This window comes from Botrytis cinerea, chromosome 11, assembly GCF_000143535.2.
Source record: "Botrytis cinerea B05.10 chromosome 11, complete sequence".
Classification (NCBI taxonomy): domain Eukaryota; kingdom Fungi; phylum Ascomycota; class Leotiomycetes; order Helotiales; family Sclerotiniaceae; genus Botrytis; species Botrytis cinerea.
In genome coordinates this window covers 1,207,703-1,326,028 of record NC_037320.1, presented here as the reverse complement: position 1 = coordinate 1,326,028, position 118,326 = coordinate 1,207,703, and the positions used below count along the sequence as shown (strand labels likewise).

General features: G+C 44.3%; 30 protein-coding genes across 36 annotated transcripts; 12 read left to right on the top strand and 18 right to left on the bottom strand.

The window, feature by feature from the left end:
• Positions 1 to 2,200: 2,200 nt before the first annotated feature.
• On the bottom strand, positions 2,201 to 8,066 carry Bcchd1. Of its 2 annotated transcripts, XM_024695981.1 has the most exons (6): positions 7,911 to 8,066; positions 7,034 to 7,458; positions 6,945 to 6,971; positions 6,778 to 6,871; positions 2,779 to 6,718; positions 2,201 to 2,727 (listed from the first exon to the last, which is right to left on the bottom strand). In XM_024695981.1, exons 1-6 carry the CDS (start codon positions 7,915 to 7,917, stop codon positions 2,625 to 2,627), a joined length of 4,596 nt encoding a protein of 1,531 aa, XP_024551783.1. In that variant the 5' UTR covers positions 7,918 to 8,066; the 3' UTR covers positions 2,201 to 2,624. The 2 variants fall into 2 exon arrangements, with proteins under 2 accessions (XP_024551783.1, XP_024551784.1); XM_024695982.1 differs by having other exon boundaries at positions 7,034 to 8,066.
• A 963-nt stretch (positions 8,067 to 9,029) lies between these two features.
• On the top strand, positions 9,030 to 11,897 carry Bcrli1. Its single transcript, XM_024695980.1, has 8 exons — positions 9,030 to 9,242; positions 9,344 to 9,368; positions 9,452 to 9,463; positions 9,526 to 9,928; positions 9,981 to 10,142; positions 10,194 to 10,290; positions 10,357 to 11,428; positions 11,480 to 11,897. Exons 1-8 carry the CDS (start codon positions 9,223 to 9,225, stop codon positions 11,516 to 11,518), a joined length of 1,830 nt encoding a protein of 609 aa, XP_024551782.1. The 5' UTR covers positions 9,030 to 9,222; the 3' UTR covers positions 11,519 to 11,897.
• A 30-nt stretch (positions 11,898 to 11,927) lies between these two features.
• Bcprp40 lies at positions 11,928 to 15,019 on the bottom strand. The gene is made up of 6 exons (XM_024695979.1): positions 14,797 to 15,019; positions 14,579 to 14,736; positions 13,484 to 14,525; positions 13,315 to 13,431; positions 12,513 to 13,262; positions 11,928 to 12,424 (listed from the first exon to the last, which is right to left on the bottom strand). Exons 1-6 carry the CDS (start codon positions 14,935 to 14,937, stop codon positions 12,260 to 12,262), a joined length of 2,373 nt encoding a protein of 790 aa, XP_024551781.1. The 5' UTR covers positions 14,938 to 15,019; the 3' UTR covers positions 11,928 to 12,259.
• Positions 15,020 to 15,110: 91 nt separating this feature from the next.
• Positions 15,111 to 17,210, top strand: BCIN_11g03720 (hypothetical protein). 2 transcript variants are annotated; one of them, XM_001556865.2, is made up of 2 exons: positions 15,111 to 15,417; positions 15,474 to 17,210. In XM_001556865.2, exons 1-2 carry the CDS (start codon positions 15,222 to 15,224, stop codon positions 17,078 to 17,080), a joined length of 1,803 nt encoding a protein of 600 aa, XP_001556915.1. In that variant the 5' UTR covers positions 15,111 to 15,221; the 3' UTR covers positions 17,081 to 17,210. The 2 variants fall into 2 exon arrangements, with proteins under 2 accessions (XP_001556915.1, XP_024551780.1); XM_024695978.1 differs by having other exon boundaries at positions 15,467 to 17,210.
• A 119-nt stretch (positions 17,211 to 17,329) lies between these two features.
• BCIN_11g03710 (hypothetical protein) lies at positions 17,330 to 19,655 on the bottom strand. Its single transcript, XM_001556864.2, has 8 exons — positions 19,497 to 19,655; positions 19,337 to 19,445; positions 19,050 to 19,281; positions 18,935 to 18,999; positions 18,781 to 18,868; positions 17,935 to 18,649; positions 17,811 to 17,867; positions 17,330 to 17,752 (listed from the first exon to the last, which is right to left on the bottom strand). Exons 1-8 carry the CDS (start codon positions 19,535 to 19,537, stop codon positions 17,470 to 17,472), a joined length of 1,590 nt encoding a protein of 529 aa, XP_001556914.1. The 5' UTR covers positions 19,538 to 19,655; the 3' UTR covers positions 17,330 to 17,469.
• Positions 19,656 to 22,334: 2,679 nt separating this feature from the next.
• Positions 22,335 to 25,505, top strand: Bcpol4. The gene is made up of 2 exons (XM_024695977.1): positions 22,335 to 22,512; positions 22,567 to 25,505. Exons 1-2 carry the CDS (start codon positions 22,510 to 22,512, stop codon positions 25,021 to 25,023), a joined length of 2,460 nt encoding a protein of 819 aa, XP_024551779.1. The 5' UTR covers positions 22,335 to 22,509; the 3' UTR covers positions 25,024 to 25,505.
• Positions 25,506 to 25,561: 56 nt separating this feature from the next.
• BCIN_11g03690 (hypothetical protein) lies at positions 25,562 to 26,765 on the bottom strand. Its single transcript, XM_001556860.2, has 2 exons — positions 26,133 to 26,765; positions 25,562 to 25,892 (listed from the first exon to the last, which is right to left on the bottom strand). The coding sequence occupies exons 1-2, from the start codon at positions 26,671 to 26,673 to the stop codon at positions 25,633 to 25,635; spliced, it is 801 nt and encodes a 266-aa protein (XP_001556910.2). The 5' UTR covers positions 26,674 to 26,765; the 3' UTR covers positions 25,562 to 25,632.
• A 2,034-nt stretch (positions 26,766 to 28,799) lies between these two features.
• Positions 28,800 to 32,560, top strand: BCIN_11g03680 (hypothetical protein). The gene is made up of 2 exons (XM_001556858.2): positions 28,800 to 29,953; positions 30,008 to 32,560. The coding sequence occupies exons 1-2, from the start codon at positions 29,219 to 29,221 to the stop codon at positions 31,976 to 31,978; spliced, it is 2,706 nt and encodes a 901-aa protein (XP_001556908.2). The 5' UTR covers positions 28,800 to 29,218; the 3' UTR covers positions 31,979 to 32,560.
• A 341-nt stretch (positions 32,561 to 32,901) lies between these two features.
• On the bottom strand, positions 32,902 to 36,578 carry BCIN_11g03670 (hypothetical protein). Its single transcript, XM_024695976.1, has 2 exons — positions 36,431 to 36,578; positions 32,902 to 36,382 (listed from the first exon to the last, which is right to left on the bottom strand). Exons 1-2 carry the CDS (start codon positions 36,445 to 36,447, stop codon positions 33,349 to 33,351), a joined length of 3,051 nt encoding a protein of 1,016 aa, XP_024551778.1. The 5' UTR covers positions 36,448 to 36,578; the 3' UTR covers positions 32,902 to 33,348.
• A 201-nt stretch (positions 36,579 to 36,779) lies between these two features.
• BCIN_11g03660 (hypothetical protein) lies at positions 36,780 to 40,283 on the bottom strand. The gene is made up of 7 exons (XM_024695975.1): positions 39,550 to 40,283; positions 39,030 to 39,199; positions 38,961 to 38,980; positions 38,812 to 38,912; positions 38,544 to 38,765; positions 37,887 to 38,492; positions 36,780 to 37,833 (listed from the first exon to the last, which is right to left on the bottom strand). The coding sequence occupies exons 2-7, from the start codon at positions 39,103 to 39,105 to the stop codon at positions 36,876 to 36,878; spliced, it is 1,983 nt and encodes a 660-aa protein (XP_024551777.1). The 5' UTR covers positions 39,106 to 39,199; positions 39,550 to 40,283; the 3' UTR covers positions 36,780 to 36,875.
• Positions 40,284 to 41,772: 1,489 nt separating this feature from the next.
• Positions 41,773 to 45,270, top strand: BCIN_11g03650 (hypothetical protein). Of its 3 annotated transcripts, XM_024695973.1 has the most exons (5): positions 41,773 to 42,259; positions 42,331 to 42,829; positions 43,101 to 43,851; positions 43,943 to 44,935; positions 44,996 to 45,270. In XM_024695973.1, the coding sequence occupies exons 1-5, from the start codon at positions 42,107 to 42,109 to the stop codon at positions 45,006 to 45,008; spliced, it is 2,409 nt and encodes an 802-aa protein (XP_024551775.1). In that variant the 5' UTR covers positions 41,773 to 42,106; the 3' UTR covers positions 45,009 to 45,270. The 3 variants fall into 3 exon arrangements, with proteins under 3 accessions (XP_024551775.1, XP_024551776.1, XP_024551774.1); XM_024695972.1 differs by having other exon boundaries at positions 43,943 to 45,270; XM_024695974.1 differs by having other exon boundaries at positions 43,003 to 43,851; positions 43,943 to 45,270.
• Position 45,271: 1 nt separating this feature from the next.
• Positions 45,272 to 46,525, bottom strand: BCIN_11g03640 (hypothetical protein). The gene is made up of 3 exons (XM_001556853.2): positions 46,241 to 46,525; positions 45,606 to 46,124; positions 45,272 to 45,508 (listed from the first exon to the last, which is right to left on the bottom strand). Exons 1-3 carry the CDS (start codon positions 46,332 to 46,334, stop codon positions 45,321 to 45,323), a joined length of 801 nt encoding a protein of 266 aa, XP_001556903.1. The 5' UTR covers positions 46,335 to 46,525; the 3' UTR covers positions 45,272 to 45,320.
• Positions 46,526 to 46,819: 294 nt separating this feature from the next.
• On the bottom strand, positions 46,820 to 49,701 carry BCIN_11g03630 (hypothetical protein). The gene is made up of 2 exons (XM_001556852.2): positions 49,468 to 49,701; positions 46,820 to 49,285 (listed from the first exon to the last, which is right to left on the bottom strand). Exons 1-2 carry the CDS (start codon positions 49,635 to 49,637, stop codon positions 47,008 to 47,010), a joined length of 2,448 nt encoding a protein of 815 aa, XP_001556902.1. The 5' UTR covers positions 49,638 to 49,701; the 3' UTR covers positions 46,820 to 47,007.
• A 107-nt stretch (positions 49,702 to 49,808) lies between these two features.
• BCIN_11g03620 (hypothetical protein) lies at positions 49,809 to 52,953 on the bottom strand. The gene is made up of 5 exons (XM_024695971.1): positions 51,256 to 52,953; positions 51,126 to 51,203; positions 50,901 to 51,073; positions 50,186 to 50,850; positions 49,809 to 50,132 (listed from the first exon to the last, which is right to left on the bottom strand). Exons 1-5 carry the CDS (start codon positions 52,718 to 52,720, stop codon positions 50,090 to 50,092), a joined length of 2,424 nt encoding a protein of 807 aa, XP_024551773.1. The 5' UTR covers positions 52,721 to 52,953; the 3' UTR covers positions 49,809 to 50,089.
• Positions 52,954 to 53,127: 174 nt separating this feature from the next.
• On the top strand, positions 53,128 to 56,638 carry BCIN_11g03610 (hypothetical protein). Its single transcript, XM_024695970.1, has 4 exons — positions 53,128 to 53,911; positions 53,998 to 54,468; positions 54,521 to 55,066; positions 55,119 to 56,638. The coding sequence occupies exons 1-4, from the start codon at positions 53,180 to 53,182 to the stop codon at positions 55,185 to 55,187; spliced, it is 1,818 nt and encodes a 605-aa protein (XP_024551772.1). The 5' UTR covers positions 53,128 to 53,179; the 3' UTR covers positions 55,188 to 56,638.
• A 424-nt stretch (positions 56,639 to 57,062) lies between these two features.
• Positions 57,063 to 58,061, top strand: BCIN_11g03600 (hypothetical protein). Of its 2 annotated transcripts, XM_001556849.2 has the most exons (2): positions 57,063 to 57,839; positions 57,891 to 58,061. In XM_001556849.2, the coding sequence occupies exons 1-2, from the start codon at positions 57,455 to 57,457 to the stop codon at positions 57,995 to 57,997; spliced, it is 492 nt and encodes a 163-aa protein (XP_001556899.2). In that variant the 5' UTR covers positions 57,063 to 57,454; the 3' UTR covers positions 57,998 to 58,061. The 2 variants fall into 2 exon arrangements, with proteins under 2 accessions (XP_001556899.2, XP_024551771.1); XM_024695969.1 differs by having other exon boundaries at positions 57,063 to 58,061.
• A 1,527-nt stretch (positions 58,062 to 59,588) lies between these two features.
• Positions 59,589 to 62,026, bottom strand: BCIN_11g03590 (hypothetical protein). Its single transcript, XM_024695968.1, has 7 exons — positions 61,529 to 62,026; positions 61,400 to 61,472; positions 61,298 to 61,341; positions 61,127 to 61,242; positions 60,969 to 61,062; positions 60,877 to 60,912; positions 59,589 to 60,803 (listed from the first exon to the last, which is right to left on the bottom strand). Exons 1-7 carry the CDS (start codon positions 61,867 to 61,869, stop codon positions 59,771 to 59,773), a joined length of 1,737 nt encoding a protein of 578 aa, XP_024551770.1. The 5' UTR covers positions 61,870 to 62,026; the 3' UTR covers positions 59,589 to 59,770.
• A 2,722-nt stretch (positions 62,027 to 64,748) lies between these two features.
• Positions 64,749 to 67,610, bottom strand: BCIN_11g03580 (hypothetical protein). Its single transcript, XM_024695967.1, has 5 exons — positions 66,908 to 67,610; positions 66,783 to 66,847; positions 66,565 to 66,722; positions 66,076 to 66,502; positions 64,749 to 65,930 (listed from the first exon to the last, which is right to left on the bottom strand). Exons 1-5 carry the CDS (start codon positions 66,980 to 66,982, stop codon positions 65,213 to 65,215), a joined length of 1,443 nt encoding a protein of 480 aa, XP_024551769.1. The 5' UTR covers positions 66,983 to 67,610; the 3' UTR covers positions 64,749 to 65,212.
• Positions 67,611 to 74,281: 6,671 nt separating this feature from the next.
• BCIN_11g03570 (hypothetical protein) lies at positions 74,282 to 76,345 on the bottom strand. Its single transcript, XM_001556841.2, has 3 exons — positions 75,799 to 76,345; positions 75,704 to 75,742; positions 74,282 to 75,645 (listed from the first exon to the last, which is right to left on the bottom strand). Exons 1-3 carry the CDS (start codon positions 75,952 to 75,954, stop codon positions 74,407 to 74,409), a joined length of 1,434 nt encoding a protein of 477 aa, XP_001556891.1. The 5' UTR covers positions 75,955 to 76,345; the 3' UTR covers positions 74,282 to 74,406.
• A 153-nt stretch (positions 76,346 to 76,498) lies between these two features.
• Bos4 lies at positions 76,499 to 81,758 on the bottom strand. Its single transcript, XM_024695966.1, has 2 exons — positions 77,830 to 81,758; positions 76,499 to 77,772 (listed from the first exon to the last, which is right to left on the bottom strand). The coding sequence occupies exons 1-2, from the start codon at positions 81,368 to 81,370 to the stop codon at positions 77,252 to 77,254; spliced, it is 4,062 nt and encodes a 1,353-aa protein (XP_024551768.1). The 5' UTR covers positions 81,371 to 81,758; the 3' UTR covers positions 76,499 to 77,251.
• A 373-nt stretch (positions 81,759 to 82,131) lies between these two features.
• Positions 82,132 to 86,621, top strand: BCIN_11g03550 (hypothetical protein). Its single transcript, XM_024695965.1, has 2 exons — positions 82,132 to 83,695; positions 83,748 to 86,621. The coding sequence occupies exons 1-2, from the start codon at positions 83,510 to 83,512 to the stop codon at positions 86,394 to 86,396; spliced, it is 2,835 nt and encodes a 944-aa protein (XP_024551767.1). The 5' UTR covers positions 82,132 to 83,509; the 3' UTR covers positions 86,397 to 86,621.
• A 235-nt stretch (positions 86,622 to 86,856) lies between these two features.
• Positions 86,857 to 88,283, top strand: BCIN_11g03540 (hypothetical protein). The gene is made up of 2 exons (XM_001556838.2): positions 86,857 to 87,372; positions 87,492 to 88,283. The coding sequence occupies exons 1-2, from the start codon at positions 87,330 to 87,332 to the stop codon at positions 87,950 to 87,952; spliced, it is 504 nt and encodes a 167-aa protein (XP_001556888.1). The 5' UTR covers positions 86,857 to 87,329; the 3' UTR covers positions 87,953 to 88,283.
• Positions 88,284 to 88,470: 187 nt separating this feature from the next.
• On the bottom strand, positions 88,471 to 89,575 carry Bcgpn3. Its single transcript, XM_001556837.2, has 2 exons — positions 89,498 to 89,575; positions 88,471 to 89,356 (listed from the first exon to the last, which is right to left on the bottom strand). The coding sequence occupies exons 1-2, from the start codon at positions 89,543 to 89,545 to the stop codon at positions 88,538 to 88,540; spliced, it is 867 nt and encodes a 288-aa protein (XP_001556887.1). The 5' UTR covers positions 89,546 to 89,575; the 3' UTR covers positions 88,471 to 88,537.
• Positions 89,576 to 90,730: 1,155 nt separating this feature from the next.
• Positions 90,731 to 92,596, top strand: BCIN_11g03520 (hypothetical protein). The gene is made up of 3 exons (XM_001556836.2): positions 90,731 to 90,925; positions 90,981 to 91,646; positions 91,702 to 92,596. Exons 1-3 carry the CDS (start codon positions 90,863 to 90,865, stop codon positions 92,158 to 92,160), a joined length of 1,188 nt encoding a protein of 395 aa, XP_001556886.1. The 5' UTR covers positions 90,731 to 90,862; the 3' UTR covers positions 92,161 to 92,596.
• A 4,455-nt stretch (positions 92,597 to 97,051) lies between these two features.
• Positions 97,052 to 97,673, bottom strand: BCIN_11g03510 (hypothetical protein). 2 transcript variants are annotated; one of them, XM_024695963.1, is made up of 2 exons: positions 97,269 to 97,673; positions 97,052 to 97,207 (listed from the first exon to the last, which is right to left on the bottom strand). In XM_024695963.1, the coding sequence occupies exons 1-2, from the start codon at positions 97,512 to 97,514 to the stop codon at positions 97,166 to 97,168; spliced, it is 288 nt and encodes a 95-aa protein (XP_024551766.1). In that variant the 5' UTR covers positions 97,515 to 97,673; the 3' UTR covers positions 97,052 to 97,165. The 2 variants fall into 2 exon arrangements, with proteins under 2 accessions (XP_024551766.1, XP_024551765.1); XM_024695964.1 differs by having other exon boundaries at positions 97,052 to 97,673.
• Positions 97,674 to 98,234: 561 nt separating this feature from the next.
• Positions 98,235 to 102,736, top strand: BCIN_11g03500 (hypothetical protein). Its single transcript, XM_024695962.1, has 3 exons — positions 98,235 to 99,115; positions 99,205 to 100,213; positions 100,264 to 102,736. The coding sequence occupies exons 1-3, from the start codon at positions 98,535 to 98,537 to the stop codon at positions 102,148 to 102,150; spliced, it is 3,477 nt and encodes a 1,158-aa protein (XP_024551764.1). The 5' UTR covers positions 98,235 to 98,534; the 3' UTR covers positions 102,151 to 102,736.
• Positions 102,737 to 104,092: 1,356 nt separating this feature from the next.
• BCIN_11g03490 (hypothetical protein) lies at positions 104,093 to 105,574 on the top strand. Its single transcript, XM_024695961.1, has 2 exons — positions 104,093 to 104,566; positions 104,635 to 105,574. The coding sequence occupies exons 1-2, from the start codon at positions 104,117 to 104,119 to the stop codon at positions 105,058 to 105,060; spliced, it is 876 nt and encodes a 291-aa protein (XP_024551763.1). The 5' UTR covers positions 104,093 to 104,116; the 3' UTR covers positions 105,061 to 105,574.
• Positions 105,575 to 107,168: 1,594 nt separating this feature from the next.
• Positions 107,169 to 108,450, bottom strand: BCIN_11g03480 (hypothetical protein). Its single transcript, XM_024695960.1, has 4 exons — positions 108,204 to 108,450; positions 107,945 to 108,143; positions 107,433 to 107,863; positions 107,169 to 107,384 (listed from the first exon to the last, which is right to left on the bottom strand). The coding sequence occupies exons 1-4, from the start codon at positions 108,399 to 108,401 to the stop codon at positions 107,205 to 107,207; spliced, it is 1,008 nt and encodes a 335-aa protein (XP_024551762.1). The 5' UTR covers positions 108,402 to 108,450; the 3' UTR covers positions 107,169 to 107,204.
• A 3,435-nt stretch (positions 108,451 to 111,885) lies between these two features.
• BCIN_11g03470 (hypothetical protein) lies at positions 111,886 to 113,339 on the bottom strand. Its single transcript, XM_001556830.2, has 4 exons — positions 113,183 to 113,339; positions 112,877 to 113,010; positions 112,600 to 112,718; positions 111,886 to 112,528 (listed from the first exon to the last, which is right to left on the bottom strand). Exons 1-4 carry the CDS (start codon positions 113,279 to 113,281, stop codon positions 112,140 to 112,142), a joined length of 741 nt encoding a protein of 246 aa, XP_001556880.1. The 5' UTR covers positions 113,282 to 113,339; the 3' UTR covers positions 111,886 to 112,139.
• Positions 113,340 to 113,760: 421 nt separating this feature from the next.
• On the bottom strand, positions 113,761 to 115,305 carry BCIN_11g03460 (hypothetical protein). Its single transcript, XM_024695959.1, has one exon. It carries the CDS (start codon positions 115,196 to 115,198, stop codon positions 114,053 to 114,055), a length of 1,146 nt encoding a protein of 381 aa, XP_024551761.1. The 5' UTR covers positions 115,199 to 115,305; the 3' UTR covers positions 113,761 to 114,052.
• Positions 115,306 to 118,326: the final 3,021 nt, after the last annotated feature.

The following is a 118,326-nucleotide window of genomic DNA, read 5'->3' as shown; positions in this document are numbered from 1 at the left end:
TAGTTACTCCAAACAATATGGCATGTCAGTCAAAACATTGGAATACGAAATGATACCACTCGAACTTGTTTTCAACACTGAATTTCCTTTGTACTATAGAAATAAGCCCACTCGAACTGAATCTGCTTATTATACTTATTCAGAAAGAAATTTTTACCATTGATGAGTTAGGAACAATGGCATAAAAACAAAAACAATGCAGACGAAGTTATTCCTCCCTCATCCGCACCCCGCCGTCGATACCCACTCACCCTTATACATGATTGATGTTGTGGTGAACCACTCGAAAGGGTCGGCTCTAGACTAAACTTTTCCTTGGGCAGTAGAACGCGGAGGTTTTGCCCTCGTGGGGAAGATCGACTTGTCGGGGTTGAGACATGCGGGGGACAGGGGGGCATGGGTGAAGTGGTGTCACACAAGCCATACAGTTTTTATGGCTTGTATGATACATTATAGCAGGGTAGCTTTTACGCTCAAGCCCTTGTAAAATGAATAAGTCGGACCGAATTGTAGGACGGGTTCTAGAGAAAGCAAGAATATCAGCAAGGCATAATCGAGAACAAAATAGGAACGGGTGGAGAAAAACGTTAACAGTAGCAAAAATAGAGGGGCTAGTAAACGTAAAAGATGACAATAGGTTATAGGAAGCAGCAGACGATAACGGTTCATCAACATTGTAACAAGCTCTATAGGCAAGAGTCTTGAGTTCTTGACTGACGACGGCATGGCACATATTCTAGTCTTGCAAAAGCTTAACCCTCAACCATCCCAAATCTACCATTGATTAGCCATGCACACATTGTATCCGTAATCCGTAAGCGAGCAAGCCAAGCCCTCGCACTTGCGTAGGTGGACAGACACGACTGTCGATATTCGAGCCCATCGCTGTCGGCGAATATCCAAAATACCGAATATCGGTCCTGTTACTATTATTACTTAAGAATATTTGACATGTTCCTTCGTCCTTCGTTTTTTCGTCCTCAAATTGGACGTTCCTGGAGTACAAGTACGGCGAGGTAACATGAGTGGTCCATATCCACGACAATCATACTGTACAGCATGTCAGCCCGTCCCTAGTCCCTAGCCTTCATGCTGTAAACATTATAAAACTTCCCTTCGCCGTCGGAAATATTTGCACAACTGTCACTTGATCATTTAGGCTCCAATAAGACCTCAACTTGACACGAGATCTAGAGCTTACTCGGTACAAGATCAAAGCGTGTTTGAACAAACATGCTCGGTATTGTTTCCACAAACAAAATACTTTCGGGGTTTGGCTTTTGATTGACCAGCCAGGGAACACCCTTCGAAATGCTATATCCCCGTATCCGCACCATATTACGGATAAATCGAAGATTGCATATTCCACATCACAATGCGTCCCCATCCATCACACTGCTGTGCCTCTTATCTCCTCGCCCCCGCCATATGCTCTCCATTTTCTATTGGCCAGTGACGTTCCCCAATTATGCGGGCAAAACCCACTGCAGTGAGCGTCCGTTAAAATCTTAGGACTGGCAACTATGCTAGGATCGCATCATCCCTCACCTCACGAGTGGTACAATACGTACGAAATGCAACGCAACATGAACATCAGCTCTAGGTTACAGTACAACTTTGATTTATAGTGTCGTTGTACACGATTTCAAATATCGTTCGATGATATATATATAGATGAATAAATAAATAAATAAATAAATATGAGGCTGACGGACCTTTCTGTTTGATGGTATCTTGTGTTGTGAAAACAGGGTTTGTCTAGATCGATGCGCAGACGAATAGATGAGACATTAAATAATGGGTCTCTAATTTGACCCGTGCGCGTGTGGAGAAATTACCCCAGAGAGCCCAGGCGAGTAAGGTTAATTAGTACCAGAAATTGCGGAGATTAGCGTCTGATGGGTTTGAAGAACTTCAATCAATGCAATGGGACCTGGGGAAGAAGAAGACTATGAAGTATACGTGGACGAGGCAATGTGAGTTGAAAGATAGTGATTCGCACTTCAGCATTTGCACCAGCACTTTCATCTAGAAAGGAGAAATCTAAAGTAGATCATGAAGAACCTTCATACTGGTATCATCACAAGAGTATACCTATGTATCTACCTTGCAAAACAACTGGAAGAGAATCCTTTCGTTCTTGACGCATATAATCAATGTTAATTCTCACTGGTATCTCGCAAACGTGCATTTCTTTGATTGAAACCTCATCGTAATTGTGTCAAACTCTGTATAAATAGCTAACTCTATCGTGGTGTTAAGTAAAAGGCACTAAATGCCTCCTGAAGCTCATTCAACGCTCGCAGTTTTTGTACATGTTCTCGTGTCGTTTCGTGGATCAATTGACTAGTAAAAGTTGCTTGACCCTGACAAAACGCCGGTGCAATTCGCACAATGATTCCCCCCGCCGTCTCCCATGCAATGAGTATTATCAACTCCGCCCATCAAATAACTTCCCATAACCCACTAAACCGTACGCCAGCCCATGCCGTGATTTGAGCCAATGTAAATTATAATGAATTCCCATCATCTAAACGCCAATGCAACACGTTCTTCAAGACATTAATTCCTCTAGACGTGAGGTGAAAGCACTGTCCCAAACACCTACATTACGAATTCACATCTTAATTCTTTGACTCTAACCTGTCCCTCCTGACCTTCGAATACATGGATGCCACTGCCTGTGTAGATTGTCCCGGATTAGGCCAGTAAGTCATGACATATTCCCTGAATAAGATTAGTAAATATATCTTTTGAGAATTGGGAAGAGAAACTTACCAAAGGCTATCTCTCAGTTTACTGTCGACCGACCCATCCTTTTTAGGTGCAGTGATAGAGTCAATAAACAGACCAGTACTGTACAGCTCCTCTTTCAAGACAGTAGCCCGTTCTTTTTTGTTTGGAATGTTCTTGGCAGTGCCGTTTTGAAGACGTCGAAGGCTCTCCTTGATTGGCTTGAAGAGTTTACGGAGCATATCATTCTGTGCAGGTTCACCATTATCGGATTTACGATATTTGGGGCGACGTTCCAGTTGTTTCTCATCGTCGCCGTCGCTGTACTTTCTTTTTAGTGGCGTTGAAGAACCATAGCCTCCACTCTCGCGACGAGAATCACGGGAGTCACTGAAGTTGTGACTACGTGCCCTATCTCTTTCTCGATCACGACTACTGTGGTCGGATGGTCGAGATGCTTTCTTAATCGGTGGAGCAGGAGAAGCAGAAACCGACCCTCTTGCCTCGCTTCTTCTGGATCCGTTACGCTCGTGTTTCTTATTATTTCGATGGTGATTCTCCACGGCACGCTTGGCAGCTTGGTTATCGGAATACTTAGCTTTCAGAACAGATAGAAGATAATCGGCTCGCCTGACCAAATGAACGGCCCCAGGAGCCTTGGCGACCTTCTCATCAGCCTTGCTTCTTTCTTCTTTCTTGTCTACTCGATGTTCTTCAAGAAACAACTTGTCTCCGAGTCCCAAGTCAGTGTCATCTCTGATCTGCGTCCAAGCACCATAGCCGTGCCTGTGAATACCGACAAGAAGCATGCCATCTTCTTTGGCACCCCAGTCACATGAATAATGCGCACCCTTGGAAGCGTCGGGGACGCGGAAGGTTTTAAAATCGGGGCAGTTTCCGACAACGTCTCTTAGCATTCTCATCTCGCCTGGACGTTCCATGATAGTCTCAGCGTTGACTCTTTTCACCCCAGAGTAATCAAACAACACTGCTTTTCTATCCTTTTTAGTCAATGGCTTATTGGTTGCGCGCTCTAGTGCTTCGACCCGTTCGGTCTCTGCCTTTAGACGTCTGCTACTTTCTTCGGTGAGAGCTTTCAGTGTAGCTTTCATCAAGTCCTCATCGCGGCCTACAAGACGGGCTTCTTTTACAAGTTCTTCGCCACGATCTTCCATAGAACCAAAACGGAGGTAGGCTTTCATTAAGTTTCTCGTTTCCTTTTCGTTGAGAGGACGTTTTGGATCCAAACGATTTGCTTGGGCTTCTCTCTTTTCTTCGAGCTCTTCTTGCTTAACTTGGTCGCGCTCGCGCTTCTTTGCAAGTCGTTGCTCTCGCTCAACCTCAGCCGTGTTTTTCATGGCTGCTTTACGTGGTGCGTTCTCTTCAACGACCTTGGCAAGATATTCTTCATGGGCTCGCTTTTCTTCCTCGGCTTTGATTCCCTCCAACTGATCTTTTGGAATGATATCGTCCCATTCCAAGTCGATTTTGACGTCAGTATATTCGAAACTTTTAAGGAAGTCTTCACCACCATCGGCGACAATGCCTTCTGGTACTTCAGTCTGGTGCTCTTCAGCGTTCTCGAGGACCGAATCAATGTCCAACTCTTCAAGCTTCTTCTGGTTGCCAGATTGTTCGAACATCTTTTGGCCTCTCTTTTTGAGGATACGAGAGATATCCTCGGAAGACTTAGGATCATCAATCTTGCCAGCCTTTGCAGCCTTTTCTCGTAGCTCCTTTTTCTCCTTGTCGGTGACACCTCGTTGTATGGTAATGAACTCCAGCATAAGCTTGTTGCGAGCACGCTCAAGAATTTCTTCCTCTACGGTTTCCTTCGAGACAAACCTGTAAATACTTACAGGCTTCTTCTGACCAATACGATGCGCACGAGCCATGGCCTGCAAATCAGCTTGGGGATTCCAATCCGAGTCGAAAATGACCACCGTGTCAGCAGTCATCAAATTGATACCAAGCCCTCCAGCACGCGTGGAAAGGAGAAAGCAGAAGTCATTACTTCCATCAGCGTTAAAGTGATCGATGGCTTGACGTCTTGGTCCAGCAGCAACTGTACCGTCAAGGCGTTGGAATTGGTAACCACGAAGTTGAAGGTAGTCACCGAGGATGTCTAGCATCTTGACCATTTGGCTGAAAATCAAAACACGATGATTATCCTTTTTGAGCTTGGCGAGTAATCTGTCAAGAAGCATCATCTTTCCACTACTGGCAATCAAACCCTTCAACTGATCGTCTCGCCTTTCGCTACCCTTCAAGATCTTCTCCTCTGCATTAGGAAACATGTAGGGGTGATTGCTGGCCTTTTTGAGTTCCATCATTATGTTCAACAATGATTGCTTTGGACCTTTGGAACCTTCATTCAAAGCTGCATAATTGCGAGTAAGAATATTCTTGTAATAGTCCAGCTGGACATCTGAGAGCTCGACACGAATGATTTTTTCACTTTTTGGAGGGAGGTCGTTCTCAACTTTCTGCTTTGTCCGGCGGAGGATGTATGGTTGAATCTTGGTGGTGAGGGCAGCAATTTTTTCACCGGCAGCTTCATCAGTTAAGTCCATATTGTCCTCGATTTCCAATTCGCCTGGCATGAGGAAGTCCATGAGAGCCGACAGCTCGCCCAAAGTGTTTTGGACCGGAGTACCAGTGATCAACAAACGGCTGGGAGCCTTGAAATCGAGCAACTTTAGATATAACTGAGATTCTCTGTTCTTCAGACGATGTGCTTCATCGACGGCCATGAACTGCCACTTGATTTGTGACAGGAACAGAGAGTCGGCCAAAATGTACTCATAAGATGTGAGTAGGACATTGAACTTTGGACGCTTAGGGTTTCCATCAACCAACAGTTCATACTCACGTATGATCTGACGAGATGACTCTTTACCATTGTAAACAACATAATTAAGACTCGGTGCCCAATTATCAAAGGTGTCAGCCCAAGCAGGAATGGTTGTCAAAGGTACGACGACAAGATGTGGACCTTCTTGGCCTCTATCATTATGGAGCCAATTCATAAAAGCAACAGTCTGGACAGTCTTGCCAAGTCCCATTTCATCAGCAAGAATGACATTCTTGTTCTTGCACCAATTGTACGCCAGGAAATTGAGACCTGTGATTTGGAAATCTCGCAATTGACCGTTCATGATATAATCTGGTTGCTCACGAATAGGGACGTGAGGGCTTCTGGTGTCTGGGTTCGACTCCTTTCTGTCCGAGACCAGGGATCTAGAGCTGCGATCCAAAAAGTGATCGATAGCATCTTGAGCCTTCTCGCTGATGAAAGAGGCAGTCTCCCATGTACAAGATTCATAGTATAGAGCCTTCCATTTAATGAAGTATTCGGTTTCCTCATCACCTTCTCGCGAGCCAATAACTCTTTCGACCTTTATGTAGTCTTCTAGGGCATCTGCATCGCGCTCTCTATCGAGCATCCACTTTTCTTTCTCTTCCGGTGGTATCTCAGCACCTTGTGTCATGTAGATGTCATCGATGACAATTTTTCGATAATAGTTTTCTAGACGCCTGAAACCGCGGACTCCTGCCAATGAGGATGTTGTCTCCCATGTAGCATGGCAGTGAGATTTGCCCTGCCATTTGATATAGTATTCAAAATCGTCCTTCGTAAGGTTCTCATCTTTTGCATCTCTATCAGCTTTAATCTTGTGCTTCAAGACAACATCGATATATGGCGAGGTATCTTCAACATCTTCCGTCCACTGGTTTGGGGTCATCAATTCAGATTCGTCTTCTAAATCGGGATCGCTTTCTTGGTAAGCACCGGTCGTGACCTGCGCAGCACGGCGGCTATTCCACCGCTTCTCTTGATATTGAAGAGCGATGTTGCCGGACTCTAATTGGCGGCGTCGATTCTTCTTGATAGTATTCCGTGCTCGTAAGCTACCGTAATCCTCGGTTTCGTCAGTATCAGAGGCAGATGCAGATTGCAGAGCTGGTGTTTGGCGTTTGGAAGCTGTGCACAAGATTAGCTTTCTGCGACAGCCAGTTTACCCGCGACAAGAAGTCACTTACATTGTTGGGAGCGCTCTGGCTTCCTACGCTTATTTCTGTGAGCTGCAACAGCGTCGGAATCTTCCTCTTCTTCATCATCATCATCAGACTCAACCTGTAATAGTCAGCGCTTATATCCAACTGTATTGTATTTTGCATATCAATTAGATGACTCGGGAACGACATACAATAGTTCGAGTTTGTGCTGGACGCGCCTGTAGTTGTAAAAATCCGTTAGCACTAGTTCAAGGCGGACGTGATATTGAGAAGCTCTTACACTTCTCCGTAAACCATATAGTTCAGGATTCTCTAGCATGTACCGATCTTGATCAGTGACGCCCGGCTTGCGTTTAGCAGGACGCGATGACTCGACAGTGCTCGAACGCTCTGATCGTTGGCCATTGAAAGCTGCAGCCGCAGGTGTTTCTTCTTCATCAAAGTCCGCATCATCGGATTGTTCTTGATCTTCAGGTGACGAGTCTTCAGTTGCATCAGAATCTTGACCCCCAAACATTGGTTGTTGGTTTGAGGAGGCCGGTGAGGGTTCATCGACGGTAGGGTTGCCAACATCGGACAGTTCTGACTCGCTTTCGCCTGGTGCGTCATCATTTGATGGCGAGGATCTTGCAAATGATTCATCGTGTCCATTGGACATATGTAACGGGGATGTCGAGTTCATGACTTCGATTGTATCCTGCGGGGCTGCGACGACGATATTAGCTATTATGAACAATATGACCCCATGAATGGGTGTAGTGAAAACTCTGACAATTGCACGCCCGTCAAGGGAAAGAAGCCGCGATCCTATATACACCAAGATTGCAGTGAGTCCAGCAACAACGACATACTGAATGTCATCGGCGCATTCTCATGTGCTTGATAGCAATCTCGCGATGAAAGTCGATGGAAATGATACAATTTGATTGAGGCCAGCTCATAGGAGATTTGTGTGCTGAAGAGCATGATACGGGGAAGAAAACAGCAACGGAAGAGTGACATGAGTGAAGATCAGGGGACTCTATATAGTTTGAAGACTGCATGAGGAGATAGGAAGATGGAAATGATGGCATTCGAGGATGGCAGATGCATTATGATGATGGGTATAGGCATACCATGGTTTTGCGTGGAATTTGTGGGAAAATTGGAAAACTTACAAGCCATATTTAATAAGGCCCCCCTGGTATCAATATAATTGAGAGTCAATCTTGAATTTGAAGAATATGAAGGTAGATGGTAGTGATGTTGGGTACTTCGGACGTTAAAATTGGAGAGCGGATCTGAAGGTCTACACAATCAGTGATGAATTTCCCATAATGATTGACATGAGCAGTTGGTAAGAAGAGAGCCACAGGTCTACCGTACTTAGCCGAGCAGAAGCTAGGATGTTTTGGTGCTTCACGTGATCCCGCTGCACTTTAGCCAGACAAACCCTACAATGATGAAAACCATCAAAACTAAAGATTGTATGCTTGTGAATACAACAGCACAACAACGCACTTTAGCAATGAGCGAATGTCTCAAAAACTAGAGTTGTTGAGATTTAAGAGAAAAATCCCATAGATCAGTCAACATTTGCAAGAATACATTGGTTGGCTGATTTGATATGTACTTTTAGCAAACAGCATCAGATTTTGATGTGAAGGTTCATAGTCATTTCTTGCAGCCTTTGAATGCCACATGCTTGTCTAGCTAGCATGTGTCTAGACAACCTTAGTGTTTGGCAGGTCGACTCAATGGATGTTGCGTTGTTTTATCTCTACATCGGCATGTATCTAGGTAATGGATTTGAGGGAGGAGAGCGCGAGAGAGTATCAACTCATTCCTACATGGTTAGATCAACGGTTTGATATAACTTCAAGTATCTATCTACATTGTATTTCCTACGAGTCCAGCGTGAGAAGGACAGTATATGGCGGCTTGCAATACATGCAGCATACACACAGCATCGTTCGTTGAATGAAAAGGAAATGAATCTTCCTACCCCGAGTTCCCCTCCAAGATACTGGCTGGTCGATTAACATATAATTTGGAACATTCAGTACTGATAAACGCTTGATGCGGTCTGCTCTGGAGAGAATGCTTCATGATCATCTGAAGTGCAAGTCCTGGCGGGTGGTTCTATTGTTTCCAGTGGGTACAAAGGAGAATAGTGGTTCCGGCCAAAGGCAGTCGTACAATGAAACAGCACTAAGGTTTAAGCTCCCACAGCCAATGATATCAATTGTGTAATAATCGAATTTCAATCTGAACACTAAAGACTTTTTAATCTTTTAGATCACATCAAGACCAACCAACCTCATATCCATCGCAGGTCTCTACAGCATTTCAGTCCCATACACGCACAACGACCTTGGAAGACAAAGAAGCTCGAGTTCATCGACAAATTCCCTGGTCTGCCGGAGAACTCTCTTATTTTTCTTTTCTCCCGCAAATTTTTAGTGCTCTGTGAGAGCAACAGCATCCAAGATGTCTGACAAACTTACCCGGTACGTAACTCCTCTTACACTGTCGCCTGAGCAACATAGCTCGCATCTCTGCGATACTCAACACCTCTACTTGAGTAGTTTGCTGACTCTTCTACCTCTAGTATCGCTATCATCAGTACTGACAAGGTGCGACAAATTTTGCATTGAGCCTTGCCCCACCACGTACCCCGCCATATGAATATCACTGACATTATCCACCATTTGAACAGTGCAAGCCAAAGGTAAAATATATCTGTCTACGCTTCTGAGCGTTTTCTGCAAGTTGCTAACTATACATTTGCAGAAATGCAGACAAGAATGTAAAAAGTCCTGCCCAGTTGTTCGAAGTGGTCGCCTCTGTATCGAAGTTACCCCCGAGTCGAAAATTGCTTTCATCTCCGAGAATCTTTGCATTGGTTGTGGTATCTGCCCTAAGAAGTGCCCATTCGGTGCTATCAACATTATCAATCTGCCAACAAATTTGGAATCTCACGTAACTCATCGATACTCCGCCAATAGTTTCAAGTTGCATCGATTGCCTACACCACGTCCAGGACAAGTTTTGGGATTGGTTGGTTCCAACGGTATTGGAAAGAGTACAGCACTCAAGATTCTCAGTGGAAAGTTAAAGCCAAATTTGGGTAGATATGATAACCCACCCGACTGGCAAGATGTTATCAAATACTTCCGTGGTTCTGAATTGCAAAGTCTGTTGCTGAAACCTTCGATGTTTCTTGACATGCGCTTACAGGAATACAGACTATTTCACGAAGATTTTGGAAGACGATTTGAAAGCAATTGTGAAGCCCCAATATGTTGACAGAATCCCAAGAGCCATCAGGGGACCAGATAAGACAGTTCGAGGTTTGATCGAAGGTGTTGCAACAATGGATAATTTCAAGGAGGTCTGCGACATTTTGGGTATGCTTTGTCATCAATAATTCAAGCTTGACACTACTAACTTTGTTCCAGAGTTGAATCACATCATGGACCGAGACGTCAATCTTTTGTCCGGTGGAGAATTACAAAGATTCGCCATTGCAACTGTTTGTGTGCAGCAGGCTGATGTGTAAGTGGTCTTGACAACTCCCCCCCCCCCTCCCCCGAAAAAAAGTTCTTGCTGACTTTGATGTAGCTACATGTTTGATGAGCCATCTTCGTACCTAGATGTAAAGCAACGTCTTAGCGCGGCTCAAATCATTCGATCATTGTTGAGACCTGATGATTACGTTATTTGCGTTGAGCACGATCTTTCGGTGTTGGATTACTTGTCGGACTTCATCTGCGTTCTGTACGGAAAACCCGCTGTTTACGGTGTTGTCACTCTCCCAGCCTCTGTCAGAGAAGGTATCAACATTTTCTTAGATGGTAACATTCCAACTGAGAACTTGCGATTCCGAGAAGAGTCTTTAACTTTCAAGATTGCCGAGGCTGCCGATGAGTTCATGGCAGACAGATCTCGAGCATTCCAATATCCATCCATGGAAAAGACTCTTGGTAATTTCCACTTGTCTATCGAGTCAGGAGATTTCACCGATTCCGAGATTGTCGTCATGATGGGAGAGAACGGTACTGGTAAGACTACTTTCTGTAAGATGCTTGCCGGTGCCACTCAACCCGACGGCAACCAAAAAGTTCCAGGTATGAAGGTCAGTATGAAGCCTCAAAAGATCACGCCAAAGTTCGAGGGAACTGTCAGACAGCTCTTCTTCAAGAAGATCAAGACTGCCTTCCTTCTGCCTCAATTCCAAACCGACGTTGTCAAGCCTCTCAAGCTCGAAGAATTTATCGATCAAGAAGTTAAGACTTTGTCCGGAGGAGAATTGCAACGTGTGGCTATCGTCCTTGCTCTTGGTATTCCCGCAGACATATACCTTATTGATGAACCCTCTGCCTACCTCGATTCCGAACAGCGTATCATTGCTGCACGTGTCATTAAGAGATTCATCATGCACTCGAAGAAGACCGCTTTCATTGTCGAGCACGATTTCATTATGGCTACTTACCTCGCGGATCGTGTTATTGTCTTTGACGGACAGCCTGGTATCGACGCTCGTGCCAATACCCCCGAGTCGCTACTCACTGGTTGCAACAAATTCTTGAAGAACCTCGACGTCACTTTCCGTCGTGATCCAACCAACTACAGACCTCGTATCAACAAACTTAACTCCCAATTGGACCAGGAGCAGAAGTTGAACGGCAACTACGTGAGTACCAAATTCTATTAGTTTGAGTGTATGATTACTAACGTTTTCTAGTTCTTCTTGGATGAGGATGACAAAGCTGCTACTAGTTGAAGAGGTTTTTGAGAAAGATTCATTTCCCCCTCCAAAAAATGCATTGCATGGCGTTACGGGGTCGGCATTTCGGGAGACAAGGAAAAGCGATGGGCAAGGCATGGTAATGGAGGAAGGCTCATCCGACCAGGATGATGATCCAGGCGGCTAACAAGGGTGGCGGCAGTCTATCCTCTCGATGCCTGGTCCTACTTTGATGATCACCAAGGTTTGGTGGATAGATCATGCACAGGCTGATTCATCAGAAGTAGATTGAGGGGCATTGGAAGACGTTGGATGACATGTCGTCAAAACAGGTGAAAACATTTCACGAATGGCAATTTTCAAGACGAAGAGGTATAATGCAATATAATTGCAATTCAATTCTTAGTACATGGCAATGGTAAAAACTTATATTATTTTACAAACTTGATTTTTGAATGTGATTTGCAGAGGATACATTGAATGCGTAGAATCAATAGATAATTAGAAGAAAACAATACACACCGAGTTTTTCATGCTCTCCTCATCTCTTCCTTTACCTCACTCCCCTTCATCTCTCATCCCCGCTGCTAAAATTGGAACAATGCCTAGCGTTGCCTGAACACCACACGATTGTGAACTGCCTGCTTGCCGATATCATCAAGCCAAGAATAGAAGTACGGTGCGTGCGTATACGTACAGATAGGGCGAATTTTCTTCAATTTTATTGGTGCATGATAACCTTGACCTTGACCATAAAAAGAGATCCAATCTATTTCTCTATTCTTCCTCGATCTCGCCTTCTTCGCTACCTGAATGGACAGCAGACTCTTCTTTGGCGGGAGTTTTCGCAGCGGGTGGTGGTGTCCTAGTCCTGTGACGCCGTTCACGTGGGGGAACTGGGGAGCGCTCACGTTGTTTAGGTGTGTTTTCTCTTCTAGTTCTCTGATTTTGCATTGGTGTTAGTTTCAGTGGTGTGAATATTCATTTCGAGGGGAAAAGGAACAGAATAATAAAAATTATTGTAACGAACCTTACTATCCCTGCGTGTTTCACTTTCACTTTCTCTTCTCTTTCTTGGTGCACTGGATCTTTCGTCCCCGTAAGGCAACTCATCGATGCTACCTCGAGGATCTCCGCGTCGCCTGTAGAGTTTCTCTCTCTCATCCTCGCGGTCTCTCCTTTCTCGCTCGTAATGACTCATTGAATCATCTCGTCTACTGCGAGGTTTGTCGAGATCACGATCCCGCATCAATCTATCACGGTCGCGTTCACGATCATGGGCATCAGGATCACGCCTATCACGACGATTTGGAGAAAGTAATGTATCAGCCATGCCACCCTTTCGGTAATTCTTTTCGCGGTCTGCAATAGCTTTTCGCCTGTCTGCTTCATACGCGTCAGGTTCTGGGGAGCGACTACGCCTAGAGCGGGTGGACCCTGAGGCACGATGCTCTCGCTCTCGGTCGCGTATTTTGTGTAGTGGTCGATCAACCGAGGCCCGATCACGACGCTTGGCTCGATCCTTTTCGGAGTCTTCCTCTTTTTCTTTAAGCCGACGAATTACCTTATCAAAAGCTGAGCGACGGAGTTCATCCGTTGTTACGGCAAGATATTCTTCTGACCCTTCAAACCGAGAGCGGACCCGTTCGTAATCATCGCCAATGCGGACAGGAGGTTCGAGATGTTTAATGAAAGATCTCAAGTTGTCCACAGCTCGGCGTTGATGACGCTCTGCGTGATGCTTGTCATCTTCATTTCTTCGAGAAATCTTTTCACGTAACTATTTTGACGGTTAGCCGAGGGCAAGTTTGTTGCAAAAAAGCGGTACTAACTCGATCAAATATTAGCAACAATGAGTCTCGATCAATGTTAGCAGTTCGTCGATCACTCTGCATCAGTGCTAAGAACTCTTCAAACGGAGTCTTCTGCTGGAGTTCAAACCGTTTATCCTGTTATTTGGTTAGTTTTAGCTTCACCGTGTTAAGGATCTATTGAACTTACATCAAGAACATCCAAAACATCATTTCGTGTGCTACGCAATGCGCGTTCCTCTTCCTCGACTACATCCCAGAACAGGTCCAGAGGAGAAGATCCCGACTGACCCAACATATCAACGTACCTGTCATCATTTTCAATTAAAGGATGAATTTGGCTCCACTTTGTTCCTGCCTTTATTTTGTTCCCAGCTTTGAGGTCACGTAAGAGTCCTACAAATCTGTCTCGGTTCTGACGCTCTCTCCTTAACTTTTGGGTCTTCTGCTGCTGTTTAACATCATTGAAGGTCTTCTCAAGAGATTTTATATGATTCTCGAAAGCAGTCAACATGTCCGACTTGCTGAGTGCCTTGAATTTCTCATCACCTTGGAAACGTGGATTTGACTGGATGATACCTTGTGCTTCTGACCACCTTGTGTATGGCTCGAGATTTAATCCTTTCAAAAGATCAACAAGATCGTCCATCGCAGCTTTTCTTGTTGCGACCTCTTTATCCGTATTCGCTCTCTTGAGTTCCATGATATAATCTTGAAATAGCTGACGCCTTTCATCATCATCATTCGAGGAGCGGAAAATCGTCTCTCCTTCGATAATTGGTCGAGCTGTCTTCCATCTAGTGTAGTGTTTAATCTCTGGATGGCTTCTCAGCATAGTAGCAAAATCAGATCTGAGCTTCTCAAGTCTCTCCTTTGCACGGTCTTTTTCTTGTAGGCGAACCTCAACGGCATACTTCTCAAAGGCAGCCTTTCGGTCTTTGGGGTCTTTGAGCGCTCGATATTGAGGATCCTTGATAATTGATCGCATAACTTCTTCCCATGTAAGATCAGGTTTAACATTGTGCCGTTTTAAAAGCTTGAGGAAAGCTGCTTCTGCTTCTTCGAAAGTAGAATAATCGGGATCATTATTAGCAGGCACAAAAGCTTGAGCACGGCTTCCATTGACATCATTGCCGTATGCAATTTGACGAGCTTCTCCTAACGGTTCTCTGTCTCGTGGTTGGTCATACTGAGAAGCCGAGAATCCGCCTCCCGCGACGAAGGTTGGCACCCTAATAAACCAAAGTTAGAACCAGATTCTTTGGGATTCTCGGGAAATACGTACGATGCAGCAGCAACTGCAGGCGATGCGGCTTCTTTTGACATAGCTTCCTTGTATGCATCTGGCATTTCCCATGAGCTCTGCTTCGTCTCAGTGTTATACCAATACTTTCTCCCCCCTTCCGCTGTATACTCTTTCCATGGCTGGTTCAACAGAGCACGCTAAATGACTTGTCAGTAAAAGCTATATGCCAGATAGATTTAGGGAGACAAGAATTATACCTCTGCAGGTGTCATCAAATCTTCTGGCTTGGTCCATTGCGTCGCCTTCGTAATAGTATTATAATAATAAACCCGTCCATCCGCATTTCGCGCTTCCTGCCAGAGAGCAGGGACAGCTGCGTGACCATTCATTCCGTTCATGTTGATGAGACTGAAAGCAGAAAGCGGATTTTTGGTTGAGTTGTTACTAAAAGCGCAGACCGAGATCGCATTTGCGGTTTCCAAAAAAAGGTTCGCGGTTTTGCTCGGCCGCTATTTAGCGCGTTTTCAGTACGGAAGCTAACCACTACCACCATCCAGAACTCCTTTCATGTGAGTTTCCAACGTCATAACACATACTCGTTTTCTTAACACATTATGCGGTTTTCAAATATATAACAAGTAACAGTCTATTTCATTTATTTTTGTTTTAAAAGCTCATCACGATGATGGAAGAATCGCAAGAAGAGCCAATTCCTAGGAGCAGCTTGGAGTTCACTGAGAGCTCAATTTTGGACACAATCATTCCACTAGCTAGCGATTTGAATATAGAGGAGGCTTTGAGCGGGAGTGTAGAAAAGCTTGATGGGGGCAATGGTTCTCCATTAGCTGCCATTCCCCAGAGGGAAGCTCTTTATTTTGGTTAGTCCCCTGAGTTACTGGGAAAGCTCTCTATCTTACTCATTCGTAGATGTTAGATGAAACGGTCAATATTTATGTCGTCCTACAAACACCCTACTTTGACGAACGATCTCTTCGATCCTATCTTAACAGACTTATAATAAACGTGGAAGCCCAGGTTGTCAATGCGAATGGCGAGCATCAAGATAGCTCGGCGGGGCGTGAGCTGGTTTACAAAGGTTCCGTGCAAGAAAATGATGAGCCATTGATAGTTGTACAAGGTCCAGACAAGGCTGGTAGCGCCGATAACGACGGACATATACTTTTGATATGGAAGTTATCTGCATTTCTTGCAAGACCGCGACTACGCTTGCAGAATCCCTCCATGGTATTCGCGGCCACGGCGAATCTCAAAGCAGCGGAACAGGTTGATACGGATGCATTGCGACAGGAATATCTCCCAAGTCAGATCCCATCGGGCTTGAATCTTCTTGAAGCTTTCAGTGGTGATACGTATCTAAATGGTATCAAGCCACGACTATCTGCATTGCGAGTCGCAAGAGTTGCACCAGCAGCGCAAATCACTCGCGACTTAGCTCGACCTTTCAAGAACATCTCACGGCAATCAATTAAAGTATACCCAGCTATAAATGCCCGTGTGCGATATTCCAGACCAAATGGTACACCTAACAATACCTCAGTAATAGCTTCGCTGGATATTGATATTACTTCTTTTGTGAATTGTGAGATTATACTCACAGATATACAATTGAAGGTGTATGGCGGACAAGTACAGAATCTAAATCAAATCCCTGGGCTAGCGCTTCCAATTACTTGTCGACCTCAAGACGATATCAGCTTCCTTTATCGGATATTACCTGATGACGTTGATGTTACCAATAAGTCTCAAATTCGAGCCATCGACATATCCATTACCGCCAATGCCAATGTCACTGCTGTCTGTAAGCCACAGATTGTGATGCAATGGTCTACATCCCTAGACTTTACACCTCCGATTAATAACGGCTTTGGTCAACCTACGAAACCTATTCAACGTCCTCACAGACCATCTGCACTGTCTATCGGCGCAACGTTTGACAGCATTCCAACAATTTCCTCTCTAGCAATTAATCATCCCGATGCTCTTCCAACAATCGAAGCGACCACCCCAACACGCCCACATCATCGTCATCAAAATTCTGTCCCAGATTTTGGTGTTACCATGACATTTTCCTCTCCATCTACATCTCCTATCTACCCAGGTCACCCTTTCGTCTGGTCAATCTTCATAGTAAATCGATCTGACAGACCTCGGAAGCTTGCTCTTCTTGTATTACCAAAAAGACGTCGAACTGAAGCACGTATAACACGTCCTCCTTCGACTGGTCATGGCAGTGCACGTCGGGATCCAAAAGTTGCGGATGCTGTCCTCGATGAGAATATAATATATGCCATACAGCGAAATTCAGCAATGGAATCAAGCGAAATAGTTTGTCTAAGTACAGATACTCGTGTAGGACCACTTGCACCATCGGCATGTTACGAAGTCGAACTCAAATTCATGGCCTTAAGGGAAGGAATTGTGGGAGTAGAAGCTGTAAGGGTGGTAGATCTAGGAACACAGGAGCATGTAGATATTAAGGATTTACCGACGATTGTCGTCAAACCTGAACCAAAGGAGTAAATAGCTCACAGTTGGATCTTCAAAGATCTTAACAACGTTTATTCAAATTGGTTGGAGATAATGTATTTAGATTGTAAAAAACGAAACTTGAATTGAATAATGATGTTTATCCTAAATTACCCTATTTGCACCCATAATTATTGAGACGACACGGGTATAGAGAACGAAAGTAAACAGTTTCTTCTTGGTCTGAACGATATCCAGCTGTTGAGCATCCCATCCTATCCCATACCATACCAAACCAAACCTTGCTAATCCCCCAAACCTAAGCCTTATCTTTAATCATCAAAATCTCAGATCCCAATTTTTCATCCATCTCTCCTATATTCACTCATCTTACAGCCCACAACGTACATAAATCCCTGTAGAACCTCTCCAACTGACCCAACCTATCTCGCCTCTCTAATCTCCTCTTCCTTTATCTCTCCCACCCCTCTCTCCTTACTCACACCTCTCATCTCCATCGCACCTCCTGTCACCACAGTGTCGACGCCCATTGAAGCATGATTCGCATCATTTACGTGCAGCAGATTGCCACCTTTCTCAACGTGGTTGGAACCACCGAATAATACGTCGATTTCTTCGAGCGATACTTTCTTCGTTTCAGGGACGAGAAACCAGACGAACAGCGCGAGGAAGATGTTGATGGCAAAGAAAAAGTAGAATGTTTTGCTAGGAGACAAGAGGTTAGCTATTTAGGGAGAGGAGAACAGGGGAGGAGTGAACGTACAAGCCTTCGTTCTTCAAGAAGGTTGGGAAAAATTGTTGGAAGATCGAGTTTGCCACACTGTATAACGTTAGTGATCCGTATGATGATTTCAAGAGTAGGCATGACAAGAGAACTTGTAACTTACTTCTGCATCTGACTTGACATACCCACCGCTTGAGCTCTAACATTCATACTGAAAACCTCTGCGGTCCAAATCCACACTGTAGCACCCCAACTAGGTTTGTAGAACAAGATAAATAGGAACAGCAGGAACACAATCGAGATGGCAACAGGATGCGACTTTGAATCTCCATTGGCGCCAACATTCGGGGTCAGGGTCCCCACGAGCGAGACAATCAACATACAAGTCGACATACCAAATGCGCCCACAATCAGAAGGAATTTGCGTCCAAAGCGATCAACAGTCCACACAGCATTCAGCGTGAAGAGAATTCCAAAAGTAGCATTCAACGCATTAATCAACGCAATCGTGCTGGCATTGGGGAAAACCTTCTTGTAAATCGCAGTACTGTATGTGTTCAAGGTTCCTTGTCCGGTGAGTTGTTGGCCAATGTTCAAAATGAAAGCTAGGATCAAACGCTTTCGGACTGAGCGATCTTTCCAAAGCGCAGAGTAGGAGGATGAAATGGCTTCTTTCTCGAACTCGAGTGCTTCACGGATAACGAGGATTTCGTCTTCGACATCTTGTTCTGTGGCACGCACGCGACGGAGGGCGGCGCGGGCATCGTCAACTCGCCCGCCGTGTTGGATGTACCAACGGGGACTTTCGGGGATGAAGGGGAGGAGGGTGAGGATTATGATGGGGACGAGCATTTGGAAGATTACAACCATTTTCCAGTCTGTGTGGTGAGAGTGTTAGTCTGCGCTGGAGAAGGACTAATATGATTTTCAAGTGAGCAAAAAGACAAGGTGAGATGGCTAGAAACATCTCGAAGGTAAGAAATGCAAAAGTAAATCTTGAGAGTCTTACCCCATTCCCCAAGCTTCTCAACATGTTTTTGACAGGCAAAGTTAATCCAATAGGCAATAAATGAGCCGACCGAATAGAACATTTGCCACTGTAATAAGTCTGTATCAGCATGTAATTCTGAGTTCCGCGAAATTTCGGTACAATGAAAACTTACAAAGGCCATAATCTTTCCTCTAATCTCAGGTGGTGCAAGTTCACCAATATAAACAGGTCCCGCCGCTGCATATCTGATTAGCAGAGGCTTGAACAGAAGGGTTCAATAAACATACTCAATGCTACACCTTGGCCAAGACCAATAATCACACGACCAGCAATAAAACATCCAAGTTGACCTCGAGGAGAAAATGTTTGAATGAAAGTAGCGACAACAGTCACGAAGCATCCAATTGCCATACCCCATCTTCTACCAAGCCAATCTGCTACTGGACCACCGAGAAAGAACCCAGCGATAATGGCACCGACAGTATAAGCAGTATTAACAGCACCAATCTTTTCCGTATCCTTTGATAGTTTGTTAGTCTGGATCAAACGCTGATTGTTTGATAGGGAAGCATACCGGATCGTTAAAGTAAGCTACCCAGTTCTTTGAGCCTTGAACGGAATTGTATACAGAGGCATCATATCCGTATAGCACCATGCATGATGCTGCAACGAGCGAGATGTACCTATGTAGCGTTAGGTCATCATTGCTGTCAAAACAGCACTGTAAACCTTACCAGTTGTACACTCTCGTCTTGTCCGTAGAGAAGATCCCCATTTTGGTCAACTAGGCCCCAGCCTTATGAGTTATAAAATGAGAGATAGATATCGATATCAATATCAATATCGATACATACACAAGAGAAATGCTACAACGAAGAAGTGGAAAGAGAGTCAATTAAAAATGGAGGAGACAAGATCGACCGCTAGAACTTCTTACAAGGCTCCACCCACACTTCATTGCGTGAGCATCGCATGCTGAGCAGTTTACGGTCATTTATATATTGTGCCTGCACATGGTCTCGATGTGACAAGGATTATAACCTACAAGGCCGTTTCCCGCACCCCATTCTCAGCGATTTTAGCTCCCCTTGAAGCTTATAACCATGAAGCTTACGCCAGCAAAACTCGAAATGGCAAACGAACGAACGGGGAAACTATAGCCCCAGACTAGGGCATAATTTTGAACCAATGACTTTGGAACTTTCCAACATTAACTGATTACAAGTGCGATCCCCCATACTCCAGAAAAAGCTTCTGTGGTGGATTAATACAAGCGGACAATCCCAGATCAAGAAAATCCGCGAATCAAAGCAAATCGACAGAATAAGTGGTGGCTTTTTGTTTGTATTTCCACCTAAAAGACAAGAATAATCCCAATCCTCTGGTTCGAAATACCCAACCGAGATTTCAAACCTGCAACTCCACCAAAGGAGTAGGTTTCTCAGTCCACGGGATACATACATGGGATCTGGAGCCGAAGCCTTTTACCCCAGTATATTTACCCCAGTATCTTTTTAAATTGCTTTCGACCGAGCGCACCAATGCATAGGTACCTATATCCTTTTCTAATACCAACGGGAACTAACCGATGGCACAGGCTTCTTCTTCAAGTAAAGTTTCCACATTACACGTAACATTTTATCGGAGTAGATACTTGTCGTGGAAACTCCTAATGTATGCACATGTATGTGTATTCAAGCAAGTATCTGACTTGAGATTATGAAATGGCGAAACATCACCAATACCACCCACGCCATGTTTGCGAGTGGCAATGTATGTACAAAGTATGCTTTGGACAAGAATCTGGTGAACCGTTGATACATTTCCATTCCCTGCAATAATCCATCTATGGTGGAGACTCGACTCCGGATAATAGATGGTAATGCGGGGTTAGTGTATTGGGCGGACAAACATACCTAGGTACGTATCTAAACACGATTAATGAAGCGTTACGCCTGCTTTAAATTGCTACCAAGTTTTCCCATTGTAATATGTAAATAATTAGATTAATAAAGCGTTGAGATACTGGTTATTTGTTGTTTGTTATGTGTTATGTGTTACACCCAATTTCAAAGGATTCGTTTAAATTTCTCATCTCAATACATCTACTCGAATCCTACCACATCTTACCAGGCTTTTGAGTAGTTGGAGATCTCGCCACTACCTTGAGAGTATCTGATAAAAGATAAAGCCACAGAAGCATCCAAAGTGAGTATTTACATGCGTAGAAACCTGCCAGAATCTGCAAGCTGCAGGTTACTTTTGATTTATAGACTTTAACACAAAAGAAAGGGGGTATTTCTGTGTTTCGTCCAAACGCCAAAACACCGAAACACCAAATATGTAACAGAGAGATTACTTGACATGTGGGTTATACAACCCGGTAATACCTGCTCTCCTGTACACTTTAGATTCATGAGTCGAAACTCTTGCATAGCTCGAGTTGATGAATGAGTTGATATGCCATCAACCAAACAGATAAGTGCTGTGTTACATGGCTTTCGCATGATTGCTATTGGTGACTTAGGATGCGAAGATATTGATGTCCTACCAAAGAACCAAATGATCCTGATCTTGGAAATTAGAATCGCATCTTTTTTGAGGGTGTTCCATCACCTTCACCTCGATTATTTCATCCGGTCGAGTCTTCGCATCCTCTGCAAATGCATACATAACAAGGTTCAGAATATCATCTTTGAGTTCGTTCATGTTTGACTCCAATAGCGTTATGCCTGAATAGCGGTCCCATGAATCAACTTCTTCTTCGCTTGGTATTCCTCTCACTAGGATGACTTTTCTCATGTGCGGAAAAGTCGAACGGAAACGAGTAATGCTTCCCAAAGCGCGAGAAAGATGAAATGGGAGGCTGTAACCAGCCGCACCCCAAAATTGTTTAGCCAGAGCAATTGATTGAATCTGATGGTGGTAGGGTAGAGATGGTGACTGGATAGAAAAATGCTTTGCGATAGCCATCACTTCGTCCACATACTGCCTCGAACTGAAGTATATAGTATCGCAAACAGGATTAAAGTAAATATCTGCTGGCTGCATATCCGTACCGAATGACATATTGTAGGATTGGAGAGCAATTTTACGAGATTCTTTATTCGTATGAAGTACAGCTGGGGGTGGGCCATAATTGACAAATTTCTTATCCACGATATCGTAATTCAATTCTAGAATACGTTTTTGAAAAGCAGCAAACTCCCATATCTGTGCTCTCAACTCCAAAGGGAGGTTAGGGAAATGGAGAAATGTGCATGCAGTGCTCATGATCGGATGAATACCGTTAAGAGTGATAGTCGATAGGAGCTCTCGAAAGTCAGCAGTCCTGAAGGAAAGGGGCGTACGGCGCGGCAGGAGATCTTCGAGGTGTTGGTACCGTATTGGGAGCCGGATTGAGGTAGCGTCAGAGTTCAAACAGTCCACACATATTCATCAGATGCCAATCTTCATTCGTACTTTTAGATATTTGATGTTAGTTGGAGTTGTAGGGAGTAGAATTTGATGTTGTTTTGCTGAAGGGAAAGGGACGGCAGCTCGGTAACCTATCACTAGCGTCCATTTTTCTTGGCGGGATCACCGGCGCAATATCAAAACAAAGGGATCACACTCTGAGACATCACGCATCATCATTTTGTCTTTGATTTTTGCACAGTTTGCAATCATACGGTCTCTCATGGATTGACATTGAGAGTCTATAGATGGGTATTAGCACTCATTTTGCCTTGCTATTTACTACTCATCATGGTAAGTAAAAGGCCACCAAAGAGTCCAAATGTTCTCATCTGACATCAGAAATAGGCAGACAAAGCTAGCTATTTCACACAGCTCTATGCTTTGAGTACTTCGGACTCAGATGAAGGAGAGCTCAATGAATCGCGGGAATTTTTGAAGAAATGCAATAATCCCATTTTGGATCGTCCATCACAAAGAGAGCGTAGTTTGCTACCTCCCTTACCTAAAGAGCCAAACCTACTACAACCTCGAAAGCTACATAAACCGCTTCTCAAAAATGTTCCAACGTTGCAACGAAGTCATTCGGAGCCAAAATGGAGTGTAGCTACGGCGAAGGATACGGTAGATAGTACGACGGAGAACTTGCTTGGGTCGCCTCATAAAAGGACTGGCCTTCGAAGCGAATCGCGTGCTACGGTTTCTATGGGTAGTTCTTTTGGAAAGGAAACATCGTCGCCTTTAAGAAGTGCAGATAGTTCAGTGAAAAGGCCAACCAAAGATCAACGCAGCTTATCAAACCCAACATCAGCTACCTTAGTTCTTACCAATAGTACAGGAATCGCATCAATGCTCAGCAAAAAGAGAAAAGGAGATACCCAGGAAAAAGGGGCCACTAAAAAACCCACCAGGAAGAAGGAGAAACCTCTCAAGTTTGTTCCCCCAAAGGATCGGGTCTTTCAAGGTCTTAATTTTTTCTTCCTTCCTAACGATGATAAATCTCCAGTCAGACGTTTTCGCATCACTAAAGCAAGAGAGCGCGGCGCAACATGGATTAGAGATATAAACGAGCCCATCACACATCTTATCATTGATAACTCCTTGACACGCAAGGATGTTGTGACCTATCTCAGAGTCCTTCCGGATGGAGCCAGTATGGTAAATGAAGAATGGTTATTAGATTGCATTGAACAGAAATTTCTCTATGAACCAACTGGGAAGAAATATCAGGTCAAAAATCCAGATGCAGTCATCGAAGAGAAGCAGATGCCGATACCGTCAACGTCACAGCAGCCAGATAAATCTCTCCAATTGGAACCTCGTAACAAGAAACCTAATAAGTGGGAATATGTGCCTCCAAAAGAAACACCTGAACGTAGCCAGCGTTCAATGCCAACCGTCAAACCAGTTCCTTTTCCCTCAACCTCAATTTCCGGACCACAGTTACAAGAAACAGAACAAACTCTTTTAGCAGAAGAGAACTCGCAACATCTGAGTCAAGCATCTTCTCCCAACCCGCAATACGCAGATTTTGGTATACTAAATGAAACAATCGAATTAGCCAGGGCAACCGAAGGTGTACTCGATCATGACAATTCTGATGATGACCTAATATCAAATTTCAGTGAATTCGATGATACCATAGATGAATCAGATTCAGAAGATGGGGGTTGCTCCCCTCTAAAAGCTCCCCCAAAACCTCGTCGAACAGCCCCTACGGGAAAAGGAGGTAACTTCCAATGCATGACTGGTGGAACTGCTTCCGACGAACCCAATCCCAACAATCACACAATCCAAATTCTGTCACGAATGAAAGACTATTATGAGAGAATTGGCGATCAGTGGCGTACCCGTTCCTATATGCAAGCGTGTGGCCAACTCAAAAATCAACCAGCCCTCATCCGCACCTTCTCCGAAGCCATCGTGATCCCAAAAATCGGGCAACGCATCGCCAAAAAAATCGAAGAAATAGTCCTCACCGGTCGTCTCCGCCGTCTTGAACACGCAGAAGCAGAACCAGACGATAAAATCCTCAAACTTTTTATGGGCATCTATGGCGTAAACTACAAGCTAGCATCGAAATGGATTTCTCAAGGCCATCGCTCATTTGCTGATCTCAAAAACAACATCAAACTCACGCCCAGTCAACAAATTGGCATCGAACGCTACGACGATCTGCAACTCCGGATTCCCCGCCACGAAATCGAGCAGCTGGGTAAGTTCATCACTGATACAACCAAAACCATCGATCCCGAAATCGAGATCACAATCGGCGGTTCCTATCGTCGAGGTGCAAAAACATCCGGCGATATCGATATCATCATCTCCAAATCCCACACTACACAAACAACACAACTAACCCCCTTCCTCTCTTCTCTCGTAAAATCTCTCACAGCCTCCCATTTCCTAACCGCAGCACTCGCCGTACCGCATAATAACGAAGGATCAAAATGGCACGGATGTTGTGTTCTGCCCTCTTCCTCTTCCGCATCCCACCCCCCAAACCCATGGCGCCGCATCGATTTCCTCCTCGTTCCGGCATCCGAAATCGGTGCCGCACTCCTCTATTTCACCGGCGACGATATCTTCAATCGAAGCATGCGTTTACTCGCGGGGAAAAAGGGGATGAGGTTGAATCAACGGGGTTTGTATCGGGATGCTATGAGAGGCGGGATGAAAAGCGGGAAATGGGAGACTAGGAATAAAGTCACGGATGGGACGTTGGTCGAGGGGAGAGATGAGCGGGCGATTTTTGAGGCGTTGGGCGTGCCGTGGAGGGAACCTTGGGAGAGGGTTTTACATTAGGGGGAGGAGGAGCTTGGTGGTTAGGAGTCAATGTTACACTTTTTGTCGTGGAGGGGAGATGCCTATCTTCATATTTGTTTCAAGTCTGGCCATGTTCCAAATCCGGGATATCCAGAGACTATCGAATGCACCTCAGGAACTCAAGCCAAGACCCGAAATTGAATTCCAAGGAAGGTTTTTGGGGTAACGTATCGAGATTTCTGGATGAAGAGAAGAACTACGGCATGCACATTGAGTTGGAGTAAATCATGCATTGCGTTGGTTTATGGCATCGTAATAGGATATACGATATACGATATGCGGTATCGTGGATTCGGTTTGCGTTTGGGATTAGAATATCATCTATTTATTAGTGCGATGGATTGATATTGGTTTATTGATTTCATTATTGATCATATGGACAGTGATTGATTGATGAGATACTTTCAGATATGTATGGATGTGAGAACAAAATGTATGATTGATGTTTATGATTTTGTATATGTATTTCTGGTGCTGCGACGTGACTTGTGTAGTATAAGTTTAAAGCAACATATCTTATTCATCTATCTATCTATCCACCCATCCCATTTTCACATTCTATTCTATTTATTCCATCCCATCCCATCTCTATCTCTCTATCTCCTCTATCGTCTCCCCTTCCCCTCTAACCATAGCCCAATTCCTACCCACGCCCCACGTCCCCAAATCCACCTCCATACACTCTAATTCTCTAAATCCCGCACGCACATACACCGGATACCCTGCCGCAGTCGCTTCCAAATAACTTATTTTTGACTGGGCGTCTGCGAGATTTGTGATGGAGGTGAGGAGGAGGGTGCCCAGACCGAGTTTTTGGTAGCTGGGAGAGATGGAGAGGAAGTAAATTACTGGGGGTGTTAGATGGATGTTGATGGGGAGGGAGATAGAGGGCAGAAGGAGAGGGAATGAGTGAGGATTGGTGTGGAATGGAATCGATACGGGGTGTTTATTTATTTTGTGGGAATGGAAGGATTATTTATGAAAGTGCTGTGAAGATGGATAACACTCGCTTAAGAAATATATAAAGCAGAACGAAGGAAATAAAGAGAGTTGATATCAGAAAAGAATCAAAGAAAAACGCGACTTACAAAACATATCCTCCCTCTTATACCACTTCTCCCTCAACCTATTCCAGCCAGCCACCTTCGCCTCACAAATCTCCAACACCGAGCCTTCGGGGAACTTTCCCTCTCCTCTCTCCTTCCTCTCCCTCTCTTCCTTCTCCTCTTCCATCTTATTCCGTTCTTCTTCCTCTCTACTCACCACATGCGGTTCAGCCCAATGCGTCCACCCCGCCATATTTCCGGTGGAATTTTCCACCAGTTTCCAGGTATGCGTATGAGGTGTGCTCAGATACTTGGTGAAGACTTTGGTGAGCCAGGATGTGAATACGGACGGGGGAACTTGGGATTCCGGCCAGCGGGCGAGGCGGAAGGGGTCGTTAGCGAAGGCGAGGTTGTAGATGTTGAGCATGGAGGGGAGATCGGTCGGGGTGCAGGGGTGGATGGAGAAGAGGGGGTTCATGATGGGAGATTGGGTTGGTATTTTGGTGAGGAGGATATTGGGTTGATGGGAAATTTTAGGGGGATGAGATGGAATGAATGGGGTTGGAGTGGAATTGGGGAGCATGAGTATGAGTATGGGTACAAAATCTTGTTTTGAGTATTTGCTATCGAGTATACAAATACTGTTAGGGTTGTCAATGTGATGTGTTTTATATCATAGAAGATACAGAAGACCACGATTAATGAGTATTTGAAGAATATACTTATAACTCCATGACTCCTCCCACTTTCAAGACAAGTAGTCTACCAATAGTCTGATAATGACTCATCCACTGAGATGATGGAGAGATACCGAGAGCATGACAAGTCCAACATCCAAACCCGAATTCCTATCGGTGTTCAACATGTAGCGTTCCATCATTGAGAAGAAAACAGACTGGAATTTGTTGGCAGTCACACCCCACAACTTATATATTTTGACCCCGTAACCTACTCCTATACGGAGTTTTGTCTCCTTATCCCGATGAATAAATATTTCGGCATTCAGCCTTGTTGAAATGATTTATAAAACATGTCGCAATCGTCGTATATTGACTGATTGATTGATATGGCTCTTTATCTCCAAATCTCATGCAAGCAATGATTTTGAACCATGGATGAGATATATTACTCAATTAAAAATTTCCGCTTCCAGTTGAATCCAATGCGTGATGGAATCCAATTTCGGAGGTTTTTATGACCGTTGAATCGGCGTTGGCCCTCTTTCCCTGCTCTCCTGGGTTCATTATCAATCATTTTGAACTTTACTTGTAGGAGCGAGAGGAAGTTAATTTATCATCAGCATTTAGATTTCTACTGGCATGCACTTGTGGTAATGATCATGGTGATGAATACCCTTTTTGACACATTATCAGAGTAGAAACGGAAAATTGTCTCCCTTTTGAAAGAAAATATAACGGGTATTTCCAATGCTCGATGTAGAAACCCGACGATTTAATCTTATTTTATGAATTTGATGATCATGGTGATCCAAGGTCCTGTTTTTCCCTTTTTTTTCACCCGGGTTCCCTACTCTTCAAGTTCTAGAATTTGATTGCTTTGATGTTTCCTATGGAGTCAAATTTCAATTGACCTTGAACTTCTTGAGTAAAGATTGACATCAGTATCGTATCTCAACGTGGCTTTACCAGGATTTGACCTACAAGGGCTATTTTGTGGTCCCGGAATAGAAGGTGCTTTGTGCCTATAATAAGCCTGGTCTTAATCTGTTGTGTACCTTACAGTGGTCGGTCACTTGGTGGGACGAATCGAGAGGAAGAAATGATATTGAACTGAGCGTTGTACAGTACAGTGGCAATTCCAGACAGAAACTTCTCTGTACCATATGGAACGGAACTCCTTCATTTTCATGGGTGGGTAGGTAGGACTGTGTTCATACCAGCTCGACTACCTAGTATGTGTATGTAGCAAAAACGGATGGCTGAGAAGAAGAAGAAGAAGAAGAAGAAGAAGGAAAGAGATGAAGAGCAAAAATGGGCAGAAGGACGGAAGGGGGAAGAAAAGAAAAGAAATCAACAAACAGATAGTAAAAAGGATAAACATATCAGCAATATAAAAATCAAATCAAGCTCCGCCCTTCCAATTCCAATTGCAATTGCAATTCCAATTCCACCTCCACTTTCACTACCGACGAAGATCATCGGGAGACATAATAAGAAATTAACTTGTGGAACATATTTGGACGGAGTACGATGTGATAAGTCCCAAAGTCATATACGCGTCTCCATACAAAACCGCCTACGGAGGAATAATCTCAGTTCTCAGCGCAAATTGTGAACCGTGAACTGCCTTTCAAAATGGCTGCAGAGGACGTACCAGGTCTCTGCTAAGGATTCGTGCTACTGCTGTAGCTAATCCTTTGGGCATCACATCACAGGTCGTAGTTCCAGGCCAGGATTAAATGCTAAGAAGTAGCTTGCACAGTCTATGTCCGACATTATCCTGCTCGTGGTGTGGGGATTGGGGATATGCGGACAAATGCAAAACGCAAAATGCAAAATGTACTCCATGCACGCAATACTGTGCAGTGTGGAAAGGGAGGAGGGAGAAATAAAAGGAAGCATTGTGACTGGGTGAGTAGATGAGTAGATGAGTAGACGAGTAGATGACTAGGTAGGCTGGTAGCTCGATAATGCAGAGAGAGCATACCAGTAGCTTGCACACACATTTTCCATCTCTCTCCCCTTCCTTGACTCCACGTTATTCTTTCTCCTCTCTCTCCTTCCCCTTAAATATCCCATCGTCACATTTGGTATCTATTCACCATGAATATATGACTTGACTGCAGCCTCAGACGACCGTGAGATACATCGGTAGACCAAAAGAAAACGGATGGCCCCTATCCCCGAATCCTGCAAATCCAACCCTCCTACTCGCAGTCCGCACTGGAAGCCCAATCGATGAATCAATAATCGCCGACTAATAAATATTCTGGCCAACAACGACTGGCGCCAAAAGAGTGTCAAAATAAATCTAGATCTTTCATTGGATGGTCAATTGTCAGTCAGACTCAGTACCTAATACATTGTTCCAAACTTCCCCAACTCTAGAGGAAGGGAAAAAAGAAACTTTGTTCAGCTCTCGTGGTAGTGCCAGGTACTAGGCCCATCATGCAGAGGCAATCCTCCAGTACTACAGCAATCATGGTTTATCCACCTCGACCTGGTTCACAAAGTCCAACTTTAACTGAACCAGACATGATCCTCCCACTACATAATGAAACGAATTACGACTCAGAACCTTCATCGCGGCATGCTTCATTTCAATTTACTTCTTCGTCCGGGGATTCATGGCAACGGTCAGATAATTCCGAATATCTAGGTGGCCCGCCGCCTAGGACGCCAACCACGCCAATTATCTATGGGAATGGAACAATGTTATCAGACATAGGCGAGGTCACAGAGGTGGAAAGTACGCCAGGAAAGAAGTTACCGGGCCCTGCTGAACGAAGGTTCATCAAGCAACAGCAGCTTCAAAACGGGCATCGCATAAGTTCAACATCATTGGGTCATGATTTGAGGAGGTCGGGAACCAAGACCGGAACGCACGAGAGAAAAATATCGGTGGAATCTGCGAGTACTGTCACGTCCGAACCACAATCGGCGATGTTTGGGGATATCGATGATACAGTCAGTGTGGATGATAGCAATTTCCAGGGTGATGATGAAGAGAGTGTGGCAGAATCATATACGGACCCTTATCGCAAGGAACTTGTGGAACAAGAGACACGCAGATTGTCGCGCAGGGAAGGGAATTTTGGAGATGGGGAAGATGATCAGAATTCGAGTGCCGCTTTGAGTAGGAGGGCGGAACAAATTCTATTGAATGCTAAACGTCGACTCAATGTGAGTTTTAGCAAGTCACAATTTGAGTTTATACGCTGACAATCACCTCTTTAGAACATGGAAGGGAATTTAACACGAGCACGAAGCTCCCTTATTATAACGCCATCAATTTCCATGCCTTCGATCTACAGTAGTAGTCCTTTAACCAATCCATCTCTCCTACAAGTCGATCGGCGCATCAGTGGTCTGCCTTTGAGACAACGATCATTTTCCAATTTTCATACAGATTCAACGGCTTCGAGCCCTGGCCATTCGAGGGTCTGGAGCGAAAATAACATATCTCCTTCGCGAGCCACAGCATTCCCCGTTCGCGCCTCGAGCGCAGCAGCTACATACAGAGCAAGAAGTTCTATGGGCTCGCACACACCAAAACCAGCTTCGCCACTTTCTCCGGGAATGATTAAAGAGGAGAGCAATGAAAATGGAAGGCCAAGAGGATCCGGGCAATCTTCGCCACATAACAGGATTTCTCCTTCACAACAATCGCATCTTGAGCCCCTGGTCGAGGATGGGGTTCCTGAATTTGACGACAGGACTAATGGGAGGACAGATGCTGATAAAGAATATCCAACTGCTCGAGAAGGACTCTTGAGTCGCTCTTCGTCAACTTCAAGCATAAGAATGCAGGATATACAACATCAAATGAGTGATTTGAAAGGGAGACTGTCCGCTTTGCGAGATCGTGCTAGAGATGATAATATGAAGCGTCGCAGCCTCCAGAGTTTACGTACCCCTAGTCCATTTACGGCAGGAGAACAGTGGTATAGTGGGGGTGTTATTGGTCAAGATGTCGTTCCCAAGACAGATTCAGTAGTAGATCATGTTCAGTCGAATGGGATCCAGAATGGCGACCCTACCAAGAATGTATACACTCCACAGCCGACCCAAGTATCTACAAGACAAACCCCAACATATGCCGAGTCGGATGCTACAAGTATATATGAAGATGTTGATGAGGGCCAGGTCAAGCCACCTGGGTTCCCTACCCATCAGAATCAAACACAAGTAGTAGAGGAGGAGGGCTATGATACCTGCTCAGAGGTGTCTGAAGTTTCAAGCAATGACAGTTACAATGATGACCGTTCAGAATTTGACGAATTTGACAACGAGGATAATAGTGATGCATCCATTTATCACGAATCAGTAACCGAACAGGTATCACACGAGGATCGTGAAGATGCATTCGATTATGAACATTTCTTTCTGTACAGCGCAATGGGTACAATGAGTCGAGAAAGACGAGGAAGCATTAGCTCAGAGGATTCTGTGGAAACAACACGGGGACCTTCAGTTCCAATGCCGCTCGTAGAGAATGGCCATGACCCTAGTCAACGATCTTCCATGGTACATTTTAGATCTGACAGTAACGCTTCGATTTCTACTCTGGCCACATTTGCAACCGCCAAGTCAAATGTGGAGGAGGATGAATATAATGAAGATGAAGATCCTTTCAATTTAACCATCCCTATTACCGCTACTCGTAAAGTTGATGCCCCGGACTCACCTACAATCTCTCCTTATAAGCCAACTACAACCACTTCTGTTGCAACCAAACGGTCTACATTTGGATCTTTACCCCCTAGGAATACCATTATCAATGATCACAACGATATTGGAATAGCTCGAGGCTCCGGATTATACGATATTGATGTGATACCTGGCGTCCACTCCAGGAACCTTTCCCTCGACTCAGCTACCTCTGTCAGCACAACACGTAGCGTCCCTCTCTCCATCAAACCCAAAAAACAACCCAGCGCATTTGGTCCATCTGGAACTGCCTCCAGCACCAATTACCACCCAATCCGTTCCGATTCCCTTGAAAATAACCGGAATCGCACACGGACATCACCAGTGCAGATGCTCTCCAAGGATGACCAAATTCTTGTTGAGCGATTAGTCGCCAGCCTGGGAAAATGTGTTTTGGAATTGCAGGACACGGAAGCGGGAAATTACGATTCGAGGATTTGGAGACGGAGATTGGATGCTGCGAGGAGGGTTTTGGACGGTGAAGAGGGAGCTATTTAACAATACGCTCATTCATTCTCTTGTTGCCTTTTGATTCTGTTTCGAGTCAAGATTTAATTGTCTTTTTGCATGGGCGAAAAGTAACAACTTCATTTCATTTGTCAATATTTTCTCTTAATCTTTTGGAGACAACGGGATGCCATCAATATGGTGCTGGGAATGGGTTGAGCAATAACGGCAATGGGAATACAGAAAAATGGGATATTCGCAATTTAAGACGGCACGGCAACAATTCTTAGGTCAGGGTGTAGGTATTACCTACCACGACGTAATGTATCTTACATAATCTTTTTTCTTATATTTTTGGGGGGCGGAGGGTAGTTAGTTGGAGATTTGGAGAGGTTTCTTCTTCTTCTTTGATACCCCATTTTTTAGTTATTGTATGGCCTTTCTTCTTTTTTCACATTTGCAAAGGGGATTGAGAGGATGAGGGGCGAGTGAGTCTGAGAGGGGAGAAGATGAGAGGAGAGAGCGGAAAAGAAAGTAGTGGATAGATAGATAGATAGATAGAAATGAACGAAGAAATGAAGAACTACATAATCTGTGATTATATTACAAGAGTAAATAAATTCAAACAAAACAGAACAAAACAAAGCAAAGCAAAAAAAACAATAGAATCTTGAACCAAAGTGAGCCCAAGATATATTGTATTGAATAAGAACGCGAATATGTATATATGTATACCTACGAGGTACCTAGCAATTCGATATATCCATCACCTTCCCAGTGATTACAATCCCAGTTGCAAATCTCGAATTTTGATTCCTCGAAACCATCAAGATCCCCCCACCCCTTCCTACAAGCGGAAAATTTCCATCTACCTACCCATCGCTCCCCTTTTTCTCTCCTCTCTTGCCTCGCTACAATATAGTCAATCACACAGACACCAATCTTTTCTTCGCATGTATACACGTGTAAATGAGTGAGCGAGTAGAAATGAATTTCAATTCCAAACTCTCTAGCTAGTATCTAGGTTCTAGCATTTAGCAATTAGCATCCAGCATTTTAACACTGCAAATCTATCTAAACGAACGACTGGCAAAAAAAGCAACAAAACAAAACAAGACGAGAAGAGAAGAGAATACAGAAACCACTTCCTATAGGAACCACTTCCCAACAATCTTCCAGCTCGAGACAGGCAAATAACGCATACTCCGCCATTGATTGCCTCACCCTATCTCCAAACTTTCTTCTTCTTCGTTTCGGCTTATCAATAATGGTACAATCCACCAGAAACGAAAAAGAAAATCATAACCACTCTCGGCAACCAATTCCCAATAACGACTGATCCATATCACAATTCCCATCTCCATTTCCATCCATATTTTTTCAAAGAATACTAATTCACTCTCTCACATCCACGCCCACACCTAACAACCACTTACACAAACAATACTTGGCTTTCTCTCCAATTCGCCTCTTCTCTCATCCTCATCAATCTCCTCTTCTACAACCGTCATCAAAACCATCTCCACCTCATCACCCATTCCCTCTCCCATCCTCTTCACATTCACATTCGCATACGCATTCTCCTTATCAATCTTCTCAACTCTCAGCGGTTCCACCCTCTCAACATCCTTCCAACCCCTCACCTCTTCAAATTCCTCTTCCTCCCCAAACCCCACCTTCTTCGCATTCCCATCTCCCGTCTTCAAGCATTCCATCTTCACAGCCCCAAAATCTTTCCCATCCTTCCCATCGCCACATTCCAACATCGCCGGTCTCGACTCTACAAGCGTATCACCACTAAGATTCTCCAATTTCATCAAAGAACCCGCAACCACAGCAGAACCACTATCAGAACCCCTCATACCCACCGCACTCCCCGACCCTTTCCCCACACTTCCAATGACCACCGTCTCCGTACTTCCATTTACCACCAAATCCCCATTCTCCTCACTCGGCAACCCACTTGCCCTCCTCACCGTCGCCAACTTTGCACTCGGCAATCTCAGCGTATCAATCCTATGACTAGTGCTTCTCATCCCATGAATCCTCGGAGCTACAAACCCATTCCCCACGCTTCCAATCTGTGCTTCTTTATCCGAGAGTGACGAATTAGTTCGAGTCTTAAAACATCGGTTACACAATTTTCTAATCCAATTTTGAGTTGAATCCGAACTGCCACTTGCGCAATTACTTTCTCTAGTACAGGCCACTAAACTACCTGAATGCTCTGGAGTTAATTGTCTCAAGGGATCATAAGCAGGCGGGCCCCTAGCCCATCGACCCCCCTCCGTTGCATTCGTAGCATCTCCTTTGTTGTTCCAGGGATAAGTGTTACACACTCGTGCTGAATGTTGTGTCATACCATTTGCATCGACAACCCCACTTAGTTGTCTAAAGGGTTGGGCTTTCGGACTTGCAGCTCGATTAACAAAAGTGATGATGAGGAATATAAGAGAACCAAATCCAGCAAGAAGAAGGAAAGCCATGATGAGTTTTAGTCCGACGTTTTTGTTTTTGACCGACTGAAGACACTGATAGTGCTTAAATGTGTTTCCAACAAACCGTTCACAGTCGTCTGGTGTTTGTGGTACCCAATCGTCAGGCCAAAGACCTCGACGATTACGAGCTGGTGAAACTTGTGTAGTTTTAGACCAAGGTCTAGGCGTCTCTTCAAAGCATTGAAGATTTCCTCGTAAGTCATTGATGCAGTGGCGAATGGAAGTTACTGTTTCCATGGAGGTTGGCTGTGCTGCAGCAGTTGATTGATCCGTTACATCCGGTTGTTCCGTAGCGCTTGCTTGTGGTATGTCATTGGATTGATTCGTAGCATTGGATTGACCCGTGGCACTGGATTGTTCTGTATTCTTAGGCAAAGAGGCCTGCGTCCCGTGCTTGTATCCTGGCCTATATATACACCAATGATCATCAGTGAGAATCCATGGCGGCTCACATGAATCAGCTTGCCAGCTGGGAGCAACATCACGTTCCTCACTTATGGCTTTACCGCGTCGTTGCCGGATGATCTTTCGAGGCTGGGCCAATGGATCTTGGGGATGCTTGCGTTGGTATTTGGGATCAAAGAAGCACCGGCCATCCATAGTACGGATCCAAGGGGGATCACAATTTCCAATCGTGGGGGGAGGGAGAGTGGCAGTAGGGGAGATGGCGGTAGAGATAGAGTTTGGATCAGAAGTATGTGTAGAAGTGGTAGTCGCAGTATACTTCGTTGACAATGTTGCAATAGAATATGACTTCTTTGAATCGGGTCCCCAAACTCCCAACGGCTTACTTGATGAGCCCCGATAGTAACACCAACCGTCATTGGTATGAATCCAAAATTTTGGACATGATTCAGCCCGAAAAGGTCTGGGTTCGAGTTTATTTGGCTCATTTACTACCGCTCCGCGACGCTGTTTTCCCGAATATATTGATCTTTCAGAAGCGGGTGGATCATTGAAGATTTCCGGTCTGGTTGTCTGGTGTTCAAAGCTACCTCGGTAAATACACCAACCATCAGTGGTACGGACCCAACCATGTCTACACAAATCTGCCTTATAGGGTCTGTAGTTGACACTGGTCTCCTCATCTATTGCCGCTTCCCGAGCTTGCAGTTGTGTGTTGGGATCGACAGGTGGTGGCCTGACTAAAATAGAAATTGGTTTGTTCTCTGCTGGCTTTATTGGACCGTTTACTAACTCTCTGGGACATTTTCCACCATTTTTTATTTCACTATCGTAGGAACAAATGTCAATGACCTTGGGCGTGAGAGTAGAAGTAGGTATGAGCGTGTGAACTGGGAAAAGAGCAGTATCTACATCCACGATCAAGGAGCGAGGTGTGGGCTGCCACGCATGAGAGATACATCTTCCACCGTGCTTGCGTCGCTCTTGCCAAGAACAATGCCTTGAAATCACACGGTCATCGTCTCTGATGGGAAGGGTCAATTGCCTGATACATTTCACTCCGTTCCTGTTTTTGATCTCCGGAGAACAATGTTGTAATCGTTCGATTTCGGACTTGGCTTGGTGCTTTGAGCCACCAAGCGCATAATCCCCATATTGAATACCGTCTGTAGCAGCATCGGTAGCGTCCTCAGATCGTTGGACTTGTTCACTGGCAGAAATATCCGTCAACTTTTCCAATGTCGAGCCACGAATGCGTAATCTCTGAACAAACAACTTCGCAGACTTCAAAAATCGAAGCGGAACATGAGGAACTTGATGTTCAAGTTCATTTGAGACATCGAATTTGGCAGGATGCTCCAGACTTTTAGCAAAAACTTCGTTAAAAGGATATCCCTGTTTGTTGCGAAGCGCTACTGTTGGCAAGAAAGCAATGCAAATAACTAGAGCAATAACGGTGATTTTTAGGACGACTTTGAAAGCTGTGTAGTAGTGCGAGTTGGTAGCCTGCTGCTCTGTATCGATACGAATAGGTGCCTTCAGTTTTCTGGGTCTAGAAATGTCAGAAGGCATACTTTTTTACAAGAACACAATTACTCACGAAAAGAATGGCGGCATTCTGACAGACGAGCCAGCTGGCTAGCTTAGACTAGTAGGATAAAAGTAATATGATATAGTGAAATGCTTTTGCAATGCTGAGAACAATATTTGTCTCCAAAAGTGTGTTAACAATACGACACAACTGTGTCTAGAAAGTGGAGAATGAATAGAAGTTAGATGAAAAGAACAGAAATATGTAGGAAAGTAGATTGGCACTAAGAAGTAAATAATGATTTTTTAAACGCGAAGAAGGTACGAGCAGCACGTTCAACTAAGCAGCTGAGAACTGGGGTCACTCTTTCCATAGTAATCAGATTTTCCCGTTACAGGAAGCTGCGAAGCTCAGGCGATGGTGATGTCATGAATTTATTGATAGATTGATACTTTATTAACCAGTTTAAAAATGAGAGTCGGTAGTCGACGGTTGTTCAAGTACTTTATTTGTTCTACAAGCCGGTTGCTCCAGCTCCATGGCCTGCTCCGCCAAATCCTGAGGTGTCCGGATACATTGAGTTCATATTTGGCCACTCATGCTTCATTTGATAAGTTCTATGATCGTAGCCAGGTGGTGGCATATAATTCGGGCTGTGATCAATGGGAGACTCTTCTTTGATATATTGTTGTTGCTGCTGCTGCTGTTGTCTCCTGTGCAGGCTCGCAATGATTGGCTCAGCTCGAGCGTCGAAACTCGACAGGAGTGCCTTCGAATCCTCCCATCTTTGACCAAATGTTCTCAAAGTTTCCTTTATGTGGTTTATACAGTTGAGGCTCCGATCGATGTGACCAGATCCAGTGACTATCGGAAGAGAGGGTGGTGGAGAGCTCGTTCCACTAGTGTTGTATGAGCCATTGAATATCTGATCTTGACTGTCTGATAGCACCGCCATCAACTGACTTCCAATGAAATAAACTCGTAGAGCATCATGATAGGTATAGAATGCCTTGTTGATAGGATCTTGACTGATAGAAAAAATCTTTTGCATGTATGCTATGGCGTAGTCGAAAATCAAATTCTTTGCATAATCTGATACTACATGAACTCGGCATGATGGGGCAAGACAATACACGTAGCTATAGAGTAGTTCCAATTCAAAGAAATCCTTGAAAGCAAGCGGAAGTGACCCAGGAAAGGAATTAGACCAATCTCGCATTTCTTGGCACATTTTCCAGAGATATGTTGAGCCTTGTGGCAATGGTTCTCGACTGGACTGAAACAGCTCTTGATACCAACTTGACTGAGCACGTCGCAATTGCCACAACAGATGTGCAGAATCCATGGAATGAGGGCCAACTATTGGATCTGCCTGACCCATTGTAGGGAACGTGGGCGATACGGATGGGTATTCAACGCTAGATGAGTCGTCCGTGAAGGAAAATGCTCTTGCATGAACCATGCTGATAGATCTAGTTTTATCAACATCCACTGATTTTTCTTAAACGAAGAGACACTTGCTTACCTATCGAGCGAGTAAACGCAATAAAATATCCTCCTCCTCATGTCTAATGCTTTTTTGTCTGGTTGTTGCTCTTTAGGCGGATCTTGATGAAATCCCAAATCAACAACTGCCCGACAAGCAAACCCCATCAACTGCCAACTATCAAAGTGGGCTGGATCCAGCATTGCATACTGAACAAACAGCACCAAGGCCTGAATTTGGGAAACATGACCTGGCATGAGAACATGATCGGCGTAGGCAAGAGCACGACCAGCCCAAGAAACACCTTCCTCGTATTTGGAGTCTAAATGATTTCGGGATTGAGCGGTGGATGATATGGCCAAGACCATGTAGAATAGCCAGTGCTCAAAATCAGTCACCGGTTGACTACCCCCCTGATAGATTTTGTCTAATGCATTGAATAGAGCTGTCTCGGAGACAATCGGATATAGAGCAAAAATATTATCGAGATAATATTGAATCGATGCCGTCGCCACAGATCTCAGTGGCAATTGTAGGGAGCCGGACTCAGGCAATTCGTCATGGTTGGCCGCCGAAAGAATGAGTCTAGCAAATGTCATATTTGTTGTAGAGGATTCGAAATCGCGTGTGGTAGCATGGACAGACCTATTGTTGTTAGCAGAAATCTCTCAAAGATCAGGAGCATTAGTATCTCACAAGAAACCAAAGTCCGAGACCAATTCATTTACATCAGCAGCCTCCCTCTTTCTAGCTGCCTTTCCATGGATTGCTGCTCTAATGGTAGCTAGAGAGTCCTTTCGGTCTGGCAATTCCGTTGGTGTATCGACATCATGCATCGCAACAGATGCTTTCCTTAACCGAGCGTATGCAAGGCGCTTCTCGAGCTTCTCGACTCGTGATTCAAGAGAAGCAACATAACTTTGACTGTTAGTTATGTAAAAATATTATTGGGATGGTGTCTTACCTCCTTTCCTTCCCCTTCGCAAACTGATCATTTGCACTTGAACATTCGTTCAGTCTTCCAGATTTCTCACACGCAGTACACGCAGGTAGTTTTCCATCGCACTTCAAAAGGTGTTAGTGAATTTACGCTAAAGGTCGGAAGATTCAGACCTTAATTTTTGCGGCTCGACCTATTATTTATTAGCCAATGGAGTTGTACTTCTTGGTAGATGGACTGACATCTTGAACATGCTGAGACTGGTCTAGAAACTCGTAGTAGCGGAGTATCAGCCGCGCTTTGCCCGGCTCGACGCATCCTTACTCTAGCACTGGATCTTTCAGTATTCGGAGTTTTCAGATGAGTAGATTTATTGTTGATATGCTATATCCCCATTGCCATCAAAATTTGGCTACAGAACGTCAGTTGAATATAAGAACTCGTGATTCAACTCAAAATTCTAACGGAAAATAAAAACTGCAGGTTCAAAGACAGAGAGATTATACTCCTAAGCACCTTCCACAAGATCATGCATGTTGCAAATTATGCAAGGCACTACTTGTCAAGGGCTTCTCTCTCATGTGATTGCGAGGCTCGGATAGAAATCTCTCGCAGTTGCCATGAAGCCCGGACGTTGAAGTTCACGAGCAATTAGCATAGGGTAAGACTGTACCACGCGCGAATGAATAACAGCAACAATTCTGCACTGAGATGAGTGTAGAGATCCACAAAGACAGACGAAAGTGGAATGCCTCAACCCACCTTCTGAACAAGCGGAACTCTGGCCAACAAATTTGCCGTCTAAAATTGCAGCGGAAGAAAAAGTATTAATCCGTCTGGACGGTCTCGCAGCGGGGTCCAAGGGTGTGAGGAAAGTTGCAGTCAGGAAGGATTCATGCCCTTGTTTATCGATATATGAATAGTACTTGCTGGCCGCCTTAATTACTGAACTTTCCCTATCATTGTATGTCCGAAAAATGATTATCTTGAATGTCGAAAAAAAAAAACGGCTTTTGCCTCCACCAAATTGGTACGTCGCGCGTTTGAAAATTACTCTTCCACGATCCAACTTATATATGTAGCCAATAACCCAGAGACAGAGGGTTCGAGTCTAATGTGACTTAGTGATGCTCGGAGGGTCCGAAAGACTTGCATCAAGTATTCCACTGAAAAGGGCACTTCGATAATGGATTTCTGCAGAATCCTTGAGTACAGCCGTTCCTTCGGTACTCGGTAAGTGTTACAAACAAGCAAAATTGGTGATTGATGATCTTTTGATTTCTACGCCCCACTAGAGTGTACGGAGTGGTGGAGTAGGTGAAGTTGCAGGGCCAAAATTGGGAGGATATATATAGTTGAAAAGGAATTCAAAGGAAACAAAGACTCGCAGACACAAGGACAGCCTTGGAGGGGAAGAAAGAAACGGCCGCTTATTTCTGCACGACCAACTGTTATCGTTGTCTCGAGCGTGTATCGTGTATCGTGTATCGTGCATCGGCAGGAGTAGTGTGGTAGTGTGGTAGTGTAGAATGATGCGTAAGTCCTGATCCCGTGACTCAACAAAGTCGGTCGAGAAGTACAGAGAGTACACCTGGATTCTGCAGTTGCACCGTTCCAGAAGAAGCCAACGTCTGTTACTTCGTTTAGCCGATACCAATCATACATACTTTCCAATACGAGTGGTTCGGATTGCAATCCGACAATCCGATGCTTTCAATTCTCGAATCTGATGATTAGGACGGATATTCAATGACTATGGAATACTGAATCTACTGTGAATAGGCAGGAGCACCTAGGGCTTGTACTACTTTCAAACGCTGGAAGCGTGTGTTCACTCTGTCAGTCTAGAATATCGCTCATCGTGATGCCAATGGGCTACCGGTTTCTCCCAATGTGCACAACTACACTACCTGGTAAATACACACAGCTTACCATCCGACGCCTCATGGTTGCTGGCATGTGTTTCAACGAAGCATGGTGATTGCTCTCTTTTGTTGTCTCGAGCGGCAATACAATAAGACAGAGAAAAGAAGGAAAGGGGGACTGGAAGGGCGGCCGAGGAAAGAGACCATGAACACCAGAATACTACGACATCTCCCTCGCTTTCTTATCAATCTTGGACGAAAGTCTTGGGGGTCTCGAGCTTTGGTACAATAATACTCCAATAGTTATCAATAAGTCAATCCTTCAATGATCCAATTGTCCGATGGTGGCACATCCTGACAGCATCCACCCCTCCTCCATGTCCCTCGGTAAGATAATCGTTCAAAAGGCTAGAATTTGGATGGACTAGTCAATCAAGTACCCGTATCACCTCAAGTATTGCTTCCATTTCTGATAATGAGTGTTCGCGTAGCCTTACTATAAAACATCGCGAGGTCGTTGAATCACATTGCTAATTGCTCCTTCTCTGATCTTGAGACTAAGGCCGGTTTGTTGGATTCGTCATTGAAAAAGCTAGAATCCCAATTAGACTAGCCATCTTGATATCGCCCGGGCCTTTGCTGTTCACATAGGGAGGTGTCGGGGGAGTCTAGTTAGACAGGTAGGTGTGTTGAGTTCGACCTTCACCTCCTATAGGGATGGATGAGGAGACCAAGCTCATATTAATACGAGCTGCAAGACCAGTTCTCTCGCACTGGACGTTCGCCCCCTATGAAGTATGTCTATCCGCATGCAAAACTACAACTACAGCTACAACTACGACGGCTTTACTTGTCAGATGCGTCCTGCATGAAGCAGGGGATTCTCGGTTTCTCAAAAACGCTGTATGCCCAGCTGGTGTGATAGATCAATATTCTTGCAGCCCCGTGGTATCGACAAATCTGACCGAGAGGAACACTGGTGGGCGTACTAGGCTCAATTCCCCTGCTCCACAGGGCCACATTTTGATCGCGGGGGATATTTTCTCAAATGTCGTTTTGCTCGGATGGCTTCCTTCATTCCTAATTCCTGATCCCTAATCCCTAATCCCTAATCCTAACTGCACCAGTGCCCCCTCCCAAATTCTCCTAATTCAATATTGCAATCCATCCGAACGGTCAAGAATTCCACTTCTTAATGTGCCTCTATAACGACCATTGTTCTTCGCCACGTCTTTCTCCCATGGCTTCGAACAAAATTCTCTTTGACTAAAACAACGTCAGGTGTTCTTGGAGTTTTGATTGTTTATTTGGGGATAGTGCAATCAGATCAGTACAACTTTAATTCTGGCGACGATCTCTCAACGATAACCCACCCCGACGATGATAAGCCTTACAAGAGTCTGGCGCCACAACTATAAAAACCACCCTTCCAATTCAATATTATAACTTTGTCGATGGACACGGCAGATTTGTTCAGACAAGCCTTAGGCTCTGTCAATAGAGCTCGCGATGCGAAGTCCCTTCACGCAAGAGAGAGTTCGCACGAAAGCGAGGATAATTCACCGAGGATCGCACATACCTTGACTGCTTGTTGCAGATGCCGCCAGGTTTGTAATACACCAGCCGTTCTACCAATTTGTAGCATGAATACACTGATGACATTTATGTAATTCTTCAGAGGAAAACAAGGTGTGATCCCAACCTACCACGATGCCTGCCTTGCGAGCGTGCGGGGGCAGTGTGCGAGTACTTCGATACGACGAAAGGCAAGAAAATCTCTAGGACATATGTGATAAAACTGCAAGAAAAAGTTCGCGCACTGGAGATGGAACTTAGTCAATTGGTTGAAGAAGAGGGGAATTCCCCAGACTCGGAAGATATTGTACGCCCTGGAGGCTTGATCCGACTCAACGACGATGATGAGACGCCGCGATTCTTAGGGCCCTCGAGTGGCATTGCGATGACTCGGATAGTGATGGAGGAGGCAAAGAAATACACAGATACCAGGAGTATACGAGAGCTCGTGCCTGAAGTGCGACAACGTCGAACTCCTGCACAGTCGCCAGATACAGTCTCGGAACGAAAGAAATCTTACCCTATGATTTCTGCTGTACCGGCGCCAACATTACCAAGCCGGCTAGTGACCGATAAATTGGTGGAGGTATTTAGTCAGAAAGGTCAGTCAATGAATTTCTTTCAATCTTTTTGTTTTGCCGAATAGTGAATTGCTTCATAGCACTTGTGTTTTTCGTGATAACAATGGTGAATGTGAAGGATAAAGGCGAACTGAGTGAAGATTCAAGAATATGCGTGTTTTTTTCAAGCTGCTAACCATGCTTTGGCGAAGAAGCCTTATCACATATGGCCGATTGTGAGCTCGATTTTGGCTTTTACCCTCCTCCGCATTGTGACGTTGAACTCCTCTAATTTTCGCTAACCACAACACAGCCCAGTATATGCTCCCTACTTTACACGAGCCCACGTTCGCCAAGAATCTTCAAGAAGTTTATGATGGAGATAACGATCCATACAAGAATTTCGTCCTTCGCATGGTTCTGGCTATAAGCATGCAAAAGCTGGACCTGCAGTATGCAGGCCTTGCTGATAGCTATTATCTGGCTGCTATGGGATACATTGAAGATGTTATAAGAGCGAAAGACATCAAGACACTACAGTGCCTTGTTCTGATCGCCCAATATTCTATGCTTACACCCACTCGCACTGCTATATACTATATTGTTGGACTTGCCACGAGACTGTGCCAACAGTTAGGTCTAGCTGAAGAAAAGACCATTACTCAAGGAGTATCTATCGGACTAGTTGATCCTCTACAACTTGATATGCGGCGAAGGCTCGCTTGGATTGTTCTATCTATGGAGCTTGGCTTAGCGCAGTCGATGGGCAGACCAAATGCTTTCGCAACTGGGAGAGACCACTTGGACATACAGTTCTTCCAAACAGTAGATGATGAGTACATAACATCTAATGGTGTCCTTCCTGGTCCCATGTCAGATAAGAAGCGGTTAGCCATCCATTTCTTTCGGATGAGACTGTTGCAAGCAGAAATTCGAAGAACGCTTTATTTGCGAAAAAGAACCGAGCCGAAGAATGAGGAGCATCCTTGGTATGCCCAGATGCTTCAGAAATTGGGAGATTGGCTCGAGGCTTCTCCTGAAAAGCCCCCATGGAGCAAAACTTGGTAGGAAACATTTTCCTACTCAATGATAGTCGCATGCGACCATTTGAATGTTAATATCCTCAAAACACGGTTGTGCTGATATACTTTTTAGGTTTAATGGGAGGTATAATACAATGATTATCTTTTTGTTTCGTCCTTCACCTCAGGTTCCCCAGCCATCCTATCATTCCGCGATAATGTGTTATGACGCAGCTTCAAGTAATATTAGGACGCAAAGCGATCAAATAAAAACTGCCATGATAGACCTGACATGGCCATTCCTCCTATCGCTATTCATGGCTATAAACACAGTATTATGGTCTATTTCATATTCTGAAGTACGTGCTCTTCATACGAAGGAAGAGCTTGAAGAGCACATTTCTCTAGCTTTAGACATCGTTGCACGTTCTCGCGAACGGTGGCCAGGAACTCAAGCAACATCGGAACTTTACATGACTCTCACCAAGGCATGTCTCAAAAGCTATGAGCTTGGCGATAATTCGCTTTCATCCTTTTCTGCCACTTCCCCATCGCTAACAGACGCAAACTCGCCGTCTGCATCCGAACACTCTAGCGCAACATCAACCTCACTTCCTCAATCGCAGCATAATGCACAGCTTAACAATGCATATCAATCCCCCCCACGATTCGGATACGTCTTCAACCAAATGCCAGAGCAGATACCTCCATATGACTACAACCATCCGTTACCTCCACTGCAACCGTCCTTTCGGTCCAATTCAATCTTTGTGAGTCCCTCTAGTGGACAGTCCGATCGTCGATTCAGCTATTTTCCACCAGAATTTACACAACCACAGCAGCCACAATCTTATCCTATGCCTTGGACACCTGTCTCAAATACACAGCAGCATCAGATGCCACCTCAAGCGCCGCTGCCACCAATGCAGCAGTCGTTAGTAAATAATATGCCTTATTTTTCGCAACCTGAATACTACAGCTTTCCACCTCATTTGTTCTCACAGGACAACCTCGAAGCAGGACTGAGATCAGGCAGTTTGAGTCAAGAGCAACAAACAGAATTGATGCACAGCTTAGAGACTGAAGGATTAACGGAGATTAACAACTTTATGAATCCCGTCCCACAGTATGAGCACCCCATCAAATATGAACAATGATCTGATTGATGGATAACCTTTGGGGTTAGGTTTCGATCATAAGTAGCAGAGTAAAAAAACAATGTCTGTATCATGGCCACGCTCCCCGCGGCGCTTAAATGTGTTATTGCGATTTGCCATTTTATTTAATATTCACATCGAGATCAGCGAACGAGCTACGAAATCATTACTCGGTGTTAGGTGTTGAGTGCTGGGTTTTACAGAAGGGGTCAACTTCACAGTGTCATGGGCTCTTTACACATATATCTATCATTCAAATCTTCATGTCGAAAACTGTACTCTACGTAGCTACTCATGAAATGCATTCAGAGAACCAAATATTATGCTTTGCATGCTACTGCTGTATGCTGTTATCTATACCTTCTTTCCCTGGGCTTCGAACGCCTCTTCCACTGCGTCGGCCATTTCTCCTAAAGTGCTGAACTTCCATGCATAAACGACTTCATCCTTCAACTTTTCATAATCCTGTCCTTCATTTCCCCTATCAATCCAAACTCCAGTCATATTCATTTTCTTCACAGGCACATGATCGGCTCGCAAACCTAAATTAGCATTATCAGTAGCGTTCGTCCCATTGAAATATTCTCCAAATCCTTCTCGTCCGATCGCAGTCCAACATGATAAGAAGGGGAAACTCACTCTGCGCTGTGTGCAAAATCTCCTCCTTCTTGACCCCCAAATCCTCTTCAACATGCTCAATCAAAAACTCAAAATTTCTCAAATCAGGCTTATAACTCCCGATTCTCTGAGCCGTGTACACTGCATCCCATCCTACATCTATATTATTCCTGATCGTCCCTTCTATAGACTCTTCATTGATATTCGACAAAATCACAAGTTTGTAATGCTTGTGCAATTTCTGCAGCGCGGACACGGTGTCGGGAAATGCGGGCCAGTTTGGAATCTTCTGTGAGAATTCCTGGGCTTCAGATTCGAGAGCGGAGGGGTCGGGAGGAGGGGTCAGGGGGAGCGATTGCGCGAAGGATAGGTAGGCGAGATGCAGGATGGAGGGGTAGGGGAGTGTGGGGTGTGTTTTTTGGAGATGGTGTTCGTGGGTTTGGAAGGTTTGGAGGGTGGAGGCGCGGGAATTGAGGGTGTGGGATTTGAGGGGTTCGGGGAGTCGCGAGAGGAGGGGGTGGAGTCCGGTGAAGAGTCCGCCTGGAAAGGGGGAGGGGTTAGTTCTTTGGTAGGGAAGGGGGAGAGCTGGTGGGTATGGGGATCTGGTTCATTGCAGCGATGGCGAGAAGAGGTAATTAGAGAAGTAGGAAACGCACCTTTCTCGTCGACCAACGTAGAATACACATCAAAAGATAACAATTTAAAATCAGTGAGCTGCCTCGGATCATGGGGATCAACTTTCCCGGCCATTGTGTTGGAACTCGCTGATGCTTTTATTTCAATACTTCAATACTTCCAGTGATCCGAGATCTCAATGTCAATGCATGCACAATAAAACAAACCAATACATCAATTACCCCAAGGTTAAAAACAAGCGCAAACCACCTTTTATAGAGCCCCCCTCACTCTCTTGCTTACAATATCACCTAGGTATTAACACCGAAGCACAAACAGAAAGATGACAAGAAACCCCGCACTGAGCCAGGCACCGACAGTGATCTACAGGCTCAGCGTTACGTTCGCCTTGCATACGACGTCAATATAGACGCATGTATGGTACCACGGTTCTCCAACCGGGAAGCACGACTCTAAGCTTCCACGGGTAAATTGGATTAGATTGATGTCGAGCGCAGGGCGCCCGTGATATGCAATGGAGATCGGTTCTTCGATCTACCCCTGCGATTATTTTGGAGGTAGGGTGCTACATATTCAATTCATCACTAAAAAATCATTTCTGTCGCTTGATGGCTTGATTAATGTATTCTAAACTCATGATACGCTAAGGTGAGAGTTGTCAATTCTCTTGGATGACACGCTAATCGCAAATACATATACACGTAACTGTGGCCTCATTTCCTCGTAATTTGCCGCATGTCCAGATTCGTGTACCCAATTGATATTTAGCGCGAACCGAGACAGGCAATCAGTCGACTTCTTCCTCAATCCTCTCGAACTCCTCATCGCCTTCCCCCTCCCTATCAAGCTTCGAGGTTTGGGTGGCAGCTTCTGGCCCATTAAGGCCACCCACACCACTTTTGCCCTTCCCCCTGACACCTCTCTTCTTTTTCTTCAACCCAGTACCATCACCCCCAGGGGGCGCTTCCCGGATCCATCTAACAATAGCTTGAGCTCTATCCGTGCTGATAGGATACTCTTTTCCATCTTCCTGCGCCCATCGCTTAGGCATTTCTCTTCCCTCGGCCTTCCTAGCTTCCTCTTCCTGTCTTCTCTGTCTAGCTGCTACTGCTGCATGAAAACTAGCTTCATCATGAACACGATCATCTTCCAGTGCTTCCATGATAGCTTGCTGCTTTAATCTCTCTTTCTTTTCTGCGGCTGTCTCTTTTTGTTGGTTGCTCGGACTTTGACCTGGTAATGGCGCGGGTGCGCAAAGAGTTTCCCATGATGCGGCGAGAGAAATCCAATTGTCATTACGACGGATCACTTCAATCCAGTCGGCGCGAGACGGTGATCTTGAGGCTTGGAAAATAGGATAGCCGTCGCAAACACGAGCAAGTCGCGCAACCATATGGGCATGGCGCTGGAGTTCACGAGCGGAGGTCTGCACGAGACAGTGACAAAGTAACAGAGAATGAAGGGCATCGGTTAGAAGGGGGTGATAGGTAAGGGCTTCATGGCAATCGGCCTGGGCAAGTATGTGTTGGGCTGCCTCAGATTGGGATGCGCGAAGTTGTTGCTTAGTTGTTAGAGCTGTGGCTGTTTCTGGGTAAGGAGGAAGATCGGCTGGCGGAGTGGAAGAGAATAGAGATGATATTTGGTAGACCTTGGGCGGAGGTAGAGAAGGTAAATCGGGTGGTCGAGAGGTGCTAGATTGAGGACGACTTCTTCCGTTATGGCCATTATGAGGCACGAGTGCATCAGACAATTGGCCATTACTCAATGAGGCGTTGCTTTCCAAATCAAGGCCCCGCTTACTATGCTTGCTTTGAGGTGGTCGAGGAATCTTGTAACCATTGGCAGCTAGATTTACCTTGCGAACGAATTCTTCCGTGATCTCAGCTGGAAGGCCAGGGGTGTAGTCTAGGTGCGACAGATATGCTACATAATCTCTTAAAGCCCTCTTTGCATTTGTCTTCACAACTTTCCGTGCCTCCAGGCGTTTTCGATGTGCTTCCTTGTCAGCTGCGGATAGCTCGGGCTCTTCATTTGACGTGCCGTTCACACCATTCGTCTTTCCATTAATTTTCTCTCCATTACTTGTGTCTCGATTACTTGTCGCTTCATTGGAGGACCAGGGACTATTCGTGGCCTTGTCTATAGCGTCGAATGTAAATAAGTCACCTTGATGGTGGGACGAAGGTGGTAGAGCAGCATTAACGTGTTGACATGCAATAGTTAAGTAAACACCGGCACGGTGAAACAGAAGTTGGGTCTCAAGACTACTCGGGTGGTCCTCTTCATCTAACTTAAAGTCGTCTCTCCATCTACCACCATTGTTTCGCTGAGCCTCGGCGGCAGCTTCACTTGCCAGCTGTATTTGCTGTCGGCCTGCCTTATGTTGGTTCTGATAATATCTACAGACTGATAAAGCAGAAGTAAGATCTTGCGCCGCTCCCACAAAATCCTCCTTGAATATCTTAGTAACGGCCCGAGTCCTTAATATTTCGCCTTCACTTGGCCTATCTGCTATTACTTCATCCAATGGTGTTAAACTTGTACATTCCGCCAACTGCCGCGAAGGAATCTTCTCGTGAAAAAAATGAACATATTTGGCATCCGAATCATTGGGATTTCTCTGTAGGACAAGCTGGGCCACATCCTCCAGCGTAGAAGCAGATTGCATCGTCGCGACACTACATGCAATCTCATCCAGATGATATGCCTTGGATAACTTTTGTGTAGCCTGTTCCCGCATTCGATGTTTTCGTTCCTTGCTCAATTTCGCATTCCCCCCTCCTCCCCCAATGCCCAGGCCCAGCGCCGTCCCCCCATTCCCTAATAAGCCATTTCCAGCATTCAAAGAATTCGAGAGAGAAGAAGATGTTACACCACTGGCGGCGCGCACTGCGAGATTCGTGGCTTCGTCAACAAGCTGTCGGATTTTGAGGATATCGAAGAAGACCGCGGGGTCAATCGGTCGGGGTCGAGGCAGGGCATAATTATTATTCGCGAGAGCTTCTAGAACTTCAGGGGGCAATTGTAGCCATGGCCCATGGAAAGAAGAGATATAACGCCAATGTCTGCGAGGAAAATGTTAGTAAGATGGTTTAACTATAAATGCGGGACGCGCATTGAGGCAGATTGAAAAAAATGATGATGCACAATTTCGCCTCATGAGTTCAGGCATGGCATCTGCAAAACAGCCATGACATCTGCGCATAATTGTATAATAGGGGATTGATATTGTAAACAATTGACATACTTGTTGCGACAAATAATAAGTGCAGATGTTGAGGGTTGTTGCGTGGGCTTGGTATCCTTTGATTTCGACTTTGTTGATGTAGTTGATGTTGGTAATGGCGCAGAAGCCGCAGGAACCTGGATTTCTGGGGAATCGCCGTTATTCTGGCTCTTATTCTTCTTCTTCGCCATGATTAAGATATATCTTCAGTTAGATTGGAAAATAATAAATCATGGTAATACCAAAATCCCTCCCGAGACAAAATTTGGTTGATAGCACAAGCAATTTCAACCGAGATTTTTGCACGCTATGAAATATATGTCCATCTTTCAGATGGTATATACGGTTCTTTGATCTCCATCTGAGGTATATTCAATAAGAAAGTACGGCCAGGCTTTCATAATCATCTTTCATTATTTCGACAAAGTAATTACGACTATATAAAACACCATCTCGTATCTTCTACTTTCGGTTTCGCTACTGGTCTTCTAAAGCCGAACTGCGCTAGGGATATACCAGAAGATTCAACACGAGGAAAACGCCAATGCGACCGCGCAACGCTATGATTTCACCCGCTGAATGCATAAAACCCGTGGATATTAAACGTGATAATATGATAATAAACTATTTCATGTCCTGTTCTTTAAGAACTGAGAGCAAGACATGCATCGACTGCGAGACCAACCCTAAATCAACAATTAGTATGACAGTTTCCAGGGGAAGTTTTCTTCAACCTCACCTTCCCTCTTTTTGAGTAACCACATCGCTAATAATTTCTCTGTCTAAATCTGGAAACATTCCTGCAAGAGTCTCTACAACATTCTCGTGCTCTGCGCGCTGAAGACGATGTGCCTCTGCAGCCTCGGCACTTGCTTGTCTTGCAGCTGCATCTTCGGCTGTCATTCTATTCCTAGCGTTTGATTCACGTTCACTAGGCCTCCGGTGTGGGGGCTGAAGCCCGTCCATGCTTACTCGTGGCGACGGTGTCATTCGCGGTGTGCTCCCCGGGTTAGGGGTCCTCGCGGGCCCACTGTAGGGGGAAGGGTCATCTGAGAACATTCTTCCTATGGAAGAAAGTGGTTTCTGAATAGTACGAAGCAGACCGCTCATGGCAGCTTTCTCGTCTGCGCCATCCCCAGCTTCATATTCGCTTGATGATGTTGATTTTCTGGGGGCTGACGACTCGCCTTCCATGGAGTGTCGAGGCGTTACTTCGGGACGGCTAGGAGCGGATTTCTCGGAAAGCTGTGTTGGTGGACTGTTTTCGACAGGACTTAACGCAACTTCAGCTTGATGCTTTTCGGCAATGGCGGATACGGCGGCTTCGACATTTCTTTCGAAGTCTTCATCGCTTATTGTAAGAGTTGTTCGGTCCAGATTTTCGATGAATTGGACAGCGCCCATCTTCGAAGGTGTTAATTTTATAATGCGCAGATATACTGGAGATGGCTTACCAAAGATGAAAGATAATATCCTGCCTCTCCTCCTAGCTTTTCTTGATTTCTAAACCTAAGAATATATTGAACGTTGGATACAAGATGCTCGGGGTTCGCTTGAAGGACGACGTAGATTAGGAGAGGCATAAATGAATCTGCCGAAGAATCGGTCTTTGAATGCTTGAGTAGCCCTGATTGAAATTAATAAGAATGTTCAGTAAAATAGCCATCTTGAGGAGTTACCAAAAATCACTTTGCAACAGTTGAGAACACATATTATCTTGTCCCGTGGAGCTCTGTAAGTTTTTATCTTCAGGATCTCTATTGGCATTATTAGCAGTAATATTTAATCTTACATGACTGCCAATCTTACCTTGTTGTGCCAAAATTAAGAACCGTTTTCCACTTTCGCCAACTGGTGGTATATCTAAATGCTCTTCTTTCACCCAACCATATATGCTGACTTTCTGCGCAAGAATGTCATCTCTCTCGACATCTTCTTGATGTTGTCCTCGTCGACCGGGACCCATGGGCCGATCAGCACCCCGCCTTCTTGGCTTTGCACCTGGAATAGGCTGGGGTGGAGGAATTGCCGGAGAGAAGGTTTGCGTATATAGCCTATTCATCACTAGTTTTTCCATGCCTTCACGCGCATTATCAAACTCTGCATCCGAAACTTCACGCCACACCTCGCATTGGGCCATTTTATTGGTGATAAAAGCCAAGAAATCGCCTATTATTTTAACTTGTTCATGTACCATCCACTGCTTCTTTGCAAATTCCTGTAAAAATGACCGTAAGAACTTTGCTACGGGGTCCGCTGTTCTGTGCCTCAGCTGTTCCAAGAATCGATGAAAATCAAAAGGTAGGTCCGGCTCAGGTTCTGGCTCCGGAGGTGGGGGCCGATGCAAAGGAGGGGGTGATAACGGGGTATCTGTGGAGGAGTAACGATCTTCCTGCATTTTACCAAAGCTACGTATAGAGTCGGGTTTCGGTGGGACAGCTGGGCCGACGTCAGAGTCGTTCCTCGTTCGTTGACCTGATGAAGGAGCTGATGATATTTGTAAATCACCTAGGCTTTGACTTAAAACATTTGCATTCAAAGGTTCCAGGCTCGATTTGCGAGGTGGGTGTTGTACTGGACTGCCAAGAAGCGGGCCAGCAAACTCAAGACGAGGAGACATAACTTCTTCATGCCCTGGGCCTTGTCCATCCTCGCCGAATTGGTCCATTATGCTTTGTATTTCTGACCTAGACCCTCCCTCTCGCTCGTCCTCACTTGCGCTGTTTTTTTCGTCAAAACCTGCGTCAGATCTCGTAGGTGATCTATCCAATCTCTCCGCCTGTAGATGATGTGTTCTTGCAGTCGACGCAGATCGTGAAGGAGGCCGAGAGGTGCCAGGTGTCTTTGGGGTAGGATCCAGATACGTTTGATCAACTAGTGATATGTTCTGTGTAGAAATATTCGGGGGTCGGGTTTGAACGGGTTTCAAAGTTGCAGTAGATGATTCCATATCTTGCGGTACAGGCTCCTCGTTGGTCGCGGTCCGTAGCTCGTCCATGGTGTTTCCTTCCATACCTTTGCCCTTTCCCTTATCTTTCAGTGAATCCAAGGTATTATCTAGTGTCGTATGAGAAGTGACTTCCGCTGGCTCGCTTCCGTCTGCCAACAGTGTCTCTTTGCCAGCATCCTGGTCCTCCATGCCCTTACTGGTTGACGAGGCTGGCTCAGCGTTGTGATTGTCAAGCTTTTCATTCGAGCTCACCGTCGATGGGAGCCCCTGTGATAGTCCATCTGGAACCTGAACAATTTCCGCCGACTGTCTGGGAGACGACATACATCCGCGAGCGCCTCTGATCGGCGTTTATGTAACTGTAGGATTGGCGGGGTATTCGAGCTTCAAGGCCCAGGGTATCTTGGAGCTTCGAGAAGAGGTTTCGTAGATTCGGAGAGTGTACTCGAGTATTTCAAGAAGGATATTGAGAGCCAGGCATCGAAATGATTATTTCTCTTCTTATTGGACAAGATAATAAATTATCTTGGATGCTTAAGTTTCGTCAACCCTCGACCGGGAAGTAATCTGGTCGATTCGCTAAAATGACGATCCGTAGTGCAGCACGAGGTTGAACTTAAAAATAAATTTAAAAGTCAATTTGATCCTTATCAATATCAATAACCAATATAAAATCAAGCACCAAACGACCGCACAACCTTGAAAATACCTTGGTGATCTGTTCTATCCACGAAGTGAGTGGATTTGGTCAATTAGGAATTTACGAATCTAACAAGTTCGCAAATGTGTGGTATTTACGCGTCGATATCCACGCGAGGATTGCAAACTCCGAGTCATGCTTTGAAACACTCTCTTTGCGACAGAGGTCCTGATCACACAGGTTTGTCACAGTCAAATTACACTTCAAGTGATGGAACACAATACTTCTTATCTTTTTTATCAACTGTTTTGGCCCTGAGGGGAGATCATATCACTCCACAGCCATTTGGTGGTTCAATCGGTGTTGACGCGTCTACTACCAACTCTGGCTCAATCCTTTGCTGGAATGGTGAGGCATGGAAGGTTGGTGGCGAACTCGTCAATGGTAATGATGGCCAAGTCATATATGAGATGCTTGTAAAAGCTGTTTCAACAACTACCTCGGCATCAGATGCGACACTTGCTGTGGCTAAGAGTTTACGAAGCATTTCTGGGCCGTTTGCATTTGTCTTCTGGGATAGTTTTCACGGCTCAATATATTGTGGCCGGGATCGCCTTGGTCGCAGATCTCTCCTTTACAATGTTGATAATGGATCCGGAGATCTGGGACCATCTGGATCTATAGAGCTCGCAAGTACAGCGGATCCCGCCAGAGGCGATTGGAAAGAAATTGAAGCAGATGGCATTTACAAATTCTCATGTGTTGATAAGAATAAATTTCCTTTATCGACATCTGATTCACAGGATAACTTTCTCTCGAGATCACTATTGCCATATCAAAAGTTCGATTGGGAGGATCCAGAGGCTGATTCGTCGGTGGGTATTCCTTACAATTCTCAAATATTTTGTCGTCTAGCCACGATTCTGTTCCGATAAAGTCAATACTAACTCAAAATTTGCAGGCTCCTTCACTTGGCAAGTTCAACAAAACTATTGAAGATAAAAGTCGTATACTCGGCCTTGATTCCCCATCAGTGGTGTCTTTACGGCATTATCTATGTGAGTCTCTGAAACCTAGGATCTTGACTATTCCTACTCCTCCAAGTATAGGTCACTCTCAAAATGTCAGGCTTGCGATTTTGTTCTCGGGTGGACTTGATTGCACAGTCTTGGCAAGATTGGCACATGATTTATTACCATCAGATCAAGAGATTGATCTCCTCAATGTTGCATTTGAAAATCCTCGTGTCATTAAAGCTGCACAAACCGGACCTCGGCTGAAGAAAGGGGCACAACCTCCGCCTCCGGATACAACTCAAATACTGGATGAGAAAGTTTCTCCATATGAGCTCTGTCCTGATAGAGAAACGGGGAGGAAAGCTCATCAGGAGCTTCGAAGTGTTTGTCCTGGAAGAACATGGAGATTTGTTGCAGTAAGTCAATAGATCAACTCGACATTGGTTCTCAAGAGTTGACATGAAGCAGATAAATGTTCCTTACACAGAAACGATGGATCACAGGTCAAAAATTGTAGACTTGATACGTCCACATAATACCGAAATGGATCTATCAATAGCATTTGCCTTATACTTTGCGTCCCGTGGTGTTGGTTTAGCATCGCAGGCTACTGACACAGAGGAAATCCTGTACACGACACCTGCGCGTGTTCTTCTTTCTGGACTTGGCGCAGATGAACTGTTCGGTGGTTATACACGACATGGAACCGCATTTAATCGGAATGGTTTTTCTGCTCTCTTAGACGAACTAGAATTAGATGTGAATAGACTGGGTAAACGTAACCTCGGTCGAGATGATCGTGTAATTTCACATTGGGGAAGAGAAGCCCGGTTCCCATATTTGGATGAAGACTTAGTCAAGTGGGCTGTCGAGTCTCCTATATGGGATAAATGCGGTTTTACATCTGAATCACGAGACCCTGAGACACCAGATATAGAGCCTGGTAAGAAAGTATTAAGGCTCTTGGCTTATGACTTGGGTATGAAATCAGTTGCTACTGAGAAAAAACGTGCTGTGAGTGTTACCTACCGATTTCATCTTTTTAAACTATTACTTACACCACCAGATACAATTCGGTGCCCGAACAGCAAAGATGGAAATTGGACGAACAAAAGGGACTACATTGATTCCATAACATTTTTCACACATGGGAATTAATTTCATTCAAATATCCTCTCAAACTTCCTCTCAAACTTCTTTCCATTTTCACATCCTCCGTCGGCTATGATGAAAAACCAGATACTGCTGAATCGTTTAGTGTGCCAACGGGAGCTCATTCAGTTGTGATTTTCTTCTCGCGTGTTTAAATCTTGCATTTATGTAAAGTTGGTAACCAGAGAGAAATCATAGGATGCCGTTGGATTCAAACACGGACGTTTATGAAGTAGTAAAGGCAAGCCTGAGCCAACGTATTTCTTATATGATTTCTCACATATAAGAAATACTATCAAATCTCTAGATTCTCTTTAGAGACATAATCATGTGTGGAAATAAATTAAAGATTGTAATCGGAAGTCTTGGGCTCGAAGTGCTTGATTCATGACTATTTCGTTTGGAATTTTCCGAATTGATATTTTCCAAGAAATACCACCGATAGATGAGAAGTTCAACTGAATTAAAGATTAATTCAATCCTATGCATTTCTTCTATGCAATTAATAATTACTCGCTACTCCTATTTCTCCAACACCCCATATTCCCTATTCTATTTTCTTCATTTCACCATCTTCAAAATTTGGCAAAACTTAGCCCAGCAATCTTAATTTTCCGCACTCTCCCCAATTCCGGAAGGCACTACCTGCCCCCCTCTTCCTTCCCTCTATCACCACACCTTCCATTCCCACCTCTCCCACACTCCTCAATATAAATTCCAATAGCTCATTCCCCTCGCCCTGTGTCTATGGCGCAGTGGCACAATAAATGTTAAATTCGTCATACTTTTACATTTCTGCAACCAAGGGGAGTAGACCGTCGTGAGATGCAGATACCTACTAGAGGGGCCCGCTAGTAGGTATCTGTGGAGTTTCTTGTGTTGCGTGGGGTTTGTGGAATATCATATACATAAATGGGCAATTCGTCATACTTGCACATTTATACATTAATATATGTATAGTTACTAAGCGGATTGGAATCTTCGGGTGGGTGTTGTGGATTTGATTCGTGTGGGGATTTAGAGATATAAGGATGTACATCGGACGCGGTGGAACCTTTTTGGATAGTTTGTGGGTGGGGATTGGGATGGATTCCTACAGTTTCTTTTTCAGTTTTTTGATGGGAAATTGGTTGATAGATGGATTAAAGTGGATGTGTTGTATGGGTAGGTGGTCGATTTGAAAAGAATGAGGAAGAGGAAGGCACAAGGAGTGAGGAGTGACGAGTCAAAATGAAGGTACGATTGCATGGTCATCGGCAAGGAGTATATCAATGTGAAATGTCAGTTTCAGGAATTTGTTATGTTTCATCACACCTCTTGACTTTCAGTTGTTTCTTTAGTTTCTTGGTATATATATGTGTGTGTGTACGTGTGTTCACATACATATTTTAACACATCAACACATCCACGATTCAAATCTGCTCAATCCTTCATTTTTCAAATTGAATTGAGGCTCTGGAATTTTGTTTTACTGCTCGGTAAGCTTGCGGCGCTGTTCTGGGCACTTCGACTAAAGGATATATACCTAGACATTCCTCTTCTGATATAAATCAAAAATGCAGCCCTAAATACATATGGGCGGGAAAGGATGTTGTATTTTCTATGATACTACTATCACCTGTAAGTCATTCCAGTGAGTCTAAGTATCACTTCAATTTTAGGAAGATGGAGGCGCGGATCGATCTGACCCAGCCAACGCTTTTGATTTTCGGCTATTGCAATCTTGTTTTCACTTGGTGTGTCGGTACTGGCAGTTTATAACCATATTGATTACTAAAAAAAATAGAAAAAGTACATCTCACTGAAGCGACTATAGCATCATGTTTACTACCTGTCTACCTTCCCTACCTTACCTCAGGGTCTCATGATACATGCACAATCTGAGATCACACATCTAAACCATGCCACTATCTGCTTTTTGGGAAGAGAGGGGATAAGGGGGTATAGTAGTGTGAATAGGACTTGGCATTTACTCAAAGTTGAGTTCATGCGAAATATTTCAAATTTTACTTGCAGATCTCTCTTTTTCAACAAAAGCGTGAGAGAGGCGAAGATCCCAGCTATTCTACCACTCAATTTGAGCTACGCCGCCCTTTCAGTCAAATTAGCTCCTTACTGGTCCCTGCAAAAGTTCATCGTATGTTCAATAATTTTGCTACTGGTTCTCTACACAAAGCCATAAATTTTCTATCCAAGAAATAATCTTCACTACAATTTGTAACCGATTCGCAAATACTTCATAGTTCTATCATGATGGTTTTCAAATCGGAAATTTGTAGTGATGCGGATATGGATCGCACCTTCGAAATTGTGAGCCATGCTTTCGGCCACGATATCGAAGCCGCATTTCCCGCGCACGATACGCCCACGGGCCGAGCACTCGGCTCATCTCGCATGTCGAGCATGAAGAGAACGGAACCTTCCACCACATTTCTAAAAGTTACGGATACTGACAAGGGAATTATGATCGCACAAGCTAAATGGAATATCTACAAGAATACCGCACCTAAGGAAACTGATCTCGATGAAAACTTCTGGGAAACTGACGAGGAGAAATTGTATGCTCAGTTGATGCGTCGAGAATACTTGATTCCTCGTCGCAAAGCAATCGAAGACTCGGGAGGAAACATCTTATGTACAGCTCATCTCTTCGGATATTTGAGATATTTCTGACCGTCGTTTTCAGCGTTAGATATGTTGACTGTCGACCCCAAATATCAAAGTCGAGGAGCAGGTCGTCTCCTTGTAAAGTGGGGAACTTCTATCGCTGATGAGCTCGGTTTCATATTATGACTCTCTATTGTTTGTTCCAAATGATACATTTTCGCTAGATCTCTACCCCTCTCTTCGAAACCCAATCTAATCAAATTATTTAGACCGTGGTCGAGGCAACCGAATCCGGCCGTCCACTCTACGAATCCGAAGGATTCCAATATATCGACCGCTGGGAGACGAGATTCCCCCCAAAGTGGGAGAGTAGAGATAAGCAACAGTTTCTCTGGATGACGAGGCCGGCAAAGCAAAATAACCGAGGTGGAGACTTGCAATGTGAGATACGATGATCAAAGCTGGCTGTGCACGAGAGATTATTTCGAGTTGTTTGAGAATGGAGCTGAAAGGAAAGTTTCTTATTTTGCATATAATACTATATTCTTGTGCACCTCTTGATACTATCATCGTCAATCCATTCCATGATCTTCATCCGTGTGTTGCACGCGCGCACCGCTCCTGTCGTTGGTAGAAAGTTGCACGCACATCTATCTCGTTTTCCAACCTACGTTCGCTGCGTATCTCATTACGAGTGTCGATACTGCCGATAATAGACACCTAGTTATGCATTCACCTTATTTCTTCCGGGGGTTTTTTTTTTTTTTTTTTTTTTTTTTTTTGCGTACTTGACGCTTCTTCGCTAGATATATATCATGAATCTTTCATGTGGCCGTTTTGGAGCGAAACATTGATGGGACATCGCGCGCAAGACTTCTGGTCTGTAGGTTATCTATCTAGAACAGATTTCATGAAAGGTGTAGATAGCGGTGACGATGATCTTAAAGTTTATGAGGACGGATATCGCAATGATAATATTGATTAGAAAATCATCATATCATAGGTATATATATGTATATATATAATCAATAGAGCAAACACTCAATTCATAAGCGAATAGTATAGCTTACAGATCTTAAAACACAAGTCCTAAGAATAAAGTAAAACCGCCAAGCTCTTGTAGATAATTCTTCTCAACCTTGATGCAAAGTGTTGCAAATGATAGTTTTGAGTGAATTGACTAATTAGGGCATTAGATGAGATATTAATATGTAGAATTGTGTGGGATAACCCTGTGATAGTACAATCCGTGATTGACGAAGTGAATGTTTCGTTAATGTAATAAAATCTCTAATACTTTAATCCCATATTGAAACAAGTGTTTTTATAATATATATGAGACTATTCTGTGATACAAAAAGAGCTATATTAAAGGAAATATTAAATTGATTTTAAATTAAAAGATAGTAGATATAATATTTATTTTTATAACAATAACAGGTGTTTCAATAGTTATTATAGAATATAGTCCAAATGTCATGAGAATTCTCAAGATCCTGATGATTTGATTGGCCAATTAGATCCCTGCTAAGCGACGGCGCCGCTAGTTGGCAGTCTAGGGGATAAAAGCTACGCAAGTAATTTTGGGGTGGTAGTACTTCTCGCATTTCATCTAGCGAACAACACACGAAGTGAACATGACAGGAGTGCAAAGATATAGCGGAGTCGCTAATAGATTACGAATGTATTCTCTGGGGTACAAGCCGATTGACTAAGGTGTATACAGAGGATACTTGCACAAATTCAACGGATTATCAGAGGGGGAATTTGCTGTTGATGGTTACCCATACACTCTAAACTAATTTTTTAAATAACTATATATAACATTTTGTCCTTTATATTCTATCAATTTTTTTTACACTTACCGCCTCATAGCATGCAAATCGTATTTTTTGTTTCACATACCAACTTCCCATTCATCACAGCATATAAAATTCGTATCATTCCAACCTCACTAGGTCAATGCCCCTCTTCCTTTTTCTCCTTCCTTACACTCTTCCACTCCAACCCACAGACAGCCAGAAACCCCCCGATAGCACAAGCTGTCGAAACCCAAAATGTCGCCCTCAACCCCTCCGCATACGCCTCCAATACCTTCTCCAATTGTCCCTCCTGCCCCCATGTTTTCAATAGCGCTCTAATCTCCGTAACCCCACTATCCAAGAATGCACTCGCATCTAATCCCGGGACCCTCTCCTCAATCCCCCCTACCAACCTGTTTTGAAACAGCGTCTGCGAAACCGGCACAAAGACCGCTCCACCCAGCGTCATAAACAAAGAAACACAAGATATAGCCACCGGAATCCGCTTGTTTGACATCACCGTCTGCGCGACAATAATCCCGCTCTCGAACCCAACGCCCACACCCAGACCGGTAAGAACCTGGAACCCCGCGTTCCGCGCATACGACGTGGTGACCGACAGCGTGGTTAGTAGCCCGGAGCCAATGGCAAATAACACCATGCAGATGAGCATGATTGGGGTGTAGTACCCGAGTGCGGAGATTGCCGCCCCGGTTCCGGTGGAACTGACTGTGCATGCCAGGAGTAAGGGGAGCATTTGAATTCCAGCGTGCAGGGCCGAGGAGCCTTTGACGCTTTGGAAATAGACGGGGAGGTAGTAGGATAGACTGAAGAAACCGGCGCCGAAGAATGCCGAAAATGCAAATGCGCATACGGTATTGCGGTTTTGGAAGAGATATGGAGGGAGGGTTCCGGCCTCGCCGAGCCGGATTTGCGTACAGATGAATAGGAGGGTGAGAACAGCTGAGGTGACGAAGAGACCGATAATGTGGCCGCTGTTCCAAGGGTAAGTGGATCCCCCCCATTGGAGAGGGAGAAGGAGACAGATTATAGCAGGGATGAGAAGGGAGGCGCCGAGGAGGTCGAGTTTTAAAACTCGTTGCTTGAGGGTTAGGGAGGCGGGGTTACTGGGACGATCGATGTGAAGGATGAGAGATATTACAGCGACGCAGAAGGCTCCTATGGGAAGGCTGGGGGGAGGGGTGAGTTAGTTGGTGTTTATTGAGGATCTGAACTTGAGCCAGAGGGTTTTGATATTCTTACTTGATGTAGAAGCACCAGCGCCAGGACAATTTATCGCTATTCGAGAAGGTCAGTGGGTTTATAGATGCTCTGTCTGTAAATAGAACACTTACGTAAAGACACCGCCGAGTAATGGTCCAGCGACTGATGCTATTCCCCACATGCTACTAATGATGCCCATTGCCAGCGGCCTCTTCCGCAGTGGTACTTCTCAAGTCAGTTTTGCATATCTTAAAGAAAGCACTTGACGTTGAAGCAAGTTAGAACTTACAACTATATACAACAATAATGATTGAACCCGTAAACAGACCTCCCACTCCCGCACCAGCGATGGCTCGGCCAATGATAAGCATATTACTGCTGATTGCCGTAGCACATATTAAGGAGCTGTATATTGATCTGTCAGTACGTAGGACTGATAGCGCAAGTGCTGACTGCTTACCCAAGCTCGAAGATGGCAATGGCAGTCAGGAAGGTACATTTGATCTACCAAATAGTTAGCCAACAACCGGTTCTTTATCTGAGAAACGCAGTGCACACGCACACTGAAGATAGAGTATATTCTCCCAAAACTAGGCTGCAACGCCGCTTTCGTAAGTAAGTAGCTTGATCCATACCTGCAGACATTAGCAGTCACTCATACATATAAACCTTGAAATATCAATACACTCACCAGCCAATATCTCCTGTACTCTTGAAATGATCCGTAATCTTCGGAATCGCAGTAGAAATAATCGTCTGATCCAGCGCCACCAAAAACACAGCCAAACACAGCGCCAGTATAATAGTAACGAGTTTGAGACCCTCGGGGTACTGCGGCTCGCTACTTACGCTGGCTTGTTGTTCTGTCGCGGCTGGAGAAGAGTCTTTAGAAATCATGCTTACAACAGGTTCTTTTTGAGAAAAGGAACCGCGTGCCTCAATTTTGTCTATCTTCTCTCTGTCTGATGAAGAAGTAGGATCAGTAGCAATGGTTGCAGCCTTATTTGAGACTTTCATGTTGCCCATTTCCATATCCCGTGTAAGTGAGATAGGTGCTTGTTTGCACAGCCAAATCAGTAGAGACAGATACTTGTCTCTTAGGGCTCGTTGTACTGACACGTAAATCTACCGCAAGCTATCTAGGAATTACTCGAGGCAATACTGTTCGATACAGTTTCACGAATTTATCGCGCACAAAAGCAATCAAGACCCCAAATCACCAGAATCCCCCTCCATCACCAACCCGTTTCCTCTCTACCCTCGATTATTTAGACCAATAAGAAGCGTCTGATAAGCTTGGCACTAATCACATGAGAGGGTCTCTGGCCAACAGATCTTGCACCAATAGCAGGCAGTACGTAAAAGGGAATTGTGTTGTATCTCGTATCGCAAAGTCACGCAACCGGCTATGCCGTTCTTATACATATTCAGCACTAGTACAATCCTTGTCATATGCATTGAATACCCAAATTAGTTGAGAGATGCCCCTCTCACCCCTATCGTCTATTCTTTTTATGTCACGAGCACATACTAGAGCAGATCAATAGAGGTCAAATAACTAGAATAAGAAAGCTAAAGAGGAAAGAGATCTCTTTTATGTACAATAGTGCTTAGTTTAAGCTAGCCTTAAATTAAGGTAAGCATGATGATATATCACGCGTTTGGACACGTGATATTCGTCACATTTTGTTCAAAAATCATATAAAAGGAATAATGAAATATCAAAGATTAGAATTACAGAAAAGACAAACAGAAGAGTATATGTCTAGAGGCTGAAAGAAGGTCAAAAGAATAAAAGAAAATAAATATAAAAGCTAGAAGAAGAAAGAGAACAAGTAGTTACAGAAGCTAAAATAAGTGAAAAGCATTAGTCGGAAGTTTAAAGAAAAGTAAGGAATAAATCACTCGCATCACTTTCAATTTATTCTTCAACTAGAAGTTTTACTACTATATTATATAACGCGAGATATATCAGATAAATCATACAATCTGATTTCGATACAAGTAAACCCTTACTTATACTCGAAGATGATTATTTTAAATCAAAAGTTAGAATTAGCTTCCCAAATTCAAGAAGTTCACTAAAACCCCTATTGATTAAAATAATAAGCTTTGTAAGGTATAGAGATTTAAACTAATCAGATCAATCTATTAGAGATGATTTATTCAATATATAATGAAAGGATTGAAGATTTTATCGTATTAACGAAGCGTCCACTTCGTCAACCACGGATTCTGCCACCACAGGGTGGATCGAGAACTCGAGAGTCTGGAGAATATATCTGTCGAACACTGTGTATGTGAAGAATTTCTTTCAGCTGGGAAGCTGTGAATTAAGTTTATGGAGGTAGGTAGGTAGGTAGGTAGGTAGGTAGGTAGGTAGGTATGGATGGATGGATGGATGGATATTTGATTTGCTGGTTTGGATATATGAGTGATGTGTTGTGTTATTTGTATGGATCTTGCTTGTAACTTTGCGACTTTGTGAGTTGAGTTGAGTTGAGTTGGGGTGGGTTGAGCTACTGAATATGTATTAGTAGAAGATAGGTAGTTATAGCTTATATCTAACCTTTCTCTCCTCCTCTCCTCTCCTCTCCTCTCCTCAACACCACACATCACGTACAACACATCCCATCACATCACACATCATACACTCCAAGAAGACAACGAATATCTAGCACCTAACCACCATTATCCCATCCCATCCCATACCCCTCCTAAGAATCCCTCCAGCGCTATGTGTGCATTACAATCTAGATAGCAAATAGTAAATAGCAAGACAGATATGTGATTATCTAAAACCTAATAAGACATACATTTATGTATAAAAACAAAAACAAAAACAAATATAAATATCCCACGCACCTACTAAACTAAGTATATCTATATCTATATTTATATAGCTAGCTAGTCAGTCAATCATTTACTTAATTTCCTTTCGAGTCGTCAGGATTAGCGAACATAGTATATAGTATATAGCACATATCTACCCATCTAGCATATACATACCTACCACACACACACACACATATACTCACCCAATATAAAATGTAATATACACAACAAGTTATCCAACTACCTACCAAGTATATCACTAAATCCCAATTGAAACGCAATCGGGATCCGATATTTCATAATCAAGTATCAAGTATCAAGTGTTGATAACTTACTATCCATCCATCACCATCACAGCCATTCCTCCATCCATCCATCCATCTATCCATCCATTCAACCATCCATCCATCCTCCCCTCCACTCCCTCCAAGAAATCAATAGTAGCACCAGCACCAGAACCAGCACCAGAACCAATAATCCAATAACCAAAAATCAAACCCTCCTCCCCCTCCCCCGCCATTCAACCCCCTCTCATCCCATTCCATGCTACCCCATCCATCTTCTACCCTTCTACCCTTCTCCTGTCCATCCACATCCATCCCCAATCCCCATCCAAATCCCCATCCCCATTCCTCTCCTCTCTCCCCTCACCTCCCCCCATTCCTCCCCGGAAACCCCATATCCATCACGTAATAAAATCGCGTAATATAAAATTTCCCCCGTTCCCATCCATGTCCATGTTTAAGATTACAGTTGCTAGGTCTTTATTACATTCGTATACATATATGGTAGACAGAGAGAGAGAGAGAGCCATTCTCATTTTATTCCGTTGTGTTGTGTTGTGTTTTTATACTCAATTAATGGTTGTGGTTGTAGTCGAAATTATTCATCATCATTTTCCCTCGTATTATCTATCGTATTGTCGATTTCGCCAACCATTCATTTCGTCATCATTCTCCGAAAATGAACTTAATTTAATCCAACATTTCAAATGCACATATTCAAATACAAGCACACATACAGAATTCATTAAAATTCATTTATTATCATTTGTTCCCAATTTCCTCATCATTGTCTGCTACGGTACATACAAATCAGATTCCGAATCGAGATTTTTAAAAAAGGAACACCATGCAAGAAAAAAGCCTCACTCCCCCCGCCCGCAACCAACTTTTTCACCATCCATTCAATGGTCAATAAATACAAAAAGTCAGAAACTACACGCAAAAATTTGCATGTTTAGTCACCGTACAGATGTATGCCGTAAGTAAACCTCAGTTTCATACATCGAAGAAAAAAGATTGAAGGAAAAGAAAAAATGTGGTATCTCGAGTGAGTTGCTAGCTTTCTTGGTTTGGGGGAAAAAAAATAAACATTGAATTTGATATCATGGCGAAGAAGTAGGTAAAAAAAGGAAAATAAAATTACGAATCGAGAATCATGATTGTTCAAGACCATATCTATGCGAAGTCGCTGTGCGTCTAAAAAGACGAAAGACAAAGAAGGCTAAAGACTGAAGTTAAATATCAAAGTTGATAATTTATGCTTCCATATCTTGAGCGGAATGTCTAGCTTCCTTCTCATGAGGAGAAGGAGTGGTCGCAGTTTCGCGACCAGAGTATCTGCTTCCAGTCTCGGATGTGTCGTTCAAGACCTCACGAGTAAGCTCAACGTAATCGTAAGCGAACTCACCAATCTCAGCATCATCGATACCGAGAATTTCAGCTTCTTCGGTGGCGCGGAGTGAGAGACCGGGGATGAGGTTCATGATGAAGAGAATGATGCATGTTCCAACGAAAGAGTAAACACCACCGGAAACAGAATCAGCAAGTTGGTAGCCGAGTTGAACCCAGTTTCGGTTAAGCCATCCACCTGGAATCTCGGTGAAACCATCAAGATGAGCTATGTAATCAGCAGCGAAGAAAGCGGTGAGAATGTTTCCAATGATACCACCAACGGCGTGTTCGGCGAAGATATCGAGAGCATCATCGACACCGAGGACGAACTTGAGTTTGGTAGCATAATTGGCGCCGGCAGCTCCGACAACACCGTAGATGATGGAAGCCCAAGCAGGAACGAAACCAGATCCTGGCGTGATAGCGACGAGACCAGCAATAACACCGGAGCAGAAACCGACGGTAGACCATTTGCGCTCAAGACGGTAGTCGAGAACACACCATGTGATACCACCAACACAAGCTGCCAAGTTGGTAACAACTGCGGCCATAACAGCGCGCATGTTAGCTGCAAGAGCGGAACTATAAAAAAAAAAAAATACACATGTTAGTTTTTTTTACTAAAAAGGTTGTTGTTCCCAAAATCATGTGCAATGAAACGTGACGCAAAGTTGCATATTTCATCACACAGGAGTTGAGTCTAGCAGAAAGGTTGGATCAAACATACCCAGCATTGAAACCAAACCACCCAACCCACAGGAAAACGGTTCCAATAACAATGTGTGTAACGTTATGTGGGCGGTAATTCAATTCGTGAGTACCATGTCCACGACGTTTGCCCAACATGATACTGTATGCGAGAGCTGCACAACCCGAAGAAATATGCACAGGAGTTCCACCAGCAAAGTCGAGACCGCCCATCTTGAAAACCCATCCGGAGGCGTTCCAGGTCCAGCAAGCAATGGGATCGTAAATAATGGTCGACCAAACGAACATGAAAACAATGGTTGGAAGCATGCGACCACGTTCTGCGACGGCACCAACGGCGAGAGCTACAGTGATGGCGGCGAACATACCCTGGTAGACGGCGAACATGAGATCGGGGATTTTGGTGGAACCGACAGATGGTGCTCCAAGGACATTTCGGAAGCCGACTATTAGAATCGAGTGGTTAGTCTTTGCTGTTGTACCATGTTCTGGAAGATGTGGTACTCACTATTTTCCAAATCACCAATATATTTTCCAGCGCTGTGAGAGAAGGCAAGAGAGTAACCCCAGAAGAACCATTGGAAAGAGACTACTGCGGTAGCCATGATGGAGAGCCAAATCAACGACAGAGCGGACTTTCTACGAGCAAGACCGGAATAGAAGAAACTGTGAAGATGGCAAGGTTAGCCTCTGTCGTACAGACAGGTATGTTTTGGAAGTACATACCCGACACCAGGAATCATAAGCAAGACCAAAGCTGTGGAAGTGATCATCCAAGCAATATCACCAGCCTGTTACACTTGGTTAGTTCTGAGGCTTGATTTGAGGAGTTTTGTGTACGAGAAACTTACATCATAAAAGATGTTGAGATCCTCCGTCAGCGAATCACCCCCAGCTGCATTCGTACCATTGTATTCCACAACCATCTTGAACACAGTTGACCTCGGTCACAAGTAGCAAACTCTAGGTGAGCAAGTGAGGTGTGGGTGTCTTCCGATCGAAAGGGTGTTGAGGCGAGAGGAAGCTGCGTTGCAAAAGGAAGAGGAAGATTGTTGTAGACACGAAAGAGTATTATACCAAGATGGCCGAAGTCGGATAAGGTGCCGGGCTATGTATGAACAAGGCTCTGTGGGAAGATTCAATGGAAAGATAACGGGCGAAGTCGGAAAAAAATAATTATATAAAGAGATGATAGTGAATCGCTGCTAAGGTGAGCAGAGCGGGAGAGGCTTATGTGGGAACCTTGCTGGTGAATATTCGAATCGGGATCCCAGCTCCAGGTGGGTGAAGGAGGAAGCTTTGGGTGAATGTGAGAGTTGAGAGCGACGAGAGAGAGAGAGAGAGAGTGAGAGAGAGAGATGTAGGACAAAATGAGTGACGAGCGAAGATGGATTAATCACCGACGAAACTCAAGGTCACCTTTTGCTGATTCTTCGACGCCACTGGAAGGAAGTCGTGCGACAACGGAAAAAAGGAAGAAAATGAGGAGGAGGAGGGGGAGAGGGAGAGGGAAAGGGAAAGGGAATGGTTAGTTTTATGGATTCACATCAAATCAAAGAAAGGAAAGCAGAGCAGAGCAGAGCGACTGGTGGTGCTGGTGCTGGTGCTGGTACCAATTTACAAGCAAGCAAAGTAAAAGGCCTCGCAGACAAAGCTACTAGTATCCCATGTCATGCCATGCTTACATCCAACCTTATCCGAAGCTGGCGCCTGCACATGCACATGCAGATTAGAAGATGTGGATGTGAGGTGAGTGTGGGTGTGGGTGTGGACTCTGGAGGTGTATCATGACAAGGAACCCGTTACTCTACCAAAAAGAAGTTCATTCGACCATTCCGCAAAAGAAACAAAAGGGAAGGCATGGAAAAGATAAGTAGATTCTTGGGTGGAACAGCGCCATCTGATTGGTCGTTTTTTCCCTTTCCCGTCGCTCATCATTCATCTTCATCCTCACACATACCTGGGTAGGCACATCATCGTATAGTCAAACAAGGGCCAATGGCTGATCTGGTTGCAAAATAAAGATTAATTTACAAAGGGTGTGGCGCGAACCTTGGTGCCTTGTCCGATTGGGGGTTAGGGCGCATGTGTACAGAGTAATAAGAAGATATCGGCAGCTTTCCCCATTCAGCTGGCACGTTGCTATATGTGGATGGTGATTCCGATATTGAGGACGATGTGGATGAAACTTAATATGAGAAATTCCGCATGTTATTTCTTCTTATCTGTGGGCGAAATGATGTTGTAGGGTTGGTGTTGATATTAGCATTAGCATTAGTATTGGTATTGATGTTGATGTTGATATTGACATTGATATTGACCTTGATATCGATATCGATATCGATCTCGCCTCTTATTACTGTGTCCCATCAGTCATCCGTGCTTGTCGCTCTCTATCGCTGCCCTCTTCCTCCAGTCAAAGAGAAGCACGGAGAGAAAAGACGCATGCCGGGGCCCGTTCCCTTTGCAGACGACACACCTCTCCTTCTTGATACACACTCACTTGCATACATACATTGGGAGGTAGGGAATAGGTATCCAAAGATAAAAGATAGACAGGGGGCAAATGATCCTGTCTCGACCTATCAACAAGCATGCGTGCGACGCAGGGTTTAATCCAGGTGGGTTCCCGATCCGGTTAGTGCGAGATAAGAAGATCCGACGGTTGGTATGCGATGTGATTGGCTCTTGTGGGCGTTCCCCCACCGGAGATGACGGTTGAACTCTGTAGAAACGTAGAAATGCAGTTCCCGAAGTCAGCAAAGAAGCTTTCACGGCGTCGTTCTGGCTCGGGCTCGCCAAGATACCGGGAACATATGGGACTAATGGGCGCTATCAGCCTTGAAAGAAAGGTGCCAGTCTCTGTAATCTATTATCGAATTGCTGGGTAATAGGTTGTAGGTAATCGCCACGGAAATTCCATCTCTCTGCCCACCCTCCAAGCTTCGGAACACGTGGAATGGATGCATGCAAACATTGATGTGTGGATGGTTGGGGAAGCTTTGCGGAGGATTGGCCGATTGGCGGATGGGCGCATTTGCAGAGGTACAGATGTGCAAATGTACCTGATGCTCGTTCTTATTGCTTTGTGGAAAAACTGGAGTCTTGGGTTGGTAACCAAAAGTGCAGATCGAATGGTTCAAGCATCAAATCGAGTATAATCCCCGTCGTCCATTCTGCCCAGGGCTTTTTGCTTTATGCTGTAGGACCACCTCCCATTGCTCCTAATATCAATATAATCTTAATATACGACACACTCTCGACTCCTGGCTATGTCGAGGTGGATTTCTTACGCGCACAGCCTTGTGGTTCCACGGCAGATGGACGCGAGGCTCACTGTACTTGACTGTATATTGTACGAAGCAGGGAGGAGGAAGCAGGAAGCAGGAAGCACAAAGTATACGCAGTATGTTGTACAGGAGTAAGCAACTCCAACCATAGCCGTGACGCCGACCTATCTGCAGAGGAGGTACACATAAAAGGTATACTATTGCCATTACTATTGCCATTACTATTGCCATTACCATTGCCACTGCTATTACTATTGTCATTACCACTCCGATCACCACCTGTCGGCCAATATCATTGACCATGCGAGCACGCACCAGCATCCTGCGTCTGCATTCAATGACAGGATGAAAGAGATCGCATGTCCCTTTGTCTTCATTCCCCCTCTTATCGTAATGAACCAAGGGCAAAACCACCAGGCGAGATGAGAAGCGTGCGTAATTCTTCCATTCTCCCATTCTCCCATCCTCCCATTCTCACACTGCGCCGTCGTTCTCAATCGGGTCTGGTTCGGCCGATATCTATAATTGACAAGTGTAGAGCGGGGCTCTTGGGCTTTGAAAATCAATGGATTTCTACAAGGGACCGGTGGACCTAGACCTGGGTAGGGTAGCTGAGGAGAAGTAACTTTATCAGTGGATCCGGTTGGCGGATCCAAGGCTTAACAATCTAAATCGAAAAAGTAGTCAAGACCCAATACAGCACAGACAACAGGTACACCTGCGCGACGGAATACCTACCTGGGGAGGAGGGCGTACACGGAAACCACGACGACGATGATGATGATGATACTGATGATCTGCTCTGCTCTGATTTGATCCGATGCCCTTTCTCATCAAAACGTCCCTACACGGTCGCTTTCTAGAAGATCTGCAATTCCTTGTTGGGACTTCCGTTCATGCATCTATCAACATTACATGGCGCGTATCAATAACGTCGTGATTAGATCATCTTAGACATTTCATCTAGATGATCTTAAACATTGAAAAGCTACACCACAATCATTTTAGTCGACGCACATCTCGTGGGAAGCTTTGGAACACCGGCAGAGACCCTCGCACTGGAAAATCACACCATAATACTAAATAAAGCTTGATGGTAGATACAATTTACACATGCTATTCAATCATCCATCTGGCTGGCTGTCCATCCATCTAACCATCCATCCGTCCATCAATCCATCCACCATGATTACAGCCGCTAAAACTTGGACCGATTCAATTCATCTATCAAATGAATAACTGAAACGTGGGAAAGGTGACTCTGCCTTCTTGGCACATCATCTCTTCGGTCTATTCTCCCAAAATACAACATCGAACCATATGTATCTGTATGTACATACGAATACATACCCTACGTGCGAAGACAATACCACATACCACATCGGGGGACGATCAAATTTCAAACAAGATCCACTACGGTTCATCAATAATGAACCATCAACCTTAACGAACGGGAACTTTTACAGTACTTGCTAGTTTCAAGACACTCGATGATTCGATACTTAAAAAAAAACATTCTACGCCTCTTACGCATAGGCAATTCCGCTGAAACAGTCGAGCTAAACTTTGGTGGTTTGATTCACTTGAAACTAAAGCTATTAACATGCCATTCATTCACCCATTTGCCATCCATTTGCCTTGTATCCGGATCTTAATCATCCATCCCGAACTGAATGATTTAAAACGGCCGGGGGTCCTTCCGTTTTGGGAATCTTTGAGCCGCTCTACCAACCAGCCTTGGGGGAATATTTGGCCGAGATAAGAGTATTTGAACGGTGTAATACTCCGAATATCTCTGACCAAAAATATCGAGTCACCAAAATCTTGGAATCTGGACTTTCAAGTGAGAGTTCCAAAGCTTCAGTCAGAAAAGGAGTTTCATCCCCACAAGATCTCTTGAATTACCACGGGGTTCATGTGCAGGTAAGGGTTAGTGTCAAGATACAGCCAAGGAGCTTCCTACCGTGCATCCATAAGCAAGCCAGCTGCCATTATTTGCTTGAATATGAGTGGTCTTATTGTTGTACAAACTCATTGATGCCATGCAGTCTTTAGAAAGTAGATGAGCTTTTGAGTTTGGTGTCACGCCACAATGGTACAAGGCTTGAATAAAATATCAGCTCAGAATTCTATCTATAACTTTATTACTGTCGTTTGGATTTTTATACTTATGGTTGTAATCGAAACTCATAACTCTTTTTTAATTGCCTTTGATTTGGATCAAGTGCTCCAGTTCTTAGAGTTGATTCGAGAAATTAATGAGTGAATGGATGCTTTACTCTACTGCTCACCTCCTCTCTCTGTCTTTAAAGTGCTTACTATGCACGCGCTGTAAAATTCATCAAATGTGATACCACAATCTGTACCTTTACCCTGACTATTAGTTCTCCATATCTTCATATTCCTACCATCAAGTTCCACCGCACATGTCGAAACGGGGATACAAATACCTAGTAATCTCACCCCTCACCCCTCACCACGCCACACGTTATACAAAACTCCATTGCGTACATCTTTGTACCCAAGCCCTAGGAGTCAAAAGGCTGGTTGCATTTGGCCTATTTCTAGAAATGGGTTGATGTGAGCTTGGCTTTTTGTTCATATGATCTGATTTCGTGTCTTGTTCAAATCTTCATTCACTTTTGGACTATGTCTCACCCTTACAAGATATTGTGTGGCGATGCTATTCTTAGGTGTAATGGTACAATGGGACCACCAATTTGATCTTGTACTTAATTTATTTAGTCTTTTAAATTGAGTCTTCTACGTAAGATATTACCTACATGTTTAGTGTCATTAGGTGAGTTGAAGAGATATCTTCTATAATCTCATCACTCCTCGCTTCGATTTATTATAGTATTTGATGATGAAGGAGGTCGTTTACTGATGGTAATATGGATATGAGGAAGATATAGAGCAGATACCTTTGTTGTGTTATAGATTGGAATATTTAAATGTACCATTGTTAATCGTCAATTAGTATGCAACTGGCGTGTGCTACATCAAGCTTCTACATGTTTATAAAAATCTCTTCAAATTCCTGCATATCATTTCATTATAATTCTCAATTGTATGCTTTATCCCTCAGTATTACCCATTCTACTATTCATTATTACAAATCAGTCGCCTCCCAAAGCAAGAGCAACTCTCAATAATCGCGTCTACTCCCTCGGCAGCATATTGGAGCTCCCCTCGAGGAGATTACTATCTCACAAGCTTCGCGAATACATTCTAATCTTCCGATGCCTCCATTGGACGCCTAGAACGCATCTTCAATATCTCAAGATCCGCTGCTGTAGGATGATTGGCTAGAGGAATGCAACAGCAAAGAGGAACGAGAGCGAAGACGTAGTCGATAATGGCGACTTACTTGATAACAGTGTAAACTTACACATAAATGTCCACATAATTACACTCCATTTTAGTATATCTTTAATCGGTAGTGACGCCACAGCGCCCGTGCAAAGTATCGAGAAATCCCGCTCTGCACTCCGTCATGGGGTAATATTCGCTATTGCGCGTGTCTAGATTGGGGAGATAGGCGGTTCATTCTCAATTCATAGGCGGACAGATGTATTTTTTACTCGGGTTCGTCGTAAAGTCCTCGCATACAGAGTCTTGAAATGTAGCATTCAACATTGTATGTTGTGAATGGGCCTCGGGGCTTGCGTGAGCATCGAAATAGGCGTTGGGGTGATTGGAGTATAGATGGTAAAGTCCACGCTGCTGATCTGTTGGAGTGTCAAGAGACCGCACGTGACTATGGAGTTGATGATTTTGCTTGTGGTGTAAGGACTGCTGGCTGTCAATTTTGGTCCGTCGGAGCCGGAATTATGGCTATTGCTGATAACTGCATAATACAACTTGTCAGAATTGCGTATAAAACGAAATCATTAAGACCGTTGGCATTTAAATAGATAGAAAGTCAACCGCGGCGGACACATCCGTTGGAGAAAGTTTGTCATATCTTTAATCTTCGCCATGACTCCATCACCATGATTTTCCAAAGAGCATATATAAAAAAACCCATCTGTTTCCTCTATCCAACCCACAGGACCATCGCGCTCGCGAGTAAAGAGATGTGCGAAATTCCACCGGTTTCTACCCCAGTTGCTCTCGCATTGGTAAGAATCGTGTTTTCCTAAATACCGTTATAGTAGGAGATGCTGTCATCGCAAGCGCAAGCGCGGGCAGCGGGTGTTTCAGCACGGGAATTGACGCCGGTTCCGTCAATCACCTCATACATAGGCTGTGGTGAGCTCGTGGCGATTTTATCGCTTCTGGGCAGGGATCGCGCAGTGGTGGTGGTTGTGGAGTGGGTGGTTTGGAGATGGGATCTTGCAGCTTGGATGTGGGATCTTGGATGTGGGAGGTGGGAGGTGTGGGGTTGGGTTGGGTTGGGTTGGGTTGGGTTGAGTTTAGTTGAGTTGAGTTGAGTTGAGAATTTGAGAAGGAGGGAGTTGGTTGGTTGGTTGGTTGGTTGGTTGGTTGGAGTGAGTTATTTGGGGTTGAAGATTCAGAGATTGGAAGGAGGGAGGGAGGGAGGGTTGGATTGGGTTTGATGATATGAGGGTATTTTTTCCTTTTCTTCTCTTTCTCTTCTCTTCTCTCCCGGGGTCGGTATCAAAACTCCTCTTCTCTTTGGAGTATTTATTTCCTTTATGCATCGTTTTTTTTTTTTTTGGATTCTCTCGCTTGCTTCTTAGTCAAGAAGAGGAGGAATGGAGCTTACAACCCATTTGCTGAATTGGATATCAGAGAAGATCACTCCACCTACCTTGGAAACGCACATATACTGCTAGGAATCATATTTGTTTTTACCATGCCCGTTTACGAATCAACAGTTTCAGCAGTAATACGAAGTGGAAACTTCAAACGACGAGTGGTATGTCGGAGAAGTAGGATGAAGATATGGATATGTTGTGACGAGAAAGTTGTATTCTGATATTATGATTGACAGATTTTATTCTATACTATCAATAGTGTTGAAAGTTTATCCAGTCGTCTAAACTCTCAACATTCTAACATTCTATTTTTCTAATTCCAACCACACCCATCAATTAATCTCTCGCGTCCGCCTTCAACCCCCTCTCAAACTCCTCGTCCATCTCCCTCAAATCCACACCCCTCCCCTCAGGCAAAAACCAATAAACAAACACTCCCAACACCCCCACGCCCCCAGCCACAAAAAACGTACTACTCTTCCCCGCCGCCTGCTGAATCGGCGTAAAAACCTGCGTCCCGACCGCCGCGCCCGCCTTTCCAAACCCCGCACTAACCCCATACCCCAACCCCCTAATCGCCGTCGGGAAACTCTCCGCACTGATCAACCCAATCGTCGCACCGGGCCCCATGTGTCCCAGCGACGCAAACAATCCATACAGAACGATAAACGCGGGAAGATGTTCCGACGTCGTGAGTTTCCCATAACACCCCCCGATAATGAATCCCAAAAGAATGTATCCCGAAAACCCGAGGATGCCCGTCCATTTTCTCCCAATGCGGTTCACGAGCCACATGCCTAGCAACACGCCGGGGATGGGGAACACGGCGAGAATGAATTGCCAAATGGCGACCGTGCGGACGTTCTTGCCGGGCACAAGACCATTAATGATAGCGGCGCTCATGATGCTATTTGGAAAATTGACAAAGTCGTAGAGGAAGAACGCGGTGCTGGTGCCCAGGCACCGGAGCCCGTATTTGCGGATGACGAAGCGCCACGGGATGGAACGTTTTCGGAGATTGGATTTTTGGAAGAGTGTTCCATCGGTCATGCGCAGACGGAAGAGGACGACGAAGAGGGGGAGAATGGTACTTATGCTGTAGATGGCGTGGAAAGCCACTTTCAAATTGTTGTCCGAGGCCAGGAGGGAAAGGAGATAGACGAGTGTGCAGGTGGGGGAACCGGTTGTGGCCATCATGGTAGAGATGAGGACTTGGATGGGTCCTCGTTGCTGGTCGAAGGAATCGGCGGACCCTTCGAGTGCGGCGGCTGCGGAAGTGGGATATTCGCCTCCGACGCCTACACCTGCTATACCGCGAGCGATGGTGAGGAACCAAAGCATGTTTGAGGAAGGCTGTACTTGGAACGCAAGCGTGGAGAGCAGGGAGCCGATGATGACGAGAGCGGATGTGAAAAGCATGCCTCCCTTGCGGGAGAACTTGTCAGACGTATAGCCGAGCATCAGGATACCGATGACGGAACCGACAAGCAGGGCATTGGAAATCCGGGTTTGGATTGTAGAGGTGTAGACTTTGGTGCCCAGGAGATGATTAAACACTACATTTGTACTGGACGCCTGTCTTTGTTAGACGGGCAGTTCAACATGACGATACTCAGATCGAAAGAAAACTTACTAAGCCCTGTTGATATCCATCTGAATAGTTCGCCATTGCCTATGATCATTAATACAATCATCGACTACTGTCCTGTAGATGCATGCACCACTTACAGATCCCATAATCGTCCATATAGACCCAGCTTTAGTATCCATAGACTCAGCATCCGATTCGACATCCCTCACCTCTTCAGCCGCATTATTTTGAGCATTTTTCTCTCCCCCCATCGAAGACAAATCCCGCTTAGCGATATCTTGTGATGCAGTCATTATTAGACCTCGACCCTATCTGAGGATTCCGTACAGTATGAGCTTTGGCAAAAACCTCGTATCAAGAACCCTAATCTTCACAATTCTTAAACCTCCTTCGTAATTTCCTCCCCGGCATAGAGAAAAGAAAAGAAAAACCCAAATATGCAGGAAACAGCCTCAAGATATACCCCTCCACCCCTCCACCCCTCCTCAAAAATTCCCCTCCCATTCTCGCCATCCAACCCATATCTACAAGTCTCCACATTAGCTATCTACAATCGCAAAATCCATCCACAATAAAAAACTTTTCCATCCAAACCTGCATCTCCGCGCACTTTTCAATCGCCTGTACTCGTAATCTGAATTATGAAGTTGAGACTGGGAAAAACTGGATTCTTCCCGTCACATCTCCGAAAACTCACGGCATCTTCTCAGCCTTGCGTTTCGTCCCCAATTTGCATAGTTCATGATTGGGTTTTCCATGGCAGAACCGTCGATCGCTAACGCGGATATCGCCTTTGTGGCATAAAGGAGTGGGGCTCTGAGTGGAAGCGCCGAGCACTGTCCGATGCATCTGGTATGTATATTTCCGGCGGAGTGTTATATCCGGCCCAGAGTGGATTTTGAGAGCGGTGGTCAATGATGTGACAGGTGAAAATAAATTGGAACATTGTTGTAATGGTATGCTGTCATACCGGCGATATCATCGTGTTTCATTATTGCTCTGATTATACTACAGGTTTCCACACCCACTTCCATCCTTCCAACAAGAGACGTGTTCTGGCCACGCTTTCCAATGTTAACTTCTATCATCTTCTGCTGACCGCGTACCGCCATCACCCCTTCGCCGCCTCGAAACGAGATTCAGTCTGCCCTTTGCTTCCATGCGTGTATTACACCTGACCATCCAGTTTCTCATCTCAACCTCCGGCTTCCTCTCCATTGCAACCCTGGACATCAACTCAACACTACATTTATGTTCGCACAACCAAATAGACGTTAGAAAGTTAAGCCTAACTTTCCTCATAAACACATATATGCTACGAAAAATACCAACTCCCAACTCAATCGCTGATGAAAAAGTCTCGTGTATATGTATATCCCTCATATACATCTAGTTCCAATTCGACCCATTGTGCCCAAACCCAATGCCCACCAAAGACGCTTCATGTGCTGCGCTTTTCCCCCCAAACGACCGAAAAAACAATAATGACAAATGCAAATACAAAGGAAAAGTTTTCTTGTTTGAAAAGTAGAAGAAAGGTGCTGTAAACACCGACAAGAATAGTTGAAGAAAGCGAGAACTTATAATACCTCAATTAATGAAACTCCCCCTGGTACTAGACTGAGAGCTTCCACTATCGCTTGGTGTTTGTGGCTCGATAGAGACCTGGCTCTTGATTGCAACAATCCATTCGTGTTGTAAGAGCTCCGGTGCTGAAGCACGTTTCTTGGGGTCTCTGATAAAGCATTTCTTGATGAAATCAATACCCTGAGGGCTGAGTTGATCTGGTGATGGCATTTGAGGAGGATTGCCTTGGGCGATATTGTACATGATGGCCCATTCGTTATCAAGAGATGTCCAGGGTCGACGACCTGTAGCCATTTCAAGGATAACGCAGCCGAGTGACCAGACATCGACTGAACCAGCTCGTCCTGGGTTCTCTCCTTTGATGACTTCAGGCGACATGTACATTGGGGTTCCAGTCATGGATTTGTTTTTATTGGCAATACTGGCTGTAGTCGCAGTGACAAGTGTTTTACCTTGACGAGCAATAACCTTTGCGGCGCCAAAATCTACGTATTTAATCACACCGTTGTGATCGAGAAGAATATCTGTGTTTATTGTTAGAAAAATCATCAAAATATGGATGAGGCGAATATATAACTTACTTTCTGGTTTGATGTCACGATGAACAATGCCACTTTCGTGAAGATATGCTAGACCTTCAAGAAGTTGCAAAGCGTACACCATTATAACCTGTTCGTCTTCAATTCTTCCATGCTCCAGAAGACCTGCAAGTGACCCGCCAGAACAGTACTCCATGAAAATATAGACTTTGTCGCGATGGACTTCAATTCCATGATATGAAACCACGTTGGGGTGATCGAGAACCTCTAAGACATGCATCTCATCGGCAATCTGAGCAGCAATTGTGGGAATAAGGTTAGGATCTTGTAGACGAATCTCCTTCACAGCCATAAGATGACCAGAGTCCAGATTGATCGCAGCGTACACTGATCCAAAGGTACCACCTCCAACAAAGTTGCCTTGTTGCCAGCGCATATTGATATTAGATGGGGAAGCAGAAAGATGCGTGAGAGATCGGTCTGCTTCGTTGTTTTCTTCAAGAACTCTGCCGAGAGCTTGTCTTTCTGCCTCGATAACCTTTCGTTCTTCATCAAGATCAGCTATCAGTTCAAGGCGCTGGTTGAGAACAAAAGCAGCTGATTCCTCATCGTCAGCCATTCCCCTGATATCCATCTTCCTAAATTGACCATTTAAGGTCTCCACCCGCTGTTTCTCTGCTTGAGCGGCCAAGTTTGATCTTGCACCCATGATATCAAAATGTGAAATTAGTAGAGACATACATCCCGAGACCTTGGATCGAAGTCTTGTATACTCATCTTCCCCTAATGCTAGAATATGTTGGCCTTGAGTCATACCCATTGCAAATTCAAGTGCAAGTACAGCCCATCTGAATGTTTTACGGTCCGTAGGAACGCAGTCATCACAAATGAAGCTCACCCAATCAAGGGCAATCTTTGTGAGTTTGATGTTGTTCATTTGCTTTCGGTTTCGATCCATATAAGGCAAAGACCGCTGACCAAACTCGGTAGCGAAGATGAAACAGGTTTGGATGAGTTCTTGACACTCCAGCCCTTTTGTTTGTTTTCGAACAATTTCAACGCTGTCCATTATCAAGTTCGATAGCTTATACACTACTTTCTTAATGTCGGTCAATTTAATGTGAACTTTCTTGAGATGGGATCTCTGTTCAACCACCATATCAAGATGAATTCCGATCGAATCTAAAAACGCAATGCGAGCATTTGATAATCTGGCTTGTGATCCATCTGCAATAAGTCGAAGATGGCCAACTTTCAAATCTATGTTGATGTTTATCAAAGCCGAATCGACTTGTCGACCATCCCATCCTATTGGTACCTCGGGGCGAAGAATTAATATATAAGGATTGCTAGGATCTTCTTGTATGTCCTCAGTGTGATAGCAGGTTCCTAGAATGGACTGGATATCTTGGGGTCGATTGTACAAAGATGGAGAGGCTATGAGGAAGATGCCATCGTGCTCGATGCTCGCAGTATACACCAAGAAGTGACCAGTTTCAATAAGCCTTGAGTAGAGTTCTTGCAAACCACTCTGCTTCATAGCAATGCTGAAGTCCGTCGAGTTTTCGAAGCGATCACTCAAAACTCTGGAAAATCTTTGTAACATACGCTGCCGCACACGAACGGAGTCTAGACTCTGCTTGTAACGCTTCGTCATCTCAGAAGCTGTTTCCTGTGGCTTTCTCACCATTTCTCTTTCGAAAGTGGTATTTAGCCGGAAGAAGGCCTTGTGGGTAAGAGAACTAAACTGCTCGGCCACTTCAACATCACCGCCTTGTAGATGTCGTCCGATCTCGTTAGAGAAGTCCCATTCTTGCTCAAGAACTTCGGCTTCTTTAAAAGTGTTCTTGTTTCCGCCCAATTTCCAATTGAGCATCTTGAAGTAAAACTTAAGGGCATCTAAAACTACTTGGTCAAAAGACTCATCGATACAAGGTGGTAAATCCCACCCAGGCTCGGGATTTGAAATCGTTAGGTACTCCTGCTTAATTAATATGGCAAGTTTCAGTAATATTCTGAACTGCGAAATCATTTGCTCGGCCATCATGGTGTTCTGCTGAGTGGATTCTCGCATCTTCTTCGCATAGTTTAGTCGAACCTTGATAATCTCTTCAATGAGGCGCGACGGGAAGTTTATGAGAGTGAGTAACTCTTCGATATAAGGAGGTAAATGGCGTTTCGCAAACCCTTCGGAATTCTCAATCAATGTATTCTTTGCTTTCATGATAACCTCAGATACACCTAAAAGTATGCTTTTATCGCCTTGTAGAGATCTTAACCCATCCTCCTTGAGCAACCTGTCAATGAATGAAGATTCGTCGGAGAGTCCGTGTCCTGAAGGTGAGCGCTGTCTCACTTTGGTGAAGTCGAGTTCCGGATTCCCTACCCAGTTTTGCAGGATGGCAAGCTCAATGTTGATAAGTTCGGTGGTATTGTGCCATGATATGACGGCGTCGCAGGTAGCAGCGAATTGTGTAGACGCTGCCAGTTTATTCGCCATTTCCAAGCCAGTGCGAGATGGGTATAGACTTTCACACTTCTCAATCTTTGCAACTATGCCCCGCACTTGATCAATAGGTGACTTCCCAGCCTCACTCTCACCTTGCACCTGAAACTTAATAATTTCCTCTAGAACGGTGTCAAGGTTGGCCCGGGTGTCTTCTAATATTCGTCGCTGGGCCCCTAGACTTCTGCCGCATACCTTTGATCGTATACCAAGCCAGATCTCGGTGCCAATGTTTTCTGCTTTGTTTTCCGAATTACCAATTAAACGTTTCTTCTCTTGCCTAACTACGTCTCCGGTTAGCACAGATGCTAACATCCCATGCCATTCCAGACGTTCTCTATTTGCGGGATCTTTCAAGTCTTCCTGAGTAGGTTGTATGTCATCGTTGTTGTAGAAAAGTACAGTCTCTTGATCGAAGGGGTCACCATCGAATTGTAACTCTGATGGGGATTCCTCTTCAGTATCTGATCCCGTTCCATATCCAAGACTAGGTGTGTAAGGTTCAGCGAAATATTCGAAGGGTGGGTCATTTTGCCGTAGTCGTTGCACATAAGCTCTTTCTTGCGCACGATATGCGCCACTTGGGTCTTGTCTATTAAATCTCGAGTTTGAGCCGGATCGATGACGATCCGAAATTGACATGTATGGAGCTTGTGGAGGTCGCCGCGCAGGCGCGTATGTACTCGAAGGAGTTCGGGCTGGTGCAGTAGGCCTCTGAGATCTGGCCGTTGCGCCATTCAAAGGAGTCTGTGGCGGAGGGCTGAATGCAGTTTCGCGGCTGTATATCGCTCCATTTGTTTCTGAATTGCTGCCTCGACTACGCATGCTCGAATTCATACTATTCATCTGGGGTCGAGGATCGATAGGGTGAAAGGCATCGGGATGTGCGTCGTGTGCAGCATCCGGGCTTAAATGTTCGACAAAGTCGTGGGAATCTGCAGAAGAACCAGAGCCTCCAGAGTCGCTGGTTTCGACATGTGGGCGCTCCATGATCACCGAAGATTTTAATGAATCGAACCTGTGGTTGTCGTCCCCGCCTGTGAAACGTACAGCACGAGGTGAAATCTCCGAGCTCATGTTCAAGAGTGAAACTGATTATTAGGAAAAACAGAGGTTGCGAAAAGTACCTAATTTGCCCTTTGTTTAGCGTCGATGGGAAGTCATCCTGGTACCGATAAAGCAGGGGGGGGTAAAAGAGTGAGAGTGGTGATATAGATGCAAGTGGTACTTGTTTTTGGTGAATGTCTAGAACTTCGATTTAGGTTCGTGAAAAGTAGAGTTTGGAGGAATTTTCAATGGCAGATGAGGATACAAGAGAGAGAAAGCTAAAGTCGAGAAAAAAATCTATGTTGCCTTTCGCACTGATGTAGACCGAGAGAGATAAATGAGTACTAGGTAGGTAGGTGGGTAGGCATGTAGGTAAATGGGGATTCTTCTTGGAAAGCTTCCAGTAGGAAGATGTATCAACTCTCACACAACGAGTGGATATGTATATATGTATATATGTATATATGTATGTATGTATATGTATATAAATGTTTACATGTGTTTACATGTGTTTACATATATACATGTCTGATGACCTTGAGCTGAAATCCCATCTATCAGAGATTCCTATACCAATCAAGACTCAAGTAGGCAGGTAAGGCCATTGGGTAGCTTTTAAGATGAGGACTAGGTAGTGTTGATTGGGATTGGGGCACAATTATCGATCTTCAGGACCCGCTGTAAATGCAAAATTATCAAAAAGTCTCCCATTTGGGCTTTTGGCTATGACTAGCACAGAGTAGTCGACATCTTCGGATACACTTTCATCCCCAGTTCATTCATCCCTCTGCGAACACCGAATACCGACGTCGGCAAGTGAATGATTTGAGTTAGATATCTCCCTAGCTCTAGCTCTAATAACGATTGAGTAGTACCTTTCTAGACGCCGACCTAGATGGATTGGAGAGAGAGGAAGAGAGAGAGGAAGAGAGAGAGGAGAGAGATCCCAATAAGCAATACTCAAATAGATCTCTACTCCGTGACAGGCATTCTCTTCTATTCTCCTATACTCTTACACAAAGTCAAAATTTAATTATTTGAGGAGCCCAATCACATTTGCTATATCATTCTATTCTACTAATACGGGAGATACCCAGGTATTGCTTTCCGGCTACATCCATATACCTACCTAGCAAGGGATTCATTTTCATGGTACCGATGCCATGATTGTCATTCCAAAAACAAAAGCATGCGAGCCATACTTCACCCCGCGACATTATTTCGTTTGCCACCCGCCACGACGATCATATCCTTCACTTCCAATGACAAGCTTGGAATCCATATTTGATGGGTTTCAAAGTGAGTCCTCAAAAGCCAAGCCACTACTTACCGAGCGACCATCTGCGATAGAAGCGAGGGAGCGAGGGGAGTTCAAATTTGGGAATCTTGACTCGAGGCTGTAGAATGAACGGCAGGCGATAGTTTGTTGAGGCTGGAGCATCTTGCGAATTCCTATACGATGTTAGTTTAGGACGGCATGGACAGCACACATGATATAATGTTGCATTCAGTCAGAGCGTGTACATGCCACCCATACAGCCCGAAGATCATGGGTGTCAAGATCTGCATGGCCAAAGATGCCCGGGCGGGTGTTCACTGTGATGAGGATATGTTTATCAGATAGTGAAAGTGGCTTGTGTTGTCTCAACATCATATCTATCTTAACCTTTCCATGCCAGCCGGGGATCTGCTGGAACTTGGAATTGGAGGCTTGTCGTTCCCTCTTTTATGATACACAAGCCAAACGATTTCATTTGGCTGGTCTGGGCCACTCGAGGGCAGATGGGGAGGGAGGGACGTATGTCTTGTGCGTGCAGAACGAGCCGAACTTTCAGAAAGGCTGATGAAGGGGCTCAATTTTGGGATCCAAAATGTTCCAGTGATCGATCGCATCGGGGAAAAAAGCTCCGATGCTAAAATGCCCTGGGCACGTGCTTGGGCACTTACACCTACGATCCCTGTCAATTGGTAGCCTCGCGTGGAACGCGTCTAGAGTCTAGATGCCGATATAGAAATATTATATTGCAAATTGCTTTTTGTATTGTCAAGGTACTACCTATCGTTCACCAACAACATCAATTTTCTAAACAGTCTTTGCTTTGTATCAATTAGAGATCATTGTATAAAATATCTTCCTCATGATATAACAAATATCAATATTCGGGTGCTATGTCAAGTCAAGATGCATCCCCTTTCTCCGACGCGTCGATTCACCAAGCGCGTCGACAATCTGGTGTCTTGACCCCAAGCTCCCAATCAATATGTCACGATGATATAGGAAACCTGGGGAGCAAAAAGCGGAAGAGAGATGGCAATTCATTGGAGGACTTGCTAAAAGATACGTTCGTTGTCAAGGTGGGTAATCTATTTACTTATTTTTACAATGCCATGTCTGATCTGAAAATAGCCATACCCATCCAAAGTCAACACCCGGCCTCGGACTTTTCAGCCTATAGTACTATTACCACGGTCACAGCTACCACTCTCATATCTAGACATAGGGTCTGCAGCCAATCCTTTGCCCCAATCACGACTTTTCGAGACGCATGTTAAGATACTGGAATTGGAGGAACGAATGGGAAACCAGCCAATGGTTCTCATAGCCAGGTTAGATGACAATCGCACTTTATACGCTGTCGAGAGAGAATCGCGAGGATTATATGTGATTTTACAACTGGGTTCTTGGATCAATATACATCAATTGAAATCATCGGCCGTGGTAGCCCAGACCGAGCGCACAGGTGTGTCGGTGAAGGGACTACCTTTCGGTTCAACTCATTTCGAAACCTCGACCGAGCCATTGATCACATCGGAAGGAAGCAAATATACCAAGAAGAAGAGACTCGCTATTGAAGCGATACAGTCTATGATCAAACGCCCATCTACGCCACTGTTGCCAGAATCTCGGCCTCAATCAGTTGCCCCCGAAAAATCACTCGCATCCGAACCTCAAAATGACACCCAAGCCACCATCTGTTTACCTGCTTTGGAGACGAAAACAAAAGCCACTTCTACTGAGATTTTTGATAATGTTCGAACTCAGTACTTCGAATCACTTTATCTTTCAAAGACTTCACTAGCCTATTTTGCAAAAGGTCCATTATCACGAGCACGCGCGGCTTTTAACCTCGACTTCGACGCAAATCTCGACATGAGTGAACACATCGCATTCTTAGAAAGCCTTGTACTATCAAGTACCCTTCTTGACAAGAAGTATCGCGGTGGTGTACCTGTCTGCGTCTCATCCATCGATATTCATGACCAAAGTGCCGACGATACTACAGTGAAACCCAAAAAGAGGAAGAGCAACAAGAAAATGAAACCTGGCAAGAATGGGCTGTATCCAAACGAAGAGTCGCTCATTAAGCAATGGTGGATTGGTCATGACGAGGAGATAGAAACCGGGGCTCCAGGGTCATCTAAAGAAGAGTTAGCGAAAACTCGTATAGCAAATCTGCGTATTCGCGAAACACAACTCCAAATGATAATAATACTTGAGGTTTTTGCTCTACAACCTTTAGTTTCGACAAATGAAAATTTAGACGGAGGCTTACCAAGTCTACCAATTGACGATGGTATTATACAAAGCAAAGAAAGGACACCCAAGACTCGAAAACAGGATCATCTCACGATGCTTATTGACGTTCATATTGATCGACTATGCATTTGGCAATCCATTGCAAGTGAAGCTATCAAGGCTCCAGATACAAGCTCCGGCCTCACGTCCAGCAATACCTTGAAACATACTGACAATATTCTCAAGGACTTCTGTATAGAGGTCATTGTACCGTTCTTCTCGGCCCGCCTGCCCGATCGTTGTGATGCGATAAACCGCAAGCTTGGAGGACCCATTACTAAATCGGCCTCAAAGCCTAGGGCTTCTAAAGCTGCAAGTTTCTCAAACACACTTACTCGGCCAGGGACTATCACTAAGCGTCCTGTCCCTGCAAAGCAGAAGAAGAGTCTGCAGCGTGTATTGACAGACGATAGGGAGAGACGTAGTATGTCAATAGGCTCAAATAGAGCCATTTCCTTAATGAGGTCGGCTACCGATCCTACCATCCCCGGTCTGAAAAGAGAGACAAGTGAAGCCCCGTCCCTATCTAGTATACCTTCTGCCGAGTTTAAGCCTCTTCATGTTAATAGAGGTGGAGTTTTGAATTCCAAAAGATTTTCCCAAAGAGAGGTGGATATGAGTACACTTGCGCCAGACCCTAATTCAAAAGCAAAGAAACAAGCTGCAATCGATGCAAAATTGAAGGATGCTATTTCAGCACTAAAGAAGCCAAATCGTGAGCTCGCTGGTAAAGCTTTGGTTGAGACCGCCGAACGAAGATCTGCCTCTGCTGGACATCCTCGAAAATCTAAAAAGCCTGTTAGGAATCCGCTGTTCCAAGCATTTCAATCGGTACAGATCAAAGCCACTCCCAAAACCAACCGTCAAAAGGACATTTTCAGTGAATCTCACTCGACTATTGGCAGATCTAGAGATTTCGACCAGATGGAGCTTGGTATCATTCCCCCATCAAGTGTACCTACTATACCACAATCCAAAGCTCGTTCTTCATACGATCTTGACCCATTTCGAGATTCTGTACAAGCGACTCCAACTCGAAAGCCTAGTTCAAGTTCGTTTAGATCTACGAGCAATTTTGCAAACTATGACGCTGATTATGGTGCAATGCCACCTTCTTCACCATTGCAAATGTGCCGCTCTAGCGCACAATTATTCAATAGCATTCCTGATTCCGTCGTCAAAAGGCCTTCTCTGTCGTCTGTCCCAAGTAACTTGGAAACACCAATAAAGAGACCTTCACCTTCTACATTCTTTACTGGTGTACAGGAAACACCAATAAAGGACACTCCTGTCCGTAAAATATCAGAATGGGTATCAGGTTACACCCATCCTGCGGGACCTTCGAATGAAGACCAAGAGAATATAAGAGATGTGCCAGTAGCACTAGAAAAGATGAAACCTACACAGGTTTATAAGAAAGAGGTATCGTATTATGAGGCGTTAGGATGGAATGATGATGATGTTGATGACTTGGCATGATATGATTTCATTTGACAGGAGTAATTTGAGTTGAGACCAATTACTGGAATGGTTTTCATGACTGGTTGGCTGCATTGCGTCGGGTTTGGGTTTAGCATAGCATTGGCGTATTGTATGAGCTATTTCACAACTTGGCGTTGCATTGCACATGATACTTAGTATTACATACATACTTACATAGGTATTTGCGAGATATAAATAGTTCCATGAATATATAAAATATCAAATTATCTAGAGACTCTCCAATATGAAGTTTGAAATAGCCAGGAATCGTCAACTTTCCTTTCTTCTCTACTCCTACAACTACTCTACAGACCCGTGATCTTACTTGCACATGTCTGACGGTCGGTCCCAGCACGGCTTCCCAAAATACCAGCTTACCTTGCCTACCGTTAACCGGGAAGCAAGCAAGTGGAGCATGGCGGGGACGGGACCGACCTTTTCATTCTTTCGCATCTGAGATAAACAAATTGATAATGATAAAGAAGAAGAGCAAAAAAAAAACATAACAAAAAATGTTTCAGTGAATCCATGCCGATTGTCTATTGATTCTTATTGTTTCTGTTGAGTTCTGGGAACTGGTTGATTGATTGATTTACTTGATTGATCACAGAGCTGAGTAGAGCGGAGTGGAGCATCTTATTAGCTAGGACAAGAGAATTCGAAGAGAAGAGAAGAGAAGATCGATATTGAGAACAAGACAAATGATCAATACATCAGATTCCTGTTGAAAAGAAGAGAGAAAAAAAAGGATAACTCGATACATTTTTATTTTTATTTTTTATTTCAGGAAAACAAAGAATCAATTAGAGAGAGAGCTCTCTCTCTTTACTTGCAAAGAAAAATCTCGCTCGCGCACAAGCAGCCAGCGACTAGGTATCCTAAAGTTCTGCTCTCTTCTCCTCTCCTCTCTGTCTCTTTCGAATCTCGAAAATGGATATGCTGGCTCTCCTCCGCGAGAACCCTGTTGTTAATGGTATGTTTACGATTCCCTATGTTTTCTTTTCCCTCGGCTTTCCCATGGACAAAATAAACAAAGCCTCTATCGTCCAACCCCTCTCTACCACTCACTGATCAATCTGCTAACCCTTCCAGACATCTACCAACTCAGCACCCCCTACCTAGCACGCGCCTATCCCTACTTCCTGCGCGCCTATCCGTTCCTCCACCAAACCTCTGCCAATCTCTACACGCAACTTCTGCACCCTCTCTACCTCTTCACCATCACCCACATCATGCCACTCCTCCTCCCGCTCTTCGAAGCCCTGCTCAAAGTCGGCAGTCAAAGCCCCGGAATCGCAGTTATTGTCGGGGTTCTCGCGATCGTGTGGTTTATATTTTTCCTGATGGGGTTGATGAGGAGGATGGTCGCGTGGGGATTGCGGATGGTGTTTGGATTGGTGTTTTGGGGGGTGCTTGGGGGGGTGGCAGTGGTGGTTTTGCAGCGGGGCGTGGGGAGGACGGGGGTGGAGGTTTTGGAGGGGGGGAGGTGGGTGGTGGATGTCTTTTGGAGTGAGTATCTGAAGGCGAAGAGGGAGCAGGAGATGAGGAAGTGAGGGTTTGGGTTTTGCGGAGGTCTTTTTGTGATTTTGTGGGTTGGTTGGCGTTTGGGTTTGAGTTTGGATTGGGGTTGGGTTCTGTGATGATATGTGAGGAAAATCGGGGGTAGCAATAGAGAGGAAGAGGTGGGCGGGTGATGAGGAAATGCATTGGATAGAAGGGCATACGCTTCGGAGCATCGTCGATGATTGGATCAGCGTTGTAATTACCGTCCGTCGTCAGCGAATAGGGCAACTTTAACAATGAACATAATACGACGGACGTTATGCAGACATGAGCACATTTTGAAGAGCAAGCTCAGGACAGAAAATACAAAATCTGTAGTCATCTCCGATCTTCGATTCTTTTGATATTCTTGGATATGATAATTCACCAAACAAACGCCAACGCTATGCATCATACAATCATCTCTCCTAAACGCCAGTTCGATAGATTCCCTCTCCAATTCCGTGCCTCCTAACCAGCTATGCGCCTCTGCTTGTGTCGAGATTCGAAGTATGCTTGACTCCAACTTTGCAGCTATCTGAATATTCCGCATAGCGCATTTTCATTTTGACCCCAAATTTGCAATCCAAGCCAGCTTATTCTGCCTCATCATATTCCACCTCATCATTTGGCTCCTTTGGTTCTTGCGCCTCATGAAATTGAATAGCATCATCAATGTAACTCAAGATTCCCCCAACACTATCCTCACTCTGCACATCCAGTCTCAAATACGATACCATACTGAAACTGTCAATCAAACCCGCAACGGCCTTATTCAATCTGCGGAAACTGTTCCCCTTCATCAACGTTTGCGCATCCTTTGCTTCTCCCTCCCCATCATCTTCTTCCTGATCATCATCCAATAACGACGTATCCGGATCTAAGAATCGTTTGAGTTCCCTCTTTGCGACTTGACCTTTTACTAAATCCATCTTGGATAGAATATTGACGTGTGGAACTTCGAGCATAATCATCGCACTCATAGCAGATAAAGTGCCTGCAAAAAACTTCGCACGGTCAACCACAAATGTTGCTTCTAACAGATACGCCGCGCATAGATTAATATCCAATGCGCCCGTCTTGGTCAAGAATTTTACCAGAGCAGGCAAGATTGGGATATGTGTGTATAGTTCTATCTGACCTGGCATATCGATTATAATGAGATATTCTTCGGTAAGAGGCTCGATGGCTTCGGAAAGGAAATCGAGATTTTCGAGAAGGAACTCGAAACAATAGATTAGACCACCGTTGGGACCTAGACCCATTTCTTCCATGACATCTTCGAGGGATATAAGATCTTTGATGTCGAGATCGGGTTCGTGGGAGAAAGTTTCGGCCGCCGGGTCAAGATTAATATAGAAGCAGGAACGACGATTGTTTTGGAGATGATTTATGAGACCGGTACAGAAGGTAGTCTGGAGATGAGGGAGAGGGAGATTAGCATGTTTATATCTTTCAACATGATTTAGGAGAAAATTCACAAAAATCAAGACTTAAATGGGAATGGCTAACGCCTGGAATTGTAAGAAAGGCGCGCGCAGAATGGAAAGACTTACTTTTCCCGCACCTGCAGGTCCCATTACTAGGACACCGAATTTACTCATCTTGAATGTTTATGGGAGATAGCTGATATCAGTGGTGGGTAGGGAATATGCGACGACAGTAATATTTGTGTTTGTATGTGAATAATGAGCCCCGAGAGCAAATGATATTTTGTAAATACCTATTATCAGACTTGTAAAATGTTGATAGTGGGGTAGCTTCTATCAGTAAAAGAAAAAAGGGTTCAGCCTTCTCTTTCTCTGCTTACCTCAGCGGATGAAAGTTTTCTTTGGACAAGCACAAGGCTGAGGAAAGGAGTGTTTCTAGAAGGAGTCGAGATGTCTAAATTGTCATTCGGTGTGATTAGTAGGAAATTAGCAGGAGATTAGTGCCACCTAGCATACGGGACACAAGGCAAGGCCCGTCTCGGTACGGGTGCACGAATCTGTCTCAAGAAACCACCACTGCAACACATACATCGATATCAAAGGAACGATCAACGCGATGGAGATGGAGATGGAGATGGAGATGGAGATGGAGATGGAGATGGAGATGGAGATGGGAATGTATGGACAATGCTTCGACGGGAATGGTGCCCCAAAGAGTGCCCATGCGACTTTTCACATGGCAAGCCAATGGAGTCGAGGTGACGATCTAGATTGCCAGCATAGTAAGATGCAGAATACCACCAACTATCTTGGAGCGGAGGGTATATTGAATCCAAACATTCGGCGCCCGAGATGTATCCTAGGTGATCGTGATTGAAACCAATGAGCCACCATTGACACAGTTAGCCAATCAATACATTCACAATCTCCAGATCGTCACTGATATCTGCATGATAACCTATAAAGGCAACTGGGAATGCAAGTCCCTCATCCTAAATGCCCCTGTGTGGAATCAACATGGACCGTATGGAATCACTCTTGCATGCGCATCTATGAATTTTGCATACAAACGACGAGCTTGCGAAAAGAAAAGAAAGGAGAGGGCTGACAGCGGTGAAGTGTGTTCGGTGTCATTGTCATGGCTGGCAGTCTCTTTTCGGTGCTAGGTAGGTGGTGCACCGAGTATTCCGTACTCTCCTCTCCCTGGAGGAATGGTGCAATTCTCTCATTTCATTACTAACCAATTGGAATCCATAGCACAGACATATTCTTTGTTTAACCCCACCTTCCCCCAAAAAATCCCAATCACAAACTTTTCCTTTTTCTGACATACTACTCGTACATCGACTCTTTTCTCCCGACCCCTCAACCTTTTTAACCTCGTCTTCTTCTCCTCAAAACAACACTTCTCGATAATTTATCTTTTTTTTCCATCTTCCCACAAACAACTCTTTCTCCTCCTTCATCTCCTCACATACACCAACCGCAATCATGGTTCAAGCCAACGGATCAAATGGAGTTTCTCACCACAACCAAGGAACCTTCCTTTTCACCGTAAGCTGGCCTTTTGACTCGACAACAAATTTTCTTTACTGATCGTTCTCTCTAGTCCGAGTCTGTGGGTGAGGGACATCCAGACAAGATCGCTGATCAAGTCTCCGATGCCATTCTCGATGCATGCTTAGCTGAGGACCCTCTCTCCAAGGTTGCTTGTGAGACTGCTACTAAGACTGGTATGGTTATGGTCTTCGGTGAAATCACCACCAAGGCACGTCTCGATTACCAAAAGGTTATCCGTGGAGCCATCAAGGACATCGGATACGATGACTCTTCCAAGGGTTTCGATTACAAGACTTGCAACGTTTTGGTTGCCATTGAAGAACAATCCCCAGATATCGCTCAAGGTCTTCACTACGAGCAAGCTCTCGAGCAATTGGGTGCTGGTGACCAAGGTATCATGTTCGGATATGCCACTGATGAGACTCCTGAATTATTCCCTTTGACCCTTCAATTGGCACACAAGCTCAACGCTGCTATGTCCGCTGCTCGCAGAGACGGAAGCTTGCCATGGCTCAGACCTGACACCAAGACTCAAGTTACCATTGAGTACAAGCACGACAACGGCGCTGTTGTCCCACAAAAGGTTCACACCGTTGTTGTCAGTGCTCAACACGACGAGAACATCACCACTGAGTCTTTGAGAAAGGAGATCTTGGAGAAGATTATCAAGAAGGTTATCCCAGCTCAATACTTGACTGAGGAGACCATCTACCACGTAAGTTTAATTTTGAATATCTTGCAATGGCAATTTGCTAACATGTCCACTTCAGATCCAACCATCTGGACTTTTCATCATTGGTGGACCTCAAGGAGATGCTGGTCTTACTGGCCGAAAGATTATCGTCGACACATACGGTGGATGGGGTGCTCACGGTGGTGGAGCTTTCTCCGGAAAGGATTTCTCCAAGGTTGACAGATCTGCTGCCTACGTCGCCAGATGGATTGCCAAGTCTTTGGTCAATGCCAAACTTGCTAGACGTGCTCTCGTCCAACTTTCATACGCCATCGGTGTTGCCGAGCCACTCTCCATCTTCGTTGACACATATGGTACATCCAGCAAGACCTCTGATGAACTCGTTGAGATCATCAGAGCCAACTTTGACTTGAGACCTGGTGTCATTGTCAAGGAGCTTGATTTGGCTAAGCCAATCTACTTCAAGACTGCCAAGAACGGTCACTTCACCAGCCAAGAATTCAGCTGGGAGAAGCCAAAGACCCTCAAGTTCTAAATAAAAATATAATAAACTCAAACACAACATCAGTACAAGACTCAACGTCTTTGTACAACCAGGATTCCCTGTATTTCCTACGGATATCTAACGGCGCAATGATTGATGAAAGGCATGGTCTCAACGACCTTTGGGGCCAACATTTGGCGGAGTTTTTTTTTTTGATATCATTCTCATTTTTTTTATTACACCTGCTTTGAACAGCGCTTTATTGCATGACAAAAGCACTATTTTCTGAGTTTCTTCTCATTTTGTTTTTCAAGGATAACATACTTCAAAAGACACAGACGAAGATAAAAAGTCTTTCAACATAGACCGTAGATATGGCGGGCAATGGATTATTACTCTTTTCGGGGATGGGAAGTGTGGCATATATAGCATTCGGCGTTACGGAGAACTTCAACATCTTCAATATAGTCGGAGAATACCTTGGGCAGGCTGCCTTGGAGAGGATTCTCAGTTGCTATTGTGCATGGAGCTCAACTTAATTCGATTTGAATTGAGAATAGACAATCATTTAATCATGATTTCGATGATTAGAAGAATAGTTTTTTTTGGATTTAGTGGAGGGATAGCAATTTGAGATTACTGTTCTTTCTCTACTTTTATTGTTTAATATATGCATATGAGTGACATCAAGTGAATTTAAATCTATGATCTTGGAAAACACAAGAACTTGGGCATTGGTATTCACATCAACAGCCCTGGGAATTTATCCCCCCCATATTTCATACTTTATTGCAATCTTCCTCGAAATTTGTATCTCCTTTGACAAAATAATTACTATTGTGCAGAAACTCCTCTTTGTGAATGGGTTCGTATTGTTCGCAAATTCTTTGATGTGTTTCATTCTTGGTAATGAGATGGATGGATGGCGCGAGGCTGAGCTTGAAATTGATTTCTAGTCTGATTTGATAGGTGGAAGATACATGAGGAGAAATAGAAATAGTTGGGGTGGATAGAATCGGGCTTGGAGGTTGGAGGGAGGGAGGAGAAGGAGGAAGAGAAGGAGGATATTTCAGACTAATAAGTATTCGGGTTAAGTAATTGGGTGGCTAAATGACCGAGTGCGAGTGCGCTAGTGGGTATTGTCGGTTTTGGGGTGGAGGGAGGCGGGAGGTGGGAGGTGGGAGTTTGAGGGGAGTAGGTGGATCGGGGATGTGGGATGTGGGATTTGGAATGGAGGGGGGTGGAAAGGATAGGATAGGTATGTATGTATGTATGTATGTATGAATGAATGAATGAATGGAAATTCGGGAGATGGGGATGGGAAAAGATAAGAGAGGAGAGGAGAAAGTGTGGGAGATGTAGGAGAGGAGGAAAGGGGGGGTGGAAGGGGAGCGGGCTTATGGGGATGTATGTGGATTGGGGTGTGGATGGAGATGGAGATGGGAATGAGGAATGAAGAATAGAGAAGAATTAGATGAATATCCATGGATGGATGGATGCGCGAGTGCGTTTTTAGAAATTAGAATTGGTGAGTGTGAGCGAATGTTGGAGTGGAATGTCGGAGTGGAATGAGTGGTGGGATGGGATGGGATGAGAAGGAATGAAATGGTTGAGGCAATACCGAGGAGAAAAGAAAGAGAGTTATGAAGAGGAGAAAGAGAAAAAGAAAGAGAGGAAGGTAGATACCTAGATGGATAGATAGATAGATGGATACTAATAACATGGGATGATTATTGGGATGGGTTTAGGATAGTAATGGTAATATAGATTTGAATTAAGTTGACGATGGTGATAGTTATGGCAATGAATATAAGATTTGGAGAGGGTGTGCTTAGAAAGCGTGAGGCAATGAATGGTAGTTTTACTTCTTACATATATATATATATATATGTATGGGTGTAGATGTAGATGTAGGCGTAGATGTATGTCATGGGTAAAAAAGATAAATCGATAGATAGATGGATGGATGGATAGATGGATGATTTATTTTCAAGAAAAGGAATATGTATGTATGTATGTATATAAGTATATCAAAGTAGCATACCACCAATTCCATCTCCATCTTTACCACCATCTCTTGTGATCTCTAATACCCTCCCTACCTACCTACCTTCCAAACAAATACCCAACCCAAGTCGCAAAATATCCATCCACCTCCAAAATCTTCATTCACAGGATATAATTATTATTCATAGTTTTCCTCAAATTCGAACCCTGTTTTTCTTTGGAAATATACATCTTGAAAGAAACACGAAATTCAACAATCATCACATGATCAAATACCCAGTCTTCGTGGCTCAGTTGGTTAGAGCGTTGGTCTCATATTCCTATATGAGGTGATTGATAACAGTCACTTTAGCCATCCAAAGGTCGAGAGTTCGAGTCTCTCCGAGGACATTTGATTTTCTTTTTTTGCTTCGGTACATTTCGGTGCATTTCGGGGGTTTTGGGGAGGGGAGCTGATGATAGATAGTATTGGGGAGGGAGGTGAGGGAGCAGTGAGTGAGTGGGTGGGTGGGTAGAGAGAGTGGAGAGGGGGTGGGTGTAAGTAAGAGTACCTAGTAACATGTGTGGAATTGAATTGTGAGGAGGGTTTGGAGACGGAACCACTTTTTGGAGGTTTGGCGGGTGGATGATGGATGAATAGGGAGTATGTCATTCATGTAATAATATGTATGGGAGTGGTGGAAATGAGCGGTTTGTTGATGGATGTGATACTGTAGATAATAGAGAGGTGGAGATATAGCATAGCATTGTGTGATAATCGCGCGAGAAGAAGCCATCATACGCACATATTGAAGCAAAAATGAAATAGCGATAGAAGATATATGTAGATCAGGGGTATCAGGACAATGGCTCTGATACTCCAAGGTTTCATTGCAGAAAAAGATAGGCCGGCAGACAAGAATGCAAATTTTATCACAATGCACCCACATCCCACCCGTCTGTAGACTGGAGACTGGAGACTATCTATCTACCTATCAAAGCGGATATTGGCTCTTGATAATTCTGGGTGCTGTGATGCGATATCAGCCAGATGACGACTTTCAAATCGTGCTCATGAGAAACTTCCGCAGAGAAGAAGTCGATTGAGACGATATTACTGGACCGTGAACCGCGCAATATGTGACGAAATCAATAGCTTGAGATTTCTTCAACAATAGCTGCTTCTGTTTTCATTTCCTGTAGTTAACGCGGGTAAATAAATCACAAGAGATACACACGCATAACCAAAGCCTGTCGAATGGACGAAATAAATCATAGGAGGGAGACCCTCGCAACCATTGAACTCTAATGAGGAAAAAGGTAAAGAGCCGGCGTCTATCAAGCATCAACGCGATAACCTCGATGAGCGACGCGACCGGATACCTCTTTGGTTCGAGCTTCAATTTCTCTCCAATTTCGGTGTTTCTCGAAATGGATGGGGATTTGGAGATGGGAGAAGATCTTTGCTAAGTTAAGGGGGAGGCTTAGACGGTGGAGCTTGGCTTTTATTTCATGAAGGCCCTGGATGGATAAAATCATGGATAATGGAAGGATAATGGATGGATAATGGAGGTGGAGAAGGAGGTGAATGAATGATCGGTACATGGATGATGATGATGAGAGACGAGGAATGGATGTGGATCTTGTGCTTTTTAGATTTGATATTTTTGGGAGGAAGGCGAAACAAGGGAGAGGGAGAGAGGGGATGAAGTAAAACGTTGATGTTTCGATTTTTTCTTGGTGATGGAAGATGTGCGTGCATAGATAGGTAAGGTTATGGGAAGTAAGGGAAATGGAAAGGAAAGGAAAGGAAAGTTTGCATGAATGAACGAGTGGAGCTGACAGGACGGGTAGAATTTTTTGACATGAGGTGTAAATCCGTAAGGTTTCTTGGGTTATGCTGGACAGCAGCGTTCGCAGCATGAAAGATGTAAAAGTAGACGCGGAAAGGCAATTTTGAGTGCAGAGAAATGCAATTCTACAATGCTCTGCAGCATGATTCACGAATTTGACAATGTGTATTCAAAATAGATCAATGATGAATATCTTCGTCCAGGTCTAGATCCATCAGTCATCAAGGAGATGAAAAGTGGAGCGAGAGGTGGTTACATGCTGAGTAGATAGATAGTCAGGACGGTCGGTACTTCCTGTAGATGGACTGTCGTAGAACATCTCGTAAGATGAACACCGCGAAAGGATTATTAATTTCGAAATTGAGTTCACCAGTTTGGGGGGTTCTCAACGTTTCCCTGTTTCAAGTCGTCGGGGATTAGCTATGATGATTTCGTACATGGTGCTCGAGAGTTGAGACTTTGTATAGTTTTCGCATTCGGTTCTCGCTATGTGTTGCGTTGTGGAAGCATCCGTCGAGGTGGTATTAGAATTCGGTAAAAGTTAAAGAGCGTTAAACTTCTCGCGACGAAGGACTGCTGGTGAATGCAGCAATGATATAGAACATTGGAACATTACTATCAGCTTTGGAGGAAGTTAAAACGAACGAAAGTTTCCGGGTAGATTCCCTCATTAGCTTTCGAGTAAGGGATCAAAAGTCAATATAAAATTTACTCCGAGCCGAGTGTCTAATCTACGTTGAATGAGATTTCGATCTGGTGGCTGTGAAGGAACGGAAACATACAGATTCTAGAGCACCGTGTGGCAATGGCAACCGTCGTCAAGCGAGGCAGAGTAATTTCCAGTGCCTGGCTACCTACCCGAACGGGCCATTCAATGGCACAAAAGGATTGTTTATGCTTACTAGGTATCCAATATAATTTGCTCCTCTGCACAGGAGGATGAGGCGCCATTCTGACATACGCAATGGATGTAGCTTTGTAGTCTGTTCGTTTGTATACGAGAGCCAGATATCAGAGGATGGGTCATCTGAATGGAAGAATCTCAATGCACAGTATAATATTCTAAGAATAGTCTGAACTCGGATGTTCACAGTAGACGGTCTTGAGACAAATAGTATTAATTTCTTGGTGGTCATCATCGAATGATCTATCTGTTTGGCCGAAGCCTTATGATGCAAGGCAATTGTAAGACGTCTCACTCAAACCTTATGTATGTGCTACATGGTGATCAAGATTGTGCGGTTATTCCCATGGTCAATCTACACAGCGTTAGCAACGCAAGAAGCGTAATGCTGCATATCTTCAAGACGGCATTCTCACCGGGCTGAATGCGACCTGGTCACCAATGATGTGATGGTGCAGTAAGAGGACTATTTGGCTGCTTATTGTCCAGCGCGACGGTTGCATGAATAGACCGATCCTTTCGCTGATGATTGGAGGATTAAGCACAATTACACCGGAGACTTGGGAATTGGTGATTTGATATTGAACAAAACGGGGCACGAAGAGCATAGTATGAGTCTCTGATACGTTCAACGTTATCCGCGGCGGAATAAAGGGTTGCATTGCTGCACTGCACCTCTGTTAATCAGGGGTAATGGGTCTGTCGGCAAAGAGAAGATCAGATCGATTGGTCCTGGTCTTCCATAACCTTTCCTTCCTGCCCACTCGGTTATTGCTGTTGATGTGGCATACATGCACATTGGCGCGCACACGCAGAGTTTCGGCAGAGAAATCACCATATAATAGTCCTGGTATTGAGTTTATTGGCTCAGAGTGAAGCGGTTGACGATTCATAATCACTGTGTCAGGGCACAATATGAGGATGAGACGAAGATTGGATGGGCAGAACATCGAAATTTTGGATTGCGTTAACGGGAAGACCCACCCTAAGAGCCCTCTGACCAATCAAAGTCGGCGCGTACCTGAAATTGATTCCGCTTCTATTGTGTCTCCCCACTTATCCCAGCGAGCTACTCCCCATCCGTACTAGCTCCAGGTTCGTCCGTACTCAGGCACTAACTCCAAATGAGTAGCGTGTCCATTTTTTTCGGTCTTCACATCCTGATCCTGGTTCAACGGTAGCAGTCACTACCAATTCGAGTCAAAACTCATTTTCCCAAGGGACGAGAAAAGAGTAAGAACTAAGCACAAATCAAGAATGATTCTGATCAGTTGCAAATTCGATTGTTTACCATTATTGCTAAGGGTAAATCTTAATTCATAGTCTGCCAGTCCTCCATTGGATCTCAATTCTTGATCGAAAGTCTTTCCCTCTCAAAATCTGACGAGTAAACCTAATTCTCCTCCTCTTCCACCCCCAGCTTACTCCTCAATTTCAATCCTGGACATCATTAAGCCCAATTACTGCTGTGATCGTTTATCTTTCGCAGTCGGGGGTTCAACCTCTTTCGACTCTTTGATCCATTCTATCTCCCATACGGTCCATACCTCGTTTCCCACCCCCCCTTCGAGCCAAACCTCTTCCAGTGGTCTTCCTTGACCGCACATCTTTTTCCTTTTCTTCTTCCGGTATTCATCTAAACCCCAATGTTCTGATATTGCCATCTGGGCCTTATAGAAAGAATGGCGTCCGTCGCAGATATACAACCAGAACCTCACCCCTCAACTCCTGATTCTGAGACTCATTACGCTTCGAATGATCCATTGAATCCATCTGATCTCACGGACTCAACTACCCCGGCCACCCTTGAGCATCCAAATCCACATGAAAACCAACATCGGCCAAATCCTCGACCAAAGAATCCTACATATTCGCAGTTCTCTCAAACACAGTCAGCCACAGCCCGATCGCGCGCATACTCAACAGCTTCCACCTCGTCCGTAAATTCCGTTCGTCGCAAACCTTTACCTGTAAGTGCCTCGCCTTTGGCAACCAGGTTTTCCACCAGGTATTCCACGGCGGAATACTTCAGTCCATCCATCGAAGAACTACCAGAGCCGGATCTTCCATATTCTCGGTATACGAACATTGCTGATAGTCCAACACTCTACGAATTTCCATCGGATTTAAAAAGCGCTTTGCCGTTCTCCCCAGAAAGTTCTAGCAACAGGAATTCCATCCGAAGTTCAATAAGAAGTTCGAGGAGCTCCAAAAGTTCGAAAAGTGCTAAGAGTGTTTCGAAACAAGAACGGCCATCATCAAAGTATGTTGTTTAATAGACATTCACTGTTTCTAAACATCAGATCAAACTTATTCATTGTTTCATGTTGATGCTAACACTACTTTAACTAGGAGATATTCGAGCGAACATATCGCTTGGACTTCAGTGACGCCAGCGCTAGCAGAACAACCAACAGATAACGAAGAACAAATTCTTAGTCCAAAAAGTCCAAACCTTTTAGTCCCGTCTCATACACGTCCACCGGGAGCCTCGAGGCATGCAAGATTGGTTAGCGATTCGCCATTAAGTTCTGATTCTGAATCTACCGGTCATTGGTACGGGGATTCAAGTCCAGGAAGTCGTCCGGTTTCTGCTACTATGTCCATTTTCTCATCCAAAGCTACACCACCACATAATATTATACCTAATGCTCCGGCACGATCCTATACTCACGAATCTCACGACTCTACATCAACTATACAAAAACCCAAATCACCAGGGAAACTTGGCTCTTTCTTTAGTAGCTGGGGAGGTGCTGTGTCCCCATCGAGCTCAACGACAACCTTTTCGGAAGATAAGGCAGATTATTCTCCAAACTCACCAATACCATCGTCAAATGCATCTCCGCATAAACTTTCGGAATTTGAAGACTCCCAATCAAGGACACATAATACTAAGGCACCACCGGCCGCGATCGATATTCCCAAAGCCAATGCAGATGCTGCCCATTACTTCGAAAACGCATATTTACAAATACCCATAGCGACGCCTAGTCCGCCACCTTTAATAGTCGAAGAAATGGAGCGAGAATTGAAAGATATTAGCCAAGAGCTGGCGTCTTCCATACGAAGGGAGATGGACCTGGAAGATCTTGTAGACAGGTTACAGCTCGAGGCCCAAAATTCGGGAACGAATAGTAGCAAGCGAACAAGTGATTATTTTTCAGATGCTGGAACAAGTGTGATTCCCAGATATGGAGATCCCGATCCTAAGCAGGATGAGCTTGATCGAATACAGAGAAAGACAGAGCAAGAAAAGGCCTCTATCAGATTAGAGCTTACAGATAAGCTGCAAGATGAGAGAGCTATAAGAAAAGAACTCGAAACACAAATTCGGTCTCTAGAAGAAAGAGCGGCTCAGGTAATTTTCTCTCAGACAAAAAGGAATGTACACAACTAACAATGCTTTAGGTTGATCTTGCAGCTATAAATTCCGTGGATGCTAATGGACGACTTAAAGAGTTGGAGGCAACTTGTGAAGATCTTCGACGCAAATTGTCTGAAGAGAAACAGATCAGGGAAAACTTCGAAGATCTTTTGACTGCACTCAAAGCAGACCTTGAAACCTCACATAATGAACGTGATAATTTACGAGACGAAATCGTTCCTCAGCTCAAGGCCCGTGTGGAAGGACTTGAAGCACAAGCTGCAGAACATGAAAAGTTGACCTACGAGCAAAGCAAGCTGAATCAAGAAATACAAACTCTCAAGAAGGAGAACACCACATTGGTTAATGCTCAAAGGCTACAGATGGAGATGAGCCAGTTCAACTCCCTTTCGGAAGAAGATGGCATAGGTAGCATAAGCAATCTACCTAGGTCGAGATCATCCATAATGAGCATCGGTGGCACCGGTGGACTCGGTAGTTTGAGTGGTGCTTTAGGTGGTCTAGGTGGCTTGAAACGGGCCAACTCTCTTGCACACACTGGCAAAACCGCTAGATCACCGGGCTTATCTAGGACATCATCCGTTAAGACTGCTGAATCTAGAGATGCTCTGGCGGAACGAGTAAAGGACATTGAACTCCAACGAGATTCTCTACATAGTGCTCTTAAAAGTTTGCTTGAACGTCAAGAGCACCAGAACCGTGAAAATGAGAAGAAAATCCGCCAATTGGAGATGGAAAGAGATCGTGCGTTGAACCAATCTCCGAGGCGGCAAGGATACGATAGGGAAGTTTCGAATCTGAGAGAGGAAATCAATACCCTCCGTCGCCGTGCTGATGAAGCAATTGAGCAAAAGTGGCAATGTGAAAAAGGTCTAGGTGGTTTGAAGATGGATCTCGATCGCGCTGAACAGGAAATCGGCTCACTACGAAGCCTGTTACAAGAGAAAGACATATTAATCAAACGATCTAGTACAGATTCTAGGCCCGGTAGCTCACACGCAACCTCCGAGACACTTGAGCGATCGTACCGGGATCTTCAGGCAGCTTACTCAGCTTCCCTGGAGCAAATCAAGGCCCTTGAAATCTCGGCTACTAGTGATGAGGATACTGCAAAAGCTATGGAGCAGTTGGAGAGAAGCTTGTCTGACGCAATTACAGAAAGAGATGTTGTAAAACAGGAGCTTGAGGCAGTCAGAGAGCAATCTGAATCCTTGAGAGATTCCGAAAAGGTACACCTTCAAGAGGAGATGCAATTGGCAGATGAGCTACGTGAATCGGCCAGACGCGTCGAGGAATTGGCTGGACAAGTCAGACTGCAACTTGCTTCAAATAGCACTCTCAGACAACGTCTAGCTGACGCTATCGAGCGAGGAGAGAAGGAGCAGAAAGCCAATGCGCAAAAGATCACATTCCTCCAAACCAAGCTCAGGGCTCTTGAGGAGCAGCTTATGGCTGCTCAGAATATCTCAGAGGCCAGAATGGCTCGTCATGAAGATGATATTCGTGATATCAAGGATAGTCATAATATCCAGCTTCTTCGCGTGAAGTCGGAACTCCGTTCCCCTCGTTCATTCGGGCCGAAATCTCCCATGTCTCCATTTTTCGCAAATGCGAAGAAGGTACCACGTCTTTCTATTACCACATCCGGAAAAGGAATGTCGGTATCCGAGGACTCAAAGGTTGAGGTTTTAAGACAACAAGTTGTAAACCTTGAGGCTGCCCTTGCAGAAGCAGATAGAGAGATGGAGGAAGTTGTCGGTCGTATGAATATTGCACAGATCGAAGTAATGGAACTACAGAACGAAAGAGAAGAAGCCGTACGTGAAACGAGGAAATTACAGAAGACGATTGAACAAGAAAGATTGAGAGCTTTCGAGGGGAGATTTGCTACTCTTAACTCTTCATCATAATGAATCTGGGATGTTGAGGTAGAGGGTGGTTTTAAGATTGTTTCATCAAGCGGCTTTAGCGTTTGTCAGTCTGATGGTGGTTTTCTATCAGCATTTTTTCTTTGTTAATCACCCAAGAGCTCCGGAATTGATGAGTCTCAATGGATGGGTGAATATGGAGTTTTATTTATTATTGATTGGCTTTTTTTTTCGTCATCGACAAAATGCATCAAACGGAATGGGCCAATTTGGCGACTTTTGCATCATATTATATATGCTGAGGTCGAAAGATATCTTGGTGGAGTCGAATGATATCTTATCTAATATTATTTCCAACGTGGTGGAACAAATGATGAGCTGTGGTCAAGGAAATGGAGACGGTTGTAATTATTTTGGTAATGGGCCTCGTTGGGAGATGGGGACGGATACATATGGGTACAAGGATAAAGGAGAAGCGGTAGCTTATATGGTTATTTGTTGTATATTGTATATACTGGATTTTAGATACCAGATGGTATGGGGGGGTAGGGAGAAGAAGTAGTTGGTTGGTTGCAAGTTACCTACTTGGTCTTGGAATCAAACGGAATGAATGGATCGTGTTGAACCAGATCTTTGGTGCTTTTGATGCTGTGATTTCCAATTTGTGTTTTTTTTTTTGGCTTTGAGGTTAAATTTTTGGGATCTCATCAGGTCTTTACAATAGCGTGCTTATGGAAGAGGTACTCCTCTTCGTCCTATCTGGAGAAGTCTCTAGCGCTTATAGTATACAGTCGAATGGGGAGATTGTGATGAAAGTTCTGTACTCTAGTTTCTGGTCCTCGAGATCTTGGGATGTTGTGGAAAGAAGGTCGTTTATATTACACTCTTGGTTTTCTCGTTGAGGTTGATGGAGAATCTGAATGAGTGTGAACTACGTGGCCGAGACGAGTCTGATATCTGTGTGAGAGTGTATTCAATGGAAGTCAGAGTTGATGATACATCGCGGACAATTGGAAGTTTAAGCGAATGTTTGAAGATAGGTTGGGTTCGGATGGATGGATGTTGTTTTGTGTTTGGAGGGGTGCGCTGGAATGATTGTGGCGTCTTTGGGTTTGGATTGGGTTGGGTTGGGCTGGGTATGGGTATGGTATACTGGTTTTGAAGTTTTGTTTTGCTTTGTTTTGTTTTATCTTGTTATTTATGTCTTGAGTTTAAGGGGGAGCTGTTTGGGAAGAAGTTTGAGCAAATGTAGGCGGTCAATTGAAGGTATTATATCGTTTTGCTAATCGGATTGGCTGATGTGTTAGGAGGTATTGGCCAGTACCTCGGAACAGTTGAGATCGTATATCGCTGTTAATTTGCAATTGCCACCTCCAAATCTAGCTATGTTGGCTTTAACAGTAGCACTACTCTTAGTGAGGGCAAGATGTGGTTGCGTGGACTTTCTGTGGTTCCTGGTGCGAGCAATTTCAAGGCGGAAGAAACTAGTCGCTCTTGTTCGAGTCTGAATCCGGATTCAGGGAAATATTGCCTAGATTTGAAATTGAAGAGATGTAGTTATAAATAGCCACATTTTCTTAACATGATTATAATATATAGCCTAGAGTTGGGTATACTTCAGGCTCATCACCCCCTAATCAAGAATTGAAGAGACATAATGATGGACAACTGCGTTTTCTTGATGTAACTGTAGTGCATAGCCTGAAGTTGGGTGTGAGCAAGGCTTGCTATCCTCCAATCAGGAATTGAAGAGATATACTTATAGACAACCCAACCACTTGTTCTGATATAGCTATGGTGCACAGTCTGGAGTTGGGTATGATCAAGGCTTACTATCCCCCAATCATGAATTGAAGAGGTATAATTATAAACAACTACATTTTCTTGATGTGACTGTAGTGCACAGCCTGAAGTTGGGTATGATCAAGGCTTTCTATCCCCTAATCAGGAAATGCTACTCAGCCTCATCAGTAATATTGTAAATGAAAGAAATTCGTCCATAGTTCTCATGATCTGCTCGCTTCATCCACCTCTTCTTCCAGAGGATATTAAGATAGTATCGATTGAAATTTCAACTCATCCAAGACCACTCCCTCCAACTTCGACAGAACAAGATCTTGTTGTGTCCTCGAGTGAGCCTCTTACAACCGATACTTCTCTGAGCAACCTCACATCTCTTGCTTCCATTGAAATGGAAGATTTGCCAGCTGCCACAGTAGATGCATCAACACAAACTACGCCTGTGAAGCCAGTTTCCAAACAAACCCTGTGGGGTTGGTTGCGACGCACAGAAATCAAATCCAACGCGTTAGACCTACTTGCGAGGCTACTGTTTCTCATCTTCCTAGTGGGTCTTGGGACGTTTTTTTTGATAGAATACAGCACGGCTGCTGAGGCAACTGCAAAAGCAAATCGATTAGCTCTTTTCACGGCACGTGTATCATTTCCAGATCAACCGGTAAGTCGGAAGCAACACTGATATGATGTGGCATATACGCCACTATAGGCCTTGCTGATAATTTCTAGAAAATCTACACTTTAAATTTCTGTGAAAAAAGCAGCGATACTGGCTTAGATGAGTTTGCTAAATGCGACAAAGCATCTGTCAGTCCACCTGTATTGTGGAATATGGATGTGCTTGCAGAAGCTCTACAAATTATACAACCTGCCTGGCAATTTGAAGCTGTGTGTGGAATGGAAATGGTGCTTTATCCACCAGATTTGACTCTCGTGCTCTCGATTCCAATATCGACTAGTGAAAATTGTCACCTTGACTGTCTTGAACCTATTCCGGTTTCGACTTCGAAGAAACCTGGTCTGAAACTATGCTTTACAAGATTAATTGTGTGTATATGGAGCATAATTTCACCGATATTTTTGCGTGGCACCTTCCACTGGAGAGTCCGTTTCTTGGAACTTGTGCTGTTTCCTGTGTTGTTCTGGCCTTTTTGAGATCTTAATGCCAGCGCGCTCTTATTTTTCCGTGTCAGAAGTTATTATTGATACTATAATTCAGAAAAGTCTTATCAAACTATCACATCATCAATTGTGTATCGATTCTTCAGCTTAGGCTCGAAACAGCCCGCCTGCGTCAAGATAATTGGCCGCATTCTTTCAGTCTCCACGGCTTTAAACCGTGGCCCGCTCAACACCAATACTGTACTTCTTCTGGTCACCCACTTCATCGGTCTTGAATTGCAGTGTTTCATTTGCTAGTTTTAATTTTGGCTTGTCCAGGGACAGTAACCCTCTTTTCTATTTTCTGTAGGATGATCTGTCGATGTGGTCGTGGATTCTAAGTCCTGAGGAATATATAAGACTACTTAGTGATATTCAGCGGCCACGAGGTATATTTTCTGGCTTCTAGGGATTCGTCAACGGTTCTACACAAACGGCCGAGAAACAGGGTTGAAGTAAAAGGAGAGAAAATAGATTAGGGATGATGCGGGAAGAGGAAATAGTTTGACTCTGATTCGACATACTTACTTTCTATATACGCATTTTTCTATAAAACAATAGCATCATGTTTCCATCTTTGAATTGTTTGATTTAGGCATCGTAGTAGTATTCTGGTCCCGGTGAATTGATCGTTTAGCTTGCGTGCTCTTTCTCCACTTCCCTACGCCCGCTATCATTCGCTTGTCACTTCGCGTAGCTTGAGGAAAGTGTAATCAGATACTTGTATTACTATACGGCAACGCAAATTATCGTACCACCCAGTCCTCTCCATTTTTATTCTTGAAGTACACATCTACTGTTTTGATCCGATCTTTTTGAGCGTTTGGTTTCGTTGATATGCTATTCCTCACCCCCTATACTACGTTTTGTCAACGTCAAAGTCTCGTCTCAAATACCTAAGACCATATATAGTAGAAAAGATGTATAATAGGTTATGAGGGGTATTGGGGGGTGGGGGAGGAGATTGAATAACTATTGTCTGTTATTCGCAAAAGAAATGTGTATGGGTATATTAGACACAATATCACATTGCAATTGGGAATATGCCAAAAAGTAAAACACCACTCTGTTCACTTTTCGTGGATGTAGGACAAGGAATCAGTTATGTGATACAATTCCATAGTTACCAAAACACTATGTTAAACTTCCATCGGTAGCTAAATCCTCGCACGAAAGAAATTCATACAGGATACTATGTAATGTTTACAAATCGATGTTTCTCATGTAATTATCTCCAGTGTATCATATGTCAAACTCTCCTGGTTCCTACCTAGCAAGCAGGACCAGTACAGCTCCTAGTTTTACTTTCGAAGTTACAAATACTCCATCGCTTGCTCGTTCATTTAGTCGTCAGCAGTAGATCCCTAGAAATCTGACATCTTAATCTGTGTTTCTTTGTTTCGCGCTAGTTGTTCTCACTTTGCAACGCGCTCAGAAACTTTATCTCGCCACCTTTTCTCCCTTTGTGGTGATAATTGTTATTTGTCAAAAGGATTTCTCCCTTCTCGAGACTGAGCGGAGCTTGACTAGGAATTGGTATTGGGTTTTAATTTTCATCGGGCTCGGTACACCCCCAGGCACGATAGAAATCTGTTTGCTCCTCAGTCAAGGCGCAGAACCAAGGTTTTGATTCGGGTTAAGAATTTCCTGATCTTTCTCCAGAATGAACTATCATTTTGTAGCAGAAATTTATACGCCCATATAGCTTCTCATTCACGGCTTCGAATCTCTTTTCTTATTTGCCTTGTATCTATTATCAATGCGTGAATGCCGAAAAGTGTCATGTTGCGACGCTACGCTATCAAAACAATCTTTTCGATGACTAAGTTCAGTACACACGAAAGTATCTTAACTCTAACAAGATATCATGCTAAGCCGCTTTCAAGGAAAAAGTTTTCAATCCTTTTAACGCCCTCACAGAATTGTTCCCAAGGAACAGCAAGAGTGATCCTTACCCAGCCTTTTTCTTCCTCCGCGCCACCGAATCCACTCCCTGCACTGACTATGACTTTATACTGCTTCAGCCCTTGCATAAAAGTTGCTTCGTCTTCCCAAGACTTTGCACCCTTGACGAATTCGGCGAAGACTACAAAGCTCGCACTTGCGGGTAGAAATTCAATACCAAGACGAGTCAAAGTTTAAGAAAATAGGTCGTATGAATTGGCGAGAAGTTCGTGATTCTTGCTCAATAAAGCAGGAAGTTCGGTTGAGTTTAGGACATGTGTGAGCAGGAGAGCAGAGAGAGATGAACTTTGATTATAAGTTGAAATTATAGATCCAATGCGAACCATGGGGTTGGCTTGAGTGATCAAACAACCCTGCGATATTGTTAACTATCAGATATTGTGAGCGCATACTTGACATACCAGTCTAATCCCAGGTATACCGAATAGTTTACTCGTGCTCCAGAGAACATGGAGTTTGCTTTTATCGAATACTATTCCATCATCGGAGTCTGAACTATCGCCCAGTAGAGATAGTGCTGATACGAATCTATCGCTCTGCGTGTCCCCAAACTGTATCCCACCGTATACTTCATCGGAGATGTAGTGCAATCCCTTTTGCGAACACCATTTCAAAATCGACTGCAGTGCAGATTTCGAATAACATCGTCCAAATGGATTGTGTGGGTTACAGATAATCAATCCCTTGATACATTTCGGATTGGTAGCACCATCATAGGCCGCTTCGAGAGCAGGAATCAATGGATTTGAAGAAAGAGCCGTAGAATATGGTGCGGGATAAACAGGGGCAAGTTTAGCACCAGCATGGCAGTAGATATATGCGCCGAAAGAATCTATTCGAGTCAGTATAGCGATTTAATGATGATAGAAGCTGAAACTTCTGTAGACAAATGGTATGGGGTGCAAACTCCAACAAGGACCGGGAACAAGAAGGGAATCTCCTGGCTCGCATATACTGGATGCAAGAGCATCGAGACTAAACCCGGCTCCAGCGGCAACGACAAAGTGATCGGGAGTAACGAGAGTTGATGGCTGGAAATATGTATTGAAGAACGAGGATAGTGCTTGCATCAGGGAAGGATCTCCTCCTAGTCCCATTGGGTAGTTGAAAGTCTATTTGAGATATAATAAAGTGAGAAATGAGTCATGATTTATTAGAGAAACGCTACTGACCTTCTGAGTTAAATTCTTTGCAATGTCACTTTTACAAATATCCAACAATTCACCACGAATAAGTTGATTGCCGGCCAGAGATAAGTTGACTAGTTCAGGATTAGGCTCAGCATGGTCGGCGGCGGCAGCGGCAGGAAGCAGATTATGAATGATATCATTCATACGATTCGATATCGGAGCCACTTGTGTTTCCGCCATTTTTGGTGTTTTTGAGTGTTCAAAGAATTTCTAACAAGATAACGAGACCTACGACAGAGAAACCATCATCTACATATGGTTCGTTAACTCTTACTATCTGTATCGGAGGCCCACCTCTATCAATAATAACGCAAGGTCAGGCAAGTTACTGGGCATATGAGTGGGGATAATGTATTGCTTGCCAGGACCTAGGGAGTGAAGGCTTAACAGATCATGATGCTTTAGCAATTCTCTGAGTGAACGATGGAAGTATGATGCGCAAAATCACAAAAGACTGAAACACGGTACTGTGATACCGACTACAAGGATTGGAATGTGCTTCACAGGGGCTCAATCTCCTGTATATTCAAGCAATTCCCATCAATTGCCTTCCGTTTGTAGGAAGCAGCCACCTCAATTATCTTATAACATAATCCGGTAGACTGGTACCATAATCTTGCACGGCCCTCATCGGGTAAGAATCCCGAAATATCTTAATTGCGGCGCATACTGAATGCATCCACTCGGATTGCAGAATCCGCAATCCCCATCGAATAATCTTTAACTGATTGCGGCGTCTTACTCTGGGATGTTGATTTCCATGTAAGTGCAGATCGTTGTAAAACCTGACGACAGCCGCAATGTAGCAACCAGACTAATATAGATTTCCGGGCCATCCTCTTAAAATCGTAATAAAAAAAAGGACCAGCTGTTTTTAAGGTGGTATAATTCCGCCAGTCGTCCCGAGGTTTCGCCAAAGCCCCACCTACCCCCTGACCAGCTTCTGGAACCGATGTCCAAGAAGAGATCTCATCGCAAGTCCTCGCCGCACTATTTTTTGATCATTGATAGGAAGGTCGTATTACAACTCGATTGAAAATCTATTCGCGTACTCAAGATGTCTGAAAATAGCGAAGCTAAAAAACATGTTTTCTTCCTTATCCGGTGTTCTGGAGGACATACATGCATCACCCCGCCGATTTCAGACACTGCGGCAAGTACCCAGATATACATGAATCGATAACATTTTGTGACGCAATATAGCTCAATGTGAAACTTTGATAATGAGCCATGCTTATGGGAACGAAATAGCCCCGGCGCTATATCTGCTACCATAAAGTAAGCATTATTGGAGAATGCAGGAGTGCGGCACGTCCAGATAGCTGGAACGTAATCCATGCAAGGTCACAGTCAAGTAGTAAAGTTTGTTTGCCCTCTACTTTTATGGACCAAGGGAAGTATTGTCTTTGCCGGCGTGACCAAATGATCGAAAAGTAGCGATTATTCTGCAGGTGACAAGGCAAAGTAAACTTGATCTTTATTTGTGCGGATCAAAGAAGTTGCTCTCTTTATACACTAAGACCTAAAAATGGACACTATGAGAATTTGACAAGAAGACTAGAGCACGGCCCCTCAAGAATCAGCGTCAAAGTATATAATACCAAGAAACCCCCCGAGGATCAAGGATTCTCAACTGAATTCTACGATCCTTTTATCATCAACTTAGAAACGCTCTTAATCTTCATTGGGGTATGTTCCCTAACAACTAAGTTTTATAGTGGTGCTATTCACAAGATAAACCCCAAGGATCGGATATTTTAAACTTCATTCGTCGTGTTCGCTATCTACTCAATTCGTAAGTAATCTCACAAGTTACACGATTTCGTAACATCAAAATGATGACTTTGTTTAGAGGCGGAAAGACAAACTTTTCAAATTTTTAATAAGGACGGCCAGAGGCGTCATCTGAGTTTCAAGAGCAAGACAAATTGTTTTTAATACCTTTTTTAATCTCACCGAAAGACTTTTTCGAGTAGTTCGGTGGGGAAAAAACAAGATCAAATATGGTATTGTTGGACTCGATCCAGAAGGCTGCTTAAAGGATCCTCAATAGAAACCCCCGTTGAAGATTATCTGAAGAACGAAATGGGACTTTGACACAGTTAGCCTTCAGTACAAATCAGAATTCCACGAAGTTTCTGGAACCTTTGAGATCGGAAGAACTGTAACAACCAAGGTGTTGAGAAGGGAGATTCAAAGCAATCCGTCCGCTCAAAAACTTTGGACGAGTAACTTTGGGGATCTACCTCCTGCCAGAATCAAAGTTGGCAGTGTCATTGCATCAAATTTGTTTGTGTTTGCTCCGAATGACACGTGTCATTTACCTTTAGTCGACAATGAAGTCGAAATTCGAGTCGAGGCTGTGGGAATATCACTTGCAAACCATAACCGAACGATCAGGAAACTTTAGGAGAAGACATCAGCTATGATAAATATGCCAATGAGTTTGCTGGAGCTGTATCCCGCTCAGATGGCAGTTCAGGGCTCAAATCTGGACAGTTGGTCTGTGGTTTAAAGCCGAACCCTTCAAGCATGGTGACATACTCGAATCATCTCGGTTAAACTTGATGATAATTGAGCGTCGATAGTGTTTTACAAAGATCAACTATGAATCCTTTTTTCCCCGGAGGGAGAAGCTCTATCTGGTATTACGACTTACGTCAGCCTTGGGTTTTATAATAGCAGTCAATTTGCTGAATCTAATTCTATAAATGTTCGTAGATCATAGCCGACAAGTCGAACACTGCAGGGTAATATCGACCCGATTAGATGAACAATATCCAGCCAATATTAAGAATATACATACTGATTCAAGTATCAATATATTAAATATTACTATTCGGAGTTATTATCATAAAGCTATAACTCGTACTAAGTGTATCTGAATGTATTTATTTGCTAATAGAAGAGGCAGCAAATAATCAGCATTTATAGATGACGTAGTCTGGAGCTCCAATTTCTGTTCAAATAACCAAGCACCTGATACCCACATATAAGTTTTCACTACCTGTTCAATACTGTCTTATACAGTTATGAGTACGAACAGAACAATTCTTCGAGGGCTATTGAAGCTCTAAATGAGCCATCTGATCCAGAAACGCCTCGCTTCAGCCTGATAGTCTTCCGATGTTCTAATCGACCATTTTCGATCATGAAAGTTCCCCGCGCTCCTACCCTAAGAAATTCTCTCAGCCAAATCAATGTTCCGAGTACGGCAGGATGAATTTTATGGAATCACTCACACGTTAGTTGGACAGCCGGTATCGTGGATTCACATTGGCGATATATTAATTAGCATCAGAGAAAGACTGATCTGACGGGAAGAGGCTTAGTAATTATGCTAGTGGTGCAATTCCTCAAACACGAGATATTGGTTAAATAAGATAGATGTATGCTCAACTTAGCAGAAGGAAGTGAGGAGAAGTGAAGAAGGGAAAAATCGCTCTTTTAGTTGTACAAATTATCTTTGAGATGCTCCCAATGCATTTGGGCTTGCCGCTTTTCCTGACATATGTTTTTGATCTGACTTATTAGTTCAATTCAAGCAAGAGGTTGGCTTTGCAGGTTGAGGATTACTTCACTCGAAAAACTTATTGTAGGTCCTCGTGCCTCTTTATTTTCAAAGGCGATTGATTAGACACTAGGCTTTTCTCTATCCTGAAATTGAGATACAAGCTTTCCTCGCTTAGACCAACATCCACTATACATCTATATTTAACGGAACTTTGGCAGATATGAATTGGCAATCATATATTGCTATGCCTGGCGGACTTTTGTTCTTGACAACCTATATCCATATACCAAACTCCATCATTGCAAATGCACGCTTCGCTTCCCTTCCAATTCCAATCCTTAACAAATAAGATATTCCCTTTTACTTTCGCCCTTCTTTGGAAGCCACGTAAAATAATGCTAGCTTCAGTCACTATCTTCCCCATTATCCAGCGCCTCATCGTCTACCTCTTTTTCTTCTGCCTCCTCAACATCGAACTTCTCTTCTCCGTCATCATCTTCCCTTGCTTCACCCTCCCCTTCTTCTTCGTCCTCGCCTTCCTCTCCTTCCACTTCTTCATCATGCTCTTCGTCTGCATCTATTTCGTCATCATGTTCTTCTTGTGCCTCTCCACTTCCCCCACTGCTCCCATCTCGCCTAACCTTTTTAGCCTTGGGTTCTCCATCTCCTTCTCGATCCAACATTTCCGAATCGCCCTCTCCATCTTCACCTCCCGCTTGACCTCCCGGTCCTTTATCCGCTGCGACTTTCTTTTTATGTGTATTTCTTTTGTCGCTTTGCAATTCGATAAACTCTAATAGCCATTCAATCATGATTAGCCTCCGAGAACGCCCATACCCATCCAATATGGAATGGAATACTAACTCGCAAGTTCCGCCTCCAACCTCGGTTTAAAATCAGGAAATTCTATATCCTCCAACGCCTTAAAAACATCTTGCGGCGCTATCGTTTTAACACTTCGGCTGTGTGCGTTCTCGTTTGCACTATTTCATTCATAATCGCATTAGCAATCTGCTCACACAAGTTCTCCTTCAATTCTTCTTTTCTCTGTTGAACTATCACTTTAGTCGTTTCCCCAATCTCAAACAGCTTCCCCCCGCCCCCCATTTCTCCGATCTTCAAAAGAACCCTAATTACTCACTGTGTAGCCAAATAATTAACAAAGATCGTTGCGCTCTTCCCCATCGCCAACATCGCATTTCCTTGGATCTGCGTATTAGGCGGCAACACACTCTTCGCCAATCGCGTTACGATACTCTTTGGGAGACTGAGATCCTGCCCATCACCATATACATTAGTTCGACGTGTAGCTCGAATGCGAGGAGAGAAATCAAAGTAACCGAGCTCATCCAGAGTCAATGGATCCCGATTCGGGCAATTCCAATCGAGGAGAAGAATTGGAGTCCGGTCCGGCCATAAAGTAAGGGAAGTAATTGTAAAAACAAACCTCAATAGTAGTTCCCTCTCGAACTACCGTCGTTTCTTTGACAGGTGTAGCTTCATCTCCAACGACCGGCTTCACGACATCGCTCTTTCGTGGAGGCATTTTGAAATGTTCGTATTCGTGGGAAGAAGAAATTGGGGTGTGCGGTGGTAGTGACGTCGAGGATAGAAATAGTAGTTTGGTTCATGGGTTTGTCTTTAAGCAAATGCAATTGGGCAATTCATTCTTATTTGGGAGGCGGTGAATTGTCTAAACCTGGGAAACGCGCTGACGCGAAACCCGTGTAGAGTCACGTGAAAGCTTCACACTGTGGCTCATGGGGGTATGGCTTTGAACTGTGAGCGAGGCTGTAGAATTTGACGCTTACTGTATCTTAAATTTCGAGGTATTGTGCTAAAGATTAGTTTGCGAGGTCAATTGTCTCCTCTACTAATAACCTTGAGCAGGGTACTCGGACAGTGTTACTTTGACTTTTTCAGATGTGTGAGCGCAATCTACAGATTTGAAGCACTGAAAACCCTGGAACAATTGAAGCCAAAGCTTATTTGTGTTGATTTTACATTTAAATTGTCATCTCTGCATGCTATATCATGCCTATGTGTATTTCTTCTGTTGCTTCAGTCACCGGACTGTGCATATCATAACTAAAATCTCTCATCGAGTGGTGAATTTCAAATTCCCAGTCCACAAGTGCCAACAATGTTGCACCGATTAGCATGGTTTCTTCCCCGAGTTGTCAAGCTCCACCAATATGAACAAATCCTCCTTGGTATCAATATATGTAACCCTCCGTCATTTATAACAAACTAACTCCACTGCCCCCATAACCCAAACAATGCATTTAAGAAAAAGAACTGGCGTCCAGGCCTAATACTATGAGATGGCCAACCCAATCTCACGGTCGTTATCCCAGAACGACGGGTTCGCAACACGCGGTGGTGGTCTTGGTGATAATGATGTGACTGGCCCAGGAGTCCCCGGGCCTGGCGTCATTTCTCGAAATGACATGGGTGAATCGTTGTAGTCTCTGTGGTTGTAATCTTTATGGATTCGGAAGTCATCTTCTGGATCGTACCATGTTGCTACCCTGTCGTTGGCTCTTAATTCTTTTGATTCGCCTCCATTGCCACTTTTGATACTCCACATGCTTCTCGCACTAAGACTACTCCTTCTGCTCTTCGTGCGTGCATGACCTCCTGACTTCGACAACCTTGATCTATGCCGTTCGGTTGGTTTTATGAATGGTTCCGCTCCCGGCATGATTTCGTCTGTAAGGCCAACTCTAGCGTTCGGAGCCTGGGCGAGGAAAGTAGGGGTATCAGGTACGTATCCTGAGATACCTGAAGGGTAAAATGTAGATCGTGTTCGAATAGATGTAGGAGAAGCAGTCCACGTCCAGCCCGGAGAGTGCGCCATTTGTATTGTATTGGATTGAAAGAAATCTCGACCTCCAGTCTCTTTGTCGAATACCAAGTCTTCACCCATAAACACTTTCCTTTCATTCCCAGAGCGTCGCCATGATTCAATTTCGCTATCGTCTATCGGAGTAACTCCTCTTCCTGTGAAACTACGTTCCCTTCGATATCGCTTGAAAAGATATATAGCAATTGAAACAACAACGATAGCGAGTGTACCGAGGACGGAGGCGAGAATGATTATCAGTGTATTGCGATTAATACCAGAACTTGTAGATGAAGCTGCTGTTGGAGTCGATAGAAGATCACTCGTTGTGGCTGTTGATGCAACTCCGGCATTGCCGGCCGAGTGCTCTGCTCCAGACGTTGAAGAGGCTGATAGAATAGAAGAGATAGCGATTGTGTTTGTGATCAATGATGTGGCTGTAGATAACGTGGATGTCGATTCATCCTTCCTCGAGCTCGAGGACTCTAGGTTTGTTGTACTAGGGGATTTTGAAGGTGATGGTTCTGATATTGAGAAATCATTGATAGCAACGAGTGTTTGAGCGGATGATAGAAGAAATAACATCAATGTTGCGAACAACAAATGAATGCCCCGCATTATGATGAAGTGAGGTTGCTTGGCTAAGGAGCAAATATCAAGCTCGATTTATATGATCAAAACATTGTTGTCAGTCGTTAGACCGTTGAACCGACTGGGTCCTTTCCTTGCTTCTCACTATTTGGTCTTGATTGAAAGATGTCGTAATGAATATGAAATAGAAATGAACGAAAGAGGATGAAGAAGGCCAGGGTGAAGAGAAATAAGAGAATAAGCCTTGGGATCTATTGATCCTCAGAGACCAGCCCAAATATACTGACAGATCTGGTTCAGACGTAATGAAGGTCCCAGACCAACTCAAGATGCAGGCACCAGTACCTATATAAGAATAACAAAAGTAGTCGTATACGGTAGTTGGAGCTACTTTTTCAAGTGGAGAAAGCATCAGTGTTGACTACGGAGCGGCATAAGCGTCTTACCTGTGGTCTGTGGGATCGGGATCATTTGATGGCTGAATGCAAATGTGCTGTGTGGCATGATGGTATCATCGAACAAACAAAGAACTGAACTGAGCTGCAGGTGGGTGTGCAGAAGTGCAGAAGTGCAGAATTAGATCCTTGCCCATCTTTCCGACCTTGGGCAGTCAATACACCTACCCAGCCTGACCCAGGACGACCCAGGGGCAAGTGCAAGCTATTCTTGGTGGGGTGAGCAAACACTGAAATCAATATCTATTGGCTCTCCCAGTTTCCCTGGCTCGAAACCAATAGTCTTTGAAGGCCAGTGAGTGGTTGATGTTGAGCTGTTTTCCGATGTAACCTAGTTGAAGTCCTCGGAGATTTTGTGTAGTCACTGAAGTGAACGAATGACAGCTTGACATGATATTTGACGCCATTGCCGAAACGTGCCTCGCATATTGAGTTACAAGGTACGTGACATGGAAAAAACTTGTGGCTAGGGTTATACAATTCAAGAGTGGATTAGGATGGACTTGGAGCTAGTCGACAAGAGGAAGGGTTCGAGCGTGATGGAGTGGTTGAGATTGAAAAGGACTGGGTTTGTCATTTGCCAATATAGAAACTAGACCGTGCAGAAACGTGCCGAGAAGAAGTGGATTATTCTATCAATCACCCTGGTTCGAACTCCAATCTTCGACAGACGAACTCTTCGGATCTTCAACGGATTTTAACCACAGAACACCACGTTCGCCGCCGCAAAACATGCACATGTAGAGCAGGTCATCAAGGTGACAGTGTAGTCAGTTGACTCGCTGCAGCATAAACAGTGGTTGGCAAGTGACGATATCTTGGTAGGTCCAGCGGCGTAGGATAGAATCGAGACATGGTAAACTCCCATTAATTCATGCAACCATCAATTATTATCACGATGGCACGGAATGTTTCCGAGAGAGAGAAAAAAAGAAAGAGGCATGAATCAAGTCACAGAAGGCTTCCCGAGATTCAATATTGATGGCTATTTCGACGGGAAGAGGTATCGAGGTATTGACGCGATGAAGCGGTGAGTAAGGAACTCCAGTCATTCAGTGCAGTAGTCAACGGGGCGATAATCATAAATCGCCTCCCAGTCCATTTAGCACGCAGTCAAATTCAGCCCCTTCATGTCGATGAATCGTTCAAACAGGGTTTCGAATGGTGACACGAGTAGTAGAAGTTTTGATCGGATCTTGGTAATCATGTCAGCGTGGCATCCTCGTCCCTGCTTGTCGTGCAAGATACCAATACTCTATGAGACTGAGTGGAGTGGCGGAGGTATAAGTTTCAAGTCGACGAGTACATATGCAGGATGTCTGCAATCCCATATCCAATGCCAGCATTCAATTGGACGAAGAGAAGCAAAAATTTCCTGATCTACAAACTCCGGCTCAAGATATTCATTTCGAAATCCGAATATCTTGTTTTTCGATGCTAATGTCAGCTGCAATCAGTTGTCCAAGCCTCCATGTGGTACCATTATTGCACTACGCCGATAGGGTTATGTGATATTGAAATTCTTCTCCATACTCCATACAAAACGTGGAACATGCGTGCTACTGACATGACTTCCTCTGCCTATATTCAGTAGTACAGTCGGCTGAGAACGGTACCTGACATGCCATCTACTGTTCCTTAACCTGACATCTTAGCTATTTTACCATCCCCTGGCCATCTAATAGTCTCATCCCTCTCAAAATCTTGAGTTCTCTCGGTGCAACAGCCGACTTCGAGCCTTAGACCGAGTGACCCAATCAAAAGGAAACTTCCGTACACCCACAAAGCTCATCAAGTATATTATGATCTGCGAAAGCCGTTTGAATTTCTTTTGTGCTATTGAAATTCGCTCCGATTTGGGGGAACACCGCATCAAAGCGTACACAGCTACATGATAATTTGTTGTGGGCGTTGCTGATATTGGCACATGGCGATCCCCCAAATATAGAGTGGTAAAAACATGAAGATGGGAACCCCTTCATCGCTTCTCCGCATTTTCATGTCGGTCAAAACGACTCAACCTTCCCGAATCTTAAACTGCCACGGTACTGGTGGTATAACAATTATCATATTGATGCGGCAACGTCGGATGCCCTACGAGGTGTCATAGTATGAAGCTTTCAATGTCTCGCAAAACATCGTAGTTAGGAGCTTTAGCTCATCCATACCCACGACGGCCCGAGAAAAAGAAAGCAAAGCTTTAGATGACCGTGGCCCGGTTCAAAGGAAATTGAATGTCAGCCACGGACACTTCCCCCTCATTCAGTCCTATCTCATATCTAATCCTTTGGCGTATTCTGCAGTGCGGGTGGATGTCAGCAGCGAAGACTAACTACCTACATAGGTGCTTCTTCACTATGAGGTAAGATCCAAGACATGCTAGTTAAATTGTCTACTCCACAAACACTATTGCATGCCATCTATGACTCTATTCCCCTTCTTGGCTATCGAACTATGTAGGTTCTGGAGGATCTACCTTGGGCTTTCCAATGGCTAACTCACAATCGAATGGATTTCTAGAACTACACCCAAAGCACAATGCCAAAGCTCAGTATTCAGCCTTCTCACCGAGTACGAACCCAGAATACTGTCCCAATCGCAAAATTCCCAGCAGAGAGGTTGACCCTTTCGGCTATGCCCCCAATTTCTAATCATTTTAGACCCCAATCCGAAACACCAGCGCATTCTATCCCGCGTTCA

Bases quoted from the DNA above. Each gene is read 5' to 3' on its own strand.
- Bcchd1 (XM_024695981.1), bottom strand. The intron at 6,972-7,033 runs GTAAGAGCTTCT...TTACAACTACAG, and splicing joins TATATGGTTTACGGAGAAGT to GCGCGTCCAGCACAAACTCG. The intron at 6,719-6,777 runs GTAAGTGACTTC...TCTTGTGCACAG, and splicing joins GCCAGAGCGCTCCCAACAAT to CTTCCAAACGCCAAACACCA.
- Bcrli1 (XM_024695980.1), top strand. From the start codon at position 9,223: ATGTCTGACAAACTTACCCG. The intron at 9,243-9,343 runs GTACGTAACTCC...TTCTACCTCTAG, and splicing joins ATGTCTGACAAACTTACCCG to TATCGCTATCATCAGTACTG. The intron at 11,429-11,479 runs GTGAGTACCAAA...AACGTTTTCTAG, and splicing joins AGAAGTTGAACGGCAACTAC to TTCTTCTTGGATGAGGATGA.
- Bcprp40 (XM_024695979.1), bottom strand. From the start codon at position 14,937: ATGAACGGAATGAATGGTCACGCAGCTGTCCCTGCTCTCTGGCAGGAA. The intron at 14,526-14,578 runs GTACGTATTTCC...TTGGTTTATTAG, and splicing joins CCTGCAGTTGCTGCTGCATC to GGTGCCAACCTTCGTCGCGG. The intron at 12,425-12,512 runs GTTCGTTACAAT...ATGCAAAATCAG, and splicing joins AAACACGCAGGGATAGTAAG to AGAACTAGAAGAGAAAACAC.
- BCIN_11g03720 (XM_001556865.2), top strand. From the start codon at position 15,222: ATGATGGAAGAATCGCAAGAAGAGCCAATTCCTAGGAGCAGCTTGGAG. The intron at 15,418-15,473 runs GTTAGTCCCCTG...CGTAGATGTTAG, and splicing joins GAGGGAAGCTCTTTATTTTG to ATGAAACGGTCAATATTTAT.
- BCIN_11g03710 (XM_001556864.2), bottom strand. From the start codon at position 19,537: ATGGGGATCTTCTCTACGGACAAGACGAGAGTGTACAACTG. The intron at 19,282-19,336 runs GTATGCTTCCCT...AAACTATCAAAG, and splicing joins TAGCTTACTTTAACGATCCG to GATACGGAAAAGATTGGTGC. The intron at 17,868-17,934 runs GTAAGTTACAAG...AACGTTATACAG, and splicing joins ATGTCAAGTCAGATGCAGAA to TGTGGCAAACTCGATCTTCC.
- BCIN_11g03690 (XM_001556860.2), bottom strand. From the start codon at position 26,673: ATGCTCCCCAATTCCACTCCAACCCCATTCATTCCATCTCATCCCCCT. The intron at 25,893-26,132 runs GTAAGTCGCGTT...TAACACCCCCAG, and splicing joins TAAGAGGGAGGATATGTTTT to TAATTTACTTCCTCTCCATC.
- BCIN_11g03680 (XM_001556858.2), top strand. From the start codon at position 29,219: ATGCAGAGGCAATCCTCCAGTACTACAGCAATCATGGTTTATCCACCT. The intron at 29,954-30,007 runs GTGAGTTTTAGC...TCACCTCTTTAG, and splicing joins ATGCTAAACGTCGACTCAAT to AACATGGAAGGGAATTTAAC.
- BCIN_11g03660 (XM_024695975.1), bottom strand. From the start codon at position 39,105: ATGCGTCGAGCCGGGCAAAGCGCGGCTGATACTCCGCTACTACGAGTT. The intron at 38,981-39,029 runs GTCAGTCCATCT...AATAAATAATAG, and splicing joins AGTCTCAGCATGTTCAAGAT to GTCGAGCCGCAAAAATTAAG. The intron at 38,493-38,543 runs GTGAGATACTAA...TAACAACAATAG, and splicing joins GTCTCGGACTTTGGTTTCTT to GTCTGTCCATGCTACCACAC.
- BCIN_11g03650 (XM_024695972.1), top strand. From the start codon at position 42,107: ATGGACACGGCAGATTTGTTCAGACAAGCCTTAGGCTCTGTCAATAGA. The intron at 42,260-42,330 runs GTTTGTAATACA...GTAATTCTTCAG, and splicing joins CTTGTTGCAGATGCCGCCAG to AGGAAAACAAGGTGTGATCC. The intron at 43,852-43,942 runs GTAGGAAACATT...TATACTTTTTAG, and splicing joins CCCCCATGGAGCAAAACTTG to GTTTAATGGGAGGTATAATA.
- BCIN_11g03640 (XM_001556853.2), bottom strand. From the start codon at position 46,334: ATGGCCGGGAAAGTTGATCCCCATGATCCGAGGCAGCTCACTGATTTT. The intron at 46,125-46,240 runs GTGCGTTTCCTA...CCCCCTTTCCAG, and splicing joins TACGTTGGTCGACGAGAAAG to GCGGACTCTTCACCGGACTC. The intron at 45,509-45,605 runs GTGAGTTTCCCC...ATGCTAATTTAG, and splicing joins GATTTTGCACACAGCGCAGA to GTTTGCGAGCCGATCATGTG.
- BCIN_11g03630 (XM_001556852.2), bottom strand. From the start codon at position 49,637: ATGGCGAAGAAGAAGAATAAGAGCCAGAATAACGGCGATTCCCCAGAA. The intron at 49,286-49,467 runs GTATGTCAATTG...TTTTCCTCGCAG, and splicing joins CTTATTATTTGTCGCAACAA to ACATTGGCGTTATATCTCTT.
- BCIN_11g03620 (XM_024695971.1), bottom strand. From the start codon at position 52,720: ATGTCGTCTCCCAGACAGTCGGCGGAAATTGTTCAGGTTCCAGATGGA. The intron at 50,851-50,900 runs GTAAGCCATCTC...ACACCTTCGAAG, and splicing joins GATATTATCTTTCATCTTTG to ATGGGCGCTGTCCAATTCAT. The intron at 50,133-50,185 runs GTGAGGTTGAAG...TTGTTGATTTAG, and splicing joins GTTACTCAAAAAGAGGGAAG to GGTTGGTCTCGCAGTCGATG.
- BCIN_11g03610 (XM_024695970.1), top strand. From the start codon at position 53,180: ATGTGTGGTATTTACGCGTCGATATCCACGCGAGGATTGCAAACTCCG. The intron at 53,912-53,997 runs GTGGGTATTCCT...CAAAATTTGCAG, and splicing joins ATCCAGAGGCTGATTCGTCG to GCTCCTTCACTTGGCAAGTT. The intron at 55,067-55,118 runs GTGAGTGTTACC...TTACACCACCAG, and splicing joins CTACTGAGAAAAAACGTGCT to ATACAATTCGGTGCCCGAAC.
- BCIN_11g03600 (XM_001556849.2), top strand. From the start codon at position 57,455: ATGATGGTTTTCAAATCGGAAATTTGTAGTGATGCGGATATGGATCGC. The intron at 57,840-57,890 runs GTACAGCTCATC...CGTCGTTTTCAG, and splicing joins CTCGGGAGGAAACATCTTAT to CGTTAGATATGTTGACTGTC.
- BCIN_11g03590 (XM_024695968.1), bottom strand. From the start codon at position 61,869: ATGGAAATGGGCAACATGAAAGTCTCAAATAAGGCTGCAACCATTGCT. The intron at 61,473-61,528 runs GTGAGTGTATTG...TAATGTCTGCAG, and splicing joins AGTACAGGAGATATTGGCTG to GTATGGATCAAGCTACTTAC. The intron at 61,342-61,399 runs GTGCGTGTGCAC...ACTATTTGGTAG, and splicing joins GAATATACTCTATCTTCAGT to ATCAAATGTACCTTCCTGAC.
- BCIN_11g03580 (XM_024695967.1), bottom strand. From the start codon at position 66,982: ATGGTTGTGGAATACAATGGTACGAATGCAGCTGGGGGTGATTCGCTG. The intron at 66,723-66,782 runs GTATGTACTTCC...CCATCTTCACAG, and splicing joins CTTATGATTCCTGGTGTCGG to TTTCTTCTATTCCGGTCTTG. The intron at 66,503-66,564 runs GTGAGTACCACA...CGATTCTAATAG, and splicing joins TATTGGTGATTTGGAAAATA to TCGGCTTCCGAAATGTCCTT.
- BCIN_11g03570 (XM_001556841.2), bottom strand. From the start codon at position 75,954: ATGACTGCATCACAAGATATCGCTAAGCGGGATTTGTCTTCGATGGGG. The intron at 75,743-75,798 runs GTAAGTGGTGCA...TAATGATCATAG, and splicing joins TATGGACGATTATGGGATCT to GCAATGGCGAACTATTCAGA. The intron at 75,646-75,703 runs GTAAGTTTTCTT...TAACAAAGACAG, and splicing joins ATGGATATCAACAGGGCTTA to GCGTCCAGTACAAATGTAGT.
- Bos4 (XM_024695966.1), bottom strand. From the start codon at position 81,370: ATGAGCTCGGAGATTTCACCTCGTGCTGTACGTTTCACAGGCGGGGAC. The intron at 77,773-77,829 runs GTAAGTTATATA...CAATAAACACAG, and splicing joins TCGTGACATCAAACCAGAAA to ATATTCTTCTCGATCACAAC.
- BCIN_11g03550 (XM_024695965.1), top strand. From the start codon at position 83,510: ATGTCAAGTCAAGATGCATCCCCTTTCTCCGACGCGTCGATTCACCAA. The intron at 83,696-83,747 runs GTGGGTAATCTA...ATCTGAAAATAG, and splicing joins AAGATACGTTCGTTGTCAAG to CCATACCCATCCAAAGTCAA.
- BCIN_11g03540 (XM_001556838.2), top strand. From the start codon at position 87,330: ATGGATATGCTGGCTCTCCTCCGCGAGAACCCTGTTGTTAATG. The intron at 87,373-87,491 runs GTATGTTTACGA...TAACCCTTCCAG, and splicing joins CGAGAACCCTGTTGTTAATG to ACATCTACCAACTCAGCACC.
- Bcgpn3 (XM_001556837.2), bottom strand. From the start codon at position 89,545: ATGAGTAAATTCGGTGTCCTAGTAATGGGACCTGCAGGTGCGGGAAAA. The intron at 89,357-89,497 runs GTAAGTCTTTCC...CCTCATCTCCAG, and splicing joins GACCTGCAGGTGCGGGAAAA to ACTACCTTCTGTACCGGTCT.
- BCIN_11g03520 (XM_001556836.2), top strand. From the start codon at position 90,863: ATGGTTCAAGCCAACGGATCAAATGGAGTTTCTCACCACAACCAAGGA. The intron at 90,926-90,980 runs GTAAGCTGGCCT...CGTTCTCTCTAG, and splicing joins AAGGAACCTTCCTTTTCACC to TCCGAGTCTGTGGGTGAGGG. The intron at 91,647-91,701 runs GTAAGTTTAATT...TGTCCACTTCAG, and splicing joins CTGAGGAGACCATCTACCAC to ATCCAACCATCTGGACTTTT.
- BCIN_11g03510 (XM_024695963.1), bottom strand. From the start codon at position 97,514: ATGCAACCCTTTATTCCGCCGCGGATAACGTTGAACGTATCAGAGACT. The intron at 97,208-97,268 runs GTGAGAATGCCG...AACGCTGTGTAG, and splicing joins ACCAGGTCGCATTCAGCCCG to ATTGACCATGGGAATAACCG.
- BCIN_11g03500 (XM_024695962.1), top strand. From the start codon at position 98,535: ATGGCGTCCGTCGCAGATATACAACCAGAACCTCACCCCTCAACTCCT. The intron at 99,116-99,204 runs GTATGTTGTTTA...TACTTTAACTAG, and splicing joins CAAGAACGGCCATCATCAAA to GAGATATTCGAGCGAACATA. The intron at 100,214-100,263 runs GTAATTTTCTCT...ACAATGCTTTAG, and splicing joins TAGAAGAAAGAGCGGCTCAG to GTTGATCTTGCAGCTATAAA.
- BCIN_11g03490 (XM_024695961.1), top strand. From the start codon at position 104,117: ATGATCTGCTCGCTTCATCCACCTCTTCTTCCAGAGGATATTAAGATA. The intron at 104,567-104,634 runs GTAAGTCGGAAG...GATAATTTCTAG, and splicing joins TATCATTTCCAGATCAACCG to AAAATCTACACTTTAAATTT.
- BCIN_11g03480 (XM_024695960.1), bottom strand. From the start codon at position 108,401: ATGGCGGAAACACAAGTGGCTCCGATATCGAATCGTATGAATGATATC. The intron at 108,144-108,203 runs GTCAGTAGCGTT...TATCTCAAATAG, and splicing joins CAAAGAATTTAACTCAGAAG to ACTTTCAACTACCCAATGGG. The intron at 107,385-107,432 runs GTATGTCAAGTA...ACAATATCGCAG, and splicing joins GTATACCTGGGATTAGACTG to GGTTGTTTGATCACTCAAGC.
- BCIN_11g03470 (XM_001556830.2), bottom strand. From the start codon at position 113,281: ATGCCTCCACGAAAGAGCGATGTCGTGAAGCCGGTCGTTGGAGATGAA. The intron at 113,011-113,182 runs GTTTGTTTTTAC...GGTGATGGGCAG, and splicing joins GAGAGGGAACTACTATTGAG to GATCTCAGTCTCCCAAAGAG. The intron at 112,719-112,876 runs GTGAGTAATTAG...TGAATGAAATAG, and splicing joins GTTAATTATTTGGCTACACA to TGCAAACGAGAACGCACACA.
- BCIN_11g03460 (XM_024695959.1), bottom strand. From the start codon at position 115,198: ATGCGGGGCATTCATTTGTTGTTCGCAACATTGATGTTATTTCTTCTA.